The sequence below is a fragment of the Ictidomys tridecemlineatus genome, chromosome 8, assembly GCF_052094955.1.
Source record: "Ictidomys tridecemlineatus isolate mIctTri1 chromosome 8, mIctTri1.hap1, whole genome shotgun sequence".
Lineage (NCBI taxonomy): Eukaryota > Metazoa > Chordata > Mammalia > Rodentia > Sciuridae > Ictidomys > Ictidomys tridecemlineatus.
Genome location: NC_135484.1, coordinates 136,993,557 through 137,137,735, shown reverse-complemented (window position 1 = coordinate 137,137,735; position 144,179 = coordinate 136,993,557). Strand labels below are relative to the sequence as shown.

The following is a 144,179-nucleotide window of genomic DNA, read 5'->3' as shown; positions in this document are numbered from 1 at the left end:
CAGGGAGGCTGACCCGTCGCTGGAGTCCGAGGTAAGGTTGACGCCTCGGCCGCCCGGCCCAAAGTCGCCTGCCGGACACCGCTGCCCTTGCGGGGTTGCCTCCCGCCAGTCTCGCGGGAGCCGCGCAGTTATCTGGTCTGGGCGGCTGCAGGGTGTTGCCTTCGAGGTTTTCCAACGAGAGGGTGACCTTCACAGCGTGCCTTCCTCCTCCGCTGGGCCCAGGAGAGTCCGGATGCATCCTCTGGAGGCCGGGGCTTCGGAGGACCTCTCTTTGGAGGGTCCCCCAGGCCTCCGCCTGCTTCCGCGCCTAGCGCACGCGCCCATCCGAAACTGGTTCCCGGTGGGAGAGCCGCCCCCGCTGCCCGGGTACTTACCCGGGTACCCGGGCCTGCCAGCTCACCCTGGGAACTCGTAGGGTGCACAGTGGCTTTTGATAAACTGAGTAGAGCGATTAAACACGGGTTTGCTTGTTTGCTGAGCGCTGTAGAAAAGCCCTTGTCACCAAAAGTGGGCTGGAAACTGCTTCTTTTGGAGAACACAGGAGTTATAATGTTAAGTCAAACAAGTAATGTTACATGTCCCGACTGTAAACCACCCAAAAAAGCATCTGTGTACGAAACAAAACCTGGAACTTGGTGATTGCTTTGAAGTGGTGGAATTATGAGCGATTTTATTATCTTAAATGGTCGTAATTTTGCAATATGTTTTTAAGACCCAGGCTGCATTTTAAAATAGCTAAGTTGACACCACATTTGATGGGAAGTTGCATATTTAAGCCCATTGAAGACATTTTAAATTGTTCTTTATTTTCTACTTGAAATTTTCCCCGTGCCAAATTCAGGTAAATTGAGCCCCCCACCACCACTTTTTTGTGGGGGGTGGGGAGAATTATTGTAAGCGGATTTTATCAGAATTCCTGATATCCCAGGATTTAAACCTTGAGGTCATTGTACCATTTGCAAGTAACATAAATGCAAAGAAGGTGATGATGATTGCTAGGTTTGGGCTTTATTTGTATCTATTGTTTTAATTATTTTTATTGCCCTTAACTTTATTATTCAGGGTCATCATTGTGAACGTCCAATTTTTTGCTTATGGCCTCAGTACTGTGCTTTGAAGTTCACCATCTCACTTGGGTGCTTAAAAACTTAACCCCCTGCCTTGCTTGCTGTTTCTGCTCTGCGCCTGTCTGTCTTGTATCCTGTGAGGATGGAGTACACTTGCTGAGCCTGCTTCACTGACTACTTTCCTGCACAGGTAGATTCCTTCCTACCTTCCTGAGAAGAGGTGTGTGGAATGCCAACTGTTCATCTGTCCTTTTGGACATTTCTTGTCTTCCTCCTTTCACTGTGTGTATGTTGGGACAAGTGTTTTGTCGCCTAGAATTGGCCTGATAATAGTTACATATGACTAATCAGTGAGTGTAGAGGCTGTTTCAGGACCTTAGGACTCACCACTAAGTTCTGTGCATCCTAATCCCTTGTTCTGCCGGCTTCTGTCTTGAGTGCATTTCATTTATTTCTTGCCTGTAACAAAATTTACATGGACAAACTTTCCTGCTGGTGGTTTTGAATTGCATACAAATGCCTCGCTGAATTGCAGATTTTTTTTCCATTATTTTAAAATTATGGGCTGGGGATGTGGCTCAGTGGTCGAGTGCCCCTGAGTACAATACCCAGCATCACCGCCCCCTCCCCCCAAAAAAAACTCCGTGATCTTAAAATTACCACAATTAGCTTCTATGCTGATTTCTCTTCCTGGGACAAGTATAAAGAAAATATTTACACAGCATTTTGGCATGTGTATGTGGTGAGAACAGTAAGATATAAGGCTGCAGAAATATGACTGGAAGTAAATAGAATCAGGCTGTTTGTAGTCTTCTGCAGGTCCTTCGCTTCCCAGTAGTTCAGCTGCACATGAGCAGAACAGCAATGAGAGCCAGTGAGAAGGACTTTGAAAATGCAAGGAATCAATTGAAACTCTTGACGAAGGATCCAGGAAATGAAGTGAAGCTAAAACTCTATGCCCTGTATAAGCAGGTAAATGCCTAAAGTCTGACATTTAGAGACATTTTGAGCAAATGACTCCTTAAATACATTTGCTGTAGGTCTACTAAAATGCAATTCAATATTTTGAGTGTATGGATGCCTTTTGTCTGAAGAGTATAGCAGGGCTGTTTGTGTGTGTTTTGGGACTTGAAATACTAGTAGGGCATAACGTAACACCTCAGGGTCACTCCAAAGCATAAGAGATTTTAAAAATATAACATTCAAATGTGTAGACCTTATTTGACTCCTGATTAGAATAAATCAACTGAAAAGTTATTTTGAGACAGCTGGGGAGATTTGAATATGGACCGAGTTTTAGAAACTATATAGGATTTATTGTTAATGATGTCATAGTTATCTAAGAAAATGTAACTGTTTTTAAAAAATGTATACTCAATGTGGAGGGGTGAGGTAGCCTGATGTTTGGGATCCATTAAAAATAGCCAAAAAGAAAGCAAATAGATGAAGCAAGGAAAAATTTGAAAATTGTTCAATTTGAGCAGTGGAGTATTAGGGACTCATTTTAATATTATACTTTGGTTTGTGTTTGAAATTTTGTATAGCAAATTGAAAAAACCAAAGCTTTGAAGGTATAATGCCAAAGACTTCCCTGGCACGTCTGCCACTCTGGTCTCCTATGTTTTTTTTTTCTGTTAGATGATTGGCATGAACTTTGCCACACAAGGTTTTTGCCCCCTCTGATTTGGGGAGATAATCTCTAAACCCTTGAACTATGTATTCTTGATTGGCGTGCCTTTGTGTGCCTGGACAGTCTCGCATTGTGGTAGGGCCTCACCAGGTATAAACAATACAGGGAGGGGCTTCGGTTTCTCTGATAAGGCTTGCATGATACAGACCTGGTAAAAACTCTGGACATAAAGCTGAAATGAGCTTCTCTGGTTGGCAAGACTCTGTGAATATTGTCACACATAGATTCTGAGTTACACTGTCCTGACTCCCTGGGGAGAGGACAACAGAATTGCCACATTTGCTTCTGCTGTGAACTCTGTCCTGTGTGCTTTTTCCCTTGACTGATTTTAATCTGTATCCTTTTCTGTAAAAAACTGTAACCGTGAGTATAACAGCTTGCAGTGGGTTCTGTGACTTTTTCTAGTGAATTATTGAACCTGAGGGTAGTCTTGGGAATACCCGCTCCGCCCATACCTCAAAAACTGGTGTCAGAAGTGAGAGTGGTCAGCCAATAAGGTCAAACCCTTAACTTATGGATTCTGTTCCCTCCAACTTTTCAGATGGCTCACTTGCAGGATGACTCAGTCATCATCCTTGACTCCCTTTCCTCTTTTACTGTATTACAAAATTTAGAAATTTTTACATGGAGTTTTAAATTGCCATTCTAAGAAGTAGCTGAACAGGATGTTTTATTTATCTCAAGACACCCACTCCACCTAACTTCAAGTAAATAAACTATAATTGCTCTTTGCTTTTCACTGACATGTCCTTCAGTGAAGTTTTCTGAGAGCTAGTGGTTCTGACAGCCCACACCCCTCCCTCCACCAGCTACAATTCTGTTGTCCAGTTACCAGAAATCTGCCACCCAAGCAGTGTGGTTTTTGCTCCTATAGATGGGCTTTCAGAATGTACTGTGGGTTTCCAAATGTTTGTTGGCTAGTTGTTTTGAAAATGGTTGGCTTGAATGTTTTTGTGAAATATATGATCATCAGTGTAAAAATAAGGAACTATTAGAATTTTTCAGATAGCACTTTCCCAGAGCCTTTCTCTTACATTATTTCCATATGCAGGTAGTTATAACTTATTTTAGGAACTAATCCAATAGCACCTTTTCTCTCTCCAATCTTTTTTTGTGTGTGTTTTCAACAACAATATTAAAAAAAAAAAAGAGGGTGAGAGGAGAGTTCAGGTGATTCTATATAAAATATATATTTTATATTTATATGGGGGGAAACATTCATGCTATCTGTGGATTTTATGGATCTTAAATATTTAGGGCTCCAATTTTCATGGACATTTGGCCATTAATCACCCCTCTCCTCTTCATAGGCCACTGAAGGACCTTGTAACACACCCAAACCAAGCATGTTGGACTTCATCAATAAAGCCAAATGGGATGCATGGAATGCCCTTGGCAGCCTGCCCAAGGTGAATTTACTTATTATACTCTGTGAGGGTTTTGTTTTGTTTTTTGTTTTTGTTTTTTGAGACCAGGGTCTCACAAATTGCTTAGGACCTCGATAAGTTGCTGAGGCTGGCCTTGAACTTATGATCCTCCTGCCTCAGCCTCCCAAGCCACTGAGGTTACAGACATGTGCCACTACACCCAGTTGCTTTTTATTTTCTTTGCCAGACATCTAAAGAAGCTTGGTGCTTCTCACCAAGCCATTATCAACAGAGCCTTTGAACTCTTTTATTTATTGCAGCCTGCTAATCGTTAGCATATTATGTTTCTCAAAGTGCTTATTCATTGACTGTCAGCTGAACCTCTTTGTCATCTACTCTTCAGGAAACTGCTAGGCAGAACTATGTGGATCTGGTGTCCAGTTTGAGTCCTTCGTCTGAGTCTTCTAGCCAAGTGAAGCCTGCAGCAGCCAACGAGAAACAACGGGGATCTGAAAACATCATAGTGACCTCTCAAGATGGCATCACAAAGATCATGTTTAACCGGCCCTCCAAAAAAAACGCCATAACCACTTCGGTAATGTTCCCCGCCTTGCGAGTGTGTCCTGTTTTTCTTTTCCACTTCTTTTCTTTGTTCCACTCAAAAAAAAAAAAAAAGAAAGAAAGAAAAAAGAAAAAGAAACTGTTGAGCTTCAACATTATTTCTATTTTAAAAATGTCTCTGGTTTGGTTTGTTCAAGATCATTAATAGTGGCCACTGTTTTCTTCGGGTTGGCCATGTTTTGTTTAGGATTTGTGAGTTTTGAGTCAGAGCAATGTATCCAAAGGGCACTGAGATTTTCCTATGAATAGAAGCACAAATCAATTAAGTTAATATGAATGAAATATGTGTTGATACAAGAGAATATGCAGAGAGGCACTCTAAGATTAGTATAAACTGACCCCCAAAAGTGTCCGACTGTCAGTTGGACTTTTCTGCTCTTACTGAGTTTTATTTTATATGAATAGAGGAGAAAAGGACAAAGGACTTTGTCTTCAGTAAACCATAACCCCACTGTGCTCTACCAGGACAACTTTGAATTTGTTCCTGAACTAGAAAGATAACAAAATAAGGACTTCAGCACTTTCCCACATGAAATAAATTACTGGGAATTTATCCAGTGCTCAATGGGATTATAACGATTGTGTTTCTGCAGTGTGGAACAGAGAACATACTGATCTGAAATATTCTTAAGTAAGCATTTCATGATTGTCATATAGTTGATAAGGCATTTAATTTTCAAAATTGTATTTCCGTTTACCCTAACTCGTTTCTATGTAACCCTGACACTAATAGCTAGTCTTCCCAGGTGCCTAATAATAGGTAGCACTTTCTGCACAGAGCTGTATTTTTTAAAAGAAGCCTATTACTGTTATTTAACAATAAAATAGACAAGAAGACACTTAAGTTCACATAGCTAATCAGCAAGAAAATCTATATATACTTATTCTAAATCTGGCTTATGCCACTGACCTTTCCATGCTGTGTCATTACTATAGTAAAGAAATTATTTTCTGTTCCCTCCCTCAGTAGAAATGACTACATCTTTGTTCATGCATTATGTAAAGTCTATACCTTAACTTTTTCAGTGTTATTATATCCGTAAATATCAGCCCTCTTCATCATTCTTTCCCACATGGAAATGTCATCTACAATAGAGACTGCACCTACTTTATTTTTGTTAATATTTTTTAGTTGTTGATGTACCTTTATTTTTTTTTATTTGCATGTGGTGCTGAGGATCAAACCCAGTGCCTCACAAATGCTAGGCAAGTGCTCTGCCACTGAGCCACAACCCCAGCCCGATGTACCTATTTTAAATGCATTAATAGCAATAGCAACATGTCCAAGATTTTTAGATGTGTTGCTGATTTAAAATTTAGAGGGCATTGTCCTTGAATACTATTACAGTGTCTTGGAAATCTTAGTCTGTGGCATTCTTTACCACTTCCCAGACTGTCTAGGACACCTATTCTTTCTTGAGGTCACAGCAGGATATTGTTTTGTGGAAAGTTTTCTCTGAACATCTCCTACGTCAGCCATCCTCAACAAACCTCAGCACCTCCCATGAGCTTCACACTGCTTCATGCTTTAGACCCGTGGCTCCATTTGAGCATAGTAATCTCCTATATTAATTCTAAAAGCTTAAGGTCTGCATCCTTTTTGCTCACTTTAAAAACAAAGTGGTTTTAGCTCCTCTGCATCTACCAAAGTGCCTGGTATATTATATGCATCAAATAATTAAAAAACAAATGAAAATCCTTTTAGGTATCATGGTCTACACTTTTTTTGGAGTGGGGGAGCAGGTACCAAGGATTGAATTCAGGGCATTCAATCACTAAGCCACATCCCCAGCCCTTTTTTATATTTTTTAATTCAAGAGGGTCTCACTGAGTTGCTTAGCACCTCGCTGTTGCTGAGGCCTGCTTTGAACTCATGATCCTCCTGCCTCAGCCTCCCGAGCCACTGGGATTACAGGAGTGAGGCATCATGCCCCGCATATTGGTCCATTTTTTGGCTGTTAAAATATAATCAATATAAAGGTTTGGTGAGAGCAGACTTGTACATTGACAGAGTGAGTCCATTGACTGAGAGTTCTTATTTTCAGTGTTCTTTTCCTCGTCTTCCCCTTCACATAGATGTATAAAGAAATTATTCATGCACTTAAAGCTGCAAGCACGGATAACTCAGCCATAACTGTTTTTACAGGTAAGACATTTTCTTAATTAAATTTCTATTTTGGAGAGTCTTCCACTAAATAGGAAATTAAGTGAAAAAGTGTGAAGATGTTTTCCAGTATTGCAATGCTTTAATTTATAAATATATAACCATATAATAGACATGGGCTACCCACTCCTTAATAATTCAAGGATAAGCATGTATCCCATCATGGCTTGAACAAGAACCATCATGATGGCCTGATTCACAGTAGCCAAAGCAAAAGATGTCTTAAACCAACTGGATAAATAAATTGTTGACTATTCATGCAATGGAATGCTACTCGGCAATAAAAAGTAACACATAACTGCACAAGAACATGGATGAGTCTTTAAAGCATATTTCAACAAAATAAGCCAATTACAAGAGTACATATTGTATCTTTCACTTTATATAAAGGTTTGCAATAGACAAAAGTTCTAGTGTAAAGTGGTTGATGTCCTAAAGTGACTGCCTTGAGGCAGGTGGGATAATGTAACTACAGAAAAACCCCTGGGAACATTCCGGAATGATGGTATACTCCAAGTAATACCAAAATCTGCAGATGAAGTTCCTTATATAAAATGGTACATTATATGCATAGAACGTATACACATCTGCCTGTAAACTTTAAATTATCACTAGATTATTTATAGTGCCTAATAAAATGTCAGTGCTGACATAATTGTCATACTATATTAAGGAAAAAGAGTTGGTATGTGTTCGGTACCTAGGCATAAATTTTCTGTTGGTGAATCCACAGATGTGAAACCCACAGATATGGAGGGCTGACTGGGGAACAAAATATTATATACTAGTTTGGTTCTGTTGCAAGGTTTGAGGCATCTGTGGAACATCTTGGAGGATAAGGAGTGGGATCACTGTGTCTTGTTTTGGATGGTGATCATGCAGGTAAATACAGTGATCGGAACTCATTAAACTGAACATTTAAGAACTGATCATTTTATTTTATTAGATTATACTAATACTAGTGTGGTAATGTACACTTGTAATCCCAGTAACTTGGGAAGCTGAGGCAGGAGGATCACAAGTTCAAGGCCAGACTTAGCAACTTAAACCCTGTCTCAAAATAAGAAATTAAAAGGGCTGGGCATGTGACTCAGTGGTGAAGCCCCTGGATTCAATCCCCTGTCCAAAAAAAAAAAAAAAATACACACTCAGGCACACACACATCTTCAATATATCTTAAAATAAAGACAGGACTTCTTAGTAGGATTTAGAAAGCCCAACAGTCTTGTCCTACTCATCTTCATTCTTTGTCTTCTTCCCCTGGCTATTTCTACATCAGCCTTGGTTATTTTTTCCAGCCCATCGTGCGCATGGGGTACACCCCTGTGTAGACCCTCAGCACATTAGATCCCTCTGTGTGAATTTATTTCCTATTCTCTCCCTCTCTAGCCTTGCCACTCCTCCAGATCTCAATTCAGTTTTCCCTTTTCTTAGGAAAGTCCCTCCATTAACTCCCTGACTAGACCAAACTCATGATCCTTATTCGTATCATCAGACACTTCTCTTTTGTCTCTTAGTTACCTTCTCTACATTTGTGGGGAGTGGTTTTGGTTTTGCCATTATTGGGAATTGAACCCAGGGGCCCTTTACCACTGAGCTACAACCCTAGTCCTTGTCATTTTTTATTTCAAGACAGGTTCTCACTGACTTGACCAAACTGACCTCGAACTTGAGATCCTCCTACCTCAGCCTCCCAAGCTGCTGGGATTACAGGCCTGCACCTCTGTGCCTAACTTATTATTGTGTTTTAAAACCAATGTCCAGCTAATTTGCTGGTCTATAACTTAGGACAAGAACCATAGCTGGTTCACCAGTGTATTTTTAGTGACTAGCACCTAGAGCCTGGCACATGATAGATTCTCGGGTGTTACAGAGCGAATGCATACATAAATGAATGGTGGTCGGTTTTCTTGTTTACAGGAAATGGTGATTATTACAGTAGTGGGAATGATCTGACTAACTTCACAGATGTTTCCCCCAATTCAATAGAGGAGACAGCTAAAAATGCTAGCATTTTACTGAGGTAAGAGTGACATTTGTCTGATTGTGGGGTTCATTTATATTTATATCTTTATTTAATTTATTTTTATGTGATGCTGAGGATTGAACCCAGTGCCTCACAAGGCACACGTTCAACCACTGAGCTACAGCCCAGCCTCCTGGGGTTCATTTTTATATATCAAAGTGGTATTTACTTGAGCAAAAGTGAAATGCCTACTTCTCTGCTGATGCAGTTAACTGTTACTTTGAACAGCTTATTTCTCCAAGTCTCTGATAGCAGGTGGACATTCATTCTGTCATTCTATCACCTTGACTTCTGTCCCCTGTTCACCCGGCCACTCTACATGAGATTGACTAGAAGGCAGGAGGTGAACTAGAATTGGAAATAAAATTCTCTTGTATTGAGGCAGGGGAACTTAGCACATTCTCCTCAGGGCAGGGGATGATTTCCAAGAGTGCTGGTGACAGGAGACTGAAGTAGTCTTGAAAGACACAGAAGACCTCTGTGAGAGCTTTGCTCTTCCTGTCCTCTCTGTCCCACTGAGTCTGAGTCCCACCACGCCGGATAGCACAGCGTGTGCTCAGTCACCTGTCGTAATCTCTGAACTCACTGCCCATGGTACAGGATCTGAACCAGGTTTGGCCTGTAGGATTCGCTGCTGAGCTTCCATCAGGAGCCATACAGTGGGGTGTCCTTAGTGATTCTGGGAGGAAGACCAGGAAGTGGCCAGGCAGGGAGCACTGCTGGCTGGTGTGTATATTTTATTTTGAGCCAGGGTCTCAAATTTATTCTCAGATTCAAAGTTCCTTGCCCGCTTGGAACATTTAATGCTTTTCTGTTTCTTTTTTCATAGGGAGTTTGTAGATGCTTTTATAGATTTTCCTAAGCCTCTGGTTGCAGTGATAAATGGCCCAGCTGTGGGAATCGTGGTCACCCTTCTGGGGCTATTTGATGCCGTGTATGCATCCGACAAAGTAAGTCAGCTCCCAGAAACATGGGAGGCCAGGCCACTGGAATGAAGTGAGATCCTCCAGATCGTTTTATCATTGTTGGTAGTAGCTGGTTACACGTGGCTGTAGTAGGATGGACTGTATTTAGATCAATCTCCAAAAAATTAGCTCAATTGGATAGATTTTATTTTTCCTTCATTATTAACTTGAATTTTGCTAAACACTAGTATTATGGTTGACAGTGTCCGGTGCTGATGGTTCTGTATTCTGATCAAATGATAAAGTAGTTATTCAACATTCCATTTTCATATTACTCTGAAAGATTAAGGATACACTTAAAAGCTGCTTTTCAAAAAGAAAATGGCATCATTTCAGGTTGTGCATGTTGACTTTGATCCCTAAATGAATCCTAGTATTTAGAATTTTAGAATAAGAATGATGATTATTATATGTGTTCATTATTGTTGTTATTACATACTCTATACTTTGGTTTTCTTCTAAGAGAACTGAATCTCTGAGAAGTTCCTTCCCCAGAACAAAGTATAGCCAGGGCTGAGGTTTTGGCTCAGGGGTAGAGCACTTGCCTTGCATGTGTGAGGCTTTGGGTTAGATACTCAGCACCACATAAAAATAAACAAACAATATAAAGATATTGTGTACTTTTGCAACTGAAAAAATTTTTTTTTAAAAAAGTATAGCCATATGTTCACCATTGAATTAAATATTTTAGTTTTTGTACTTACCAGAGTTTGTTTCTATCATTGTGGAAAATAAGATTTTGAAAATTATAGAAAAGTACAAAGAAAAATGTTAAGTTAAAAATCACTCCATGCAGCTGTGTGTGATGGCACAAGTCTGTAATCCCAGCAACTCGGGCAGCTGAGGCAGCAGGATCAAAGTTTGAAGTCAGCCTCAACAGCTTGGCAAGGCTCTAAACAACGTAGTGAGACCCTGGCTCAAAATAAAATATAAAAATGGACTGGGAATATGGCTCGATGGTTAAGCACCCCTGGGTTCAATCCCTGGTACAAAAAAAAAAGAGAGAGAGAGAGTGTGAGTGTGTGTGTGTGTGTGTGTACTTTTCTAAATTTTTCAAAATTCCACAGGGACAGAAAATGGGAAAGTATAGGTCAAAGGATACAGAGTAGGAAATATGTAGGATCAAAAGACCCCGTGTATGTGAGGACCATAGTTAATAATAGAATATTGTAATCAAGATCTTTGCTAAATGAGTAAATTATACGTGCTGTTATGTATGTGTTGGGGTGGGATAAAGGTGAGGGTGATAGATTGTTAATTTGCTCACAATAGCAACTATTTCACTACATATGTATTTTATTATAGCATGTCATATGCACCTTGCATAGACACAGTCTTTTTTTAAGTAGTCTTTAATTTTACCTCTCAGAGCAAAACAGTGCTAGTGTTTGGTTTATATAACTACTCTAATGTAACCAGTCCCTGACTGCTGGAGCCACAGTCCGTTTCTAGACTTCATCATTGTAAGAAAGACACAATAACATTTATCTCAGAACTTCGACCCTAGGATATTTACTGTAGAACTAATAATGACTCTAGAGTTGTCAGATTCTTCAAATGACTTTGTTTATGTGCTGGTAAAATTTTCTCATCTGCCACCTTGTGAGAGACATCTGATTTTTCACTACTGAAGGAATTCCTTAGGATTTATCATCATTGGCTTCATGAATAAATACCACATTAAATCATGGGCCCATATTTAACCCACATAGTCAAACAGTGATTAGTTCACTCTAGCCATTTTTCCTTATGAGCTGTGGTGAATAATGCTTGGTAGCTTTTCTGTTAGCAAATGAGTTAATGCACAGGGAGAAGTTATGTCATAGTAGTAAGGATCTGAGTGCTCACTGTGTACTAGGCACTCTGTTAGTGCACATCACACACGCACACGTTCACATATTCCACCAACAGCCCGGTGAGATAGTTACTTTCATACCCATTTTACAGATGGGAAACTGGCACAGAAAGGGGAAGGGACTATCCCAAAGGCACCAAGCAGTCTGATGCCAGAGTTTACACCCTAACTGCGTCTGCTGCTTTATCAAATAAACATTCGAATTGCTGCTGATCATCAGTGTGTTTGTATGTGTCTGAGGCCCCTTAGGTCTGGTTGGTATTTTCATTCGGTTTTCAGGTGATATTTTTAGGCTGTGTCATCTCACCGTTTTTTCTTTTTTGTACCAGAGATTGAACCCAGGGGCACTTAACCACTGAGCCACATCCCCAGCCTTTTTTAACATTTTATTTAGAGACAGGGTTTGCTGAGTTGCTTGGGGCCTCTCTAAGTTGCTTAGGCTGGCCTTGGACTGGTGATCCTCCTGCCTCAGCCTCCCAAATCACTAGGATTATAGGCCTGTACCACTGTACCCAGCCTCACTTATTCTTGGAATAATATTTCTTTATGAGGGGAGAAAAAGATGAATGATATTAATGAATGATATGAATGATATGTTCTTTTATATTTTTCTTTATATGTTGCATACATTATACATTTATATCTTCTGAGAAATATGCATTAAAAAAGACCATGTTTGACTGTAGGAAGTAAAATCTAAATATTCTTTTATATCTTATCAGTTATAAATTAATTCTCCTTCATAAAGATTTATTGGTCATCAAGAACATAGAAAAATACTTAATATTTTAAAATAGTAAATCTAGAAAAATATTAAAAATGATTATATTCCAAATAAGCAATATCAAGATTGATTTAGTATCTAACACCAGTCGGGGGTGGGGGTTGAATTAAAAACTCTTAAGTCACCAAGACAAATGAAAGATTGAGAAAATTGAAACAATTTTTCAACCCACATAACAGGCTAATCTCTCTTAATATTTTAAGATATATCTATATAGATTACCAACCTAATATAAAAATGGCCAGTAGAGAGGAATAAATCCTTCACAGAAAAGAAAGTAAATGACTTTTGAAACTATATGAGAAACACCCATTATGAAAATGGAGAGAGAGGGCTGTGGTTGTGGCTCAGTGGTAGAGTGCTCACCTAGCACGCGTGAGGCCTTGGGTTCAAGCCTCAGCACCATATTAAAATAAAGGTATTGTGTTGTGTCCAACTACAACTAAAAAATAAATTAAAAAAAAATGGAGAGATAATCCACACCAGAATATTATTATTTGCATGAGATTTACAGTAAGACTCATAACCTGAATATAAAAGACAACTTACAAATCAATAAAAAGGTTAAGAGTCTAACTTTAAAAACATCAAGAAAGATACGTAAGCAGTTCTTCACCAAAGATGTGAACATGACTAATAAGTACATGAAAAGATGCTCAACATCATTGATCATTAGCGACATGTAAATTAGGACAGGGTGAGACTGCTCCACACCCATAAATATGGTTAAAATTAAAAGGACTTTTGATAATAAAGTATAGTGAGGAGGTGGAGCAAATGGGGCTGGTAGTAGTGTCCAGACTCTGCTATTCTCTTAAGTTCAGCGTAACTTTCCACACAACCCAGCAATTACACTGGTGGGTATTCACCAACAAGTACTGAAAACATGTTTACCCATAGCTACCTTTTCACAACAACCTTATTTTGTTAGAATTATCTGAAAAATATTTAATTTTTCTTCAGCTTCATTGAGGAGTAATTGACAAATAGAAATTGTGTATATCAAAACAACTTGATATTTTTCTGAACAGTTTTGTGCACAAAGTACTGGAAACAATACCAGTGGCATTTCCAATGGCAAATGGGTAAGCAAATTATACAAATTATCCGTACAGTGGATTTCTATTCAACAGTAATAAGAAGCAGGCTAATATGCCATAGGATTCCATTTATATAGCATGCTAGAAAAGCCAGACTACAGGGACAGAAAGCCAATTAGTGATTGCACAGGGATGGCAAGAAGGAAGGGATTAACCACCAAAGGCCATGATAAAAATATACTGTGTCATTGAATAAAGACTTGAAAAGAGTGGATTTCACACTGCATAATCCTAATCTACATTTTTTTTGTTAAGCATTTTGAAATTATGATTAAGTGGTGATTTTTTAAAAATGGTTTTCTTTTCTTCCCCCCCCCCCAAATAGGCAACATTTCATACTCCATTTAGTGAACTTGGCCAAAGCCCAGAGGGATGTGCCTCTTACACTTTTCCGAAGATAATGGGCCCCGCCAAGGTAACTTCTGGGAAGCTTAAAAGTAATGTTTAATGTTTCATTCCTCTTCTAAATATAACCCCATACTCTCTCTTCTTTTCCTTACTGATACATACAAAGAGATAGAAACTATTTGACCTCCAACTCTAAGGGTTTTACAAGTGGAGGAACCAAGCTTTAGGAAGTATCTGGTCTTAAAGAAAATTGGAAATTTTCTGCAACTTCCCAAACTGGGTCACTCCTTTCAGCCAGTTGCCTGATGCTATCTCATTGCAAGCAGCACAAGATCTGGTTCTCCACAGCTGTGGCATAGTGGGAGGACAAGGACTGTGCCCAGCCCCCTAGGTCTGCTCAGCTGAGGGCCACTTATTTACTAAATGCATGAGCCACATCCACTGAACATGGTTCACCAGCATCTTCACTTTCAGAGTCATATGAAATACTAGGAAATGTGGGGCCTCGTGGAGGTTTCCAGAGCCACTCCCAATAGCAACAGCCTTTCTGTCAGCCTGTTTTGAAAGATATTAAGAGACTCCCAAGCCACTCCCAAGTGGCTGCTCAGGTCTTTCCCTGTGGTTATGGAAACCTAGTTACCCATGCTTGGTACATGACTCCAGGGATTGTGACACAGCTGGAGAGCGTGGCATAGGGAAAGGCTTAGCCAACATGCTTCCTGATCTCAGAGGCCGGGGGTAAGATTGTGCCTGTTCATTGGCTGCTAGGTTTTTGATGAAAATATTTCTTCTCTTAATCTCATTTTGCTGCCATATACCCCAAATCATTATACAGGTTTGGAAAGTGGAGCAGAACCAACTTGAAGGCTTAGAGCACTTGGAATAGTGTTTGCTTTTCTGGAAGACAAATTGGAAACAGAGAAAGGACATCCACTTAATCATCTCATGGGCTTTTTATTTATTTATTTATTTATTTTTAAGAAATGTAATTTGAGTCATCTTTACTTTCTTTAAGTCAAGTAGAATAATTTGAGTGCCTACATAGGTAAAGAAAACTGTCAAAGCTAAACCAGGTTTATCAGAGCTAAACCACGAGGTAATGGAATTTTGAAACTGTCTAGCATTTGACCCAATAACTGTGAGTTCTTGTTATTTAACCCTTTTTTGTAATCATTATAGTTTATAAAGCATTAGCTCAGCTGCCGTGGTTCAGGTCCTTTCTTACCTCTTCAAACCTGGGTGGACAGAAATGGTTGCCCGTCTAGCCCTTGCAGAGATGGAAGCCTGCAGTGGTCTCCACACACAGTTTGCAAACTGTTGCCCCATTGAGGTCATTAGCTTCTCCCTCATTGAGAATATAAGCAACTTTAAAAGACCATGAACAAATCTTTGCCTTCTGAAAGCAGTCAGTTCTGCAGTTAACTTAAATTTTGTTTTTATTAACAAAATTATTAACGTAGTATCTTAACTTTGCTTTTTATTTCAGGCAGCTGAGATGCTTATTTTTGGGAAGAAGTTAACAGCAGGAGAGGCATGTGCTCAAGGCCTCGTTACAGAAGTTTTTCCTGAAAGCACTTTCCAGAAAGAAGTTTGGACCAGGCTGAAAACATATGCAAAGCTCCCCACAAATGTAAGTCTTCACCTTTTACTTATAGAAACCTTGAAAATAATTTCCCCAGGGGAAAAATGTGTAAACCTTAAGGGAATAAGTCATAAAGAAAAGACATTATCTTTAGTTGATTTTAAGCACATCTAAATTTGAGGTTAAAAATGATTACTGTTAGTGCTGGAGCTGTAGCTCAGTGGCAGAGGTCTTGCCTAGCATGCATGAGGCACTGGTTTCCATCCTTGCCACCACATAAAAATAAACAAATAAAATAAAGACATGATGTCCATCTACAACTACAAAAAAAAATCTTTAAAAAAATAACTAATGATGTTGGAAATACTGATTTTTATAAAACTTATGAAATAGATATTTCGTTCCTATAGTACAGGGCCAAGGGGCAATTCTTTGTGGAGATAACTTTAGATTATAAGCAGTAGTTTCTGAGTTTTTTTACTTTAGAATTCAGATGAAAAACCAGAGAGTTTTCACAATAAGGAGATTGTTACTTTTTTTTTATATGGGGTAGTTAATGACTGACTGCTCTTTTATTCTTGCTATTCAAAATGTGATCCTGGAATCAGAAGTTTTAGCATTCATCTGGAACTTTTTGAAAACATAATCGTAGACCTGCCCCAGAATTACAAAGGTGATTCATATGCACATAAAAGGTTGAGAAGCACTATCTTATTATTACACATGTGTCTTACAGGATTAGTTAAGTGAACATGGGAGAAATAAGAACCAGAATTACTCAATATCCCACTGCTGTTAGAAGAACTCTTAACCTTCCTGTTGGTTTTGTTTTATCAGTCCTTGAGGATTTCAAAGGAGTTGATCAGAAGTAATGAGAAAGCAAAGCTACATGCCGTTAATGCTGAAGAATGCACTGTCCTCCAGGGAAGGTGGCTGTCAGAGGAATGCATGAATGCTCTCATGAACTTTATGTCCAGAAAATCAAAACTGTGACAACGTCTTAGAGAAGAGTTAAGACCATCAAAGGAAGGATATGCAGTTAGTGCTGATTTTAACTAAATAAACTTCACTGGGCCTTTTTCCAGTGCTGTATGTCAGTTATGATGAGAATATTTTACTTACAGCCCTAATGAATAAAAACTTATGAAACAAGCTTTAAGAATTCACGTAGGTTATTGGAACTAGAAAGTCTTACATCTTTTGACATGAATCGATGCTGCCAGGAACAGTGGAACATTGTGCCTGGGATCCTGCTTTGGAAAGCGTTCACGGCTTTACACGCTGAAGTTACATTCTTGAACACCACTACAGCACTTTGACGTCCACACGTGGTGACTGACTGAATCGGGCCGAACATTGACATCCTTTGAATTACTGACTTGAGATCCTCGGTGGGTTGCATGTCCTTTTTCAGCCATCTAGCAAGGGAGCAAATGCAAGGAGCAAGTTACTAGAAAACAAATAAGAATCTTAGTTTCTTTTTTTCCCCCCAATTTAAAAAATAGGCATGGAGGGGAAATGGGTTGTTTCATTGGAGAGCAGTGCTCCTTATTGGTATGGAGCCCTCATTCTTGTTCAATGTGGTATTTTATAAGAGAGACCTGACAAGGACTGGAGATGCAGTTCCAAGGGCTACAAAATTGGCATGGAATATTTTGCTTTTTTAAATACTTTTTTTTTTTTTCCTTTTTGACCTTTCCTTCCAGAATCAGCTTCCAGGTAAATAACCCACCAAACCTGTAACTTTTTATTTCTAATTTTTCTTTTTTGTTCCACTAATTGTATTTAAAATGTCCAGTCCTATAGAAAATATATGACTAGAAATAACCATTTATGTCTGTCTTGGGTACTTACTAGTGCTTAATGCTCATCATTATATTTAATCACCCCCTACCAAAAAAAAAAAAAAAAAAAGATGCCAGAAATCTAACATGAGGTAAGCACTGTTGCTTTTATAATTGGCCATCTTAAGACCTAGAGATTGAAGAGATGGCTGGATCTGGAAAGCCCCCCAGAGACTGATGTGTTGAAGGCTTAGTCCCCAACATAGCAGTTTTTAGAGATGGGGTTATCTTAAAATTGGGAATGTGATTAGCTCATGAGGGCTCTGACCTCACAGTGGATTATCCATTGATGGGTAGTTTGATGGCATTATTGGGAGGCGATGGAAACTCCACAAGGTGGAGCTTGGTTGAAGGAAGCAAGTCACTTGGGGCATGCCTAGAAAGGCAGGTATTGTCCTCAGCTCATTCCTGTCTCTTTGCTTCCTGAGTGCCATGAGATGAGCAACCTCCTCTGCCACATGCTCCCGTCACCTTGATATTCTTTATGCCTTGCTTCAAGCCCAGAAGCAGTGGAACCAGTCAACCTTAGACTGAAACCTCTGAAACAGTGACCCAAATAAATCTTTCCTTCTCTGTGTTGATTTTCTCAGGTACCCTGTCACAATGATGAAAAGCTAACTAACATACTTTCTGAGGTAAACTCCCAGTAAATACCAAATATGCAGACAAAAACCCAGAAAAAAGATAAAATATGTTTAAGCCTATGTAAACATTATACAATATATTCATTGTGATGAAACATGACATTATCCCATTAATATGTACAATTTTATGTTTTCATATACCAGTGAAAAAATTAAAAACCCAGGCAGAGTTCCAATACCACTATGACAGTATGTGTTAACTATTATCTGCCCGCTAATTACAACTAAACCTGGGAAAAATACGGAAAGTAACTACTTAGGGATACTGAAATTAAGCAAAAGTAGGTGGATTGTGAAAAGCATCAAAATACAGAAAAGCCACTGCATAGAGATGATCTTCCCAGATTGTAGGAAGTAAATAGTTGGCTGAGTTTTCTCCTGAGCATGAGAATGCTACATCCAAGGCAGAACCTCATTGTGAAGTGGAACTGTGGTAACCATGGTATGGCCAACTAAGCAGAAATTGAGGGAAACAAAAACAACTTTCTGGCCAAGAAAAGAACTCCTTGGGAGCTCAAGAGTGAAAGAAGAGAGTCATGGAGCAAAGAGAAGGAACTTCCCCCAGTTCTCTGTATGAACCAGTCCAAATCTTACGTTGAGGAATGAGACACGCAAATCAACAAAGCAAAAGCTTTGAGAACCAAACTGGGATTTGAATGACCACCCAGAGGAAATCAAGACCATTTGTCCAAAGCAAACCAAGTTGCTAAAACAAACACCCAGAAAGAGGAAACATGCCCACAAAAGACCTGGGAAGTCCTGGGCTAATCTTAAGGGCTCATGGTCCCATGAAGGTCTTGCAGTCTACAAAGACTGGAAGAGGGGATATTTTTTCAAGTGCCCAGTTTTTAATAAAATGTCATAAGGATTATAAAGAAGTAGGAAAGGGGCTGGGGATGTGGCTCAAGTGGTAGCGCGCTTGCCTGGCATGCGTGCGGCCTGGGTTCGATCCTCAGCACCACATACAAACAAAGATGTTGTGTCCGCCAAAAACTAAATAATAAATATTAAAAATTCTTTAAAAATAAAAAAAGAAGTAGGAAAAATAAACAAAATAATTATATAGATATTATCTTAAACAAGTATCAGGCATACTAGACTTTTAAAAGACTGATCAAACAACTGTCTTAACTATGCTCATAGATTAAAGGAAAATGCAGAGAATTAAGAAAACCAGGAAATCAATACATGGACAAAAAAGACAGAAATTGTAAAAAAAAAAAAAAATTGAAATTCTTGGCCTGAAAACATAACAACTGATACCACAGGGATTCATTATAGTTTATAAAAGCAAACTCAAGCAGAAGAAAGAACTAACTAAGTTGAAGACAGGTCATTTGAAATTCGAAAGGAAGGAAGAAAGGAAAAAGAGAACAGAGCTAAGGGACTTGTGGGACACTATTAAACAACCAATAAATGCTTAATGGGGGTCCCTGAATAAGGAGAGAAAGGAACAGAGAAACTATTTGATGACAAAATAATGATTGAAAACTTAACCAAATTTGAAGAAAGGCATGAATATACAAACCCAAAACCTAAGGAAACTCTGTGAATAACCCAGAGACTCACGCCAATAGACATAAGACCTGAGAAAGGATAGAAGCAAAGATCATGAAAGTAGCAAGAGAAAAGTAACTCATCATTCATGAGGCCTCAATAAAACTGTCATGGATTTTTATCAGCAAAAGGCTTGCTGGCCAAAAGCATCAGGATAGTATGCTTAAAATGCTGTTTAAAGGGGGAAAAACTGTCAACTGAGAATTTTATATCTTTGAACTGTCCTTCAAAGATGAGGGAGAAATTAAGATATTCCCAGACAAAAGCTGGGGCATTTAGTACCACTACAACTGCCCTATAAGAAACTAAAAAAAAGGAGATCCAAGATGGCAGAATAGAGGCGGTCATGTTCCTGGCTGCTCCGTGATGTGAAACCAAAAAAGCAGAAAGGCAGCTTCTCCAAAAGTGAGGTACTGGAAACCTTCAGGAACACTGTAAGTCCACAGGGTATAAATTCTACTGCCTCAGATCCATACTGTTCGATGGGTAGACACACAAAACAACATGAAAAGGCAAAGGAACAAATCACCCCAAACAAACCAAGATACTCCAATAACAGATTCCATTGACACCACAGTGGAGAAATGTCAGATAAGGAGTTTCGAATGTACATGGTTAAACTGATCTCTGTAACAAAGGATGATGTAAAACAGCAAATACAGCTAGAATAAGATCAATAAAGAAGTACAGAGTCTGAGGAGAAAAAAACCAAATTCTTGAAATGAAGGAAACAACAACAACAACAAAAAAAGACAGACTAAAAAATCAATAGAAAGCATCACCAGGAGACTAGACCACTTAGAAGACAAAACCTCGGGCAATGAAGACAAAATATATAATCTTGAAAACAAGAGTTGACTATGGAGAGAAGATGTTAAGAAACCATTAATAGAATTTCCAAGAATTATGGGATAACATGAGAAGACCAAATTTAAGATTTATTGAGGTAGATGAAGGCATGGAGATACACATGGGATGCATAATGAAATAATATCAGAAAATTTGCCAATTCTACAGAATGAAATGGAAAATCAAATGCAAGAGGCTTACAGGACCCCAAATGTGCATAATTACAACAGACCCACATCAAGGCACATAATAATGAAAATGACTGGCATACAGAATAAGGATAGAATTTTAAAGGCTACAAGAGAAAAATGTCAGATTACTTATAGGAGGAAACCAATACAGATCACAGCTGATTTCTCAACTCAGACCCTCAAAACTAAGAGGTCCTAGAATAATATACCAAGCTCTGAAAGAAAATGAATGCCAACCAAGAATCCTATATTCAAAAAATTAAGCTTTATATTTGAAAATGAAATAAAAATTTTCTGTGATAATCAAGAATTTAAAGGATTCGAAGCCAGAAGACTGCACTTAGAATATTCTCAAAAAAAAAAATATTCCATGAAGATGAAGTGGGGAAAAAAAGTGAAAACTAGCAAAGGGAGGAATTACACTAAAGGAATAGCCAATCAAAGGAGAAACTAATTCAAATTAAAAACTAAAAATAAGCCACAATGACCAGGAACACAAATCATATCTCAATAATAACCTTGACCATTGATTGAGTAAACTCATCAATCAAAAGACATATACTTAGGGCAAAGGGGAGGGAGGAGGCAAGGGGTAGGAATGATGGTGGAATGAGTTAGACATCATTACCCTAAGTAGATGAATGAAGACACGAATGGTGTGAAAATACCTGGTGTACAATCAGTGACTTGAAAAATTGTGCTCTATATGTGTAATATGAAATTAATTGCATTCTGCCATCATGTATAACAAATTAGAATAATAATTTAAAGAAAAGTTCCCCAAAGTTATTGCTCATGAAACCCTAAAAATGACAGAGCACTGCTGGTGAGTCCTAGTGTTCTGAGCTCACTATTTTTTACATGACTATATACCTATTAATTGTATACATCTTTCAGTCAGTATATGAATAATTTTTCTTCTTGATAATTAAAGCATCTAGTGTTAAATGTTTTATATTAATCCTTACAGTAACCACCCCATTTAGCACTGATTTTGCATTTTATAGATGAAGAAATTAAGGCTTATAAAGCTTATGTCACATACTAGCACAGGTGGAGCTGGGATTTAAGTTCACTTCTGGAATAGTATAATAAAAAAATGTGGGGAGGTTCTAAACAGACACTTCTCATAAGAAGATATACATTCAATCAACAAATATATGAAAAAATTCAACATCTCCAGTAATTAAAGAAATGCAAATCAAAACTACTCTAACATTTCATCTCATGCCAGAATGGCAGTTATCAAAAATACAGACAACAGTAAATGTTGGTGAGGATATGGGGGGAAAGGCACACTCATACGTTGCTGGTGGGACTGCAAATTAGTCCAACCAATCTGTAAAGCAGTATGGAGATTCCTTAGAAAACTTGGAATGGAGCCAACATTTGACCTGGCGATCTCACTCCTCAGTCTATACCCCAAAGACTTAAAATCAGCATACTACAGTAATACATCCACATCAATATTCATAGCAGCTCAATTCACAGTAGCTAAACTGTGGAAGCAACCTAGATGCCCTTCAACATATGAATGGATAAAGAAAGTGTAGCATATATACCAAATGGAATATTACTCAGCATTAAAAGAGAATAGAATCATGGCATATGCAGGTAAATGGGTGGAGTTGAAGAATCTCATGCTAGTTGAAGTAAGCCAATGCCCAAAATCCAAAGATCGAACGTTTTCTCTGATAAGTGGATGCTGATCCAAAATGAAGAGGGGGGAAATATGGGAAAAATGGAGGAACTTTGGGCAAAGAGGAGGGTGGGTGGATAGGGTGCATGAGGGCAGGAAAGATGGTGTAATGAGATGGATACCATTACCCTAGATACATGTAAGACTGCACAAAGGGTGTGACGCTACATCGTGTACAGTTAGAAAAATTAAAAGTTGTGCTGCAATTGTTAATAATGAATCAAAGTGCATTTTGCTGTCATACATACCTAATTAAAATAAATAATTTTTTAAAACAATATACACTGGAAGATTGGATTTAAAAAGAAGATTCAACAGGGGCTGGGGTTGTGGCTCAGTGATAAGAGTGCTCACCTCGCACGTGCAAACTGGGTTTGATCCTCAGCCCCACATATAAATACATAAAATAAAGGTAGTGTCCAACTACAGCTAAAAAATATTTTTTTAAAAAAAAGTCTCAACAATATGCTGTCTCCAATAGACTCACCTCATAGGCAAAGACTTCCACAGACTGAAGGTGAGAGGATGGGAAAACATAACTTACATGGATTGCATAAACAAGCAGGGGTTTCTCTCCTCATATCACTAAAGTAGACTTCAAGCCAAAGTTAATCAGAAGGGACAACGCCAGCCATTTCTTACTGCTTAAGGGAATTATACATCAACAAGACATAACAATCATAAATATATATGCCCCAAACAATGGAGCAGATGCATACATCAAACAAACTCTTCTCAACTTCAAGAATCAAATAAACCACAACACAATAATACTTAGTGACTTTGACACACCTCTAACACTACTGGATAGGTCTTCCAAACAAAAACTAAACAAAGAAACTATAGAACTCAATAATACAATTAATAATTTAGACTTAACAGACATATATAGTATATTTCACCCATCAATGAGCAAATACACTTTCTTTTCAGCAGCCAAGGATCCTTCTCTAAAATAAACCATATCTGATGCCATAAAGCAGCTCTTAACAAATACAAAAATAAAGAGATAATACCCTGCATCCTAGCAGATCATAATGGAATGAAATTAGAAATAAACAATAGAATTAAAAATAGAAGATACTCTAACACCTGGAGACTAAATAATATGCTATTGAATGACGAGTGGATAACAGAAGAAATCAGGAATGAAATTAAAAAATTCTTAGAGGTAAGTGAGTATAGTGATACAACATATCAAAATCTCTGGGATACCATGAAGGCCGTGCTAAGAGGAAAGATCATTGCATAGATCTCATTCATTAAAACAATAGAAAGTCTGCTGAGTGCGATGATGAGCACCTGTAATCCCAGAAGCTTTGGAGGCTGAGGCAGGAGGCTCACGATTTCAAAGCCAGCCTCAGCAAAAGCAAGATGCTCAGCAACTCAGTGAGACCCGTCTCTAAATAAAATACAAAATAGGGTTGGGGATGTGGTTCAGTGGCTGAGTGCCCCTGAGTTCAGTCCCAGGTACCGGAAACAAAACAAAATAATAAATCAATGAATAAAACATTGTATCTCAGCCCTAGAAAAAGAAGAAGTTAACACCAAAGCCAGTAGAAAGACAGAAAATAATTAAAATTAGAGCCAAAACCAAAGAAAATGAAACAAAAGAAACAATCCAAAAAACTGACAAAACAAAAAGTTGGTTCTTTGAAAAAAATAAATAAAATTGATAAACCCTTAGCCACACCTAATGAAGAGAAAGCCAAAAAGACTCAAATTACTAAAATTCATGATGAAAAAGGAAATATCAAGACAGAGACTACTGAAATACAAAAGATAATTAGAAACTATTTCAAAAATTTATACTACAATAAAATAGAAAATCTTGAAGACATCAACAAACTTCTCAAGACATGACCTACCCATCTGACCCAGGGGGCATACACAATATGAACAGGTCAATCTCAAGCAATAAAACATGCTGAAGTCTGGCTGGGCACAATTCAGGAGCCACTTGTCAAAAGAAATGAACTTTGGGGCTGGGGATGTGGCTCAAGCGGTAGCGCACTCGCCTGGCATGCGTGTGGCCCAGGTTCGATCCTCAGCACCACATACAAAGATGTGTCCGCTAAAAACTAAAAAATAAATATTAAAAAATTCTCTCTCTCTCTCTCTCTCTCTCTCTCTCTCTCTCTCTCTAAAAAAAAAATGAACTTTATTTTTAGAACACACACAGCAAACCACACAGCTCCTCAGGAAAAACCTTCAGAGCCCAACTGCCACCACTGGCTTCCCACAAGCCTCTCAACCTCCCCCACTCCTCCTGCTCTTGAGACTGATTGACTGGGTCGCGTGGGCGGAGCCAAAAAAGTCCCCCAATGAGCAGCTCCATGGTCTGAAAGGACGGGGAAACAGCCCAATAAGCATCACCGCAGATGAGCCAATCAGTTGGCAGCTAGAAGTTTGGTGGGGCCGCTGTAAGCCAATCATCAGCTGGCAGCTGGAAGTATGCTGGCAGCTGCAAGTTTGCTGGGGCCCCTTCGGCTGTGGCTCTCAACAGAAACAGAACATCATCAAAGGGCTACCAACTAAGGAAAGCCCAGGACCAGATAGATTCTCAGTCAGGTTCTACAAGACCTTCAAAGAAGAATTAACACCAATAGTTCTCAAATTATACCACAGGATAGAAAAGGAGGGAACCCTTCCAAACTCCATGAAGCTAGTATCACTCTAATACTTTAACCAAAGACACATCAAGGAAAGGAAACTTCAGACCAATATCACTGATGAACATAGATGATAAAATTCTCAATAAAATTATGGCAAATCGCATACAAAAACATTAAAAAGATAGTGTGCCGAGGTCCAGCCCCGGTGGGGGTGGGGGGAGTGGAGTTCCAGGGGTCCTGAAGGAGGAGTGGTGTCCTGAAGAAGAGTTGGGACAACAGATTGCTAGTTAGGAGCAACCTCTAGAAGAAATCTCTCTGGCCCTGGAGGGATCTTTATTTTTATACCTTTTTTACAGGTGTTTTTTCAGGTAGTTAATGGATAGCTTCAAAGCCAGAAACTTTTTTGATTTACATAATTTTCAAGAGTTACAATCTTTTCTGACCTATATTGATTACCTAAGATACTGAGTACATTGGTCAAAGTATTTTTCTGTAACCTTAGTCAATCGTGATTAAGCTTTTAGGTTTTCACCTCAATCACTAGGTGCTAGGTGATGCAACTAGATTACATGACTCCTGAGCTATTATTTGCGTCTAACTTTAAAGCATATCTATAATTATTTTATTAACCTTTAACCTTAAAGCATACTTATTATTATTGGTAAGCTTTCTTACTTCTAAACTAAAATCCCAGTAAAACACACTTAAAGTAGTGAAAGTCTATTATTTAAAAGCCTACTATTCTGAAGTGCCTCTAAAATATATGTTAATTTTACATTATTCTATTTTTAATTTCCAAGGTAATTTTCTTTTTTCATATGACCTATTCAACTACTTTCTTAAAGAACTTCCTTGATCCTTGGTCAAAGCACACCAATTCTCATGTCTTTGTAATCTTTAACTAAAGGGCAGGCTTCACACCTCAACCCATTTGTCATTTATATTAACTGTGTGTTTTCCATTTTCATCATAAGTTTCTGCGTAAAGCAAAGGAGGGTCTATTGGTTGGGGAATGTGTTTTTATTTTAGCCTCTTGTCCTTGAGGGGATACCATAAGCTACATACAGTGGTCCTTGTACTGTTGGCACAGCAATTGTTTTTCTGTACCTGGGCTGTTTTACAGGTTGTGGCTTTAGGACAGGGTTGAGGGGGTCTAGTATAAATTGTTATCCATGGGATAAATATTTCTTGTGGTTTAAGCTTGAGGAATAACACCATTGTTTGTATCCTGAGAGACATTGAAACACATCTTATGCCATGTCTCAACTATATCCTTAGTTTCATTCTGGGAATTTTCCTGCAATTTCAGGCAATATGTACTTTTATTATTGATTGATATATGCCCTATTATCCGTATCATGAGTATCACAAACAAAACATTTAACATTCCTAATGTTTCCGGTATCCAGATGGAGCGGCCCTGCCACAGCATCCTCCACACTGTGACCCTGTCAGACAGCAGGTGCAGGAACACCTTCACCAATAGTGCACCACAATTGCTCATTGATGGGTGAAATATACTATATATGTCTGTTAAGTCTAAATTATTAATTGTATTATTGAGTTCTATAGTTTCTTTGTTTAGTTTTTGTTTGGAAGACCTATCCAGTAGTGTTAGAGGTGTGTCAAAGTCACTAAGTATTATTGTGTTGTGGTTTATTTGATTCTTGAAGTTGAGAAGAGTTTGTTTGATGTATGCATCAAGTGGGGTTCATCCCAGGGATGCAAGTTTGGTTCAACATACAGAAATCTATTAATTTAATTAGTCACATCAATAGACTTAAAGACAAGAATCACATGATCTTCTCAATAGATGCAGAAAGCATTTGACAAAGTAGAGTACCACTTTTTGTTCAAAACACTGGAAACAATAGGGATAGTAGGAACATATCTCAATGTTGTAAAAAGCTACCTATACTAAACCCAAGGCCTACATCATTCTAAATGAAGAAAAATTGAAAGCATTCCATCTAAGAACTGGAACAAGATAAGGATGCCCTATTTCACCACTTTTATTAAACATCATCCTTGAAACTTGTAGGGATTCTGACTGTGGAAATATACAGGGAAGTGTTCCTCTGGTGAGCAAACTCCCAGGGAGTAACAGGCACCCTGTATCTCATGCTTAGGATGCTCTGGAGTTTCTCCTAGGATTTAGCAAGATAACTAATACATGTGCAATGTCTAGCTGCTATGGCAGTGCCCTGCACGAGGAGGCACTATGCTAAAGTCTTAGCCTTGACCTTGATCTCAGGCACATGGCTCCTGGGAATAAAGGAACTTGCTTGCCAGATAATTATGTTTCACCAAGCCCCAGTGCTCCTGGACCTGACCACCTAATGCCTAATGATAACTTCAGACAATTGATTTTCTTGAGAACTACACAAAGCTCCTAACACGAGACACTACAGCTATAGTATGTAACTGAGGAATAAGCTGCATAATGTTGCTAACTCTGGAACCTGCCTAATGACACAATGAACAATAACGTACTACTGATGCCAATGACTTAATATAACCTATTGCTATATAATAAAGTTGCCAGCTTTATTTATAGCAATAAATAAAGCTGGCAACTTGGCCATTCTACCATTCTGCCATCTTTCCTGCCTCTGCATCTTGTCTCTGTGTCTCTTTTTATTTTTCCTACAGAAACTCTAGCCAGAGCACAAGTAGAAGAAAGAAATTTAAAGAACACAAATAGGAAAAGAGCTGGGCATGGTGGTGCACCCCTGTGATCCCAGGGGCTTGGGAGTCTGAGACAGGAGAATCATGAGTTCAAAGCCAGCTTCAGCGACTCAGTGAGACCTGTCTCTAAATACAATGCAAAATAGGGCTGGAGATATGGCTCAGTGGTCAAGCACCCCTGAGTTCAATCCCCAGTACCAAACAAACAAACAAACAAAAATAGGAAAAGAACTCAAACTATCAACAAATGGTGCTGGCAAAACTGGAAACCCATATGTAGCAATATAAAATTAAACCCTATCTCTCACCCTGCACAAAACTTAACTCAAAGTGGATCAAAAACAGGCTAGAACAGAGACCCTGCACCAAAGAAGAAACAGTAGACCCAAATCTCTACCAGGTCGGCTTAGAAACTGACTTCCTTAACCAGACTCCTAAAGTGCAAGAAGTAAAATCAAGAATCAATAAATGGGATGGAATCAAACTAAAAATCTTTTTCACAGCAAAGGAAACAATAATGTGAAGAGAGACCCTACAGAATGGGAGAAAATATTTACACCATGCATCTCAGATAGAGCATTAATCTCCAGGATATATAAAGATCTCAAAAAAACAAATAATCCTATCAATAAATGGACTAGGGAATTGAACAGACACTTCTCAGAAGAAGATATACAATCCGTCAACAAAAATATAAAAAAAAATTCAACATAATTATAACATAGTCAAAAATAATTTAACCAAGGAGTCAAAGACTTGTACAATCTGGGCATGGTGGCACAGGCCTGTAATCCCAGTGACTCATTAGGCTGAGGCAGGAGGATTGTGAGATCAAAGCCAGCCTCAGCAATTTAGCAAGGCCCTAAGCAACTTAGTGAGACCTTGTAAAGTTCCCCTGGGTTCAATCCCTGGTACAAAAAAAAAAAAAAAAAAAAGTACAGTAAAAACTACAAAATATTGCTTAAAGAAACCACAGAAGACATAATAGAAAGTTATTCCATATTCATAGATCATAAGATGAATTGGTATAAAAAATGTAGTCTATACATAGAATGGAAAATATCACTCTTGAAAAAGAAGGAAATTCAGATTCATTCTGTGACATGGATGAACCTTGAAGACTGCCACAGTCTGTCTGGGCACAATTCAGGAGCGACTTGTCAAAAGAAACTAACTTTATTTTTAGAACTACAACCGCCAAACAAAACAGCTCCTCAGGAAAAAACCCTCAGAGCCCAACTGCCACCACCGGCTTCCACAAGCCTCTCACCCACACACCAGCCTCTCCACCTCCCACAATCCTCCTGCTCTTGAGGCCGATTGGCTGGGTTTCATGGGCGGAGCCAAAGAAGTCCCCCAGTGAGCAGCTCCGTGGAGGAGCCAATCAGCTAGATGTTGTTGGGGCCGCTGTGAGCCAATCATCAGCTGGCAGTCTGAAGGGCAGGGAAACAGCCCAATGAACATCACCGCAGAGGAGCCAATCAGCTAGATGTTGCTGGGGCCGCTGTGAGCCAATCATCAGCTGGCAGCTGGAAGTTTGCTGGGACCCTTTGGCTGTGGCTCTCAACAGAAGACATTATGTCAAGTGAAATAGGCACAAAAGGACAAATATGGTCCCACTTATTTAAATAGACATAATAGGCAAGTTCTTAGAATCAGAAAATGAAGCCAGAATTAGAAAGGCAGTTGGTATAAAGAGGTAAATCGAGTCAGATAAGATCAAGGAGGCCAATTTGAGTGAGTCGGGGAAATTGGAGACTGCCCCCTTTGGGGGTGAAATGTCTTCAGAGCCCTTCCTACACCCTATCAAGAATCTGCCCCTGAGCCAACCTGTTGCTAAGGTAACCTGTCGCAGGAATTGCCCCTCCCTACATTGAGTCGTGAAAGTTGTTAATTAATGATGGATGCTCCATCCTGCCCTTTCCCCTTCAGCCCACCTGTTTCCCACCCTTTTGGTCATCCCTGGCATTTCCTGGGCCTAGTCACAAATGCAGGGAGAAAGATAATGGGAAAGAGAACAGGAAAACAAAGGAAGCCTAGGACATATAAAAAGGCAGGACACCAGCTATGGCCCCCTTCTCCCTCCTGGGAGAAGTTATGTTACCCCTTTTTAAGTAAGCCCTGTTTTATATGCTTGCCTCAGCGTGCTTCCCTAATGTTAACCTTCAACATGTGAGGGAGCAGGACTCCTCACCCATAAGGCAGCATCCAGAGTGGAATAGCGATCACCAGGTGCTGTAGGAATATGGGAATGGAGTTGTTTGATGGGTACAGAGTTTCAGTTGGGGATAATACAAAATTCTGAAGATAGCTAGTGATGATGGGGACACAACAGTGTGAATGTACTTAATGACACGGAACTGTGCCCTTTAAAATGCCTTATATGGCAAATTTTGTGCTATATACATTTTATGTGGTTCACCAATAAATAAGCAAGATGAAGAATTAGTATTTTCAACACATTCAGAAAAAGCAATTGACAGGGTTAGGGATATGGCTCAGTTGTGGTAGAATGCACAAGACCCTGGGTTCTAATCCCCAGCACCACCAAAAAAAAAAAGAAAAAAGAAAAGAAAAAGCAACTGACAAAGTTCAACATCTATTCATGATAAAACTCAATCCACACTAGCAACAGTAGGGAACTTCCTCAAACTGATAGAGGAAATCTACATTGTATTGACTTGTTCTCTGCATGGGATTGAGAACAAATCAAGATGCCTGCTTTTATCACTTCTGTTCAACATTGTGCTGGAAATCCAAACCATTGAATAAGACAAAGAAAATAAAAGGAGTAAAGATTGGAAAGGAAGATGTAAAAACATCCTTTTATTTGCAGATTATATAATTACTTGCAGGGCTGAGGATGTGGCTCAACCGCTAGCACGCTCGCCAGGCATGCGTGCAGCCCGGGTTGGATCCTCAGCACCACATACAAACAAAGATGTTGTGTCCGCCGAGAACTAAAAAATAAATATTGAAATTCTCTCTCTCTCTCTCATATATATATATATATATATATATATATATATATATATATATATATATATATATATATTATATATATATATAATTACTTGCATAGAAAAGTCCCAGGGAGTCATATAATCCTGCAATCTCACTCGTGAGTATTTTTCCAAAAAAATTAAAATCAGGATCTCTCTTTTTTTTTTTTCAGAGAGAGAGGGGAGGGAGAGAGGGGGAGAGAGAGAGAGAGAGAGAGAGAGAGAGAGAGAGAGAGAGAGAGAGAGAGAGAAATTTTTAATATTTATATTTCAGTTATCGGCGGACACAACATCTTTGTTTGTATATGGTGATGAGGATCGAACCCGGGCCGCATGCATGCCAGGTGAGTGCTTTACCACTGAGCCACAACCCCAACCCCCAAAAATTAGGATCTCAAAGGGATACTAGCACACCTTTATTCATTGCTGCACAAGTCACAATAGACAAGATTTAGAAAAAAATATAAAAGTCCACTGGCAGGTGAATGGTTAAAGGAAGGAATACAATATACAGTCTTTAAAAAGATGGAATTGTGCATGTGTGACATGGACAAATCTTAAGGACATTATGCTAAGTGAAATGAGCCAGTCAGAAAGAGTACATGATTCCACTTATAAGAGGCATCTAAAATAGTCTAATTCATAGAATCAGAGTAGAATGGTGGTTATCAGGAGCTGGCAGAAGGATGAATTGGGAAATCAGTGGGCAACCAGTTCAGTCAAGCAAGGTGAATAAGCACAATACAGGAGATATACAACATTGTACCTGTTCATCAATAATAATGTACGATGCACCTAAAATTTGTCAAGAGGGTAGACCTCATGTTAATTGTCTTAGCACAATAACAGAAAAAGGACCTGGGTACAGTGGTGTACACCAGCAGCTTGGGAGGCTGAGGCAGGCGGATCACAAGTTCAAAGCCAGCCTCAGCAACCTAGTGAGACTCTAAGCAACTTAGCTAGACCCTGTTTCTGAATAAAATTTTAAAAACGGCTGGGAAGGTGAGTCAGAGGTTGAGTGCCTCTGGGTTCAATTCCTGGTACCCCAAAAGAAAAAGGAGCCCCCTCAAAAGATCTAAAAATAGCTACTAGAACTAATAAATTAATTTACAAGTTTGCAGTATACAATAGTAATAAAAATCAATTGTAAACAAACAATAAATGCTGGTGAGGCTGTGGGGATAAAGGACCACTTGTACATTGTTGGTGGGACTGTAGACTAGTACAACCACTCTGGAAAGTAATTTGGAAATTCTCAAAAAACTAGGGATGGAACTATCATATGACCTAGCTATCCCATTCCTACACATTTTCTTTTAAAGATCTAAAATTGGCATACTATAGAAATACATCCACTTCAGAATAATTCACAATAACTAAATTAAATTATGGAATCAAGCCAGATGCCTATAAATAGATGAATGGATGAAGAAATTGTTACACACACACACACACACACACACACACACACAAAATGGAGCTGTTAAAAAGAATAAAATTATGATCACTGACATGGTGGCACAGGCCTGTGATCCCAGTGGCTCGAGAGGCTGAGGCAGAAGGATCATGAGTTCAAAGCCAGCCTCAGCAAAAGCAAGGCACCAGGCAAATCAGTGAAACCCTGTCTCTAAATAAAATACAAAATAGGACTGGGGATGTGGCTCAGTGTGTAAGTGCCCGGAGTTCAATCCCCAATACCCCCCCCCCAAAAAAAAAGGAATGAAATTATGGCATTTGCTGGTAAATGGATAGAAATGGAGAATATTGTGCTAAGTGAATTTAATCAAACCCCAAAACCCAAAGGTCTAAAGTCTTCTCTCATATGTGGAAGCTAGAGCGAAATAAAGAAAAGGGGGAGAGAAGGATAAGATTACATAAAGAGCCAATTAAATATAAATTACTAGACAAGCTAAAGGAAATCTAGTAAAGAAAGGAGACAAGGGGCAGGAGGAGGGAGGGAAAGCGGAGATCCTGAACTGAAACCGATATCCATGCACGTATGAGTTTTTCACGATGAACACAGCCACATGTATAACCATGAAGCTCTAATAAAGATCTTATTTTTTTAATTTCCATGTTTAGTAGTGTTATAAGACAAAAAAACCTAGTAATAAATATATTAATAGATTCCAAGATGTCTACTTTGAAAAAAACTACAAACCTTTGTTTACAGCAATTAAAGACCTAAATGAATGGACAGATATATTCTATCCATGAATTGGAAGACTCTCATTAAGGGGACAATCTCCTCTATTGATCTACAGATTCAACTCAATTCCAACCAAATCCTAGGTAGACTTTATAGAAATTGACAGGCTGATTCCACATTTTTATGGAAACATGCAGGACCTAGAATATTATCAAAGCCAGTTTTTAAAGTACAAGATCAAAGTTGGATGACTTGCCCTACTTTATTTCAGGACTTACTATAAATAAACGTAAGATAGTTTGGTTTTGGCAAAGACATATAGATAAGTGGAGCAAAATAGGGTCCAGAAATATACTCAGATTGTGCACATTTTTTTTTTTTTACAAAATTGCCAAGGGAATTCAGTAGGGAAAGAAAAAAAACCTTTTCAAACTAACAGCAGTGAGTGAAAATAACAAACAAAATTTAAAAAGAGCAGCAAGTAACATTTTGAGTTTAACAATCAAAGTAAACTCAAAATGGCTAAGCAAATTTAAAATGATCGAAGTTCTGAAAGAAAATATAGGAAATCTTTTTGACCTTGGGCCTAGGTGAAGGATTCTCAGAAAATATACAAACTATAAAAGAAAATGAATTGGTGAGTTGGTCTTCAACAAATTTAACTGTTGTTCTTCAAAAGATACCATGAAAAAGGCAAGAGCAGCCGCCGTGAGGGAGAAAACTTTGGCAGTGATTCCATCAGACATAGGGTTTGTATTGAGAATACGTAAAGGACTCCTGCAACTCAGTCACAAGACATAGAAACTTCAAAATAAGTGGATTTGAACTAGCCATTTCACAAAAGCTATGAATGGCTGGTAGGAACATGACGTGTGACTCAACATTTTCAGGAGATGCTGATGTCTCATTTGAATGGGCAGGTGTGCAAAGTCTCAGGCATTAACCCAGGACCTGTTTCTAAATTCCAAAAACAATGGCACACTTCCTTGGTCAGCCAAATCACATCCATCCATTCATAAGACTACGTGCAAATTCCTTAGAAGGGGGGCTTCCCAGTACCAGAAGCATCCCTCTCCATACCTGCCTTAATTGCCTGTCACATGGTCACCCAAGGGCCATTTTCTTGCCTCTCCATGTAGAGTGGTTTGTAGTTTCTGCTCCAGGCTTTCTATCCCATCTCTGGAGACACCATTATTTTTTCAGGTCTTAGAGAATCCTTTATTGCTTGTAAATTTTGTTTCCCTAAAAATTATGACACAACAGGTGCCTTCGTGCACATCTACAATCCCAGAAACTTGGAGGATAAGGCAGGAGGATCTCGAGTTCAAAGCCAGCCCCAGCAACTTAGTGAGGCCCCAAGCAACTCAGCAAGACCCTGTCTCTAAATACAATATTAAAAAGGGCTGGGAATGTGGCCCAGTTGTTAAGTGCCACTGAGTTCAATTGTCAGTAACCAAAAAAAGTAAAACAAAAACCAAACAACAACAACAACAAAACTCTGACACTAAATTCTAGGGTTTTTTCTTTGGGTTGGGTTGTTTTTCCCCATTGTGTGTGACCCCTTTTTTCTCATTAGTGACTTCAGACTGAAAAACATTTTTTCAAGACTTACTTTCCCTACAAGCAGTTAGGCAGCTGGCATCTGGCAGATACCTGGTGATTGTCCTTGGAATAATGAAAATGGCAGGCTCTACCCATCACAGGAGAATGACTTTGTCCTCACCTCCTGATTTGGAAAGGTTCACTTACTCTCATTCCTGGCTGAACACTATCATCACCTGCCAGCATTCTAAAATTAGCAGGATCTGGCCTCCACTCCTCAGGTGATGGCTCAGGTGGTCTGGGATGGGCCCAGCAGGCACCGGGCAATTCCAATCTGCAGTGAGGCTTCAGAGCCGCTGGAAGGTTAATGGTGAGAATGGCTGCCTCCTCCCAGAGCTCTGTGTGCATCTCCCAAATCAGGTCAGTACCATCTCATCACAAAATTCTTATCCTGAGGCTTCTGCTTACTTTGCATCCCAGCATCATTCCCACAGACTGCAGCTGTTTCCAGGAGAACAAGGGAGGGGAAAGAAGAGGGAGGTGTGACAGCCGAGGATTGCCCTCTTCCCTCAGGAAATGCACAGTCCCAAATCCTCAGACTTCCCCCAGACAATTCTGCTTATGCTATTAATTGCCACCGTGAGCCCATTCTTAGATTGTGAAAAAAAAAAATCCTACTACTTAAGCCCCATTGGAATTCCAAATGCTGAATGTGTGGAATATGGTATCCAAGAGGATATGTCTCTATCTATGTACGTGTATGTACATAGAAACAGTCACCCACCATATGATGACATTTCAGTATGGATGGATGACATATATAATAATGGTCCCAGAAGATGATAATGGAGCTAGCAACTTCCTAGTGATGCTGTACCATTCTAATATCGTAGGGTTTGTATAAAAGTATAATATATGTAATTATGTGCAGCACATAATACTTGATAATGTTGCTGGTTTATGTATTTACCTTTATCATTACTTTAGAATGCACTCCTTATTAACATTTGCTGTGAAGCAGTCTCACACATCCTGTGTTTATCACCTATCTTGATGGCATCACATGGAGTGATTGACAAGATCACATAGGTTTTGGGGGGCACATTCCAGGATGTGTATACAATGACCAGATTGCCTGTGACCTGACACACAATCCTCATAAGGTATGCCTGTAGTTGAATGACACATGACCATAAATAAAAACAGAATGTGCCAATAAAGATACATATATGGAAAGAAAGAGGAGAAAGGTTTTAAGGAATTGTCTCATGTAACTGTTGGGGCTGTTCATTTGGACAGTTTTAGGATTGGCCAACAGACTGGAAATTCCGGTAGGAGTCTATCTTGCAGTATGAAACCCAAAGGCAGCCAGGGGGCACAATCCTTCCCTTCAAGAGGTCTTGGTCTTTTCTCTTAAGGCTCTCAACTGATTGAATGAGGCCTCCCCCATTATGCAGGGGCATCTCAAAGCATGCTGATTGAAATGTCAATTTCATCTGAAAAATACCCAAGGCAGGAAAATCACTTGAGCCCAGAAGTTTGAGCCAGCCTGGTGAGACGCTGTCTCAAAAATAAATAAATAAGCAGCATTTTGTCAGTGAGGTGTACAGATGAACCAAGGGACATTGATGGACATACCGACATGGGCAAATCAGAGTAAACAGAAATGTAACATGTGCAAATGTGGCTTAGTCCTTGCTCTTGCTCTTCTATATTAGCTGTGCCTCTCCTAGATTCAGTTTCCTTACCATCTCTCAAGGACCAGGTAACTATGCTTTAGAGAATTTACAGCTCTAATGGCCTATGGATCCTGTCTGGGTTGGAGGAACAAGTAATAAAGGGAGGGGGAGAGAGAGATGGGAACCTTTCATTTAGCTACATTAATCAGTTGTATTTTAAATTTATCTTGGCAGGGTGTGGTGGCCACATTTGTAATCTCAGTGACACAGGAGGCTGAGGCAGGAGGATCCCAAGTTCAAGGTCATCCTCAGCAATTTAGCAAGATCCTGTCTAAAAACGAAAAATTAAAAGGACTGTGGATGTAGCTGAGTGGTGAAGTGCTCCTGGATTCAATCCCCGGTGCAAAAAAAAAAAAAAAAAAAAGAAAGAAAATTCACCTTGTATTAGTTTATAGTAGACTACTTTCAATGCTTTTTTTTTAAAGAGAGAGGAGAGAGAGAGAGAGAGAGTTTTAATATTTATTTTTTAGTTATCGGCGGACACAACATTTTTGTTGGTATGTGGTGCTGAGGATCGAACCTGGGCCACACGCATGCCAGGCGAGCACACTACCAGCCCTCAATGTTTTTTTTTTTTTCTTGAATGTCTACCCAGCATCCAGGTGCAGAGTTTAGATGGGGTAGCAAACAATCGTGTCTACACCACAACATGGTAAATGCAATCAAGCTGACTAGTGGTGGGGATGACTAGGAAGGCATGACTGGCTTCAGAGCTGGCTCTAAGTCAGGCTTAATGGCAAGTGTCTAGGATGGGCAGAGAGTGGGCAGAATAAATCCTATTGACTACTAACCCTTATCTTCAGTTGCTACCATATTGACTTAATAAAAAAATTTGGGATCTAAACCGAATCCTTGCATGAAACATCTAGTCTTCTCCTAGTCAAGTCTGCATTTGTCACACTTTCCAAACAAGAAAAAGAAAAATGAAGCCCTAGAGCCCATAAATATGACATATTGAGCCAATAAATACAGTTTACAAGTAATTATGATTTACTTGCAGTATCCAGTAGGGATTTTATAGTATTATAAAACTGAAAGTTGGGATCCCACCAAGTTCTCCAACAGGGATAAATACACCACTGTGTGCAACTCTAGATGCTCAGAAAATCTGTTTACCAGTTGGTGTCCCAAGACTGCCAGCCTTTGTGCCTGCTGATTTATTATTTATCTACAAGGAACTTTGCCAGAAGCCTCCAAGCCTCATGTAGGGTTTGATCCTAAAATTGAAATTGTCAGGAGTTGTGGTCTGAATATGTGCCCCACAGTTCATGTGCCGGAACCGTAATTCCCAGTGCAATGGTGTTGAGAGGTGGTGGGAGCTTTACAAGGTGTTTAGGTAATTAAGAGGAATCAACACCATTCTGATAGGACTTGCTCAAGTCACATTCTTGCAGGACTGAATTAGTTACTTCACCAGTAAATTGTAGCCAGGCATGGTGGCACATGCCTGTAATCCCAGCATCTTGGGAGGCTAAGACAGGAGGCTGAGGTCAGCCTCAGCAACCTAGCAAGTCTCTTGGCAACTTAGTGAGACCCTTGTTGAGAGCCACAGCCCAGTCAAAATGCCCCCCTGGCATTTTGCCAGAAGTAATGGTTGAGAGGCGAGCCATTAAGATGATGCTGGATTGATTCAATTGTATATAGACCCCTACTGTCCAAATCAGGCGCCCGCTACTTTGGAGTTCTCGAGAGGATCTCCTGGGGAGTTGAGTTGGTTGGTGAAGTTCCGGTTGATGTGGTGTGCCGGAGAAGGGGCGCGTGGGTGGCGTTCGGGAGAGTTCCCGGGGAGTGTGCGTGGAGTGTTGTTTGGAGTTCAGGCAATAAAGTTTCCTGTTTGAACATACAAGTGCTTTGTGGTGGCTGGGTGATTTGTGCCCAGCCAGACTGCGGCAAATTACATAGAATATTCTATGTCTTATCAACATTAATTCTGAGTATCTCTAAATAAGTCTGCATATGTTTAGACAAAAAGTTCCCAGCACCTACCTGACAACCACGGTGCTCATCGGAGGCTCTTTTATGTTCCTCCTCCATAAGCGGCACTTCTTCCACCCGTCACTCACATTGTTCATGGCTTTTCTTTGCCAGGAGTGCATTCTGCTCGGCTTAGGAGTCAGACTAATCTCTTTCGGCAATTCATGTCTTGCCAAGATCCTTTCTAAACAGGAAAATTCTGATATCTCACCTGGTGATAAAATAAGCATTATTACAATTGCATGTTCCTTTCCATCTTTGCATAGCAAGAGTAACTTAGCATTAAAGTAAGAATGGACACTCATGCCTTCTCATAATCCTTTTCAGCTGTGTCATTTCTTTATTCCAACAATATTGCTGGTGCCATTTAGACCTTAACCTGGTCCTGGACATCAAACGGAAGCACTGTAAATGCAGGAACGAATGAACAAAGCATGAAGGGACTACCATGAATACTGTTGGTTACTTGTGCATGATTCTCAAACTTATAGCAAGTTACCCTACAATTATTATTATTATTATTATCAGAATTCTCATCTTCACTTTTATTGCATACTTAGAGATGTACATTTTGAAGCCTCTCAGAAGAAATGGGATGAATATTGACCATCCTGTCCAGCTCTTAATTTGGGGCTTCAGATTACTGGTGACTTTGCCTGAGAGAGGGTTACAACATAAGAAATCAACTTAAAATAATAGCATGCCTCATCAGGAAGAACTTGGGAGTGTATTTTATCAATCATTTCTGTTTCTATAAAATTTATTTCTGGCCAAAGATAGACTGGCTTTTCTCACTCTGTTCTAAGCTTGTCATTTTTGGGGTAGGCCAGTGGGAACTGTCTTCCTTCTTGAGACTCAGGGTTTGGACCTTTGCAGCCTACTGCCAGAAATCTCTGCGTGGCCAGAGGTACAATCATGATGACAGCATGGTGGAACTTCTTTGAGAAGATGACATCAACACCAGGGGTGTTCACATCCTATTTGTCAGAAATGGAACAGCACCCTTCCCAGGTCACCCTTCCCAGCTCCACAAGAGGTAGGTGCTCCGGAATGTTCTTCCAGATGACAGTGGATGAGCCCAGTGCTTCCCCGTTGCTCACTTAGTTTTCAAGAACAATGGCAGAATGGGCTGGGAATGTCACATCCTGAGATAAAGGAGAGCTGGTTGGAACACCCTGGTCTGGCCCAGTCTCCTGTCTATAAACCAGATGTCCTTTAATGCTCCCACCCAATGACTCGAATAACCAGGGTTATATCACCCAGGGTAGACTGCTTTCCAAGATTCCTCAGCTCTGGTGTGAGTGATAAGCACACACAGATAAGACTTTATCCAAATGAGCAGCTTTTCTGAGCTGTCACACCTTAGAAGAAATGGGGATCCAGGGAGTGTCTCTGAGAGTTGGGAAGATGTTCTGTCAAACATTATGGACCAGGACCTGTAAGCAAGGGGCTGAAAGAAATAGCCACAACTACTACTATGGAAATCTGAACACTGTAGGAAGCTATTCATGAGGCTTTGGGATGGACACACTGAAATCCAAGAGAAAAAGACCAGTGTTTTGGTATCTGAGGCAGGTGATAATTGGTAATATAGGATTCCATATTCCCAATGTCACTCCTATCTATCCAGGTGTAATTCAGCTTTCTAGAATTATTTTCTGTCTAGCACCAGAATATAATTAAGCATACTGCTTCTTTATCAAGACAGACTTCCTGAATGAAAAGAAAAAAGAAAAGAAAAGAAAAGAAGGAAGGGGAAAAGAAGACCAGCTAAGCTGACTACATAGTGTTTTTATTGAGAAAAGTTGACTTATATTGTAGGGTAAACTTCTTATCTCTTCTTCAGCTGTAACAATTTGAGAATCAACATCCACTTTGAAGATCACACCTTGAGTAACTCAATGGTCCATTGGAGCAAATTAGAAAATGAGAGAGCACTCAAAAATGTTATGCTGGAAGAGAAGCAGACCTCACAGAGATTCAGAGTGAGCCTGCCTAGGAATACGATCAAACTGGTCCAGTTTTCTTTTCTCCGGCTGAACCATGATGGTCCCTCCCATAGCAGAACCCCACAGTACCATGAATGGGCTCAAAGGATCTTAACTTGGCAGTCTGACTAAATGGTATATTGCTGGGTGAATAGGTTAATCACTAGAGGCCTCAGAACCACTTCAAATGGGTCAAGCACAGGACAGGAAACTGAGGCTCCTGCTTGGTGGTTTAAGGCCTGGGGGGCTAGATAGCCTCTACCTACTGCCTTTAGTGGCAGTACCAGTATCAGGATTTCTTAGTTGAGTTTGATTCAATTTAATTAATTCAATTCAGGTATTTGGTAACATCCACTTAAAATCTATACCTATATACTTTTATATATTTTTTTCATCAAACAAAAATTTTAAATGATTTTCATACATACTCCTATGGTTTTTCTGAGTGTTCCCCCAAAGGACCATTTGCAAAGTCTTGGTCCCCGCTATTGGATGCTGTGTATCTTTAAGAGGTCCTTAGGTCATTGGTGGTGTGCCCTTGAAGCCAGTTGTGGAACTATGGTCTTTGTCTCTCCTTCTCTTTCTCCCTCCCTCTCCCTCCCCACTCTCCAGTTGAAAATGTCATAATTTGCTTGCTTCTACATGCACTGCCACTATGATATATTACCATCCACTACCCTCACCAAAACTGAAAAAGTGCAAGTGTCATGTCTTTGAAACTCCAAAACTGTGAGCTTAATAAATCTTTTCTCTTTATTAGTTGCCTCAGGTATTTTGTTGTAGTCACATGAAGCTAATACACATATACATATTTTGATATTTTAAAACATCTCAGATACTCTGTAAGTAACTATGGATAAATGAGAGAAAAAGAAAGAGAAGAATATTCGACAAAAATGATAAATTATCATGTTCTCCAGTATGAGTGATTATATTTTAGTACTGTATACCATGATAAGATAAAAACTCAGAACTCACTTTGAACATTTAATTGGGCCTTAAGTAAGTGTTCTAGTTTTTCAAATAAAATACAATAAGCATATGATGCTTCAAGAAATTATTTAAAACTGAGGGCATAGCTCAATGGTAAAGCCCTTGCCCAGCACATGTGAGGTCCTGGTTTGATTCTTCACACTACAAAAAAACATTATTTGAAGTAGAATAATATTGATTATAAATTTATAGGTGAAGATTTGGAGATATTAGATTATACACTGCTTGAAGGTTTTGTTTTTATTTTAAAGCATGAAATTAAGTGCGTTTTGAATGGATGGGTGAATGGATGGATGGATGAATGGATAATGGATGGATGAAGGATGGTGGATAGATTAGAATCACATTGAATACAAATCAACACTGACAAAGTATATAACCAGTGCACCAAGCCACCATGTATATATTTATATGTGTTTGTTCCAGAAAGTTACTTTGGCACCTAATTGTATTTTCCCATGTACCTAAAATCACAGATTTGACAGTTGCCCCAGGACTACTAGTATCTGAACTGCATATACTTCTGGTAGTCGCCCTGTAGGTCTCCGCCCCAAGGCCACCTACTCTATGGGAACAGCTCTTCCCTACTGCCTCACCTCTCCTAGTATATCCCCACCAACTAGCTAAACAGCCTCAGAAAGTATTTGGGGGCAAAAGCAATAAATTAACCAAGAGAAGTAACTTCTTTGGAATTGAAAGCAATGAACAAGCAAAAGCTTAAACTTCCACTTACCTACTTTTCAGTTTAGTACAAGTAAGATATACAAGGAACGGGTTGCAAGAATACATCACACACCATCAAACCAGTAACCATCAATATTGCTCCCCTGTGTGTGGGATGGGGGGCATCAGGAGGAAGAGCACCACTTGAGGAGACTGTGGATGCAGATGGAAGCTGTTTATGTTTTGGAGACAATTATCTAAACAGCAGTATAACTGAATCCATATAGTATAAAGGACCTTCATTTCTCATTGTTATGATCTATGTCATTATTTAAAACACAAAAGAAAAACTTGGGTGTTGTGATAGACATTTTCCTCCCCCCTCCCTCCCTCCCTCCTTCCCTCCCTTCCTTCCTTCCTTCCTTCCTTCCTTCCTTCCTTCCTTCCTTCCTTCCTTCCTTCCTTCCTTCATTTTTGAGTATGCAGTATAGTCTAATACAGTCATAGCTTCCTTGTGGATGAGGAGGGCTTTGGCAGGGGAAGTGACAAAATCTATTTTTAAGTTTAAAAGAAATTTTTCCCAGAAGCTTTATACACAGTAGCAGTGAGATATCAGAAGTCATTATCACATTCATAATCTGATGAAGAAGAATATGAGAGACAGGATCATCTCCTTAGAATTGTCTTTCGAAGCAATCATGATACACTTGGAAATTGCATTTTGAAAGTGAAGCAGCCTTGTATAAAGAATTCAGGGCCTCCAAGGCCAATGTGCTCCTGATGGCTGGACCTTGCCTTAGGCCAGATCCTGAAGACACAGTAGAACTCAGAAGAAACCCCTCTTCCCTCAGTGCCAACAACCTCAGCTGTGTCATGGACTTCTTCAAATGGGCTTCCAACCAGAGCAAAGGATCGAGATAGCAGAACACCTCTGACACGAGGGCACCTCTCAGCAGTGCAGACCATTTTTACCTGGCAAGAACTACAAGGTGCTAATTACATCAGTGTTGACAGCATCTAAGTTGGGAGACTAACAGAAAACATAAACATCAGCTGGAGGATCACTAGAAAATGGAAGCCTGCTTGTCCAACCTGACGTAACCACCCACAACTTTTTCAATGCTAAGTTTCATTTTCTGCCAGGCACGGTAGAGCACACCTGTAATCCCAGTGGCTTGGGAGTCTGAGGCAGGAGGATTGTAAGTTTGAAGCCAGACTCAGCAACTTTAGTGAGGCCATAAGGAACTATAGCAAGACCCTCAGTAAAATATAGAAATGGGCTGGGGATGTGGCTCATTGGTTAAGGGCCCCTGGGTTTAATCCCTGGTATCAAAAATAAATAAATAAATAAACAAACAAACAAATAAATAAGCTTCTTTTCTTTTCATTGCAAATTTACACATGAAAAGACTTCTGTCAAAATAAATAAAATTAAACAACTTCAAGATATCTACAGAGTGAAAAGAAAATCCTACTTCATCTTGTCCTGAATTTGATGTGTCACCTTCCAAAACTTTTTTATTCATTGACATGTTTTTGTATGTACAAAGTCCAGTTTTATTTTGGCATAAACAGACTCATGTTGTGCTTCTTTTGCAGCTTGTTTATCAAAACTCTACATTACGTTTGGTAGATGTCTGCCAATCTTTGTTGTGGTTTGAATCTAAAATGTTCCCCCTAAAAGCCCATAGTTGAAGGCTGGGTTCCCATTCTGTGGTACAAATGGGAGGCGGTGGACTCTTTAGAAAGCAGGACCTAGCGGGAGGAAGTTAGGTCACTGGGAGCGTGCCCTTGAAGGGGACATTGGGACCAGGCCCCTTTCTGTCTCCCTCCCTCTCTCTCTCTCTTTCTTCATCTGGCCACCAAGCTCTGCTCCCCACTGCTCTCTTGTGACGCTCTGTCTTCCACAGGACCAAAAACAACAGAGCTAACTGACCATGGACTGAAACCTCTAAAACAAAAAGCCAAAATACACCTTTCTTCCTTATGTTGATTTAGTTAAGGTATTTGTCATAACAACAGAAAGTTAACATAATTTTTTTTTATCATAGAAGCCCTCAGTTTGGATATAGTCATTTAATCATTCTGCTACTGAATGAAATTAGGCTGCTCACAATTTTTCACTGTTATAACAATGGATCAGAGCATATTCATGTCCATGCGGCTGTCTGCACAGGTGTGAGCGTGTGGGTGGAACAGTAAGTGGAAGAGGAATGGCTGATTTGAAGAAGAAGCCTATGTAACAGAATAGTGTGAATTTTTTTCTGTTATCTCAGTTGTGTCCCAAGGCTCTAAAAACCAACCAACCAACAAACAAACAAAAATTCAGCAGGTGCCAGATATCCTGTTCATAAAATGCTTACCTGTCTTCTAAGCATTCTTTAAAACACTTGAAGATTTCGGTAGCACAGAGTAGTTGTGGTCCTATGAACTTCAGCATTTTCCCTTCTCTCCCTGGCTTTAAGAGGTAACTTAAGAGAACTGGGTTGGACTAACTCCCCTAACTCCTGGTGAATTAGTTTTCTCACAGTTCAGGAGGCTGGAAATCAGAAACCCAGGTGTCCGCAGGGTCGCACTTCCTCTGAAACCTCAAGGGGAGATTTTTCTTTGCCTCTTCCTCCATTCTGCTGTTCCCCAGGGATCTTTGGCTTTCCTTGACATACAGATGCTTCACTTTCATGTCTGCCACCACTGTCACATGGCCACCTTCTCCTCCTGAATCTCTTTCTTCTCATAGAGACATCAGTCATATTGGATTAAGAACCCACTCTGTTCCAAGTTTGACTTCATCTGAACTTAATTACACTTGCACCCTATAAAGACCCCATTTCCAAATATTGTCATGTCGTGGAGTACTGGGGTTAGGACTTCAGTATATATTCAGCAGGGGAGGGGTGTGTGGCCACAGTTCAACCCCTAACACTTGGAAACATGCGTTGGGGAATGGCTGGGGCCATTTGTGAGCAGCCTAATTTCATTCAGTAGCAGAATAATTAAATGAATATATCCAAACGAAGGGTTGCTATGATAAAAAAAAAATATTTCTCATTTCCTCTGAGACCATTTCATCTTCATCTCTGGATGAAGACATGGGGAAAGGGGGCTTAATTTTTTTTTTTAAAGAGAGAGAGAGAGAATTTTTTAATATTTATTTAGTTAGTTTTCGATGGACACAACATCTTTATTTCATTTTTATGTGGTGCTGAGGATCGAACCCAGCGCCCTGAGCATGCTAGGCATGCGCGCTACCACTTGAGCCACATCCCAAGCCTAAGGGCTTAAATTTTTTACAAGCCAAATGTAAACCTCCTTGAAAGCAGTTGGCTTGAAACCATGTCGACTAGGATCACAAGAGGGATTCTGTCCAAGGATGAGGAAATCTTAGTTGAAACAGGAAAGACCAGTGCCATAAAAAGCTGGGAAGGGGGTGGAGCTCTGATTGAGTGTTTGTGGGCCTCCAGTGCATGTTGGTATCCTACCCCCAAGTGACTGGTCATGGGGCTGGGACCTTCCTGATGGGATTAGTGCCCTTAGAAACTAGTTCCTGGAGAGACCCACTGCTTCTACTACTAGGCAAGGGCAGGGCAAGAAGCTGTGGTCTCTCAGCCAGAAAATCCTCAGCAGACACTGAATCTGCTTTGACCTTGGACGACCCCAGCCTCCAGAATCGTGAGAAATGAATTTCTGTTGTTTAGAAGTCTCCTGGTCTGTGGTATTTTGTTACAAGGGCTGGAACTAGGGCAGGTGGAGATAAAGGAAGGGAAATACTGGCAGAGGCTGTGCAAATGAGAACCCAGCAATAGGAACTCACCAAAGAACCCGCCCAGATGCCCCAGGAGAGAAAGTAACAGCTTTTCATAGCTGCCACTCTGAGAGGGCGTAGATACCAGATCACGATCACACACACACACACACACACACACACACACACACACACAGAGGCACTTAACCACAGAGCCACATCCCCAGGCTCTCTTATTTTTGATTTTGAGACAGGATCTCACTAAGTTGCTCAGAGCCTCATGGAATTGCTAAGAATTTGCAATCCTCCTGCCTCAGCCTCCTGAGCTGCTGGGATCACGTGCTTGGCAGTGATCTGATATTTTGCCAGTCAAGAAAAAGCTTTTTAGTTCCTCTCCTCTCCTACCTTCCACCCTCATTTGTGTCTCCTAACAGAAGCCAGCAAGGGAAGAGTTGGAGCAACAAAAAGAAAAGAAGCCCCCTACTGCCTCCTCCTGGTTTCCAAACGGGCGCAGACAGGTTTTAAACTGGATGAGAATTTAGTCCTTTGATATTAGAGAAGTCCTTTGATATTGATATCATTATCAACACGACCAGAAAAGCATGAGATTTTCCTGTAATTTCACCCAAGGCTAAGGGACAAGAAGTTAATAGAATGGGTCAAAACGAGTTATGAGAACGACAATCTCCTTCTACCAAGTTCAGTTTTAATAAGCTAATGACATACATTTGAACTTTTGACAAAGACTTTCAAATTATCCTTCAAGAAGCCTGAATCAATTCATAGTATGTGAGGATATTAATTTACCCACAAGTTCATTATGATTAATCATTTTAAATTTGAAAAGTAGGATGCCTAAAATGATCTCCTTGTTATATCTTTTACTTCCTTAAGGACCAGAGAGTTCAAACTTCTTTTCATCTTATTGATCTACGGCTAATCATGCGGATTGCCGATGCAAACATTTATCTATTCTATTAGGATGTTTTTGTTTTTTCTTGATGATTTATGTGTTCTTAATGTAATCTGTAATGTGGCCTAGATACCTGGACTGAGGGACTAGAGATTAATCAGAATACCAAGGGCCAGATTTGCCATGTAGTTTAAAAATCATTATGCCAATATCTACCTTACTTCTCTGGTTTGTGTCTGAATCACTGTGGCACCTTCTAATTTTGTCTTCTACCTGTGTCCTCCACTTAGTCATGAGAAATTCAGGAGGTAGACTCCACTCAATTCTCCAAATCAATCAAATTAGCAATGGCCCTGACCAAATTTCAGGAATAGCAGGTCACTCCAAACTGCAAAAAGTCACAGTTAGTAGCTAGGCGTGGTGGCACATGCCAATAGTCCAAAGTACTCAAGAAGCTAAGGCAGAAGGATTAAGTGAGTTCAGGAATTCAAGGTCAGCCTGGGCAACATAGCCAAGTCCCCATCTCAAAATAATAATAATGATAAGAAATTGAAGGTTACTTATAATTCCCAGGGGGGAGTATCCAGCTTCTTCCATGGCAAGAAGAGGAGCAGGAGGAAACAGAGCAAAGGAACAAAGGTTGAACTCTGACCTTCAACTTGGAAGTTCTCTCACTATTGTAAAGCAAAATCTAAAACCTACTTTGTAAATTCAGTGTACTTCCCACCTTGGTCCAATTCATCTTTCAAACAGATATTCTTTGCCTAAAGTAGAGTGATAAACCAAGTGCCTATAATCCTAGCAGCTCAGGAGGCTGAGGCAGGAGGATCACAAGTTCAAGGTCAGCCTTAGCAACTTGGCTGAAAATAAAAAATAAAAAGGTCTGGGGATGGGGTGCAGAACCCAGGGGTTCAATCCATAGTACCACAAAAAAAATTGTACAAAACAAAAGGAACTGATCACACCTGCAATGTCAAGGAAAAATTCTTACTTGTGGCTAAAAGAAGAGGCAGTTTTACCAAGATGAAGTATGTGCTTACTAATAGAGTTCATGAACACCCTCTACCCACATACATTTTTTTTTATCCTCTTCGCTCTGGTAGGATTGAAGCAGCTCCACAAGATGGTTTGGAAGCAGTTTGTGAAGGTTAGACAGAGTCTCAAAGGTATGACACAGGACGTCAGGCTGGGTATAGTCCTTATGCTCCAGTTTCTCAGGGACGATGATGTTCAAGTCAGAAGGGCTGTTGCCGGCTGTTCCCATGATGGCCCGTGGAGTTACAGAGAAGGACAAATAGAAAGCTCGAAGAGCAGAGCGTCTGACAATGGTTCTTCCTCCCAGCTTCCCTCCATTCCCAAGAAGAGACGATGGAACTTATTTTTGCTGATTACTTCACATTCTGAGAGTCACAATGGTCCAGGGACTGACCTAGAACCCTGAGTGCTCATCCTATACCTTCAAAGCAGAGAAAAGCAGTCAAGTCTCTCAGGGATTTTCTACAGAAATGCTAATTGACTTTCTGGACACGGACAAGATCTAAGGGGAAAAAAATAGAACCTTCCTAAAGGAAGGGAGGAAAAAGCCAATGTGCATCTCTGTCTGAGGTAATTTTCCCCTCTGGCACTTAGAAGAGGACTTTCACCCTGTGCAAGGAGAATTAAGACTCCACAGACAATCCAAGGGGGCCCTAAGGAGTGTGATTACATCATCACAATCCTGAGCAGATCTGAGGAAAGAACTTCATGGTCCCAAACCAAGGAAATGTCCAGTTTAACACAGGTAAGAGGCCAAACTGCGTCTTATTTTCTGATCCAAATGAACACTGAGGAAGCAAAGTAAACAAATAAAAGTGCTCAACTTTACTGATAAGAAGCCATGGTAGACCAAAGAGTAAAGGACAGTCGAGAGATTACATAATCTTGAACACACCACACTTGATGGTGAGCCCTAAGGAAACAGACTCCCTCTGAAGTGAAGGGCAACTTCCTTGTGTTGAACATTAAAAGCTCTGCATTGTTTTAACTTCTAAACTTCTTCACAATAAGACTGAAGGTGGAAGGGCTGCCCACTCTGGCCTGACAGATGCCTAGGGATTGACTGACAGGTTCTCTGCTAACGAAATCTACATATCTCTATTTCCTGCCTTTTGTCCCATTTGGCTTTCCGTCCCTTGTAAGTTCTCCTGGCCCCTGAGATCTCTGCAGATGGTGGTATGAAACAAAAAAAGTTTCCTCTCTCCTCCTTCAAAGCTGGCTTTGAGTACAACCTGTTTTCCTGCCAATTTGACTGACTCCCCAGTATAAAAGCCTAGCCTTTCTTCCCTTACCTGACACAGTAACAGTTTTGCACCGTGACACTAAGCAAGTTAGAAGCTTCTAAGAGCTACTCCCCAGTTTGGGACAAAAATGCAAATAACAGGGTTTCTTGGACCGACTCCCTGATTTCAGGCATGTTCCACCTACAGTGAAGTTCCCTGTCATTATGAATCGGCCAAGGAACCACAGTGCAACGGGGTCAGAGTTGGGGAAGATGCGCAGAGATGCCATGGGGAAGCTGCTAATGTTGGCCAGCTTTTTACCAAACGTGAAAACCTTCAGCCAGGACTCTAAGATTATCCTGACTGTACCATATGGTACATTCACCATTCATATCCAGGGCGTATATGTCTGTAGTCCCAGCTGCTCAGGAGGCTGAGGCAGGAAAGATCACATGAGCTCAAGAGTTTGAGACCAGCCTGGGCTGTAACACAGTAAGACCTTCATCTCAAAAAAAAAAAAAAATTAGATCAACTAGTTATATTTAAAAACAAACATATTTAAAATTTATTATAGAACTAACACAAACTACTTGAATGCAATGTGATTCTTAATTGTTTGGGTGTTTTGGAACAGAAAAGGGACTTGATGGGGGTAAGAAAGGTAGAATATTCTAGGAGCTGAAAGACATATTGCCCTTGTTTTTCTTCCAAGCAAGTTGAGTGTGTTACTCTGACTCTTATTTTTATAGATATATAAGAACAAACTATGTTTTAAATCATTCAATGTACTAAGGAAATGATCCATTAAAATGTGATCTTTTTACATACCATGTCAATGTTCTTAATCATTGCTTTAAGTCGTTATGGATGGAATGTTTGCAGCTTTCTGGAGCATGTTGACTGATGAAAAACCATAAGAGCACAATTATTATATTTTTTTTGAGTGACTTATCAAAACGAAACAAAATAAATACTGTCAAGGATGCTGAGAAAACGGAATACATTGTTGGTGGGAGTGTAAATTAGCACAGTCATTATGGAAAACAGTGAGGGGGTCCCACAAGAAATTAAAAATAGAACTACCATAGAGCCAGCAATTCTACTACTGGGTATATACTGAAGGAAATTAAATCAGTACATTGAAGAGTCACTTGCCCTGACATGGGCATTGCAACTCTATAAATGACAACAGGGATATGAAATCAACCTAAATGCCCATCAATGGATGAATGGATGAAAAAAACAAATGTGGTATAAATATACTCTGGAATACTATTCAGCCATAAATCTACTTATTTGTGTATTTTGTGGAACTGGGGATTGACCTCAGAGTGCTCTACCACTAAGCTATAGTCCTAATGCTTTTTTATTATTTATTTTTTAAAATTTTGATTCAGAGTTTCACTAAATTGTTGAAGCTGACTTCAAGTAGCTGGGATGACAGGTGTGTGTCACCACATCTGGCATAAATTTTATTTTTAAATGAACTGTCAGATGGGTACATTTTGCTTTTTACAATGAGAAAGACTTCTAGTAAATGGCTCTATTTTCTAATTGTAGTGATGAAAAGCACATTTTTTAGGGTGGGAGTAATAGTATAAGAGTCCGGCGGAGGATCGGAGGAAGAAACCACACAAGAGACTGGCTTCATGCAATTGACAAAGGGGATTTATTAATTCAGCATGCTGAGGTTCCAGGCTCACTCAGGAAGACAGAGCAGCCCAGAGCCCAGAGCAGAGGTCAAGCAGAGCTTAAGTACACTTTTTGGAGAGGGTGGGGGGCTTTGCATACATCAGAACAAATCATCATGAGGTGCGGGGAAAATTGAACAACAACTCTGAGACATGATTAGTACATTCATTGGCGGGAACAGGCTGGGCAGGGGTGATTGGTCACTCCTAAGTGAGGTACACATTCAAACTGATTGGTTTTGGGGCCTGGATGCCTACGTGCCGAGCTACTCAGAGCCCTTAGCTATTAAACAACCAGGGAATCAATGGAAATATTTACTGGGCAGTTCCAGTATTGTCCTAACAGCTACAGGGATTACAGGTTCTGGTGGTAGCAGAGGAATTTTAACAATACCTAGTCTTTTACTTTTTAGCCCAGGCCTTGCAATTTAGAAACTTTACAATGCCCGGTCTTTTACACTTTAACTCAGGCTTTGCGGCTTAGAATCAGCTTAGAAATTTTACATTTACAACAGTCACTACAGATGCTGGGCTGCTGACTGTGTGATCTAGGTTCAAGCCAACCAGGCCTCAGCCTTGGGTACTAAAGAGTCTTTGATAAAACAAATGCTTCTATTTTCTCTCTTGTTTTGTGAATCTCTTATTTACAATCCAATTCTCTAAAGGCCAATATATTTACCTTTGTCAAAACCAAATTTTTAATGTATAATTATTTTGTGCCAAGAACAGATTCGAGAGCATTCTCCTAAGCCAGGGCAGGCACCTCTCCTTGCTGTGAGGTTCAGTTGCTATGACAGAGCAGCAGGCTGCTTAGGCGATTAGCAGCACATTATTAACTAAATTAATCCCGCAGTGTAGCTGCAGCAGTGGGAGCAGAACTCTGGGTTGTTTGTCTAGTCGGGCTCTTTTATTCATGAACTTTAGGTAAACAGCAATTCCTTTTTTTGTTTCAAAGAGGGTTGTTGTGTCTCCTGAATACCTTTCCCTTCCCTCGGGCCACGGTGGAGGTGACAAGGTCAGCTGGCTTCCGGAAGGCAAAGTGTTCAGTAATGTTCAGAGAAAGAAGATCATTTCCAAATTTCTCAAAGGAAACGTTCTGAAGCGAGTACTCCTATCAAAGCAGATGCAGAGGGAGGATACCGACTCCCAGAAAGAGGATCCCAGCTACACCTTTACTGGCACCAGAAAGTAAGTTCTGATATAACTTAGACCAAAATTGAAAGCGAGCCCAGCCTGGTGCCACACACCTATAATGCTAGTGATTGGAGAGGTGAAGGCAGGAGGGTGGTAAGTTGGAGGCCAGCCTGAGCAACTTAACCCTGTCTTTTTTTTTTTTTAAGGGAGGGGGCTGGGAATGTGGCTCAGTGGTAAAGCGCCCAAGGTTCAATCCCAGTACTCGGGAGGGAGTGGGAGAGGAGTGAGTTTTTGCTGTGAGGCTAGGAACATATAACTCCAGAGGATAGGAAGACTATAGCATCTGAAAGATAGGAAGACTTTGGAAGCAAGGTAAATTCAGAAAATCATACTGCAGTAAAATCAAAATAAAGGAAGAAACACATGATTGAAAATTTACTTCAAAGTACTAGCTACAACATATGCAGATGTAGAAAGTACTGATGTGCATGCTTATCTTTCTTCCTTTTGGATGTATGTACAGAAACATCACTACCACCTTCATTCTAGGAATAAAGAGATTTTTTTTTTAAAAAAAAAAAAGAGATTTACGTAGATTTTAAACAAGATTTCTTATAATTTTTCAAGAAAAGGTTGGCCTCCCAAATAAGACCTAAGGAAGCAAAGCATTGAAGGTTAGTATTTAAAATAAAATTTCAAAGTAGAATAGAAAAACTAAAACAACTTCGAAGCAGGGAAAAAAATGTACATACATCTTTAAAAGTAATTATATAAACACAAGAAAGTTAGGATATTTAAGATGAATTCTCTTAGAAACAGGGTCCTAAATCTGGATAAATAGAATTTACCGTTCCTAAAAGATACAGCAGTTGCTAGGAATAAATAAATAGATAAATAAGGATTAGTTATCTAAACCATATGCTAAATACAAATTGTCCATAATTCATTTGAAATGTTTCACACTAGTTGAGCATCTTATTTGAGAATGATAACAACAAAGTATAATTCTAGTTAACTATTGCTCATTAGAAAATATTGTCCTGACTTTCTGAAAATAACTACACAGAAGAAGATTCTGCTGTAGTACTTGCCAACCATGATCGTAGTAAACTGACAGGGAAAGTAAAGGTGGGTAGGGCAATTGCATGGGCAATATCAAAACAAGGAAGGCACTGCAGGAGGCAGACTGAAATGGAATTCTTTTTCTCAAGGATAAATAGAAACTAAGAAAACCTGCTACTGACATTTGTTGCATGATCGAGGACATAAAAAGGCATATGTGTCCAGGTGCCTTGCACCCCATAGTTATCTGGTAGTCAATTCCCTGGGTCATGGAATTTGGTGGCAAGGCAGGCTTTTTGGAGTCCTCTGAAGTGATTGGTCCAAGGCTTGCCTTCTTTCCCTCTGATTTAGACCATCTCATGGTCAATAATGCAGGAGTGAGCTAAATGCCAAGAGACAACATATACCTTGTCCCACTTTGTTTATGAAAGATTGGTTTCACTCCGAACTAAAGAAGTGCATATGTCAATTAAGGCATGCTTGAGGCTACCACTAGGAACTAAATGCTGGGTGTGGCCTTGAGATGTCATTGAAGGGAGGTGCATTCTGTTGGGCCAAGGACTGAAGCTAAACCTGAGCCTAAACTATTGTGGTCAGAGCTGTATTAAAGCCAAACCATACCCAAGGGCTTGGGGAAGGTACATTCTCTTAGTTTTAACACCACCCAAACCTTTCATATTTAGTGATGACAGAAGAGGCAGCCACAATTTCGATGCTGATATCGAATCATGAAGAAGTTGCCAGAGAAAGAAAGAACAGTTAATTAGGAATAACTAATAGGAGAAAAAGGCTTTTAAGAATAATTTCTGTCAAGGGAAAAAAGAATTGTGGAAGACTGTATTGATGGATGACAAATCTTAGAGGTGCTCAAGGGAACAGGAATCAGTTCAAGTCCTGAAAATCAAAAGGAGAAGGCAGAAAGAGAAATAGAAAGAAAGGGAGATGAGCAAGGATAAGCCTGATCTGGGAAATTTGCACACGCTGATGAACATGCACTCATGTGTGCACAAAGAGCTTCTGTCTGGGGTGGTGGTGATAATTTCCCAGATACATATACTTGTGGAAGGTATCAGCTGGGACTACATGGACCCCAATGTTGACCTCAATTCACTACTTTTCAAGTAATTGTAAGTTGGAAAAAAATTACTTAATATATCTAAAGTTCAGGTTACTTGTTTTAAAATTAGTAACTAGTAGACTTGCTTCATGGGGTGGTTAGTAGTATTAGATTGATTAATCAATCTAGAATTTCAATAATATGTTGGCACCTTGTAACCACAACATATATTCTAGCAAATACTATTTTTTCAGTAATTGAATTAATTCAAATTTTACTGACACCCACTATATTCCAGGCAACTTGCTAAACATAAAAAGAGCAGGTCTCACCTTCATGTTGCTAAGATAGTGACCTGTTGCAAATGAATAATTATAATGTCACATGAGCAAGAAATTGTAAGTAAATCATTTAATCAGAACCCCAAAGAAGGGGTTTTGATAGAAGTCTTGCAGGGGATAGTAGTATATTCTTCCTGAGAAGTCAGGAAAGATTACTTCTGAGCTAGGACTGTGACTAGAGTTAACCTCGCAGACTAAAACTAAAGTTGTTTTTTTTTTTTTTTCCAAAGGAGGCATTATTGTAGGAAAAGTAAAAATGATGTACATCCTGGAGGACAGAGAAGTTTGGGAAATTGTAAAATGTCTGAAATAGGTGCTGTAGTAGGCACTGGGAAGGAAAGGTGATACGCAGATACTTCAAGGCTGGCTGCAGAATTTTTTTTGTTATTATTTTTTTAATTGCTTTTATTTTTTAAATACACAACAGCAGAATGCATCACAATTCTTATTACACATATAGAACACAATTTTTCATATCTCTGTATAATAAAGTATGTTCACACCAATTCATGTCTTCATATATGTAATTTGGATAATTGATGTCCATCATATTCCACCATCATTGCTAACCCCCGGCGCCCTCCCTTTGCCTCCCCCACCCCTCTGCCCTATCTAGAATTCGTCTATTCCTCCCACGCTCCCTCTCCCTACCCCACTATGAGTCAGTCACCTTATATCAGAGAAATCACTCACCATTTGTTTTGGGGGGATTGGCTAACTTCACTTAGCATTATCTTCTCTAACTCCATCCATTTACCTGCAAATGCCATGATTTATTTATTTTTTCTTTTTCTGCTGAGTAATATTCCATTGTGTATATATGCCACATTTTAAAAATTCATTCATCTACTGAAGGACATCTAGGTTGGTTCCATAGTTTAGCTATTGTGAATTGTGCTGCTATAAACATTGATGTGGCTATGTCCCTATAGTATGCTGTTTTTAAGGACTTTTGGGTATAGAACAAAGAGAGGGATAGCTGGGTCAAACGGTGGTTCCATTACAAGTTTTCCAAGGAATCTCCATACTGCTTTCCATATTGGCTGCACCAATTTGCGGTCTCTCCAGCAGTTGTATGAGTGTACTTTTTTCCCCACATCCTAGCTAACAGTTATTATTGTTTGTCTTCATAATAGCTGTTCTGACTGAAGAGAGAATGGTATCTTAGAGTAGTTTTGATTTGCATTTCTCTAATTGCCAGAGATGATGAACATTTTTTTTATATATTTGTTGATTGATTGAATATCCTCTTCTGAGAAGTGTTTGTTCATGTCCTTGGCCCATTTTTTGATTGGGTTATTTGTTTTTTTTGATGTTTAGCTTTTTGAGTTCTTTATATAACCCAGAAATTAGTGCTCTATCTGATGTGTGAAGGGTAAAAATTTGCTTCCAAGATGTAGGCTCTCTATTCACCTCACAGATTGTTTCTTTTGCCGAGAAGAAAATTTTTAGTTTGAGTCCATCTCATTTATTGATTCTTGGTTTTAATTCTTACACTATAGGAGTCTTATTAAGGAAGTTGGAGTCTAATCCCACCTGATGAAGATTAGGGTCTACTTTTTATTCTATTAGACGCAGAGTCTCTGGTTTAATTCCTAGGTCCTTGATCTACTTTGAGTTGTGTTTAGTGCATGGTGAGAGATAGGGGTTTAATTTCATTTTGTTGCATATGGATTTCCAGTTTTCCCAGCACTGTTTGTTGAAAAGGAGGCTATCCTTTCTCCAATGCATGTTTTTGGTGCCTTTGTCCAATATAAGATAATTATAATTTTGTGGGTTTTCTCTGTGTCCTCTATTCTGTACCATTGGTCTACCAGTCTGTTTTGGTGCCAATACTATGCTGTTTTTGTTACTATTGCTCTGTAGTATAGTTTAAGGTTTGGTATAGTGATGCCACCTGTTTCACTCTTCTTGGGAAAGACTGCTTTAGCTATTCCAGATGATTTCATGATCGCTTTTTCTATTTCTATGAGGAATGGCATTGGGATTTTGATTGTAATTGCATTAAATCTGTATAGTGCTTTTGGTAGTATGGTCATTTTGATAATATTAATTCTGCCTATTCAAGAGCAAGGAAGATCTTTCCATCTTCTAAGGTCTTCTTTGATTTTTTTCTTTAGGGTTCTGTAGTTTTCATTGTATAGATCTTTCACCTCTTTCATTAAATTGATTCCCAAAAAGTATTTTAATTTTTTTGAGGCTATTGTAAATGGGGTAGTTTTCCTTATTTCCCTCTCAGAGGATTTGTCATTGATATACAGAAATGCCTTTGATTTATGGGTGTTGATTTTATATCCTGCTACTTTGCTGAATTCATTTACTATTTCTATAAGTTTTTCTGGTGGTTCATCACATCAATAGTCTCAAAGATAAGAATCATAAGATTTATAGATGCAGAAAAGGCATTTAACAAAATACAGCACCCCTTCATATTTAAAACACTAGAAAAACTAGGAATAACAGGAACATGATCTCAACATCCTAAAGGCTATCTACAGTAAGCCCCAGGCCAACATCATTCTAAATGGAGAAAAATTGAAGGCATTTCCTCTAAAAACTGGAACAAGACAGGGATGCCCTCTTCACCACTTCTATTTAACATAGTCCTTGAAATACTGGCCAGAGCAATTAGACGAAATAAATTAAAGGGATACAAATAGGAAAAGAAGAACTTAAATTAATTAGCACTATTTGCTGATGATATGATTCTATACCTAGAAGACCCAGAACTTGTTAACATTGATGAATTAGGAGAGCATCTGAGGTCCATGTGTTAGAGCTGTGGGATGGAAAAGAGACTAGAGAGGCGACAACCTGATAGGGAGACCTCCAAGGAAGCTGCAGGGAATGAGGCCTTCACTGATTTGGCCCAGCCCAGTTTTAAAGTTGGGGATACCCCATAGAATGCAGCCAAGTCTCTCCTTTTCTACTAGGGGTAAACAGATAACAAAAAAAGCAAACAAATCAACGGAATTAACAAATAAAATTGAGGAGCCAGGCATAGTGGCACACACCTGTAATCCCAGCCACTCTGGAGGCTCAGGCAAGCGGATCATGAGCTAAAAGCCAGCCTCAGCATCTTAGTGAGGCCCTAAGCAACTTAGTGAGATCCTGTCTCAAAAAATAAAAATAAAAAAAAGTTCTGGGGATGTGGCTCAGTGACCCTGGGTTCAATCCCTAGTACCCCACACAAACAAAAACAAACAATTGAGGAATACAAATGATTAAATAAAGGTAGAATAAAGCAGGTAGAAAGGCCTGAGAGGAAAATGGAGATGCAGAGGAAGACACCTGTGAGCTGGGATCAGAGATCCAAGACACCCTGGAATCTGTGGTCAACATTTGTTATATACCTATATGTGCATTATTCTAAGAAGATTCCATCCTCCTCAGTATATTAAGATGCTTATTGAAATATCTGGGGGATTGAATCTAGAGCCTGGTTTTCAACCCAACGGAACACAGTAGTATCAGTGGCAAAGTAGTGCAAAAAATTCTCAAATATATTAACTCTTTATTATAAAGAATAAGACTAAGAAACATTTTTTAGTAGTCAGATATGTTTTGTTTCAATTTTTTCTTCTATATTAACCTGTTATGGAAAATGTGTGTGTGTGTGTGTGTGTGTGTGTGTGTGTGTGTGTGTGTGTGTGTGGTGTGTACTCATTCATTCCTCCCTTTCCTCCTCTCTCATTTCATGGAGCTTGGTAGGAGATATGCATTTGTGGGTACAAAATTGGGCTCAATCTAAACGTATCCCAGACAGAAAGAAAGACATGGACTTTTGTTCTTCCTGTCCTAAGACAGATGACCCACCTGAAGGGGACTGTCCCGCTTGCTCTCAGCGGGATACTGTTCTTCCACACACAGGACCACACAGACCCAGTCTCTAGAGTGAGGGGCAACGCCTCTGGAGGCCTGTGCCCAGGCGATCGGCCTGGAGCCTACTGGCCGCCACGCGGAGTCCTCAGCCCCGGGCCGCGGAAGGCCGGAGGAAGCCCGGGGAAGACCCCCGAGGACCCGGGGAAAGGCAGGGGAGGGCCAGGAGGCCTCGGGGAGGGTCCCGGAAGCTTCAGGGAGGCCGCGGAGGCCCTGGAAGGGTCAGGGAAGGCCGGGGGAGGCGCAGGCCGCCTCGAGGGCCGCTGGGGCGGCAGTGGCTGCGACCTTGCCGGAGGGGTGCCCTGGGAGCACTCCGCGCCCCGATGGACGAGTGGGCAGCGACGCCCCTGCCGGAGTCGGGGGGCGCGCAGGGGTCGCACCCGAGGCCCGGCGGCGGGCGGCCTGGCGCTCCCGACACGCCGGGCGGCCTGGAGACCCCCGAGCGGCTCCCCCTCCGGCCAGCCCCCAACAGACCCGCGGCCCCCGAGTCCCTGTGCCCCTGGTGGAACGCAGCGACGCCTAGGGCGCCCCGGCCGCTGGGGCAGGCCCCGGAGCCGCAGCCCCTGCCGCGGCTGGCCTCCTGGAGCCCGGCCTGGGCCCTGGGCCTGAGCTCTGTGCCGGCGCCGGCCTGCGGGCCCCGCCGGCCCTTCACGGCCGAGGGCCAGGCCCCCCGCTGCCCGCTGCCCTCCTTGTCCTCCCGCTACAGGAAGGCCGAGTCGGAAGGGGCGCTCGGCAAGCCGTTCGCACTGCGCGCGGAGCGGCCGGGGCCTCGGGGCGGCTTCGCCCTCGGAGAGGACACCGGGGAGGACACGTGGGCCTGCGGCCCTGTGGGGTAAGAGCCCGAGCCCCGGGCGACCGCGAGCCCCACCTGCCGCCCTGGCCCGAGCTCCCCGCTGAGACCAGCCACATCCCGGGAGCGAAAGGGAGCTGCCCGCCCAGGGGCCTGGGGCCCCTTCAGACACCTGCCTTCCCGCTCTGGGACTCCAGAAGCTCCCTTTCCTGGTCTGAAGCTCCTCCTGCTGGTACCCTTTTCGGGTGCCTGGGGCCAGGGCTCTCCCCCAGGACAGGACCCTGGTGGCCCCAGGCGGGCCTCTACTCCAGAGCCTCCTTCCTTCCGCATTCTCCCCAGCAGTGGCCGCAGACTCAGGGCAGGTGGACCATCCCCTATGGATCTGTGTCTCCCGTTTCTCCAAGGCTCACCTTTACGTCTAGGAGACAAAAAATTGAAACCAGTTAGCGGATGTGTATAGTATTACGTGGCTTTAATTTATAATTCTTTCCAAATAGTTATATCTTAACCCAGTGATTGGTCTGTTATCTTCTAAATTTCCAATGCTTTTACCTTAAATTATAGTGGGCTTTTTGGACACCATGGAAGTTTATTGTGGAAAATATCACCCTGTCTTGGGGGCCTTTTAATGTCTCTGAAATATGCACAGGATTCTTGTTTTGCTTATATATACAGTTGACCTGGCTTCCAAATAGAGCACTTTTTATTTATTTATTTATTTATTTATTTATTTATTTATTTTTTAGTTGTAGTTGGACACAACACCTTTATTTGTTAGTATTTGGTGCTGAGGATCGAACCCAGGGCCTTGCACTTGCTAGGAGAGCGCGCTACCACTGACCTACAACGCTAGCCCCAAATGGAGCACTTTTTGTTTTGAATGATTCAAAACAGACATCATGGCCCTATTTGTTAATTTCCAGATAACTCACCCCCCCTTTTTTCCAATTTGTATTTCATTTTTCTTATCTGATATCTCCTTTCTCACCTCTGTCTTAATTTTGTAATCATCTGTCAATTAAAATTTCTAGTTTGCTTTTGTTTGTGCCCTTTCTTGTCCTGGTTTGCCCCGCATTTTTTTTTTTTTTTAATCCTGGTTGATTTCATATGGTTACTCCAACCTCACAGTCCACTCTACTTTCTAAACATTTTCTTTTATTTCTTTTTTTGTGTGTGTGTGGGGTGGAGGGAGGGATCAAACCCAGGGCCTCATGTATACCAGTTAAGTGCCCTAAGCTCCCACTTTCTTTTTATATGAATGTTGAATCTTACCCATAAATGTGCCTGTCCCACAACCTGTATAGGATTTTAAGGAAACAGAGGAGCAGCTACAACAAAATGGGCAGAAGAAATGGTGAGAACTGTGTCGCCACGGTCCATCTGTCAAGCATTTCTCAGGAGGTATGGCAGATGCTACTGAACTTGAGCCTTTGGGCAGGAGCTCTCATTGCTAAAACAATTCCCACTGACTTTTACTACAGAGATAATCTTACTGCTTTCAGTTTGTGAGCTGTTTGTACTGTTTTTCCCTCTGCACGTTTGAGATATCAAACATTAGCTTCTCTCCAAATCTCAGAAGATTTCGTTAAAGATGCTATTTATCAGTTATCAGTCAGGCAATTCTCACCATTTTACGTTCTCATGTGTACTTCATGGAAAATATCATCAAGGCAATAACCAAGTCCGAGGCCTTAAGAAACTTGCAAACTAACTGATTTCATATTTAGCTGACCAGCCTTCCTTACCCATGTCACATTTGATTGTTAATTTGTTTGTATAAACAGCAGTTTTTATCAACTTCTTTTTACCATATGAATGTAAGGATGTTTCTCACATGTACATTTGAGACACTAACTAGTGTCCTGGGATTATATAGCTGAAAGAAATTTGTGAATCCATTGGGGAAGTTTTTAAAATGCAAACATCTGACTTTACCCTCATTCTACTGAATTAGAATCTATATTTTTTATCAACTTTTTTCTTTTTAGTGCTGAGGATGGAACACAGGGCCTCACGCATGCTGGGCAAGCATTGTACCACTAAACTACAATCCCAGCCCTCAACCATCATTTTTAAAAAGTTCCCCAGGTGGTTCTCATATAGCAACTAGACCTCACATATGTTATATCAGAAACAGAAGTTTATTAATTTTATTTTCAAAAGTTTCCAAATAAAAATAATCGGCACCCTCCTTTCCCATATCCCACTATCCTTCCCATCAGGAGATACCCTGCTGTGAATAAAATTAAATCCTTGTGTGTATTGAAGCTTATTTCTCCCTGTTCCTCCTTAGTGTGGAGCTGATACCTAATAATACCTAACATTTCATTCATTTAGAGATTCATTTATAAATTTTTTTTGTCTGAGATAGAAAACAACTAGGTTCACTCCTCAAGTTACTTTTGTAACTTATCACTTCCCCTTTCTAGAATAGAGTATTACAATCATTCCCTGCCCACACACACAGGTTTCCCCTATAGCACTCTGCACAACATCTGGAATAGAAATACTTAGTAGATATTAGTACCTTTCCCTTTTCAATCATTTTTTGTTTTCTTTTTGAGTATTTCCTGAGTGTTTCTCAACATCTGAAATCTAGATTGAGATTTATAGACTTGTTAGCATTGGATATAATGCAAGGATTGGTGGAAAGGTTTTGTAGGCTTTCCAATCTGGTGCTCAGACACAGAAAACCTGATGAACATGCCATTGTGTGCCACTAGTGGAACATGACTTTTTATTATATTTTAAAATCAATTTTGAGAACCTGTGTGTCATTTTAATAAAATGAGAAGGGAATCATAATTATGGTAAGAGTGCTTCCATTTCCTGGATGTCAGGTGTTATCAAGCTGGTAAAGGTTTGACTAAAGGAATTGTCTTCATCAAAGATACTGAATGCATCCATCCTGGAGGCAGAGGGGTCATAGGACTTTGGGCCTTGTGTCATACTTTAACCAAAGAACGTGTAAAATTGTGTACTTGGGCTTTTAAAAATCTTCTTAATTTTAAGTGTATCCTAACCAAATATTATTTTAGAATGTATCTTCCTGGAGTTTGGATTCCGAAGTACCTGTTCTTGAAAATAAAAACCTCCCACCTGGAAGGGATAGTGCGGCAGGTGGTAAGAAATCCTAGATGTGTATATTAATACTGGAATAATTACTTATGTTAAAGGGGGTTTGTTTGAATGCAACCTGTTTTATGTAACTATTAATTGTCATTTTTTCATACACATTCTTTCAGGCAAAATTAATAAGGTAAGGATGTTTGGTTTTAAGTAATTCACAAACATATTGTTTGAAAATGATAAGCATATTTGAAATTTTTTTCTTCTTCAAAATTAAACTTTAAATTTTATTTCTGTAGAGTTCTTCAACCAAGGCAACATGTTTCTGTTTTACAGGGCTGAAAATTGTTCATTTAATTAATATTTTGTTATTTTAACTATTTTTAATAAAACAATACTAGACATGGAAATTGACATGTAGTAAATATAGTGTTTTTTAGTCATTGCCAAAAGGGAAGTATTCTCAGCCCTTACAATGTATCAAAGTGGTTGAAATGGTAAATATCCTGTTTTGAAATGGCATAAAATTAATCTTTCACTTACAATTTTTGATCAAAATATTAAATGCTTCACTGTAAAATAATGTTAATGATACTGAAGGTTCATTAGTTAACAATGTTTAGTTGGTGTTGATAATAGATTTCTGATGAAATCAGTAAAAAGAAAATGATTTTTGTATGCATAAAGGGAATACATTGGCCCTTATGATAGATCCTGTGGTTAGAACAAGAACTATACCTTCTTAGAACATGAACAGGAAACACAGGCATGTTGTGTTTAAGTCTTCTGCTGCTTCATAGAACCATTTGGAAATTCCAGTAGAGCAACTGATGCTAGAACTTAATATGTCAGAGCATGCTCACAGGAGAACACAGGTGGTATTTTATTCATCGTATCATACTCTTAAATTATCATTCAAAAATTCATGTATTTTCTAAGACACTGCCATGATCTTTCTATTATCAGAATAGTAAACAAGAGCTGTTTCAGTTATGGAGTTACCCTCTTAATGAAGGAAGTACCATGGAGAACAGGTAAGAAGATATTTTTGTAATACTCTAAATTACTGAAATAATTTTAAAAACAGATGAATTAGCTGCTTGAAATACAAGAGCCAAAAACAACCAAAGAAAAATTGTATGGAAATTACAGAAATCCACCCTGAAATAGGAAGTGGTAGTGGACACCACAAACTAGCCAGCATGCAGGTAAGAGGTGAGTTCACTGTGCCCTTGCTATGAAGGCTTAGATGACACTAGGGTTTTCTTCAAATTGTAGAAATTTTCATCTCTTACTATGGAGGCTTAGATGGATAGAGTTGGACTTGTCGTGAAAGGAAAAGGAAATATAATAGGGAAGTACTATTCCAGGAACTCTTTGCATTCTCTATACATATTAACTCATTTAATCTGAGCCCAGTGTTACAAGGTAGTTGCTGTTAGCATTATCCCTGTTTTACAGATGAGGACACTGAGGCATGGTGACCAGTTCTGTAACTTGTCAAAGTGACACAATTAATGGATGGTGGAGCTGAGATTTGAAGGTAGCATAGTCAAATCATATTTCCCTGGGTTTGCATTCTCATATTTTGTGCTTAGATTTTACTATAGATTAGAACCAGCTAGACTGCCCCTTAAAAACATAGGTGTTTGGAAATTACCTCTTCTTGAACACGGCTTGGTGACACTTTTACACATAGTGAAGGGCATCCCAAGTCCCATTCATCACATCCAGCTGTTAACAACAGAGTGTGTCACTTGACAGTAGCTCTCTTCTGGTCAGAGGATTTCAACTCCATGAGGCCCAGAGGAAAGCTGCCCTTATGTAAAATTCAAGGGGGAACCAAGAAGTGCCAGGAGAATTGTGTGCACTAACAAGGGAATGTTGGTGCTGCTGGATAGGCTAACTTTGTGAGAAAGCACTCAGCTAGGGACAAGGATGTCAAGGTAAGAGGTCAAACACAGTGAACTGACTTTTATCACAGTAACAGAGGAGCAAACATTAAAGGAGGCAGAAGAAGGCAGTGGTTGGGATCACAGCCATGATCTCTACCTCCTGGGTTCAAGTGCCAGCCCCACCAGTTACTAGATATGTGACCTTAGCCACAGTGTATCTCAGTGTGCTTATCTATAAAAGGAGGAAAGGGAGAGAGCCCATCTCATGAGGATGTTGTGAGGACTAAACTGAAGCATGTGTTTGATAGGGATTTGCTCTTCATGCAGGTTAGGCCTAAGGATGATACAGAGATGGAAGTTGGGTGTCAATGAAATAGTTCATTACATTTTTTCTCCTCAGTGTACCATCAACAAGTAAGGAGGATGAAAATTACTTGCATTTAGTGTTTAACATTTCACAAAGTACAGTGATATAACATGTTCTCCTCAGAACTCCCCTGAGGTGGATATTGACCTTTGCATTTTGCTTATTCACTGCTGCTGGTATGGGGTCACACCTAGGCCTTCCTCCTCCAGCCTGCCTGCTCTTTTTACTATACAGCAGGGGGCTCCTGTCTTTGAGCTACTGCAGATTTAAAGGGATTTTCCTGTAGTTTTTCAAAGGCAAGGCAGCATTCCTAGTGCTTAGCTATAGTGCTTAGCTAAATGAATAAACCTTTATCACCTTCTGTAGTAATTAAAGTATTTTTCAAAATCCTAGATTACCTTATCTTTACTGTAAACTGGCCACTTATAGAAACAAGACCAATGTTAAGACCACATGTCAACTTAAATGCATCTGATCTTTCAATCCCAGTATTTCTAGCTATCTTAAAAAAAAACTAGCAACTCAGTATTTTATGGCCTAGTGTTTTTGCAGTTTTCAGTATTATTGTTGTAGTTTTACAGTATTGTTTTTATAATACCTAGAAGAATCAATCCTAAAGTAAAAAGGCATCATTAGAAGAGAATTACTAGGGACTATATCTGGAATAATTTTGGTTTAATAGATATTTCTTACTTTTTTGTTAGAATAATTTTTTAAAACTATAGTGATTAACAGAAGTCTTTGTTAAGTAACCTAAGTACATTCGTTAAGTTTCCTTTTATCTGATTCTAAGTCATTTCACTATAATTTCAGTTTGAATTGGATATCCTAATTTTCAGACATCATAATTTCATGTGCTATATAGGTAAATGAATATAATTAGCCACTTTTAACCTTGTGGCTTCGTAGCCACAGTTAGCTGTTTTTAGGTCTCATTTCAGGTGTCTTGCTACCGGCTGGATAAGCTAAATTTGTGAGAAAGCACTTGTGCAAAGGGATATCTAATTAATATTTTAATCTATATAGTTTATATAATTAAAGCATATTTTGAAATTAATATATTTTTGTTGCAGATAGCTAGATACACATATACATATGTGCCATTGGGAACTAAATGTTAATCAATCTTTGACAAAGGTTATTTATTTGTATCATTTAATAGCATTTTAATTATAGTCAACAAATCACTCATTAATTAAATTATTTTTTAAAGGGAATTCAAAAAATCTACAATGGAAACTGGCTTTAATGTAGTCAATAATCCCATAAGGCTCTTTACCCTAAACCACTCATTAACAAGTACTCCAGCTGATCAGAAAGCTGGTTCTAAACTGGGACTGCCGATGCCGATAGGTCTCTACTGGCCCTATGCTGACGGAGACTTTTTAAAGGACAGAAGTGAGTTTCAAATTGATTCATGTTCACCTATAGAAACCAGCAATGGAGAAACTTTATCTGCTCCAAACTGCAACCTTAAACATGGAAACAGCAGTGTGGAAGAAATTTTAACTGATGAAAGTGACTTATCAGAAAACGAGAACACTAATGATACTTTACTCAGCTATTTTAAAAAGATGGACTTGAAGTTAAAGCCAGAAACAATAGAAAATGTTGAGGAATCTTTTACTGAGGAACCAAGTGAAGTATTTCTATATCCTGATTTTCTTCCCCCTCCTTTCAATACTCTGGATTTGCACAAATTTGCCTTTTCAAGATGTGAAAATTGGAAAGCAACATTGGACTCTCCAGAAAGCTCCATTGAACAGCTGATAACTCGTTTACTAGAACTGGAACGATTACAACATATGACTATACAAAAGGAGCGGTCTAGGCTACCAAGTGCTTTCTGTTCTCCAGCAGTTTCTGAGCGACCCTCTTCCTCCAAAAGTACATTGAAAGCAAGGCAGCCCAAACTTCCTGACGCTTTGAGTCTTCTGACATCTTGTGTAGATAAAAGCCGAGAAAAGAGAAAAAACAGTTCTGGTTGTAGTAAGCTAGAACAAAATGCTTCAAAGTGGAATTGGAGTGGTGATGGAAAATATAAATGGAATTCTAGATCACCATCTCTAAAAAGTTCACCAACCACAAAACAATGTATTGCAACTTATGATGATTTTAAGAATCCCAAAAGTTTCACTTCAAATTCATGCCAAGAACTCTCACCCAAGCCTTCCACCACCCAAACTACTCAATCACTGGTTAAAATAGGCTCAACAAGATGCCTGCCATCAAGGTCTCCAATACCAGTTTCACCTATACCCCTGTCTTTTCCTGAAAATCACAGGGAAGAGATTAAATCACAAAGGACCAAAAGGAAACCTTACCAAAAAAGTATACTAATGAATAGACCATTCTATATTCAGAAACTAAACTGTTTTTCACCTTCGTTCATGGATAAAGGTAAATGCTCACCCATTGACCAAAAATAACTCTTTTCTTTCATACATCCCAATGTGAGCAAATGTATTCCAAGAAGTTCATATGATTTGTCATTCTGAGATGCAGGCATAAAAACAAAAACAAAACAAAACATAAATAAATTAACAAGAAAACCCACACAAATTGATTGCCTGGCGAGATACGGAGTGTAGCCTGTGCGTCACAGCTGAGCCATCTGTATACAGATCCAAGGGCTTACACATTGCTGCATCTGACAATTCTTCACGTTATGTTTCAAAGAAACGTTTTACTTAGTAAACCTAAGTATTCTCTTCAGCAGCTTGTTCTTTTGTTGTGATTGTTTTCCAGTATAACTCTATCATCAATAAATGGTATAATTGATAGATTGCTGTTGTAGTTATTCTTGGATCGAGCTGTGTTATAATCATGTAAGACTTGCAGTTACTTCTCAGTGACATTCTTCAGAGATCTTCCCACTCTGTATCAACCTTTTTCTTCTCCCTCTTAACCTCCACAAATCATCTGTCATTCTGATCTTTGGACACTGGTGGGCCTTTAAAAGTTAAAGAAGTTGCTGTTCTCTTAATTGAATATCTGAGATCCTCCAGATTTTCCCCAATCCTTAGAAACTTGCCATTTGTCCAGGCCCTTCTTTGTCCTATACGTGAAAGTAATTATCAATTCTCTTTTGAACCAACTACAGGTTTAGGAATACAATAACCCTTTTCCACTTCAACCTGATAGTTGAAGAAAAAATCTAATAAGGTCGTAGTCCGCAGTCAGAATCTCATTACTGGATTTTTTTTTTCTTCAAAGATCTACATTGTTGTCTTTCCCTGAACCTTAATTCATTAACAAGTGAAAAACTTTGACAATCTTTATTGCTAGGAATCAGGGAAACAAACAAAACAATAGAATTCTGGCTTCTACCTCTGGCTGACTGAAATAAAATTTTGGGGAGAGGGATCCATAGACACATACTATGAACAAGCATCCTGAGTGATTTTTATTGCAGGTGATTCTTGGATCACTTTGGAAAACATGAAGAAAAGCCTTAACATGCATAAATCGAAGATCTGGGTATCCTGGGCTATAGTGTGCTTCAGTTTAAGCAGATGATTGATGAATTCAAATGAGTTTTTCTTTTCTTTCTTTTTTTGGTACTGGGGATTGATCCCAGGAATGCTTTACCACTAAGGCATATCCCCAGCCCTTTTTGTTTTTTGAGACAGGGTCTCACTAAATTGCTTTGGGCCTCACTAAATTACTGAGGCTGTCCTAGAACTTGTGATCCTCTGCTTCAGCCTCTGAGCTGCTAGGATTACAATCATGAGCCACTTGCCTGGCTAGTTTTTCTTCCACATTAAAAAATAACAAATGATTATAATTTAAAACATTACCCAAATGTACCAAATGAAATAAAAGGCCTCTTCCTTCCCACCAATGCGAGGCACAAACCCAGATATTATTAACCCACAGATTATTCTGTGTATCATCCTCCCAAATGAGACAGAATATTTGAATTAGGAATGGGGAGATGCATTAATGAGTAATTCAAATAAATGTTAACGAGAGCAAATGTAGTTTGCTTTCTCTGTTACTTTTAGTTTAAAAAAAAAGGTTCAAATAGTTTTCTAAGAGTTTTCTCACAGGGAGCATGCTTAGCTTTTAGTTAACATCAAATAATTTTCCACACTAGAAAATAATTGGTCAGTTCCCCTAAAAGTAATGGAACTTTACCTGTATTCCATCCAATAATTCTCATTATCAAAACTGGTATAATATTCTTTTCACAGAAGTATAATGCAAAAGTGGACTTTTATTTTCATTCACTTCAATTCTCAGTGACCTTCCTTGGTTCCTGTCAATTATCTTTACTCTCAGTTCCCTCAATTTGAGAACTGAACCTTACAACAAGTGCTTTGTGTCCATTCTCATCACTTAACTGGATTTTACTCCTTCATCTTTAGGGTCATAATGATGTGAAGTTTTACAATACTTTAGAAAGAAGAAAAAATATATATATATTTCATATTATATATAATTGCATATATATAATATATATGTGATTAAACCCAGGGGTCCTTAACCACTGAGCCACATCCCCATCCCTTTTTAATTTATTTTTTTGAGACAGTGTCTCACTAAGTTGCTTAGGGCCTCACTAAGTTGCTGAGGCTTTTAACTCATGATCTTCCTGCCTCAGCCTCCCGAGTTGCTGGGATTATAGGCATGTGCCACCATCATTGGGATTGTTATTCATGAATGGTTAAAAGCACTGATTGATCTATAACCTGAAATAGAAACCAGCCTCTGTCACTTAACAGCTCTAGTCTACATAAGCAGTTTCTTTAACCTCTCTGTGCTTCATTATCTGATTTGTAAAATGAATGAAATGCCTTTTATTTCATATAATCACGAGGATTAAATGAATAGGATTAAAAGTGTTTGGCATACAGCAAATTGTCAGAAGCCATTCATGAACCAAATCAGCATGGAAGCCTTTGAGTAAGAAAGTCTGGTGTCTGGGAACTCCCAGCGGCACTCCTGCTGGTGAGACTGCACCAATACATGTGACATTCTACCTAGTTCTGCCAGGTTCCACACAGCACTGGAGATGGGGTTACCTGCTGGAGCCACAAAGCAACACAGCCTCTCAGAGATGGGTGTGGCTTGCTAAGATGACAATCAACCTGTTGAGGACAAGACACCATGAAGCAAGAGTCCTCCTGCTGAAACTTTATCCTTGCCTTTGATGTACCCCCTCAAATAAACAACTGGAGCCATTTTCTAGTTGTCCAGCTCCAGCTCCTGTGTGGACTGGATCTATCAGGCGCTCCATCCCTTAAAACCTATTTTTCTGACTCTGCCCCATATTGACTTTTATTTCCTCAGGTGGCTTACCCTCTTTTGAGAAGGAAAAATTACCCTGGTGGAGATGCTGGCTGCTTGGTGATAGCAAATATTCAAAAAATGTAACAGGGAAATAAGAATGACTCAGGAAGGCAGACCTAGTGCAAGAATAAACTGACATAGCATTGACTTTACTGTCAGCAGAGGAATGAGAGTTCTTAACAAATTAATGTTCTCCTTCTTGCAAGGAATATTCCAGGCAAGCTCAGGAACATGGTATGTGGGAACAGACACAAACTCTTTCAGTGAGGCCAAGGTTTGCAGTGGCATGGGAGATGGAAGTAGATGGCAGGGAAGAGCATGTGGAAGTAGAGGTCACAAAGGTTAAGGCTGTCAGGGAAACACGGACTGATTCCTGTATTGGAGGGCTGCTTTGGCCCCTTGCAGTGTGGGGGAAAAAACTGATTCTGAGCTTTGACATCCTCTATGAAGGATGATTTTCTTTTGAATTTACCTGCTAGATCATCAGATGAAAATATGTGGCAAAAAGTGAAGCAAGGTTCCTAAGAGTGATTTCTTTCTTTCTTTTTAGTACTTAGATTGAATTTGGGGGCACAACCACCGAGCTACATCCCCAGTCCTTTTTTTTTTTTTTTTAATTGAACCCAGGGCCTTGTGCATGCGAGGCAAACACTGTACCAACTGAGCCATATCCCCAACCCCTCCAGTGCTTTTTGAGATAGGGTCTTGCTAAGTTCACCACACTGGCCTCTAATTTGTTATCCTCCTGAGTAGCTGGCATTACAAGAAAGTGCCACTGTATCTGGCAAAGGGTGAATTTTTTTATTGTAAACAACCAGGCTACTTTATTTAGGATGCTATTAGACCTAAATAAAGGAGATACTGAAATACCTATCAGATGGTTTTTCAACACTGCTTTATTAAATATAAATATCAAATCTGGACAAGAAGTATTGCCATTTTCCATCACGGGACAAAGGTATCAATAATTTTAAAGTCAACATCACTTATTAAAAATACAGGTGCTGCTCCTACCCCCACCCTCCCTAAGGCTTGAGTCCCTTGAACAAGACCAGGAGTGGCAAGTTTGTAGAAACCATACATGCAGTCATCTCAAGTTTATCCCATTGATTAACAAGGGAAATTCTTGTATCAAACAGGTAATACATGTCAATAAGTGAAAAGAAACTAGCAACTATGAAACATTTGGCTATTTTTTCAGATGTGTTCAAAGCCAACTTCTACCATCATTAATTTTGCTTAAATGGGGATTGAATTTAGGGGTAATCTACCACTGAGCTACATCCCTTTGAAACGCAGGGTTCTTAACTTGTTCAGGCTGACCTCCATCTTGTGAACCTCCTGTCTCAGCCTCCCAAGTGGCTGGGATTATCAGGGTGTGCCACTGCAACTGCTGTACCACTGTTTTTTGGTACTAGGTATGGAACCCAGGGGCACTTAACCACTGAGTCACACCCCAATCCTTTTTGTTTTGAGACAGGATCTACCTAAGTTGCTTAGGGCCAAGGTTGCTAAAGTTGGCTTTGAACTTGTTCCTCCTGCCTCAGCCTCCAGTCACTAGGGATTACAGGCACGAGCGACCACTCCACCCAGCTATCTCTGCCAATATTATTACTTTTCATGGTGAACTTTGTTTGAATTTTTTATAATTGTTTTAAATTGTTATACATGACAGTAGAATACATTTATGCACTTTGATATATCATACTTAAATTGGATATAATTTCTCATTTTTCTGAGTGTGCATGTTGCAGAATCACATTGGTCATGCATTAGCCATTATTTTGGATGGAAGTATTTGGCAAAGTTTATTGTCGAAAGTAATCCTGTTCAAGGGCAGCAGAATAGACAATATAATTGATGTATGTATATTCCATGTATGTATTATATATCAAAATGCATTCTGTCATGTATGACTAAAAAAATTAAATAAAAATAAAAAAATAAAAATTAAAAAAAGAAAGTATTCTTGTTCAAGAAAATTTAACTTGCTCAGAAATCCGTTTTCTTTGCTCTCCATTATTCACTTTTTTCCTCAGCTCATTGGATCTTAGCGAGGTTGACTTGGCTCTTTTAATGAGCCACAGATGGACATATGAAAGATCTGGTTTCCACCTTAATACACTCTGCATAATTCTCTCAAATGCACCAGAAACAATGACCTCATGACCACTTGTGGTATACAATTATGTAGCTCTATCCTGACAGCCCAAGCAAATTAGAATGTGGTCCTTTAAGACACTAACATTCATCCCATTTCTTATAAAGGATGCAACCAGAATCAGTCTTTATCTGCCACTTGGAGATGATTAGCTCCAGCTGGGGTGTATGTATTCTAAAAAGCCAGACACTTCTACCCCTGCCCCCATAACCTAATCCTGCTTTGCATGCACTAGGGATTTACACAACCTCTTTGGTTGTTCTTATTATGTTTGGTAACGGGGATTGAACCCAGGAGCACTTAACCACTGAGCAATATCCTTAGCATTTTTTTTTTTTTTTAAGACAGAGTCTAATATGCTTAGGGCCTCGTTAAATAGCTGAAGCTGATTTAGAACTTCCCACCTTCCTGACTCAGTCTTCTGAGTTACTGAGATTAACAAGCATGCTCCACTGTGCCTGGCCTTATTTTATTCTTAAAAGCTGAAAACATTTCCTTAAAGGAAGAAAGGAGTGAATAGGCTAGGGCTAAGAGCCTGATATGTCAGGGTTCTAAACAGGCAGTGAACTGGTTTACTTGTTACTTGAAAAAAAGGAAGTTAGTTCATTACTTTGTATTGCTGTTTGTGAGGAAAATCTTACCACATTGGTTGTTTTCAAGGTACAGGTTCCAGAATCTGAGGATGTATGCCACATTTATCCCCATACCTTTTCGAGTCATTGAGATGCACATCAAAATCTTGAGATTTTTCTAGGATTTCTATATAGCTTCAGCCCACCCGTCCCTAATTATATTTGAGCACAGAATACATCTTTTTTTGGTCCGGGGTTGAACCCACGGTCGCTTCACCAATGAGCCATATCCCCAGCCATTTCTGTTTTTTCACTTTGAAATAGAGTCTCACTAAGTTACTTAGGGCCTGCTAAGCTGCTGAGGCTACCTTTGAACTTGTGATTCTCCTACCTCAGCTAACTAAGTCACTGGGATTGCAGGTGTGCAACACCACACCTAGCCAGAAACTTTTCAAATCATATCTATCCTTAATGAAATGGCAGCTAAGAAACCTCAGGTAAGAATGTTTGTAACTTTAAATGTAAAATGCCAAACCTAAGCCAAGGGGGAAAAAATCAGCAGACAATATGCTACCAAGAGGCATTATTTTATTAAGTTTTCCAATAAGTCAATTGGGGACATATGCTGTTAAAATGCAAGTTACAAATCAAATAATACCATGAACAATTAGGATACACATTGAGTATTTTCAGAGATCAGCTTCCATATCTTGATTGCTAAATGGAAAGGTTCTTCAGAACTGTCCCTTACCCTATATACAGAAGGAGAAGAAAAATTAAGGATGCTACAATGGTATCTCAAAATAACTGGAAAATATCTTAAAGTCAAATTAGTGTACATCATTTGACATGTAAAAAATAAAAACAAAAATCACAAATGAATTTGCTGGGGGACATTTTTATAAAGAATATAAAATGTATGTTGAATTTCATTTTGGAACTAGCATACTGTTAAAAAAACATAGTTATGGAGCCCATTGTTAATGACGTCATTTTAACTGAAGAAGGTGTATTACATATTTGATTATGTGACTTATTTTGTACCTCCAACACTTAAGAGGACACTCCCTAATTGCTTACCCTAAATTTTAATGAATGTGATTCCTGTTTCATTTCAGAGATTTTATCTCTACCTATATAGCTGGGAGTTCTGCTTATGAATGATGATAAAGTATGGGTAAAGCAGAAAAGAGGAATGCAAGTCTGGAACAAAACTGAGAACATTTCAATACCTCTATCACATACTATAAAACATTACATATTTTGTATTGTAAAAAATGTCCTTAGTGTTTATTTTTGTTATGAAAAATGTGGTAGTTATAATGTCAAGATAAATATTACTTATGTTAAAAATACAACAAAATAGTCCAGCAAATAGAGTGAGATAGCCATTGGGGAATGAAGAAATAGTTTTTAATACAGATTTACAGATAAACACAAATATCAGGAGGATCTTATTTATGACAAGATGTTCCCCTTGCTCAAAATCCACTTATTTCTGATGATCTTTGAGAATAATCTACCCAGAGACAATGTACCTAAACTTCATATGCTCTCCAGTTCTCCTCCAGCCCTAGAAAGAACTACAACATCTTTGGAACTATGCTTAAGACTTTCACGAACTCTCAAGTACTTGATATTATTTTTGCCATAAAGTATAAGAAAGCTGAAACTTCATAACAGATACTTCTATTTGAAAATTATAAAGCTATTCTGAAACACGAATGCAGGTTTGTTAAATAAGATCATTAACTAAATGACTTCAATGTTACAGAGGTCTTAAAAAGTTCCAAATTTCTGCCTCAGCAAAATTACAAATTCAAATAAAACCATGTATATGTATGTAAGATGTTTTTTTACAGGGTTTCTTTCAAGTAGATAAAAATAGGAGTGCTAAATTTGGGAACATGAAAAACTAGTTATCATCTTTTTCATTTCCCTTAAGAAAAACTGACAATGGCTCTGAGTAATCTATTTTAAGACCTTGACTGGAGCACTTGTTAAAACAAGGTTATTAAAGGTTAAGTAAGAGAATAGATTAACTAAAGGAGTTAAACACATTCTTAAAATTCCTGCTTCTACTATTCTGTACCTGCTTAAAGCTGAAGATTACTTTTAGATGTATGCTACTTGGTGGCTGCTGTTTTTCTAATAATCCTTAGCATCTAATTTTTACAACCATGTGTTATGTGGGATCTTAAGCACCCAAGAGCCTTTTATATCACTAAACTTAAGAACTATTTTTATTTTAGAGGAGGGGTATAGGGGAGAAGAGGCAGGAAGTATGAGAAAACAAGCACTTTACAAGATGAACACCACAATAGCACTACTATTCTAAATACCAAACACCAATGAAACCCAAATCATAATGCTGAAAACTAAAAAATTAGACAAAAACTAAATGGAGCCTTTTTTTTTTTTTAATCTTTTATAGGACAGAAACCTTAGCTCATGTCTTCTGGTTGTCATCATCTTCCACTGAGCTGCACCTAAAACACAAAGAACAAGTAACAAGCAACTTTGTTTTTTAAAGAACAGGTAATAGTTTTGAAGGTAAAAGATGAACTGTTTCTAGTGGAAATTAACTTACTTATTAAATAATTATATAAAATGAAGTCATGAAAATCACCAGAAGCATCAAAATGTCAACTATTTTGAGTGAAAATAACTACAAAAGACTTGAATATGCAGCATACTGTCACCAAAATAAAGTACATAATGGTGGGAAAATTACTATCCATATTATTAAGGTAGAAAAGCTGCATGTGATGCCTTATTTAAAAGGCTTCACTCTACCTGAAGATGAAAAATCACCTTGCTTTTATTTTAGTAAGTCTAAACCATGAAGAGTCGGGGTGTAGATTCAGAGTTGGCTTATTATATCATCTATCACCTTCCTGGCTGTGCAGTTCATTTCATGTCTTTAATTGGAGCAAAACCCACCAGAAGAATGCTGCTATTCTGATTTTCCATTCTTGAATGCACCAAAATGTGCATGCTTGTTGTAATTAGGTGCCTGGGTGAATAAAAAAATCCCATTTACAATTTTAAAATACTATTTAAATCCCTAAAATCTGATTGTTTTCCATATTCCTCAGGGAGACAAGCATTAATTTTACCCCCCAAACAGAAAAAGATTACATATGCTTTTGAAAATCGTATCAAGTTACAAATACGAATTCCTCTGTTTTGCAAAACCAAGCTGATTTACATGATTTTGTTTTAAATCGTTGCTAAATGTTTATCTACACATGCTGTCAGAAATAACCTTGTTAAGAAGGTGAAGCTGGTGTCTCAGCAAATCAGACCCCTTGCAGAAGGCGTTGAATGGCCTGTGCCCCGTTTTCCTTTTTCTCTTTCCGCACCATCAAAAGGAAAAGTGAGAAAATAGCAAAAACATTAGTTAAATCCTGCATTATACCCCATAACCTACAGGAATAATCTCACTACACTGAAAGCTGACAATATTGTGGGCTTTTGGGGGGTGGGGGATAAAAAAATTAGAATCCTAATTATTAATAAATTGATAAACTTTTGGCTAGATTTACTTCTTTCAACAATACTCTCAATTAAAGACTTCAGGATAAAAAGAAAGGTTGCTTTTAACTATTTATGGTTTACCTGACTTACCAGCACTGAAGACAAAAACTTTTAAAAATGGCTACAAATGCCTTGTTCACAAAAGACTTTATTATCTAGTGATGCATACTGAGAACATACAGAAATCTGCATGGTTCACTTCACATGCAGTAGAACAATCTTCACTTTACAATAAGTGAGTGTCAACTGTTTATGCAATAGACAACACTTTAAAGTCACAATCTTAAAGAAAAGCTTCATTTACAAAAGAAATAAAAGGTAAAGAAGCAATTACCGCTTTTAAAAAGCAGCTGCTTTGTTCAAGAGTGGAAGGTTTATGCCTGTATTGAAAGACAACATGATCACAAATAATGAAAACAATGAACAAATGAAAAAACACTTTTACCATAAAGCAGTACACTTTCAAAATGACATACAAATAGTTAAAAATTTCATTATGTTGTCTATCTAACCTTTAAATATGAGGACTTTGAGAATTAGGCCTCAACATTTGTAATTAGTAAATGAAAACTATGCATCGTTTCTATGTCACTAGGAACTGTATTTAACAAAATGTATATAAAGTCTATAGCAAGTTGATTTTAAAAAAGTAAAGTTAATAAGAAACAGTACACTGAAGGCGCTCTATCCATCAAGCGCGTACTCTTCAAATTTTAAATGTGATGAACAGAACAGAAATTGTAACTATGCCACAGTTGCAATGCCAAAAAATAAAACAAGATCAGTTATCACACATGCAGGGAATTCTGCCACAAAGCTATTATCCCTCATTTGTCAATTATTCCAATAAAATAACATCTTAAAACACCAGTGATGTTGATGGTTTAGCTTACCTTCAGTGTACTGAATGTTGTACACAACCTGCTTTAAAAGAGGAGACCGTCCCTGCAGGCAGGCTCAAGAAGGAACAGACCCCTTTCGGCACTGACTACACCAAGGGCATGCTGCTGTGGCCTGCACACACACACCTAGGAAAACGTGAATATAAACAGCATTTATGCTGGCCATTTTATCTGAAGACCAAAATGAAGCCAATTCTGCTAAAAACGAATCAACCACCCATATTACTACTCATTTTATAACAGATGCTTTTGTCTTTTATGTGAACTGCAACCATATACATTAGCACTGTAATTTTGTGCAGTCTTGGCAATTAAAACAGTTCTACAGTGAAATTTCACATAAGACACAAAACAGATTAACTAACATTTCTAAAAGAAATATCACCCTTGGTGTTAATTCAAATATATCATGCTTCCTCAAATTTGCTGGAGAAATATTTATAAGTTTATATACATTAATAATAAACTGCTGTGAAATTTCTTCAGTCTTTGTATTTAATTACTCAAACCCTTGGAGTTTCTTCATCTCGTTTAAATTTTTTCCTGGATGAAAGCATGCTGTAGGGCCTGGTTGATGCTAATTCGCTTAGCTGGGTCCAACATTAGGATCTGGTCCAACAAGTCCTTTAGCTGGTGTACTTTTTTACGTTGGTCTTCAGGAAGTCGCTGGCACCCAATCAAGTCAGCCAACAGGTCCTTAGTTGGATTAATGGTGCTCATGACAGTAACTTTCTCCTAAAAATAATTTTTACAATGCGTATCTCTAAATAAATTACTAAACAAAAACGACTTACAGACTGTTTTTTTGTCTACAAAATATTAAGAATATGTATATCAATCACAATCAACTGCTCTTTTAAAATTTATGTGGCTTTCTTTATCCTTTATCTTTTCAATAAGTAATAAAAAAACTTTTAGAGACGTGGGTGGTTCACATCTATAACCCCAGCAATTCAGGAGAACGAGGCAGGAGGATCTCAAGTTCAAAGCCAGCCTCAGCAACATAGCAAAGCACTAGGTAACTTATTTTGAGACACTGTCTCAAAATAAAAAATAAATAAAAATGGCTGGACATATGGCTTGGCGGTTGAGTGTCCATACGATTAATCCCTAGCATCAAAAACAAAAACAAAAAAACCCCAACCAAACAAAAACCCCAAATAAACAAGCCGACTAAAAACAAAACAAACCCAAACAAACAAAAAACCCAAAAAAATCTTAGATGGAAAAGCTCCCCAAGTTAGCAATGAAGACAAAGAGTAAAAACTGGTCAAACTGTACTTTCCCTATTCTTAAGTGGCAGGAAACAGACATGTAAACAAGCTGATAACAAACATGTGCTTTGACAAAGTTATGCACACAGTACATGTATACAACATGTACTTTTGCTAAGGCTTGAATAAATTTTTTTCTAGGAGATGAGGAGGCAAATTAAATTAGCTCAGGGAAGTCTGAACCAATGTTCCTATCATTCAAGTGTAAAATGGTGGGGATAAAAGAAACTGCTGAAGGTGGAGTTCATACCAAAAAGAACTTTGTCATTCTGAAAAACTCAAATATCATAGATAGTAGGGAGCCAACAAAGTATTTTAAGCAATAACAATTAGCATAATCAGATTTGTTTTCAGAAAGATCACTCTAGAAGCAGAACACAAGCTGAATGGGAAGCGAGACCTAGGAAATGATCCAAGAGCATAGGTGATGAAGGCCTGAATATGACCTATCACAAAAAGAAACTCATGATGATACTGAAAATTATCCTTTCATAACCTGACATATTTTATTGAGAAACTGTTTGACAGGAAAAAGGAAATTAAAAAATATTTTATTTTTTTTTTAAATTCACAGCTCCATGTACCACAGAGTACTCAATTCATTTAATGTAGCACACTTAAAAACACTTACCCTCTCTGTTACTTTATCAACTTCTACATACATGAAGTTCAGATTTTGATCAAAATGTTGGTCTTTGAATACACCTTTCCGAATCATCTATAAAACAAGACAGAAAAATCTGGATTTCAAACTTAAAATTATAAAGCAGCCTGGGCCTACTAACAATATTTATATAAGTTTATTACGTAGTCTCTCTTGGTATTAGTTTCTTGCTTTCAGAACTTATTAACATCTTTGGAAAAACTAATCCAAATGCTATACCTAAATTACTAATAATATGAAATGACATTTTCACAGTTACTGACAAACAATTGCTATGATACAGGTAAGATTTCATTAAAACAAGTGTCAACGTAACTAATTTGTGCAACTTATTCTAAACAAGTTCTATGTAATAGAATTTGAACAATTCTATGGATTCTGATCCATAAGAAAAATCTGTTAAAATGTTTCAGGAATTCAATAAACAAGCTGAAATCTTAGAACAGCTAAGATACAGAAAGCCCTCTCATATTTTCATAAATATCTTTCTCATAAATAAAGTTGTTCCTTCATGTTAAACAGAAAATTAGTAGGATAGCTGAAGCACTAAGGGTGAGCTTTATGTTCAAAAGATATCCTAATAAGTGAATTTTCTTGGTATCCTCCTTTCCCAATGACTTCTAATCTTTAACAAGCTAATTATCAAGCTCAAAGTTCAACTATTCTTTCTCTGACCACCAAGCACTTCTTTCATTTTAACTAAACCAGTCTACATCTTTTTTCATTTTATCTCCCAAACACGTAACAAGACTGAACCCCTCCTCTCCCCATCATTGAAAATGTTTTTTTGATAGGGCTGGGGATATAGCTCAGTTGGTAGAGTGCTTACCTTGCATGCACAAGGTCCTGGCTTCAATCTCCATCCAGCACCACACACACACACAAAAGTTCATTTAATAGCTCTTCGGTGATTAGAGCCACTAATTTGAACATCAGAAACTTGAAAAGAGCTAAGGAATGAAGGTAGACATCTATCTGCCTCTCTAAAATCTTTTATTTCACAGCTATAATGGTAAATGTCCATCAGTCTATACAAAAACTTGAAAAATTAAGCTAATGTCCTACCTTATTTGGCATCTTTCCTTTGAGATCCATGGCGAGTTTCAACATATGGTTGTTGGTTTTGCCAGGAAATAAAATTTTTCCAGTGTAGAGTTCATATAAGGTACAACCTACAGACCACATATCTATACCATAGTCATAGCTTTTACCTATAACTGAAAACAAAATGCAAGTTTTTAATATATCAATGACTGACTTCAATTAATTTTTTTATTTCCATTAATAGGGGACTATCTTGACTTTGATTATAATCATAACTTGAACACGTCAGTTTGGCAATTAATTTTGTCTTCTTCCCAACTAATTCTTAACGAAGACTCTTAAAACTTCAAAAGTAGGGAGAAGTGAAGGGTCAAAAAGAAAATATATATTCTTTTTTTCACTTCACCTTTGGTGGAGGTGCTAACCAACCTCAACCAAGGCAACAGGAAGAGAAAAAACAAAGGTCCCATACAATCCATAAATGTAATAATCAGACCTTGAATAACCAAGAGCAGTCTTCTAAAGTCGAGGATTTTCCACACCTGTTTTGCTACTCTTGCTTGACATGATCAAGACTCCTGCCACAACTACTTTCATTCCACCTGAGGAGGATGAACTTGCTATGGTTCCCTTCCTCATGAATGAACTCGAGCAGCTGCTGAAGTGTGATGGAAAACAGTGCTTAGACATTACATATGCTGTTTCCACCGCATATGATGGCCCAGGTCAAAGAACATTTTGAGAAACTTACTGATCTCAGGAGCACGATAAAATCTACTGACAAGATAAGGTGTTATGTCATTATCTGCAACATGTGAAGCCGATCCAAAATCACAAAGCTTTAAAATCGTTTTTGATTCATTAACCTGCAAGACATTTTTTTAAGAAAATTTAGTTCATGTCAGGAAAAACAAACATAAATGAATAATTAAAATGGCTTTAAGAAGTTTATTAATTCCAATACTGTGAACAAGAGCCATTTATAAAAATTCCTATTCTATTTATAACTTAATTTTCCTAAATATGAAAAATTAAGCTCTCCCAAATATTTTATTATGATTAGTAAAAAACTTTCTTCAATGAGGAATCATGGGATAAAACTAAATATATTTAATTTTAACAAAGAACATTTAAAAAAGGGTAGGATTGAGAGAAAAAAAATCTAATTTCAGGAGACAAAGCATCTTCTAGTAATCGCCTAAATACCTGAGTAGTCAAGTTGCTCTCTAAAGAAACATGAAAACATTTGTTAATAACTTAGATTTCAGTTAACTTTCGGTTGCCACAAAATTACAATGGCAATGAAAGCAAAAGGGTGATTCAGGTTAAATTTGGACTGGAAAAAAAAAATTTTTTTTTTATATGAAGCTGGTCTAGATTTAGCAATCTAGCAATCATGTCAAGTTTAAAAATATCAAATCCCTTAAAATATAAAGAAGATATTAGTCAAGAAATGTTAAATATTTGGCAAAACTGATAAACACGAACTCTATATTAGTCATTTGTTCTTGTTTCCTTTGTAAATACTTTCACATACACAGTAACAGTGACATCTGCTGAGAAAGGCTGGAGCTGCTCCCATGACTGCTGCCACTCATGAGTCAGAAGCATGTGCAGGATTAACAAGTGAAGATAATTCATATTCCAGAGTCCCTTCCCCCCTTCAAAAGAGACACACACAAATTCCGAGTTGGGACTTGAACTTGGCCCTATTGTTCCCACCCCAAAGAAACATAACACTTTAGCCCTAGGGACTTTACAGGAAGGTATCATAAGCATGTTTGGTTTACAGACTTGGCTATTGTAAGCAATATCCTCAGAACTAAACTATAACAAATGATTATTTTAAATTGCCATCAATTACAAATTTTCTTTATTTTGGGAATCAGGAAAATAGATATCTTAAAAATGGAAAAATTCTTTTAAGAAGCTTTTTTAATATTGTGGGCTTATTTTGTGCTAGGGAATGCCAGGGCTTTAGCATGCTAACTAAGCACTGGCTCTACCAATAGCCCCTCATATGAACGTAAGTGAGCTATACAACTTCTACTCCCTCCAGGAGGAATATGGTAGTTTCCCACACTGATGGCTAAAACCACAGGCTAAAACATTGAGATTTTCATTAACAAACACGAGCTCCATGTGTTTTCTGGGTCTATTTTTTCCTCAGAAAAAAGGAAAAGTATTTAGTTTCTAAAACCCTATACTAGTTTAGTACTAATTCAAGGAAAAACTAAGCACTAAAACCGAGAGCATTTAAGATATCAACAAGTGTCTTAATCTTTAGTCTCCACGGGTGTCCACTGTATAATTATCTTCTAAATTACATGTTTTGATGTGGATACTACATTTCACAATTAAACAGAAAGAAACATTTAAAGAAAACAACTATAAAGTTGGCTATGCAATTCAATTTTACAATGTTTAAAAAATGTACCTTCCATCTCACTGTAATTATTCAGCAACTCTAACCCCAAGTTAAATTAGATAAGAGTATTATTAACACAATGTAAGCTCAGACCACATGTGAAAAAGGAATAAATATTAAAATCTGGAAGGAATAATCAAGATATTAAAAAGAAGCCTAAACTAAAGAGCCTAAGGAGTTCTGAAACTTTAATGTTAAAGTCATATTTTTTAAGAGTTTACTGTGTCATAGCTTAAACAGTTCCCAGTAAAGGACACCTTACATGTTTGGCCTTTCCTAAGGCTCTCTTGGATGCATTTAAGGTGTGCATTAAAATAAGAAAGAAAGAGACAGAAAGAGAGGCGGAAAAGCAGAACATGTTGCTGGCAGAGAATACAGGAATTCTCCAAGTTGTAAATATGCTTACAACTGTGAACACCACACAGCAAGGTGAAAAAGGGGCCAAGGACAGGTGTGTGAAAGTATTAATCACAGTACCATGAGGATGTATTTTCAAATTTCAAAAACACTACAAACAATGTGAAATCCATGTTGTTAAAACAGAAGTCACTAATAGTGAAAGTCAAACCTTCAAGAGATGCCTCTCAATATTACACCTAAAACCATAACTGAGCTTTTCTGTTTGGGCTCCAGGAGCCAGTTTCTAGAGCAATAAATAATAAAAAAGCGGGGAGGGGGATTACTTCTACGTAGGTACCTTTTAAACCCAGAACCATATATCTGCTCAAGAGAGGGTAATTCCCTTAAATATCCCTAACTCCATCCATTTATAAAAACTGAAGAACAAAGAAGTGAAAATTTCTTATTTCAAAACAGCAACATGTGTAGCAATTTTTAAAGACACCAGAAGAAACACACTATTACTACAAAAGCATTCTCAGGGTTATTGTATACTCTGAATCAATGAATCAGAAGAGGTGTGTGGGGGGGCACAGACAAAGACCCATTTCCTCTTTCTTCATAATTTTCTGTAAAACTTCAGGGCCCAATTTCCAAAAAAGGTACAATTTGGTCAAGTCATTCATAATTGGTGTTATTAATACTCTGACTTACATTTCAAAGATGTCTTTTCTGAAATAGTAATAATCATATTTCTATTTTAAAAAATGGATGTAAAAAGTAGCCTGGTTGTTTTGACTTACCAGGATATTGTCTGGCTTGATATCTGCATGTAGGATATTGCACCTTTTAAGGAGTTTCAGTGCCAGGAACAATTGCTGACTATAGGATCTTACAGCTTTAATATGAAGACCAACATCCTTACCATATTTTTTTAATACCTCTCGTAAATTCATACTTTTAGGAGAGAAAAAACAAAAACAAAAGGAATTAAAATGCAAACTGGAAATATAAAAGGTAAAACATTTTCAAGTATAAGTTAAAATGAAGTACAAAACACGATTTACATTTAAAATATTCTGTTCCAGAATCCCCCTCCCAATCCTTGACAAAAATTATTTTACACTGAAATGAGAGCATGTCACACTGTGCATACACAACACAACTTCTCAAAGTCAATTATTTTATTTGAAAATAAATAGAAGCTGGGCATGGTGGCACACATGCCTGTAATCCCAGTGATGCAGGAGGCTGAGGCCTAAGGATGGCAAGTTTGAGGTCAGCCCCAACAACTTAGGAAGACCCTGTCTCACAAAAATGAAAAAGGAGTGGGAATACAGCTCAGTGGTAGAGCGCCCCTGGATTTAATCTCTAACACTACAAACGGAAAGATGCATGATAAAATTCATATTTTTAGAATGAGCTTTTACCTTTGAAATCTCTACAATGAAACCACAGTTGAAGATAAAAACTGCATTTCTACCCAGTCACTTTTACTCTTTCATTCTGGCTTAATCCCTCCCTTGAAGTATTTAGTTTTCAAAGACGCTGACCTACAGACTACCTGAGATTAGTGTAAGGTACATAGTATATAGTCAACTATCAGTTTACATATTAATTATTGTCAAGAAGTTAACCAAAGCTAAAAAAAACAAAAACAAGAAATGACTGAAAAACACTAATCAAATACCCAGAAAATTGTCACAGCATTGACCTAAATTGAGTTTGGTAGAGATGAAGAAGCTACATTTTTTAAAATTTAATATATAGGCTTTGACATTGTACCTGAGAGGTTCAAATACGAGACAGAGATGCTGCTTGTGATAAAAGTGCCTGAAGAGTCGCAAACAGTGAAATTTGTCATCTGGATCAGCATCATTAAGTTTTTTCAAGAACTCTAATTCTTTTAAACCAGTCTTTTGCCTGAAATGAAAAAGAAAGTTAGGCCTAAACTAAACATACACAGAATTTATGAGAATAACATTTGCTAGACCCAATCTGATGTACCATGTGCAACCATTGGTGATGTGGAAAAGTAGTGGTTTTTTTTCTTTTTGATGGTGCTGAGCCACCAAACTAAGCCATATCCCCAGCTCAGTAGTTTTGTATTTTTTAAGTTGGGACTTCCCAACAAAACACCCTCTAAGACATCAGTAAAAATCCACAACACTTGTAATATTTCAAAACCAGAAAGCTGACATTAATCCCAGCTCAGAGTGTGGTATAGATTATGTACTGAAACACAAGTAAGGCAATTATCTATTCTATTAAAGGAAAAACATAAGATACAATAATGCCCACTATTTGCTAATAAATCAGTTTTTATTTTGTCACCATATTCAGTGACACTTGATATGAGCTTTTCATTTCTCACCTCTGGTCTTGAGTTAAGATAGTCATAGCAAAAGATGTTGTATAAAGTAAGCAGTATAAGGTATGTGCCTACGATTATACTAGTGCACATGGTAGGTACTGAAACATTAATTATTATAATTATTACATAATAGACGGTACTGAAACATTAATTATTACTATGGTTCTAGTACTTTACACATAACAAATTAAAAAATCCAGTAAAAGAGAACTGTTTCCATTACTTTAAAAAGCCAATACTTATTTTAAATTGTGTCACATTTTAAAAAATATTAGAAAAAATGCTCATTCATAAATATCTGTGTTAATATTAAAGGCTCCAACTCATTTGTCTCCTGAACTTACATGAGCTCATTGTTTCTGATGATCTTAACAGCTACTTCTTGGTTGGCTCTTGCATTATCTCTGGCTCGTACAACATTACTGAATACACCTTGCCCAGTGTAGCCGTACACATTGTAACGCTTATCTAGGACTTCACCTATATTCACACCTAAGAAAACAAATTAAAAATTTAGAGGTCTTACCATAATAATGAACAGAAAACTGGAAACACAAAACAATCACTTAAAAATTGTGTAAAAACTGTACTATTCGGTTTTCTACAAGAGGGAAAAATCAGGATTTGAAAGTCATTCTTTCAAAAATGTAGTTAGAAGTTATATGCCCATTTAGATAACTACAAGAAGAGTTTCTGTTCTAACACTGAGTAGGTAAGAAATGTTCCATGAAACATTTTCAATTGTATTCTTGCCTATCAAATACTGCATACTGGCATTCAAAGTTCTTTCTATGTCATTTTTCTTGGTTTCAGATCAAGAAAAGCAAGTGATAGACCTCTTCCTTCTAAGGCATTATTTTGTGGCTGAAAATCACTTTGATTAGATATAGGTTGCATATCAAGTCTTTATATCTCACCTCAATTTGCAATGCTTCTTGGCTGCTTACTAGAATACAATAGGGATTCATGCAATAGGTACATGTGCCATACTTTTAAGTGATGGTACTGTGATGGGAATTTTTGAAGTTCTCCAACAATATGTGACTACATCAGGCAAAATGTTGGTTACAATAAACTCCTAAGTTAATAAGAAATGTGAACTTGGGCTGGGAATGTGGCTCAGGCGGTAGCGCGCTCATCTGGCATGCATGCGGCCTGGGTTCGATCCTCAGCACCACATACCAACAAAGATGTTGTGTCCGCCGAGAACTAAGAAATAAATATTAAAAATTCTCTCTCTCTCTCTCTCTTTAAAAAAAAAAAAAGAAATGTGAACTTACGATAATAGCCTTCTGCATCAGTCCAGTTATCTCTGAGGTTGGGATTCTCTTTGAAATCTTTTCCAATGCCAGCAGCCCTAAGTCGAGCACTCTGAAATTAAGGAGACATACATTATTACTCACTTATTCACACATTCAAAGCACTTTCTTTATAACTAACAACAAAACTAGCATTTTGTCGCAAATTAAATAAATACAATATAGCTAAAATTGGATTACCAAATTGTCTTATATTACAACACCACTCTGGGGAGAAAAAAATAACAAAGAATCCTCAAAAACTAAAGAGTATGATTAGTTCATTATTTAAAAAAAAAAACTCAAAATCAGATCTGGCTTTCTTTAGCTGATGTTATAATGTCCAACTCTTTCCTACCAACTTTAACCATTTCTTTCACTGCCCTCTCCATGAAGACACTGTGTTCTTTTCACTTATGCATGAAATGTATGACAGTTGTTGGCTGCACCAGTTGAGCCTATCTGGAAAATTAATCTACTACTTGGGATCAATCTTCTTTTGAACTTTGCTTCAATAATAATAAAACAAATAAAAACAATAGCTTTTGGCATATGAACAAATATCCAGAAGATTCTATAATACTGCTATAGTTTGGATTTTCAGTGTCCCCTAAAAGGCTCATGTGTTGAAGGCTTAGTCCCCAGGGCAGCACTATTAGGAAGTCTTTAGGTCACTGATGACAGGACTTTGAAGGGAAATGCGGAATCCCAGGCCCTCTTCACTCCCTTCCACCCTTCCTGACCATGAGGTGAGTGGATCTGTTCCACCAGGTATTTATACATGCTGTATAGCCTAACCACACACAGGGCCATAGCAATGAGGCCATGTGACCTTGGACTCTCCAAAAGTGGCAGCAAAATTAAACATTTTCTAAGTTGGTTATCTCAGGTATTTCATTATAGTAACAGAAAGCTGAATGACACAAGTATCACCTAGGCAAATGAAGGCTAACAATACTTCAGTTGGTTCAATACTTCATTTGATCCTCTCTCAATCCATTTTTTGGTATCTCTCTTATAGTTTATACATCACAGATTACTGGAGGCAATTGCCAATGAGTTCATTCACTAATTCTACACCATTAATTTTCCCTATTGTGCTTATCCTCCCTACTTCCTCTTACTAAGACCTCATATTTCTCATATCCTTCTAAATTTATATTGAAAATAGCCTCACACTTTTGAGTGCATTTTCTCAACTGCATACAACACAGAAGTCTAAAAGTAGACTAATAAAAGGCTTGGGAAATACTGACATTACTTTATCTCACCTAATCACCACACGTATGAATGTACGCTTATTTACATGTGTATTGAGACACACATATGCACATAAGTAATTATACATGTAGTCGTTTGATGCATGACTTTCATGAAGCTCTCAAATTACTCTGTTGTGCTTGCTTTAAAATTTTGATACAAATTCAGATTTAGAGGAAAGGTACCAAACTAGGTACCCTTCACTAAGATATTAACATTTATTATATTAGTGTTATGCTCACTTCTGCGTGTATGTAAACAGACATACAAATATTTTTACTTTGTGGCACTGGAGATCGATCCCAGGAGTACCCTACCACTGAGCTATACACCTTCTTTCTTTCTTTAAAGATGGTCTTGCTAGGCTGCTGAGGATGGCCTCAAACTTGTAATCGTTCTGCGTCAGCCTCCTGAGTCACTGGAATTACGGGTATGTCCTGCTTCATACACACATGTATTTCTTATATATATTTTACTGTAGTTGATTTAAAAATTACTTACATCAAAATATGCAGCAAACATATCGTCAGATTCTGTAAACATATCAGGTGCTAAAAGTTTTTTCTGAGATGAACCTTAAAAAAAAAAAAAAAAAAAAGAAGCCTTAGTATTTGAAAGATGAAAACATACAAATTGAAATATAAGTCAATGGAAAGTCAGTTAATAGTAGTTAACTTTGGCCACTGTTAAGCTAAGTAAGCAAGTAAAGAGCTGAACAATTTCGTATTAAAGTGAAAGTACTCTTTTAAAAACAAACACGTCCCCACCCCACCCCCGCCAAACAAAAACTATTTTAAGGGGCTGGGTTATAGGTCAGTGTAAAGCACTTGCCTAGCATGTGTGAAGCACTGGGTTTGATTCTCAGCATCACGTTAAAAAAAAAAAAAAAAAGTAAATAAATTCAATAAACGTCTATCAACAACTAAAAAAATTAAAAAAAAAAACTATCTTAAGTTTGTACTTTAATAAATCCTAAAGGACTAATATTCCCACTACAGACAACATATCAATATCAATCTGTATATATTTGTTTCCTAAAAATTTCCACAGAAAACTGCACAAAAATAAACCCCATGACCTTAGGAAGCTGAGGCAGGAGGATCACAAGTTCAAAGCCAACCTCAGCAACTTAGCAAGGCCCTAACCAACTTAGTGAGAACCTGGCCAAAATAAAAACTAAAAAAAGGGCTGGGGTGGCTCAGTGAAGTGCCTCTAGGTTCAGTCCACAGTATTTAAAAAAATAATAAAATAAATAAAAGCAATAGCTTTTGGCATATGAACATATACCTAATTTCAGTTATTATACAGAAATGTGAATTAATTAAAACTACAATGTGATATCAGTTCTCACCTATAATACTGGCCCCAAATCAAGAAGTATTAAAATAATTTGCCAAAAGGCTCTGGATAAATAAGCACTCAGACACTGCTTATGGGATGGCAAAACTGTACAACTCTTATGAGCAGAGTTTGACAATATATAGCAAAAGTACTCATGCACTCTTGTAACCCGCAATCCCACTTCTGGCGAACTAATGGAAAACAGTGGTCAAGCATTAAAAATGATTTAATGCACAATATTATTAATTAGTGTCCACTGACAGCCAGCTAGACACAAATATCCAGTGTTAGAAGACTGAATAAACTATGAAACATGCTCTAGAAAGAAATAAGGAAGATCATACAGATGTGTAGTTAGTATGCTTTTTTGTATGCCCAGACAGGATATAAAACACTCAAAGGTCTTAATAACTTAAAAAACAAAAAACAAACGTACTTTCTAAAGATCAAAAGCAAAAGGACAAAACCTAAACCTAAAAAATTCCTAAACCTACCAAATTGGTGGCATAGCTATAAAGAGGAGAATTATTTTAAGTGATTTTAAAACACAGAATTATGACTATATACCCTAGGATATGGTGTAAGGACAGAAAGAATAATTATTTAATAATGATAATTCATACTCATGTCTTTAAAATTTATAATATCCTATAAGTAACTATGCTATGCAAAACAAGGTTTTCATTGTAAGAGAAAAAAGAATACTAAAATAAAAAAGTTACCACATAAAGACTGGGTTAAATCAAACCCACTGTGGTTTCTGTATGGCCTGTTTTTACACTTTTGGGAGGGAAAGAGAAAATCAAGAAGACTATTTTGGGGCAAATTTAAATTAAACAAAATTCAAATGTCACTGTACATAACAATATTTTTGGTTGCTTTGAACACAGCCATGTCCACTGATCAGTGATCTGTGGCTGGTTTTGCACTCCAAGAGCATAATTCAGACTATGGAAGAAAGAGGGCAGGGAAGTCTACAATAATGTATCTACTACTTGACTCCTTATACAAAGATTGCTGGCCCTTGTTCTAGAAAGTAAGAAAGCTCTTTGAAATACTAAAACAGTTGATTCAGAGGACATTTGAAATCTAAAAAGAGCTGCCTCCATACTCTGACTGAAGAGAAAATAACTTGAGCTTAAACAAACGAAAACCAAAGGGGGAAAACGGCTAAAGACTCAAACATATCAACAACAAAAAACAAAATGGTACTAACAATAAAAACCCATCAAAACTGAAAGAAATGGGGCTGGGGATGTGGCTCAAGTGGTAGCGTGCTCGCCTAGCATGTGTGAGGCACTGGGTTCAATTCTCAGCACCACATAAAAAGAAAATAAAGATATTGTGTCCACCTAAAACTAAAAAATAAATATTAAAAAAAAACTGAATGAATACTAATGAATTTTCTCTGGAGATTGCTAGGGCACTGTTTTTTTTATTATAAAAATTGGTCAATACACAGAAATAACCATACATTCATCCTGCTTTTCCTGTACAAATTATATTCTGGAATAACCAAAAGTGGAAGTTTCTTTCATAGAAGAACTAAAATTTAACAATTAAAAAGAATGATAGAAAAAAAATCACCAATTAGAACCCCCAATGAAATAATGTATCTTAGTAATGATCAAGGACTGCTAAAATCATTAGGTAAACATCCAAAGGCAAACTATATTAAATAGATGTGGTTCTCATATCCTAACACATTCTTTCAATGGCAATAAAACAGGACAACTGTACACCACATGTGATACAACAGTACAACACTACTAATATAATATTTTTGCCAAAAAAATTAAACCTAAATCTACTGGTTTCTAATGTAAGCTATTAATTTTCAAGAAATACTGGAGTTAGAGGAAATCTCAGTACCCTGATGAGTAGTAGCAAGAGGAGAAAAACAAAACAGGATTAGAAAGAAAGAACTACTAAAGCTATAGAAAGGTTTAAGAGATATCTATCCCATATGATTGGATTTTGAGTCAAACCATCCAACTGTCAATAGACACTGATAATATTAAAAGATTATCCATTTCATTACATATACATATTCACCTGAAAATCTGTTTTGAAATGCCTCAGCAAGCAGAACAGAAGGTGGCGAAAATGTGGGAGTTCATTATACTATTTTTTGGGACATGTGAATGAATAAAGAAACATTTATACAAAACATTCATTACAATATATCTAATATATTACTGTGATATAGTTAGCAGGAGCAACAATTCTATTCCTTTTCACTTTTCCTCAACCCCAAATCTCATTGAAAGTATGGTCTCTCTAAAAAGTTATACAGCTGAATATTCAGAGAAATGCATGGCCAGGACATAAATCTATTTTACTCACCATTATTCTGTTCAACAGTCATTAAATTATGCTTGGCTTTTACTGATGCCTCAAATGTATCAACGTTTTCCCGTTCATACTCTTTAACATCAGCAGCTACACGCTCTAGGATGTCATCTGGAGAAGGTGATCGTGTTCTAGTACTGCTCTGGGGGCTGCTTGGTTCAGATGGTACAGACATATTGCTGTCTTCAGCAAGGTATTTATATTTCTGTAATTAACAATATGACATATTTTCATGAAATTGGATGCTAAATGAATTTACTACTTAATTTGTTAAGAGTTGTTGCACTGAAAAGTTAACAGTGTCCATGTAAAACAATATTTATACTTTGGTTTAATCAGATCCACAATCCCTTATGTAATTTCAAAATTCAAAAGAATTCTCAAGTTTGCCCCCTGCCTGTTTGGTGCACATTAACCATGTGGCAAAACCTGACCTGACCAGACCAGATGAGATGCTGTTTATCATCTTATTTATTCCCTCAGTGTAACCATCAGTACATCTCATTTTAGAAATACTAATGTAATAATCATGGGTCACTTCAGATGTCACTGAGGTGCTAAATGATATACACGGATGCACCATATTACCTTCCTAAAATGCAAAAATTTCTAAGTTCTGAAGCACCTCTGGCCCCAAGGACTGGAGATAAGGTCTATCATAGTAGCTCTTTTTTTGTCATCTGCCATGAGAGAAGACATTGTAGAAGGACTGAAGCCCACAAATGACCTACTGTTCATAGCTTTATCTAAGGCTAGCCAAGGAGAAACAGAGTTTTCTATGGTAGCAAATCTCATCAATGAAGGACTTTATCACGATCTGTGTATAACACCCTTTTCCCATTCAATTTTCTCCATCACTCCAGTCTTCCTCCATTTAATTTTTTGTTTGTTTTGCTTTGTGGTGCAGGGGATTGAATTCAGGGCCTTGTGTATGCAAGGCAAGCACTGTATCAACTGAGCTATATCCCCAACCTTATATCACCTAGTCTTAAAATTATTTTTCAAATGTTTCATAAACAACCACATTTGCACTAGAAAGCTTGCCATTACTTTATAGACATTAAAATGTTTGCTTTTACAGTTAAAGGCATACATTTTTGCTAAATAAAATTTCTCTAATCTATTTAGAATTTATGTTCATTTTTAGAAAATGAAACCTCAAATTCTCATGTCTTACAAAGGAAATTTGTATCAAAATTCCATGTATAATAAAGAGAAACATCTATTTTAATAACTAAAGTAACTCCTTCAAGTCTCACTAAGTTTGTGTGCTTCTTTTCTGAAGACCTCTTCAGATGTCATTTATTAAAGTAAAAAATCTGCACTAGAGCAGTGACTACTCAAGAGAACTGATTAAAAATAAATAAATAAATATCACATACCTGGACAATTGCCTGCCTTTGTATTCTTCTCTGTTCTATTAGAGCTTCTTCATCTTCTTCCTCTACATCAAAATCTTCGAGACTTAAAAAACAAACAAACAAACAAAAAACAAAAAACACCAAAAACGTTTTTCAAACATCCTTAAGATATTCTATAACTGTAACTCTTTTACGTCTTAATATTATAGCTGGAAAATGTCATTAAGTAAGAGCAAAAAAAGCCATAAGCCACATTACTTGTTTTTCAACTGTGTCAGTTTTCTGATATAGAATGCTAGTAATATACCTTTCCTATCTATTTTCTTCTCACTTATTTCATGGTACCCAAACTGGGAACAAGAAACATCTCTAATTTAGAAAAAGCACCACTGGCTCTTTCAGGGCTTTAGAAAGTTTATTTTACCTCACTGATACTCAATTTTATCACCTATAACAAAGAGGTCTAGGACCTTTTCTGGGTCACACAACCCTTTCAACACTTATGAAAGGTATTGGTCCCTTTCATATAAAAAATACACATGCAAACACTTGTTTGTAATCTAAAAGGTAATGTGACTCAATTATTGAATACTGTCCCTGACCTAGTCCCTCCCTTCTTGTCCCTCCAAAGACCTCCTCCTCAGCTTTTCTATGCTTTTCAATGCAACTTTTCCATTATCCTAACTGCTAAATGTGCTGTGCAGAAACAAAAGCCAACTGTTATGATGATATCAGGATCTATGTTGAGCTCCCATTCCCTACCCAACTTTCTTAATTATCAAACTTTCATCAAGGTCTCTCAACCTTAGTGCTATTGTTTTGGTATGGACAATAATTTGTGGAGGATTAGCATGTGCACTGGAGGATGCAGTATCCTTGGCCTTCTGCCATTAGATAGCAATTGCCAAAATGTCTCCAAGGAAGTAAATAGCCCCTTTTGAAAACTACTGCACTAAATTGGTTTTATGTTTACGGTATTCCATTTAGACAACCAAGTGTGTGTTTTAAAACTTAGTTTCTGTTATTTTATTAGTCATTAAAAAGTTTCTCCATCTTTACATTGTAAAAGGTTGTTACCTGCCACCAGCTATCTCCAACTACCAAGCAGGCAACACTTAACATAAAATGAAATGTCATAAATTTCTTCCCCCAAACTGGTAACTCAGATTGGCAGGACAAATATGTCTATTATTCCCAAGCAAAATAAAGGGAAGACTCACAATAAAATGATGGCTCAGAATTCACACCAGCCACAGTGGACATTTCTAAATTTGGAAAACCGTCACCTCCACCATAAATTTGCCCAATCATCACAAAAGGTTAACTTTTAACTCAGGAAAAAATGACTGATTTACTTAAAGTAATCAAGTGGCCACTTAAATTTTCTAGTCAAACAGTTTCTCTAAACAGGAAAAATAAAATTATGGTTAAATTTTATTCTTACTTATCATCAGATGAAGACTCCTGCTCAACCTTCATTCCTTCAGAAAGACTTCCTTTAAATTTATCTTCCTTTACTTTGCTTCTGCTTCTTCGTCTGCGACCACCTCGTGAACGAGACCTCCTTCTCAAGCGTGATCTGCTCCTACGACCTCTGTCTCTATTTGAAGGTAAAGAAGATATATACACATTTTGAAATGTCAAAATGGGGGAAGACACATGTGTGGGGAGAATAAGACTACTTTCTGCTCAATTTTATCATGAACCCCAAACTCTTTTATAATCTACTTAAAAAAAAGGTAATTTAAGAAAAATAACAATATCACAACAGTGTAACTAAACATAACAGAACTAGCTACTGTTCTCAGCAAACATTTTAAACTAAATTTTTTTTTTTCCCTCATGAACAAAGACTTGTATGTTAAGCTCTATGAGGAATAAATATGTTTCTTTGCATTCCTCCCCCCGGCCCCCCACACCACCGCCCCCCCCCCCCGTGCCAGGAATTGAACCCAGGACCTTTTGCATGCTAAGCAAGCACTTTAGCACTGAACTACATCCCCAGACCCTCTTTGCATTCTTTTTTTTGATGTTGAGAAACATAATATTTTAAAAGATGAAATACTCTAATACATGCAAAATAAAAACTTGAAACTGACACTGGGGTGACAACACTCTGTGGTGTAAACTAAAACGTTAGAGGAAAATAATAATTAAAAAGAATTAATATAAAATATGCTCAGAGTAGCTTTCCCCCATTTTTAAATCACCCAGCAAAGTAATATTCTTTCCACACTGAGTATACTCCTAATTTAACGAGACTGCTTAAAAAAAATTAACAAAAAAGGAATAAGAAAAAAAGAAATGAATCCATGACCTCCCTCCTGCCCAATTAATAACAAAATTCAGTTGATGAACGGAGGTGGGCCGTAGGGGTTAAACCACAATCAGCAGATTACCAGTTTTCTGTTCCCCACTTCTATGTGGGCTGCTTGACACCTGGGCCTTCTGGGTTTGTGAGCTGTGTGCATGGCTCTGACTTATGGAAGATTCCTCTTGGGCATTTAACATGGGGGCAGGCATGGGTGTTCACCTATGATTTCTTAGGTATAAATGGAGAGGGGCAGAAAATAAGATTCTTCCTTTAGCCTGGTAGTGGAAGAAGGGATGTAGGCTGTGGATTTGCTAATTCACAGAATTGGAATTCACTGGCAGTAGAGTCCTGAGAAAAGACTCTCTCTTAAAGCCTGAGACAGCAGGGTACAGCCTTCAGACACGGTGCAGGCCGAAGTCCTCAGCCTCACACTGTGGTCCCACATCTTAGCACCCCGTTGGGGTATAGTGTCAGATCCCTGAGGCACTGGATTGGAAGCACTCAGGTCAATATCAAGCTCATAGAACCACCCAAGATGGCAGTCTGCCCCATCCTGGCCTCCGTGTTTACATCGGCCACGGACGCAGGAACTACAGCTCACTGGTAAAGCCCACCAGTGTTCTCCCTGCCTACACCAGGGGCCCACTGAAGAGCGCACAACAACTGCCTAGTAGTTAACTGGGTGCCACCTTCCCCTTGTGTACACAGGCCAGCAGTACTAATGCGCTAGTGCTCATGCACTTGACGCCCACCTTGAAGGTGAACAGTAGTACTGTGAATTGTCACTAGCCACTGCCATGGAGCATGAGTCCATCAGGAATTTGAGGTTGAGTGACAGGCCCTGTGACATCTCCAGCAGCAGCTTTAGTAATACCTGCTCCACCCCATGGCAACGGTGTGTCATTATTCGGTAGCGGTCCACCAGGCCTGGCTGAGCAGACTGCTGTGGCCATCACAGCCAGATAGGTTGTGTGGGCTGACCATTCGGTCAGCAACACCAACAGGTTGACCAGCTCTACTTGACTGTCTTGGTCTTTTCCAAAGTGGCCATGTTAAGCTGTTTCTGCACCACATGGGTAAAAATGGAGAGCCCTTCACACATACAATAGTGTCCTGGCACTACTCAAAGGACTTGCACCGGCACAAGAGGCTGGGCCCTAGAAAAGTACTGTATTAGCCTTGCTTGACAGCAGAAGCAGGTCAGCTACCAGTCGTAACTTGCCCTCATTGTAGTAGCAGTCACCAGCTGCTTCTGTGGCTGTGAGCTGGCCCTAATGAAGGTGCTCTCAGGTGCTGGAGAGACAGCCTGGTTGGTGGGTTTTCCAGCGCTGGCGCTAGCCATCAAGTAGGGATGAGGATGGGGTTGCACTGGCATGCCACTGGGGAATCTGCTACTACCAACTCTGTAACTCAGCTGGCCCTAGTGCCTTCCCCACACCATAATGCCATCACCATCAAGGGCAGAAGGCACTGGGCTGTGGCAGCTGGAGCCTGGGCAGTGTGGGAGCAAACCTATGAGCCAGAGAACACTGGAGGCTCTTCTGGTCCTGAGGAAGGGCTGCGGCATAAGGCCTCCTAGAAAGCTTGTAGGAAGCATGAACCCCAGCAGAACAAACTCAGTCCATGATCTTCACTGTGGAGCTGCCAGGAAAAGTCTCTTCTTCTGGACATTGCCGCCTTCTTGGTCATGGCATGGCATGGCCTGGCCGTCTGAGAAGAGAGGGCGGAACAGGGAAGCTGGGAATTGTCCTCCCTTTCTTTCAAATGAAAATCCTTTGGTCCAGGAGGTGCTCCGTTGGTGGCCAGTGGGTTGGGCTGTCAGCTGCTGTGACCCCGACAGGAGGCACTTCTCCAGGAAGGCTCTGGAACACACAGTAGAACTGGGCACATCTTCTAACTCACTCTGTGGAAGAGGCGCCAGCAGTGGCTACAAGGCTGAGAGTGTGGCAGCGCTGTCCTGGCTGCATAGTGGGAGCGTGTACTGAGTACACACAGTGGCTGCCCAGCTTGCACCTTTGCCTGCCTCACGGTGGCTTTTGGCGCAAGTCCATCCTGGCGCTCCACCTTCTTAGGCCCTGCAGCTTTTGATCTCTCTGGAAGCTGTGTGCATTGTGTCTACCCAATAAGAGGGTCCCTGTGTTGCTGTGGCCATCAGTAGGGTGCCAAGCTCCTGCCAACCACCAACTTCACCTGCTTTTCTCTCTATGTCCCACTGAGTACCAGCCCGCTAGGACCACGGGAGGCTTGTGTGGCACACAGAAAGCTAAGGAATCCATACCAATGAATACAGTAAAAATGTTTTCCTCTGGTCTCATCAATTGAATTGTATGATTACCAAAAGTCAACCCCATTCTCTAAGCTGTTTACGCTATTATTCATATTCATTTTTAACTACATGATTAATTATGTAAGCTTATGAAAAATATAAAAAAAGTTTTCTAGGAAAACCAAGTTGAAACTATAGGAAAAGAAAACACACAGCTGGTTACCCAGGGCTGGAATGAAGGAAGAGACTGACTACTAAGGGAGATGTTCTCTACCCTGTGACTGTATGTGCCTGCCAATACTCAACCTACACAAAAGAAGGTGACTTTTATTTTATACAAATTATGTTTTGGGGATGGGGTTGTGGCTCAGCAGTAGAGCACTCGCCTAGCACGTATAAGGCAATGGGTTTGATCCTCAGCACCACATAAAAATAAATTAAATAAAGGTATTGTGACCAACTACACCTAGAAAATATATATTAAAAAAATTACATTTCAATAAACACAATATAAAGAGAATTCGTATACATGATTGCAGAGATGCCAAGAAAAATCATCAAATGTGCAAATTAGGTATTATTATTATTATCATCATTACTATTTTGGAGATAGTGTCCCACTATGTTGCCCAGGTTACCCTGGAACTCTTGATCCTTCCTTTTCAGCCTCCCGAGTAGCTGGGATTATAGGTATGTGTCATCATGCCCAGCTTTGAAATGTGCAAACTGAATGGAAGAGTAACAAATCAAATAAAGTTGAACATGAGTTCAAACACACAAAGTAGGACAGAGACAAATCTGAGTATAACACTCTAAAGAGGCCAGGAACTCTGTAAACTCTAAAGGATGGAGTATGAGGTAAAAGTTGGAAATAATTGGTTGAAAGCCTATAGAAACAGACTCTTGTATATTCCCCTCCCCACTTCAGTGGAAAATGCCAAACACTCCCTTCATAAAGTGACAGAATACTTGCTGGGCACAGTGGCATGTACCTTTAATTCCAGTGACGGTTAAAGCATAAGATTGCAAGTATGAGATCAGTTATCAATAACTTAGCAAGACCATGTCTCAAACAAACAACAGCAATAACAAGAACAACAACAAAAGGGCTGGGGGTATAGCTTATTATTACAGTGTCCCTGGGTTCAATCCTTGGTACAAAAGCAGGGGTGGGAGATTTATTTTCTTGGGGCTGGTAATAGGGTTAGGGTTAGGTATACTCAGTGGTAGAGCACTTGCCTAGTACACACAAGGCCTGGATTCAATCCCCACCACTAAAAAATAAAGAAACTTTTAAAAAGTTTACTTTGAGGTTGTTATAAAAATTGACACAAGATACTTGGTGGTGCTTTACCAAAAACAGAGGTGAAGGGAAAGTTTACATCATGAAGAATCAGAACTCTACTGTACCAGGTTTATATATAGGATGTCAGAGAATTCTGAAAAACTTACTAGGCCCAGAAAAAAGACTGGTATCTTAAAATCTTTTCTCTAGTTCCTAAAGTGATACCATGAAGTGGTAGTCTCCAGTTGAAGACAATTTCCATTCAGCTTTTTAAGTGTCTAACTATGAAATTAGAACAGAAAACGCTGACTGATGCAGCTTTCTGAGGAAAGTCTTCAAATGAAAATGTAAATGATAGCAAGAAAAGAGAGAAAGAGAGAGAGCCAGGCACAGTGGTGCATGCCTGTAATCCCAAGGCTGAGGCAGGAGAACTGCCAGCCTCAGCTACTTATTAAAAAGGGCTGGGAATATGGTGTGGGAGACCAACCTTGCAAGTGACTCAGTCACCTCCCCTGCTGGGTGCTGAGGCGCTCAGTCACAGAAATGTGGTAGAGCTTTCTCCACCCTCTTGGGTTCGAGGGTCAGTGTCTCATGAATGGGTATGTCTTGCTACAGCCCCATGGGTAGAGCTATGCTCACCTGTTCCTTTGTAAGTAATATAATCCCTTGCCCTGTTTAGGATAGAATCTTCCATGGAAGTGCCTTGTGTATGTTCCCTTCTCTTAATGTGCCCTTGGGTGTGACCTACCCAGGTGTCAGTCAACCTGCTGACAGCGGACATCATGAAGATAGACTCAGCCCCCTGAAAACTGACCCCTTGCCTCATTTGAATAGCTTCTCTTCAATAAAAGGGGTCAGCGCGTGCTCTCGCTCTCTCTTCCTGCGGACCCGTAAGGTCAGAGGAGCCGACACACCGACCCCCCAAAAAAAGGCATTTGTGTCTCTTGTGTGGTTATTTTAAGCAGCTCAATTAGACCAGTTTATCTGGGTGACCCCTGAGCCTTTTAGTCGCGAGAACAGAAACCTAGCAATATGGCTTAATGGTTAAATGCCAGGTTAAAAAACAAACAAACAAACAAACAAAAAAACCCAAAACAAACAAAAAACAAGACATTTATTATAAATTTAAAGATGAAGAAAGAAAAAAAGCACCCAGGAATCAGAATTAGGCTCTCAAGGGCAATATTGAAAACTAGAGATCAATAGAATGATTTAAAGATTCTCAAAGAATGACTTCAACCAGGAATTCTATTTCTTTCTAAATCAGCAATGAGAATAAAAGGTACTTTTTAGAGATGAAAGGCTCCAAAAAATGTCCCTTCTATGTGCTCACAAAGATATTAAAGATGGGTTACCAAAACACAGGAATGATTAGAAAAAGATCACATGGGAGTCACATGAAATAAAGAGGGAATACCAAGAGGATGGCAGAAGGAAAGCAATACAAGGATAACTGTATTAGCAGTCATAGAGAACGATGTGGAGAAGTCAACAATGAGAATTAGAAGAAAGGTCCCCTCTTCTCGCCTCCCACCACTATTTGCTCAGCAGTGAACAACCAACACAGGATAATGCTTACACTGACTCTTAAAGCATACAAAATTCAATAAAATTGGGTGGAAGAGAATTATGCGTAAGGGTGGTATTAAAAAGCCCTCACTATCCGAAAGTACTCTCAGACCATGTGTTTCTACATCCAGGAATATAATATACAAAAATTTTCAGAGATATGTAAATACAAGCCTTGGATATGTTATCTTTAAATCATATTCAATCAAAAATATTATAAGATTGGCAAGTGAATGTTCATCTACGGTTTAATGTACATATGCATTTAAAAACATAATTCCCTGCTTTAAAAACATTCTTTTTGATTAACTACATGTAGTTAGAAAAAAATGGTTTTCTAACAGTGAATTACATAGGTTTTTGACCAAGACTCCTCAGGAGTCAATTATACATAATAATTATCAAAAGAAACTGAGTTACTTATTTACCACCCCCTGAGCCTGTCAGCTAAAACACCAAGATCTTTAAACCTAGATCATTTAGTATTTAGCTCTCTTTAAAAAAAGGGAAAGTCCTACTTAAAAAAAAAAAAAAAAAAAAAAATATATATATATATATATATATATATATATATATTTGGTAGTGCTGGGGATTGAGCCCAGGACATTGTGCATGCAAGGCAAGCACTTTACCAACCAAGCTATATCCTCAGCCCTTAAAAGACTGAATTTTTAATGAACAATGATTTGATGGGAAACTATATTAAAGACAAATTAATGTTTATGAAACATCACATTCTGGCAAACACAAAATATGGGATCTCAGCTAAAAATTTTCAGAGAAAAATGCTCTATAGGAAAACTTAACTGAGCTAAATGGAGCTTCAAAAACATTCAAAGGTTAATTAATCAGTAATAACATATGTAATTAATTATATTTACCTTCTCCGAGGAGACCTGCTTCTTCTTCTTGGAGATCTGCTACGTCTAAGTGGGGAGCGCGACCTTCGTCTAATGGGAGATCTACTTGTTCTTCTTCGGGTTGGAGACCACCTATTAATAGGGCTGGCATCTTTTGATCTTTCACGTCTACTGAGGATATCATCTCGAGGTCGTGTTCTTAAGGGGAAAATATGCAAGTTAACAGAATAACAAATCGACCTAAAAGAATCTGTTCTACATATAAAGAATATCTTAAGACATCAATCTAATGATAATGATACAAACTGATGTGTTTTAAATAAAAATTTAAATTCAATTGAGGACCACAAGGACATTTTAGTATTATGAAACATTCAATAAAAGTCTGTTTGCTAGGCCTCACAATTTGAAGAATGTTAAAGCCTATCCGCATTCATAAAGCCATTGATTACAATTTCAAATTAACAACTCAACAAAGTTTCCTAAAAGGGTAATATCATTCCATTTCCTCAGTTGGAAGTTTATTTCTATAACGTGACATTTCTGCAGTTAAGAATTGTACCTTTAATATCAATTTTGTATAATAGTATCTTACAATGGTAAACCTCAAAATTGAGGAAATACCTCAGCCTCTCCTATGCAAAATCAACTTTCCCGTAAGTTTTAGTCTGTTCAACATGATATCAATGGTATCATAAGCCTTTCTGCAACTTCATTTTTTTAGGTTTTGAACATTTCTTTCAGATTTGCATAGAATTAGTCAATCCAAACAATCAGGACAACTTGTAAATAGGTTTGTCTTCACAAGTAATAACATTATAGTATTTCCCCCTGGATAAAAACATGAAAACACAACCTGCCTTATGTGTTTGGACATGGTATACAGAATCTAAAGAATCTTTTTTTGATCTAGCCAAAACAAGCAAAGTAGACTTTGATTCAGAAATGCAGAAATTCTTGATAGGGCCATCTGTGGAAAATTGTTTTTCATATATATTCTGTTTACACACTCTTTTCAAAGACCATTTAAAAACTGTAAATGATAGGATAAGAATGTAGCAGTCAGGGAGAATTATTTGCTGAAATGCAATGAAAATAAAAATGCTTAAACTCTATTGATAGGGCATTCAAATTTAAAATGTCCCCTCCCCTTTTTAAGGTGACAAACTGGTAATTATATGATTTCTTAGTTAATAAGGGTTTGGGGAAAAGGACTGTCTGCATAGTCTTGGAAGCAGAAGGTGGTTTAACTTTCCTGAAAGGAAATTTGGCAGTAAGACTTTCTAAAATGTAAATGCACACACCAGGCGATTTTGCAAGTCAACTTCTCAGAATCATTTGCTGAAGCCTCACACATAAGCCATGAAGATCTTTGCACACAACAGTGAAAATCGTGAATCAATCTAAAACTGGATACTTTTGGTACATATACCCTGTGAAATACATACCATGTTGTTATAAAGAATTAAAAAGATTCTATATGTAATGTCACTGAAGTATTCATAAAAGAATACTATGTTAATGTAAATAATCACTCCATTTTTATAAGAAAACACTTATATTTGCATAGAAAACGGGTTAGAAGGCACAAAATTGTTGGAGTGGTTATAGAAGGATGGAGGAGAGAACTTATGGGTTTCTACATTATTTGAATTTCTCTTTAGCACATACCACTTTTATAATTAAAAGCATTTTGTCTGTTTCAAATACACAGGTCTGGTATTGAATTGCCTCTTCAAACTGAAAGACTATCAGGATAACTAAGAAACACTTTCAATTCGACAATTGACAATCAACAAGACTAATACGGGCTTCAACACAAAAAGTTAAAGGGAGGCTATTTCATTAAAACATACCACTTAGAAGTGAAGAGCAAAGAATCAAAATTATCTCTAAAAGCACTGTAAAAACAACTCTTGAAATTTCTGAGAATGTGATGATTTAAACTCTAAAATTATACTGATACCCATACAATAAAAAACTAATATGAATATAGTAAATGGCTAGGAATTAATATTCTTATAAACTAACATTTTCCTAATAAGCAAATCTTTGTCAGCAAGTTTATACAATTACTGAATATACAGCAGATATTAATAAAACCAGTTTCTAAAGTAGTTCAGAATGGTCTGAATCTCTCTACACACATCCCCAAATTTAGTTCTATGATCCTATAATCACATGGCTTCTGATTCTACATCATTTAAAAATTTGATCTAATCTTCCATCCCCACCACATGAGTTTTAGATAATCAGTAGTTAAATTACGTGGATTTAAATGAATGACCTAGCAAATTAGATACTAAATTAAACCAAGAACTTGGAAAAAAAAATACCTAATCTCACTGTCAAAAGCATGTTAATGACAGGACTAGATTAAAAAATCCTGAACTCACGATTTCCTCATTTTTAACTATCCTTGAGTTCTACTTTCCATTTAAAATACAGCATATCAGTAAAAAGCATTAATATTTTGTAAAGACATTACCTTGGAGAAGAAAGTCGTCTTCTTTCGGGTTCTCTTCGTTTTCTTTCTAAGGATCGGCTCTTGGCTCTTCTACCCGGAGACAGAGTTCGAGAAGGTGATTTGCTTTGCTTAGATCTTCTATCATTTAGAAGCGGAGATCTACTTCTTCTTGATTTTTCACGTTGTTTTGGAGACAAACTTCTTCTTTTAGGACTACGACCAGGCCTTCTACTGGGTGACCTATTTTCTTTCCCAGAAGAAGCATCTTTAGAGGGAGATTTAATTGGCTTCTTTTCTTTATCAGTTTCAGACCTTTTTGATTTTCTGTCTTTGGACCGCGACCTTCTGTCTTTGGATTTACCTCGTAAGTCAACTGGGGATCTGGATTTTTTACCTCGATCACGACTTCTACTTTCATTTATAATTGGGGATTTTTTCCTATCTTTTGTCTTACTTTTATCTTCAATTTTAATCTTCTCATCATTAGGAGATCTGGCCTTCCCAATTTTCTCTTGAGATCGCCTTCTAAGGGTAGGGGATTTTGATTTTCTTGCTTGATCTTGAGACTTACTTCTCTTGGATGGACTTTTGGACTTCTTCCTTTCCTTTGACTTGCTCCTAGTTATTTTCTCTTTAACTATTTCAATACCTCCCTTACTTTTCTTTTTATCTGACCTATGTCTAGTCCGTTCTTTGGATCTGCTTTTACTTCTTTTTTTTGTACTATTTTTATTGTCCACAAGTTCAAGTTTACCCTTTGCACTTGAAGATCTAGTACTAGATCTATTTCCATTTCTTGCCTTTTCATGAATCTCCCCTTCTTCTTCAGAGCCAGACTCATAACCTTGTAAAATGAGCCCCATCCCAGACTGGACCTTTCCTTCCATTAACTCATTGTCAAGTTCAGCTTTAATCAAGGCTCTCTGTTTTTCCAAGTCTTCAAGCAAAGCTAAATCATCAAGTTTAGTTCTTTTTGCTGGGGACATACCTTCTTTGTCAGAAGCATCAATAACTTCTTTTCTTTTGTGTTTCTTATGTTTATGTTTATGTTTATGTTTTTTATCCTTGTCTTCTTCTGAGGAATGTTTATGTTTCTTATGTTTACTTCTGTGTTTATGTTTCTTTTTTTTGTGACGACTGTGCTTATTTTGAGATTGGTCTTCTGATACTTCTCCATTTTCTTCATTTATACTCTTTTCAGAATTATCAGCATCTTCCAGCCTGTAAATGCAGGAAACACATTTTATTTCTCTATTTTTTCTTTAACTTGTTGCTCACGGTTGCACCCACAAAGTATTAGAGCAAACAAATAATGGGTAGATTGGGAGACAAATCTCCTTTTCCAACTTGAAGTTCAGAAAACTTCCTCTATAATAAATCTAGCAGGTCATTTGTTTTGAGCATATTTCACCCAACCAACCCTTGCACACCCTGAAAAAAATATCTTGAGCCAATAATGAGCTGGTCCCAAAATAAACAATCAATGTACACTGCTGATGTTGGCAGTATAATATCCCCAAGGGTTAAAACTTCAAAGAAAACTAATCAGGAGTGAGGACTCTTGACCTTAGCTGCCACAAAACAACTATGTGACATTAAAGAACATTTTACAAATCAACTACACTTTAGTTTAAGCAATTTTATATGGTTTGACTCAATATTTGTTCAAATTATTTAATCTTTCTGATTTCCAAATGAGACATTGGTTTCTCAAACTATGTTCATATTATCAGGTGCTATGCAAAACCAAAACAAAGCCAAGGGAAGTTCTGTGCTTACATGTTTGAGTTGTACTGGGTTTAAGAGTTTGATTCTAAATGTATTAAGCCCACAGTGCTTAGTAATTCCAGGTCAACTACATGTTCAATAGTATTACAGATGCTCTTTGACTTATGATGGGGTTATGCCTTGATAAGCCCACCCTAAATTTAAAACATTCTTTTTATAAAATATAACTTATATACCAACCCTACTAAATGCTATACTTAACTTTCCCCTTTAAAGTGATTCCATAATAAATCATATCCTAAAATAAGATCCAAAACAAAACTTTAAACTGGATTCAGGACATCACACTATTTTTAGAGGAAGATATGGATTATTTTGTCAAGGCTTCAAATGATATATTCTGTTATAGTTTGAATCGGCAATGTCTTCCAAGGGCTCACATGTTGAAGATTTGGTTCCCAGCTGCTAGTGCTACTGGGAGGTAGGGGAAACTTTGGGAGGTAGGCTGGGGGAATGCCTTTGAAGGGTTTATTTTGTCCTCAGCCACTCTCTGTCCCTCCTGGGAGCCTCAAGGTAAGCAGGTTTGTCCACCTCACTCTCCATCCCAAGTCACAGGGAGAGGCCAAGTGATTCCAGACTGAAAACTCTGTACCAATGAGCCAAAATTTTTGTAAGAGCTCACAAGCTTATTCAGCAATCCTTGAGGTTTTTTTTTTTTGGCAGGGGGTGGGAGGTGATACTGGGGATTGAACCCAATGGTAAGCTATATCCCTGTCTCAAGAAAATTTAGGCAGCGTCTAAGTTGCACACTCTGGCCTTGAACTTGTGATCTTTTTAACTCATACAACGGAGAAGCTGGGATTACAAGGTATGCACTACTGAGCCAACTTGTAGTAAAAAAAAAAATAAAATAAAAAAGATCACCACAGTAGGCATTAAGCTAGGCATCAGGTAAACAATGCAGTTCAGTGGAAAACAAAGTTACATGACACAACCATAATACACTGAGGGACTGCAACGATGAAGGCACAAATAAAGGCATTAGTGGGGAAACACTGAAGGATCACTTAAACTCATTTTTAGAAATGGTCAGGGGTGTATTTTGTAGATCACAGAAAAGAAACCCAAAGTGATTTATTAAGTAGGGACTTTGAAGAAAGAGAAAAGCTGTTAACTGAGAAGAAATGTGGATTTAAAAATAAAAGCTAAGTATCACTGTTCTAAAGAAAAGTAAATTTAAAAGAATTTCAGAGAGAAAAGTTGCAAAAAACTTCATCATACACAGCAAACTATAAACAGATCAATGTGACTAGGACATCAGACTTGTAGAAGAACATGGTCTAAGAGAAGCAAAGATATCCAAGTTGATCAATTCCAGGAGACAAAATAAGTTGATTTTGGGAGTGAGAGGTTGAGATAGAACTAAAAGCTCTCTAGAGTCACAGAGGCCCAGGAACTGCAAGACTAGGCAGCTGGTGGGATTGTTTATTAAGGCACTGACATTTCTGAGAATTACAGCAGGAGTTAGGTATAGAGTGTGGTCCTCCAGTCAGGTCTCAGTCTTCAATAAACACAGGGTGGCTGTAAGGGTGTGGAAAATGGAGATATGACTAAGAGTTATTAGGTGACAAAGGAGGAGTGCAGTGGAGAACACATAGCCATCACCAGACATCAAATGCAAAGAACTTTTATTCTTTGCCAATCTCCATCTTTGGTACCAGAGTATAGGAAAGCAAACAGTAGTGACAGATGTGCAGAGGAAGCTGTGTTCTGTGATAAAACATCAGGTTTTAACCTGGGCCAACTCTAATGGAGTATGAGAAAATAAAAGAGAAATACTAGTGTTCCCTGGATCATTATTTTTTCCTCAAAGACCTGGAAAAAGAAAATGCAGTATTTTTGTACACACAACAACAAAACGCCAACACTGCTCTTTTACAGAAGAAAAAAGAATCAAAGATATAAGTAGAAGATCCAGAAACATTTCAACTTTGTTCCTGATATAGGATACACAGCCATCCATCTCCTTTTCCCAGAAATTTCTTATCCTACAATCCAGAAGATGGGGTATATGTATTTTTTCCTAAACTTTGACTTACAGGGGAAATGTCTGAAAAATATTAGACTAATTCAAATTATGAGAGATCAAGAATGGTTGTCAGGCACATAAAATCTAAGTACCTAAAGCACATAATTCTAGTCACTAAGCTTGAAATCAAACTACCTAGATACTCTCCAAATGTCCTCCAGATAAAAGATAGCTGAGAAGATTAAACAGTCTCTAGAGCCAAAATGCCTAGGTTAAAATCTTAGTTCTACAACTTACTAATTCTGAGGCTTTGGTAAGGATCAATCCTTAGGTATCTCATTTATGAATTGCAGAAAATAACAGTATCTATCTAAAATGGTATTGTGAGGTTTACAATCCTACCTAATATGAACTCCAAAGTGTTACAAAAGCAAGCTGATATAAGTGAGTAGATACTGGATACATACATTTATTTATTCATATAACTATGTGGAGCAGACAAGGCAGTTACTATGAATGTTATAAGTTATCAAAGAACATGGATTCTATAGTCAAACTACCTGGTTAAAAATGCTCTAACATGACATAACTGTTGTAACCTTAGGTAAGTTGCTTCTCTATGCTTCATTGTCCTCAATTGTGAAAACTGGGGAAATAATACTACAGATAAATCAAGTTTGCTGCAACAACAAGAAATGTTCACACTATAAAAGGTTGTCAAACTAAGTACTTAAGAAGAAATGTCTTTTCACATGACAGATGTGACTTTGAGGTTTGAGAATTTTTAAGAGACTTGTCTAAGGTCACACATACAACAACCCAGTTAGAAGGCTTATTCTGCCAGTCAGAAGCTCCACCAATTGATTGAAAATGCTTTTAAAATGGGGCTGGGGATGTGGCTCAAGCGGTAGCGCGCTCGTCTGGCGTGCGTGCGGCCCGGGTTCGATCCTCAGCACCACATACCAACAAAGATGTTGTGTCTGCCGAGAACTAAAAAATAAATATTAAAAAAATTCTCTCTATCTCTCTCTCTCCTCTCTCACTCTCTCTTTAAAAAAAAATGCTTTTAAAATGTCAGATTATGTTGCTACTCTTCATATAACTTAATGCTTATCTTATTCACAGTAAAACTAAAATCCTTTGTGAGGCCTTATCCTATTGCCCCACCTCCCCAAGTCTTGAATCTACTACTCCCCTCATGCATTCATCCTGTCAAACTGCTTTACTTGAACAATAAGTATTTTCTCACCTTAGGGCCTTGGTACTTGTACTTGCGGTTGTCTCCTTCCAGCAATGCTTTCCTCAGATACAAGTATGACCTGTTCCTTTTGTCTACCCAGGTATCTGCTGAAATGTTACTTTCTCAGTTAAGTCTGCCCAACTCCATTTTGGTTGCAATTCCCATCCCACACATACTCCCTTTCTATGCTTAAATTTTCTCTACAATAACCACCATTCCTAATCTACTTCTTGATGGATACTCTCTTCTTCAGAATTTTTGATCTACTTAGTTCATTGCTCTATCCCTAGAACCTAGAAGATGATTTAACCTACAGCAGGTTCTCTAGAACAACCTGCAAAAGCTATATTCACCAAACTAAAGCTGTTTACTTTAACAGACTCCTTGAAAGCTAAGATTTTGCTCTTGTTCAGTTATATCAGCAGTTTCTCAGTCAAGTCTGCCCAACCCCAACCTCAGAATGCACAGATATAATACATGTTCACCTATTTAATGTAGAATACTAAACTGATTTATATAGTCACCCCTTCCCCCAAAGAAAAGTTTGCTTTTTGATCTATTTTTTTAATGCTTTCTACAATTAATTTACAAAAGTCTTAATTGATTTCAAATCAAAATTCTTAAAAAGTTTGCCCATAGAGAGAAAGGTAAAAATTTAGTTCCTAGTGCTTCTGGGAATCAGGACTTATATCATGATGCCCCTCTCCAAAAGAACAATTTCCATCAGTGACCCCAGTTTCTACTGTAATTTATTGAATATTATTATGTCAAAAAATAATGAAATGTCTCTCCATGTGATAGATGAGGTTTCCAAGTTCCAGAAGGTTGAAGGGCTACCTTTGTTAACCATAATAATCAATCCTAGCATTCTCTTGTATTGGCCTATGCATATGGCAAACTGTCGCCCTCCTCATTTGATCTCTTAAAGCAAATTTCATAGAAAACAAGAATTACACTCTGTGTTTAAGTGCTTGCTTGCCTAGAATGCACAATGCCCTGGTTTTCATTCCTTTTTCCAGCTCCACAAAAAAGGTAGTCTGAATTCAGCACAACAGTGGCATGGCATATTATGTACAATGAGCTTGTGCTAAGGCAGCTGAATCAGGCTCATTATCAACAATTTTCCTCTAAAGTCTTGGGAAAAGTTCCCTTGTTAAGAAAACTGATGGTCTTGGACATTAACACTGACAGTATCCACTATATAAATTCCACAAATATAAATTTATGCTTTGTATTTACATTTTCCAATTTAACTTTAAACACTTAGCAGGTGAATGTGCATACCAACCTGTCCAGAACAGTTCTGGCATAAAACAAATACTTATTGAGAACTTATTAAGTTCTAGGTAACATTCTTTGAATCACATCATTTGAGAGTAAAGATGAATTGGAAGTACAGAAAATATTAAGGTATTTTAACAGTATTTAAGCTTTATCCAATAAAAACACTGATGGAACAATTTCAAAATAACATAAAGTACCAACTACCAATCATTGTTTTTATTTACTTCCCCCTTCACATGTATTTTCTAGAGATTAGTGTTAATGAATTATCTGGGAAGCATTCAATTTAGCTTTGGAAACACACAGAACTCATTAATTCTGTGCATAAATGGAACAGTTTTTAAGCTTGAAAATTTTTCTTAAAAATGTTTTTAATGGTAAACAAAGTGAAGGCCACAGCTTAAAAAAAAGAAAAAACAAGTAATTAAGTCTGTTTCTCTGACAAAATGAAACACCTCTGGTTCAGAATCAATACTGATGTAAACCCAAAGACCAGTCTTATAACAAACACCTCTTGCAAATCAAGTTTGGGAATCTAAATTTCATTAAATTAGAAATGTCACAGCAAAAAATCATTTTTGGCTTGGGATGCAGGTCAGTAGAGGAGGATATTGTTTAATAGGTACCAAGACCCTGTTTTTAATGCCCAGCACTACCTGCCACCTTTCCTATGGATCTTTCTGAGGCACTGACAAGAAGTAAAAATGATTTGAAAACCTTAAAGGTAATTTTAAAAGGAGCCACAATGTATAATGGAAGGCCAGACAATACAATAACTAGGAACAGTGTTTTAGAACCAGACTGCCAAGGTTTAAATGAGTTTGTTGCTTGGTGTGACCTAGGGCAAGTTACTCTGTGCTCCAGTTTCATCATCTGTAAAAACATGGAAAATAACAGTATCTACTCTCATTTAGGTTTTACATGAATTAAATAAGTTTGTTCAATGCTTTGAGGAACATCTTATCTTTGGTTTATGCAAATAAGTTTAAAAAGCTTGAATTTAAGAGTCTAACAATGTAAAAGCCACTACTTAAAAAAACCTTTGAGGAGTTAACCCCTTCTTTTTATTTATTCATTCTAAATTTTCCAGTTTGAATACATTTCATGTAACTATAAAACTGTTTAGATGCTATATCTGAACACTCACCATGATCACCAAGCATAGTAGGTGCTTTCACATCAAAATGTTATTTTAACTATTTTCAAATTAGTGAAAGTAGGACACATATAGACTAAATATTTCATTTACACAAAGCATTCTGTATAGAAGGTAGGGGAAACCCAAAACTACCTGAGCTTATTTACAGTGCAAGGGACAAAACAAAGGGTATATATTATTAAAATCAAGTATTATTCAAATATGTAAATGAAATATAGCTGATTCACTCCTCAAAATGCTATACAGCATAAGATTTGTATTCTAATTGTGCCACAGTTAACTCGTTGAAAAACAACAAGAAGCTGTAAGTCTAGTTAAAACTTTTAGAGTCCCTTTTTTCTCTGCTAAGTCATATTATGGGGGGAAAATGCAATTTTCAAATGCCTAGAATAAAATGGTTCAATTCTCCATCTAGCTGAGAAAATCAAATGACTAAGGAGCCCAGAACTGGCTGCACAGCAAAGAAGTGTCAGATTGTTTGGTGGTAAAACTTTCCCCCTTCGCAAGTTGCTGGAATGGTACACCTACCTCTTTCCTAAGATGGCTGGAAACAAATCAAATAATATAGATGCAAAAGAGGGTTGCTACAGGAATATTGTTTTAAAATCCACTTTTAGGTTCTTGTTTTAAGTTTTCCCAGTATAAACATGAAAAACAAAATACTGCTTTTAGTTAAGCAACTATTTGCTTAAGTATATTTTCACACGGTTGCAAGGATTCTTACACTAGCTTAACTACAGAAGTACAGTTCGGTTTGTAAGCAGTTAGCTGCAATTCCCACTCTTCTTTCATTCGTCCTCCTAAAGAGAGGCTATAAAATCCGGCAAAAACAAAAACAAAAAACAAACCCCCAAACCAAAAAGCAAGCCTCGATCTTACTTTGCCTCAAGTTTGCAAGTTGCCAATAGGCAGGAGAAGAAAAAAACAAAACCGAGGTGGCTGCTGCAATAAAAGTTCTGGGTAGAGAGAGAAGGTTTAAGGCTAGCCAGGGCCAGTTCTGGGACGGTCAAAGAGTGCGACCCCTTTCTCGATCCTTTTAGGTCCTAAAACTAACAGAAGTAGTAGGTCGAGGCGGGGAACTATATGCGGAAGAAAAGACTGAAGGTTTGCCCCGCCTGACTCCACTGCCCCTCGAGTCCCCAACACCATGCCGCCGAGTGCTCAGACAGGAGAGCTAGGCTCCGTCCCCGGGAGAGGAGTAGGAAGGCGCGACCTCAGAGCCTTGGCAGTCGCCACACGCACCGGACCTGTAGAGGCCGCTCGTGCCTTCGCCTCCCAGGGCAACGACGCGCGACAGGCCGCGGCCGCCTTTGCCCCAACAGCCGCGGCCTCTGGGAAAGCGAAGCTCGAAGGCCGCCAGCCTTGCTCTCCACGCCTCCCGCCCCACAACGGATCACTCGTAGAAACGCAAAGTTTGGCTCTCGCCGTTTAGGCCTGAACTTTCCCGCCGGTCCGTGCAGGTCTCCACGGTTTCCCACTCCGCGGCTCCCCGGGTTCCGGCCTCCAGCCCACTAACAGAGACTACTTACTCTGGCTGCTCCCGCAGCAACTGAGTCTCCGCGGCAGCCATCTTGAACTTCCTGACTCCTCGGCGGCAGTAGCGGCGGTTCCCCGGACGGTGGAAGCTAGTGGAAGTGGAAATGGGGGGGTGAAAAAAAGCCGTAGCGCATGTGCAACGCGCGAAGGGGAAAGCGGTACTCTTAACTCCGCGCTAAGAATCCGGATATAAAACCCTACATCCGGGGACGGAGTACGGAGCGTCGTGACGTAACTTCCGGGCCAGTGGGGGCGGTACCCGTTGAAACTAAAGGCGAGTGATTTGCGGGGCTTGATCTACGGTCAATGTTGTAACGGAGCAGTTCTCGGAACTTGCTGGAGAGGGAAACAAAGGGAGTGGGGTTATTCTTTTCGTGTGTGCAGTTCTGAGAGCTGGTTCAGTATGGGCCCAAAGTTGGGTGAATAAATAATATTTTTGTTGCTGTTTGATTAGTGGAGGGCTCATAGGCCGGTTTTACTTTTCTCAACCATGATGTGAATTAACTCCCAGGTCCCCTTTTGGTCTTAGAAATGTTTAATTTGGAGACTAAGCATCCTGATAGGACAGGATAAGTGGGGGAGAAGAACAAGCACACAAGCAGATATTTGATGCTAGATTGTGATTTTGAAGCCAGTTCCAGACTTCCGCAAACCAAATTTTTAAAGAAGAAAAAACATGTAAGAACATACTGGCTAAAACTTCCTCACCAACTATACTTGCATGGTAATACCACTTGGGCGAGTGAAATGCGAAGATTTCAGGGACTCCCCCAAAACTACGTTGCTTTTTTGTTTTGGAAAAGCTTTTTTTTTTTTTTTAAAGCCAGAGTTAAAAGTAAACATCAACTTAATTTATTAATTCATCAAACGTTTACAAGCGTCAGACTGATGCCCAGCATTCTAGTCTTGCATCTCTTTCGGAACTCAGGAACACGTGTACCCGAAAGCAACCCCCGTAGGCGCCGTTTAAGCCGGCCGGCGAGGAAGGGACCGACAGCTCAGCGGCGGAAATAGACCCCCGGAAGCCTTCCTTCGGAGGTCTAGGGAGGCGCATGCGTGCTAGCATCTTTGGGCCGGCGTGGACGGATCTGATGTGCCACCGGACTTACGGTTCCGGCCGTGCCTCCCTGCTGTCGCGGAGCGCTTCCTGCTTCTTCCCGTTGGTGCCAGCGCGGCCCGCCGCCTACCCAATGCGTTTTCTCGCGCGCGCGGAGCTCCCGGCCCGTACTCTTCTACCCCTCAGGGCAGCGGCGCACTTGCCACCTGAGGTCTCAGTGAGGCTGTTTTTCCGCAGTCGCCTGTCGGCACCGAGTAGTAGGTGGGTGTAACAGCCCTGGCCCGGGGTTCTGTGTGGCAGGCTCGCCTGGACCCCGCCGCCTCCTGTGTGATAAAGCCGAGACCAGCCCTGTTTGCTAACAGAGGCCATGGAAACCACCGCACTCGGCGCCCCGTCGTCGAAAACAATACAAAAACTTTACTGGCTCAAGGAGATAAGGTGTTGGGGACAAGCGTGCATTTGTGAACATGTCGATTTTTTTTTCCTACCGTCTTTGCTTGCTTCCTTTGAAGCATTATTCCAAACGATGCGCATAACGGAAATAATTTGAAAATATTTTTGAATTATGTTCCTCGCGTGGAAAGGGATTAAATTTGCACCCTCTGAGATACGTTGCCATCATCAATTTCAATAAGCCCTCGATAGGCTCATGTAGTTTGTAACAAAGGCTACAAACTAAAATAAGGAATATCGTAAAATCCTTTGAAGAAATGTATTGGCCCATCTATAGTCTCCAGATGTCAATTAAGAGAATGTAGATCCCCATTTAGATAATACCTTAACCTGTCTAGTTTAGACCTAGCCCTAAAATTAGGAGCTATTTGTGTGGACACGGCTGCAAAATATTAACACGGGTTTTTTTTCTTTAGTCCATAAAGATGTAATTTAGCTTTATGTTTTTGAAGCAAGTCTGGTGCAATTATGAAGATCATATAAAGCAAAAGGAAAGAACCCACTCTCCATTCCTCACATTGAACCAACATTAATATGTTCGCTTGTTTGGCTTTTTTTTCATATGAAATATTAAATTGTCTTGCTTTCATGTAAAACGTGATAGTCTGCTTTTTCGTGTAAAGTGTCAACTTTTATGTAATTCTGGTTTCAGGAAAACATTTTTTTACATCTACACCATTTCCCTTATTACTAGATTTCCAGATTGTTTCAGTTTTGCAATATTGCATATTCTTATTCACGTTTGGAGTTACCCTTTTCACTGTTATGCATATATATTAGTGATTTTTTAAAAATAGGCTTATATTTTAAATTTGGCTTCTTGCTGAGGGCAGCAAATAGTCCAGTGTAATGACAGTAGGGTGATTAAGAGAGTAGGAAAGCTAGAAAGAGAGCTTGTGGAATTTGAATTGCATTAAAAATTGCGGGACAGTAAGTTGAGGGGGAGGAGTGAGGGATGTGATTTAATTTGTCTTAGAATGTTCACTTGGCTGCTTTCTGGAGAGAAACTGTGGAGGGTCAGAGGAGGAAAGGAGGAATCCAATTAGAAAGTATTTTAGTAATTCCGGTGAGAGATGATGTTTACTTAGACCAGTGTCTAAAAGGGAAAAAGTGTTTTGATGCTTATGTATTTTGAAGGTATAGGTTATTATTGTATGTGGGATGTCAGAGAAAGCAACTTAAAAGTTTTTCTTTTATTCTTTTTTTAGCACTGGGGATTGAATTCAGGAGCACTTTATCACTGAGCTACATCCTCAGTTTCTTTTAATTTTTTATTTTGAGAGAGTTGTTTAGGGCCTGGCTAAATTGCTGAGGCTGGCCTCCAACTTGCAATCCTCCTGCCTCATCCTCCCAAGTTGCTGGGAATACAGGTGTGGGCCACCATGCCTGGCTGCAACTTTAATTTTTGGCTTGAGCAATTGGATGGATGCAATTACTATTTAACTGAGATAGACTAAAAGAGAACATTTTGGGTGAGGGGACACTGAAGAGTTCTTCAGTCATGTTTTGCGTTGCAGAATCTATTAGAAGTCTAATTGAAAATTTGATCTTTCAACTATTGTTACTGAGGTATCTATTTGTCTTTTCATTTATTTTTTTTTTGCTATAAATACAGTATCTTGATTCTCTGTTATTAGGTGTGTATATGCTTATGAATGTTATGTCTTCCTTGTGAGGTGATCCTTTTATTATAAAATGTACCTATGTTTCTCTATAATATTTTTTTATTTTAAAATTAGTTTGTCTGAACCTAGTTACAGCCATTCCAGCTTCCTTTGTAATGATTTGTACAGTTGATTCAAAAGTGTGTCTCCTTTAGAAATCATCATGTTGGATATTAGCTTTTTGGAAAAAACGTAGTCTAACAGTCTTAGCCTTTTGACTTGATTGTTGGATCCAATCACATTTAATATTACTGTTATATAGTTGGTTTTATGTCTGTCATCCTCGTTTTGTTTTCTGTATGTTTTTATGTCTTTTTTGCTGTTGTTCCTCTGTCCCTCCTTTATTCTTTCTTTTGCATCCAGTGAATGTTTTGTAATGTAGCATTTTAATTTCTTCAGTGATTTTTTTCAATGTTTTTTTCCTAGTTATTGACTTTATGGTTGCTCTTGTGACTTAATGGTTGCTCCTGCTTTTTGTGGTATAAGTCTTCCAAGCCCAACAATGCATTTATTTTAGTTATTGCTGTATATTTTTTAAAGACAATGAAAGAACAAAGGAGAGCAAATGTATATTTGCAGTTTTTTGTTATATTTCTCTTACTTATCATTTTAGTTCTGTTCATTTCTTGTTTTTACGGACTTCGGTTACCATATTGAATCATTTCTTGAACTCAATACAGCTTCACTTCTACCCATCTCATTTAGGCTATTACTTAAAAAGTGGGTTACATTTCTTTATGTCTTAGGCCTAACAAAACATTTGTATAAATATTGCTTTATAATTGCTTTTTATTTAGGTATACATTTTTATACAGTTTTATCAAGGTATAATTTATAAAATCATCCAATTTAAGTATATATCTCAGTGATTTTTAACAAATTTGTATTTGTCAGTTATCACCAGTTTCCCCAATTTTATTAATATATAAGTGACAAAATTATATATGAGATGTGTAAGGTGATATTTTAATATATGTGAAATAATTGCTTCAAAAATGAATCATCTTAATTTGCTTGCTTGCTTGCATTCTCTATTCCCTGCTTCCTTTTTCTTGTCTTTATGACTGTTCCTTTCTTTTGAAGAGGAGAGTACTTAAGATCTACTCTCTTTCATTTGCAAAACATTTAACAAAAAATATATTGTTATTGACTGTAGTCACACCGCTATACATTAGATCTCTAGGACTTATTCTTAAAACTGCAAGTTTTTACCCTTTGACCAATATGCCTGCATTAACCCTATCTTTAACCCCTGCTAACCATCATTCTACTCTTCATTTCTGTGATTTTGACTTTATTTTAGAATCCATATATCAATAAGATCATGTGGTATTTATCTTTTTGTCTCTGCCTTATTTTTACGTAGCAAAAATATCTTCCTGTTTCATTCAAATGGCAGGACTTCCTTTGTAGGGCTGAATAATATTATAGTGTGTGTATGTGTGTGTGTGCGTGGGGTGGGAGTATGTTCACCGCTGAGCATCACATTTTCTTTCTTTGAGTATCACTAGATGCTTGGGTTGATTTTGTGTGTTAGCTACGGAATGCTGCATTGAACATGGAGTACTGGTATCTCTTTGATACAATAATTTTATTTTCTTTGGATATATGTCCAGAAGTGGTATTGTTGAATTATATGGTAGTACTATTTTTAGTTTTTTGAGGAACCTCCAAATTATCTTCCATAATGGTTTTACCAATTTTACATCCCCACCAATAATGTATAAGAGTTATCTCACAAACACTTGTTACTTTTTGATGTTCTGATTATAGCCATCCTAATAGGTGTGAGGTGGTATCTCATTATAGATTTTATAGTATTTCTCTGATGATTACAGCAAAGCACCTCTTCATATATGTTGGCCATTTGTATATCTTCTTTGGGAAATGTCTGTTCAGGTCCTCTGCCTGTTTTAAAAAAAATAGTTGTTTTTCACTATTCACTATTGAATTGTTGTATGAGTTTCTTATATATTTTGGATACTGACCTTTTTTAAAAAAATAAATTTTTTGTGGCTCTGGGGATTGGATCCAGGCATGCTGTACCACTGAGCTACCTCCCCAGGTTTTTGGGTTTTTTTTTTCTTTTAACACAGGGTCCTTTCTAAGTTGCTTAGCCTGGTCTTGAACTTGTGATACTCCTGCCTCAACATCCTGAGTTGCTGGGATTACGGATGTGTGCTACCACACCTGCCTGATTACTAACTGACATATGGCTTGCCAACATTTTCTCCCCTTCTTTAGGTTGTATCTTCATTTTGTTGATTGTTTCTTTTCCTATATAGATGCTTCTTGGTTTGATATAGTCCCACTTGTCTTTTTTTGCTTTTGTTCACATATCCAAAAAAAAAAAAATCATTGTGAAGATTAATGTCATGGAGCTTTCCTTCTATGTTTCTTCTGAGATTTTCACCATTTCATATTTTACATTTAAGTCGTTAATCCATTTTAAGTGGATACTGTGTAAAATGTAAGGTTAGGATCCAATTTCACCTTTTTACATATGGATGTCCAGCTTTCCCAACACCAGTTATTGAACAGACTGTCCTTTTTCCATTGTTTATTTTTGGCACCTTTATTAAGGGTCAGCTGATAAAATAAAATAGATTTATTTCTGGGCTTTCTATTCTGTTGCATTGGTTTATGTGTCTGTTTTTGTGTGGGTAAACAATGTTTTGATTATTGTGGCTTCATAATATAATTTGAAATAAGGAAGTGCAATGCCTCTGGCTTTGTTATTCTTAATCAAGGTTATTTTAGATATTCTGGGTCTTTTGTGACTCCACATGAGTTTTAGAAATTTTTTTCTATTTCTGTGAAAAACCTCATTGTATTGTACCTGTTGATTGCTTTGGATAGTATAAACATTTTTGACAATATTGATTCTTCCCATCCTGAACATGGAATATCTTTCCATTTATTTTTGTCTTGAATTAATTCCATCAAGGTACTAGATGTTTTTAGTATGTAGATCTTTACCCTCCCTACTTAAAACTATTCCTAAGTTTTTTATTCTTTTTGATACTATTGTAAATTGGATTTTTTTTATTAGTTTTTTTTTCCAGATACTTTGTTGTTAGTATGTAGAAACTGGCTGACTTTTGCATATTTAATTTTAAATCCTGCATCTTGGCTCAATTTATTTATTATTTCTAATATTGGTAGAATTCGAGTTTTTTACATGTAAGATCATGTCATATGGCAACAACCAAATTACTTTTTCATGTATGATTTGGATGCCTTTTATTTCCTTTCCTTGCTTAACTGCTCTGGCTTGCATTTCTGGCACTGTGTTGAGTAGAAGGAGCCAGTGTAGGTATCCTTATCTTGCCCATCCTCTCACATCCCTCTAGCTCACAGCTGGGCACTTCCTCTTTGTGCAGCCTCCTGTAGACTCACATAATGCAAGAGCATCATAGTGTAGAGCAGAGTCCAGGGACCCCCTGAAGGATTCTAGAACTCTTTTTCTGTCTACCTCCCTGCTCTCCAGAACCCTACTCTGTGATTCCCAGTTGCTTCAGACTTTCAAAACACCAGCTTTTCAACTTAGTAGGACCTCTATCTACTTGAAACTCCCTCTCTTTTCTGTAGTCTTAATGTGCTTTCAGATCAAAAGCCATGGCAATGATAGGACTTTCTTCATTTGATTGTCTTTTCTGAGGGCCAACAATTCTGTGCTGTTGCCCAACATCTGAAAATAGTTCTGTATTTTGTCCAGTTTTCTAGTTCTTAAGATAGCAGATTAATTCAGATTTGGTTATTCCATATAGCAAGAATCACAAACTTGACATAAGCATGGATTCTAAACATTTATTATGTAGATCCTGAAAATCTATCCATTATCCATATCCATTATGTTGTACATTCTGTGAAGTTGGAGGAATATCTTTATTTTGCTTTCTTAAGTGTGTCACTGCTATGATTTAGATATGATTTTAGTGTCCTTAAAGTGTTCATGCATGAAAGGCCCAACATGGCAGTATTAGGAAATAGTGAAATCTTTAAAAGGTGTGGCCAAGCAGGAGGTCCTTGGTTCATTGGGGGACTTAACTCTCCAAAAGGATTAAAGTCGTTCTCTGGTGACTCCTTGGTAATTTGCCGGAGAGTGTAGTTATAAAAACACACATGCATGCTCCTCACTCTTTCTCTGCTTCCTGGTTTGAAATTTGATACTTTTTCTAATATATGCCTCACCATTGTCATTGGGCCCTCACCAGAACCTGTGCCAGGATATTTGGACTTTCAGCCTCCAAAACTGTGAGCTAAATACACCTCTTTATTTTATAAGCTCATCTCAGGTATTTCTCTAGGGTAACAAAAAGCTGACTAATATAATCACAAAGTACCAAATTTATATGCCAGGTTTAAGTAAATTGACCCCAAAGAAGGTCAATTTAACTTTATAATCACCGTCCATTTTATTAGTCCTTTGAACTTTCTTTTTTTCTATAAATCTAATATTCCTTAGGATCAATATTAATCCAGCGTTTTTCAAAGTTTACTATGTATGAAAATCTTCTGGGGAATATTTTGTTCAATTTGTATTCTAATTTAATAGGTCTGGATAGAGGCTTGACTTTCTACAATTCTAGCATGTTCCCAGGAGATGCTGGTGGTACTTACTGGTTAGTGGCCTCAATTATTAGCAAGGAACTTATTGCTCAATATATAAAATAAGCACATATTCTAGGTAACATCAAAGGAAGGGTATCTAAAAGTATATGAGGATTGACGGGAAATATTATTATTGGATATTTCGAAGAAATCATTGAAATAAGATAAATCCGAGAGATTTGTTGGGTTTCTTAAATATTCGTTCCATATTTTATTATGGTTTTATTTTGAACCCATAATAGGAGTAGCTGCTATGGTTTGAAAGTGTTCCCCAAAGTTCGTGTGTTGGACACTTAATCCCCCTTGCAACAATGTTGAGAGATGGGACCTTTAGAAGGTGATTAAGTCATGAGGACTCTGCCCATATGAATGGATTAATGTTATCTTCATGGGAGTGGGCTTATCATTGCAAGAGTGTTTCTTACAGAATCAGAGTCAGACCTTTCTTGCTCTCTTATACTGTGATGTCTTCTACCATGTTATGGCAGAAAGAATGTCCTCACCAGATGTGGCCTTTGATCTTGTTCTTACCAGCTTCTAGGACTGTAAAAAACCAATCTCCCTTCTTTATAAATCACCCAGTCCATGATATTCTGTTATAATGCATGAAATGGACTTACATAGCTACTAATCCATATTATCTCAGATTTAACCCATTCCCTTTATAGTCCTCGTATTAAATCAGGTGTTCATATTGACAAAACCATCTTCCTATACTACTTTACTGTTTTTATTCTCTTCCTGAACTAATGACAGTGCTTCTTAAACATTTTGGTCTGAGGATCCCTTTATATGCATAAAATTTCTGACACCAGATATACATGGATTTGTCAGTTCTGCAGTGGACACCAGCTGGGTGTCCTTTAATTCAACTCAGTTCTGACACAATCTATCTTGAGATAGCATCAGATGTCACAGGTTGAGGTCTCAGTCCCCAAGACAGTCTGTCTCCTTTAGATGCCAATCACAAGCCCTAGGTTGTAAAAACCTGTGCTTCTGACCAACTAGTATAAATTGGGGTTCCCCGAACCCCCTCCTTGAGTTTTATTAATTTACTCTAGTGGTTCATAGAACACAGGGAGATGTTGTATGTCCTGGTTTATTATAAAGGGTATTACAAAGGATACAGATGAAGAGATGTGCAAGGTGAGGTATGTGGGAAGAGGCGTGGGGTTTCCAGGCCCTCTAGTGCACCAGCCTCCAGCCACGTCCATGTGTTCAGCTATCTGAAAACTCTCTGAACCCTGTCTTTTTGGAGTTTTCTGAGGACTTTGTTGTATAAACATGATGAAAGCATAGACAACCATGTAGAAATATGACTGGACACAAAGGGTCAGGTCTAACACTAATACACCGCATGCCAGAAAGGCTTGTCTGTTTAGATTCTTGACCTCTCTGTGTAAAATTCTTTCTTCCCAACTGTGGGGCAGCTTCTTTCTGAAATGGGGGTTTTATAACCTACTATTAGATAATGTAGGTCAGATAATTTTTTTATGGCCAGTCCCATCAGAAAGGCAGGAGTAGATAAGAGTTTCTATGACCTGCTGCCTTGGGGAGGGAGTTATAAGTGAGGAGCTATGGACAAAACCTCCCAGATACATAAAATATCACAAGAACTTTTATATATTTGGGTTATATCCATTGATATTTCTTTTAATAAAGATTAAAATTGAAATTTTAAATGTTATTAATTCATTTAAAATATTTAAAAATCCATTATTCAATAAAAATTATTGATTTCTTTTTATAAAATTTTATATAAATATAAATTATACTTTTTATGAAAAATAATTTTATTTTCCACTGTATGTTTCTGTGTTCTAAAAATATGTAGATGATTGTTAGGGTAGAGTATGTTTTAGAATATGTATAAAGTATGTTTTTAGGAAATGTTTTCTGGTACTGGGGATTGAACCCAGGGGCACTTAACCACTGAACTATATCACCAGCTCTTTTATTTATTATTCATTTATTTATGTTTGAGGTAGCATCTCATCCCTAAGTTGGTTAGGGCCTCACTAAATTGCTGAGGTTGGCCTCAAACTTGTAATCCTCCTGTGTCGTGTGCCAATATACCTGACTTCTGGTACTTTTTCTTTTTCTTTTTTTTTTTAAGAGAGAGTGAGAGAGGAGGGAGAGAGAGAGAGAGAATTTTTAATATTTATTTTTTAGTTCTCGGCGGACACAACATCTCTGTTGGTATGTGGTGCTGAGGATTGAACCCAGGCTGCACGCATGCTACCGCTTGAGCCACATCCCCAGCCCAACTTTTTCTTATTTTCATTTTTTACAGAGAGGAAATGTTTTCTGAACAAATGTATATCGATTTTTTAAAAATTGGAAGTATGTACTATATACATTTATAGTTTTTGCTAACAGTATCTGTCTAGTTGACAATTTCACTTTTATTAGAATTTTTTTTGGAAAACAGGTTATTTCTTCCTTATTAAGTGATACATCAGTTTGTAAATAATCTATCACAAAATTTTGATGAATTAATATTTTTTTAGCTCTTGGCATGGGAAGGATTGGAGCATCCAAGACTCCTTGGTAAATCAATATTGTGATTATGTATAAAAAAGAAGATAGTTTATTTTCATGTTTCGGTGCCATAACCAAGCATGGGTTGGGCCCCAGCAAATGCTAGGTTTACTATAGAAGTGTGACCCCAAGGCAGGAAGCAGGAAGAGTGCAGTATGAAAACACTGTGGGGGGCCTGACCTGAACAAAGATAAGGCTCAACAGGCATTCAGAATTCTAGAATACCTGTTATTTCTATCTGAAACAATTCTTCCTTAAGCTCTGATCATAAGAAACTGGTCAAGGGCTGGGGCTGGGGCTCAGTGGTAGAGCGCTTGCCTAGCACATGCAAGGCCCTGGGTTCAATCCTCAGCACCACATAAAAATAAATAAATAAAGGTATTGTGTCCAACTACAACTAAAAAATAAATATTAAAAAAAAAAAACTGGTCAAATGTAAAGGTGCCAAAAACACAGGCTGGAAAAAAGGTAGCCTTTTTAACAAATGGTGCTGGGAAAACTGGTTATCTGTGTGTAGAAGAATGAGACAATATCCCTGGCCCTCACCATTGCACAAAAGAACTCAAAATGGATTAAAGACCTAGGAATTAGACCAGAAAGTTTGCAACCCATAGAAGACAACATAGGGTCAAACTTCAACATCCAGGCTCAGACAATGACTTTCTCAATAGACTCCTAAAGCTCAGGCAATAATACCAGAAATTAATAAATGGGATGACATCAAATTAAAAAGCTTCTGCACAGCAAAGGAAACGAGATTGTGAACAGAGAACCTACAGAATGAGAGAAAAAAAATCTTTGCTAGGTACTGTTCTGAGAGGTTTAATATCCACAATATATAAAAAGACTCACTGCCAAAAAAGATATAACTCAAATAATAAATGAGTAAATGAATTTAATAGATATATTTCAAAAGAAGAAATACAAATGTCTACAAATACATGAAAAAATGCTCAACATCTTTAGCAATTAGGGAAATGTAAGTCAAAACTGAGATTTTCTAATTAGAATGACAGCCATGTTTTATGTTCTCTTTAAGTGATCTTATCATTTTGTCAGTTATGTGCTGAGTGAGTATGTGGCATATTTACTGAGATACCTCATAGAAATCTTAAATTAAACATGTCCTCTCCCCACTATACTGGCTCCTTCTGTCTTCCTTATCTGGATACATTGGCACCTTTATCAGTTGCTCAAGCCAGTCTAGTTGACTCTCAAGCTCTGTTATGTTAAACTTTCAACTATATTATATATTTCATCTACTATATTTCATCTTTTTCCCCCCAACTCCATTGTAACCACCTTAATCCTAGCCTCTGTTTTGTTGGAACTCCTGTAGTTGCCTTTTTTTATGATTTCTCTGCTTCTTGGTCACACTCCAAGAACTTTTCTCCACCCCAAAACTGGAGTAAGCTTTTGAAAACAATTAGATCATGTCACTTCCCTGTTTAAAACCAGTTAATGGTGCTTAGCACTTCACAGAAAGTCAAACTTCTTAACATGGCCTGTAAGGTCTTGATTTAAGCCCTGTTTTCAAGTTTCATCTTTGAGCCACACAGTCCTCATGTTAATCCTAAAGAATGCTCTCCTTTTTTCCTACCTTAAGGCTTAAGGGATTTTTGCTGTTTCTGTTGTCTGGATTTCTCTTTTCTCACTCGTCACCTTGATTACTACAACTTATTCTTCTGGTCCTAATATCTTAAATATGTTAAAGGCAAATAGATCCTAATATCTTATCTTTCCCATACCTTTTTTTTTTTTTTTAAGCAACTTTATTTTCCCCAATAAAACCTTGTCAGACTGTCAGGGTGTTTATTGGCACGTTGATTTAGTGTCTGTTTTCTCTCACTAGACTCTATAAACTACGTGAGATTGGACCATCCTCTTTTTTTATTATTATTTTTTTTTTTTAAGAGAGAGTGAGAGAGAGAGAGAATTTTTTTAGTGTTTATTCTTTAGATTTTGGCGGACACAACATCTTTGTTTGTATGTGGTGCTGAGGATCGAACCCGGGCCGCACACATGCCAGGCGAGCGTGCTACCGCTTAAGCCACATCCCCAGCCCAGGACCATCCTCTTTTGATTACCATTCTGGACTTAGGTCCTAACACACTGCTTTCACATAATAGTAGGTGTTTACTCGTGAATTCAGTATTTGATGAATAAATGTAAGAATGTTTGAACTAACATGATATTAATAAAAAAAGGAAGGAAAACATAAATAACAAAGCCCTCGAAGAACTGAGTTAGTCATGGGTTGTTGTGCGGTTGAGATAGAGCTACTGGGGGAATCCAGGAAATGCTTTTAGGCAATGTACCAGCAATCTTGTTGTTTTTGTTTTTAATTTGAATTATTCCCAGTATGTGGAAGAGATACTTGTAGTATCTACCCAATATTTGGGAGTGACATAGAACACACGTGATATGCACATGATATCCATAGCTTTTCCTAGTCCTGGTGAAGAGAGCCAGGTGAAGTCTAATTCCTAGGATCTAAAAACTCCATTCCAGCAGAGAGTCTGAAGAAGTTTCCTTGTATAAGATCATCCATGGAAGATCACTCATCTGTGAGTTAGTGAAACAATTCCTGTTACTGTTTAGCTATAAAAATCACTCACTGTTCTGAGTCCATAAGATTGTGGGCTTTAATGTTTAATTATTGACAGCCTTGTCAAAACTGAAACAACTAGGAAGATAACATTAAAACTTTCAGCAATGTTGTTCCTCACAGATTTTGTTGAGAATTGATCAGGCCCTATTTACTGCAGAGTTCAAGTTACTTAGTCTTTCCTGAGAGAGAGTATGGTCAAGGCCAACCAGCAAGAAATTAAAAGGCGGAAATTAGAAGGAACTTGAACCATTCACTTTGACTATTTGTTAAATGTCAGTTTAAAAAAAGGCAAAAGTGCTTGAAACAGATGATTAAACTGAAAATTTTTGATGATGATATTTCTCAACTCATATCTTTATTGAGAGTTAATAGACTACATGATGTAATTTTATAATTCAAATAAATGTAATATATAGAAATATGTATACCAAAAAGATTAAACTGGAGGGTGATTAGCTATTTAACTAAATAAATAAATTGCACAGGATTCTTACAAAATCAAGCTTAATACATACCAATTATTCAGTGGGTAAAGTTTTCAGTTTGTTGTGTATTTTTGTTCATTGTGTACTGCTTAGGTACAAATTGCTTTGTTCCAGAAACTCGTCTATCATGTAAAGCTAGGTATGCCTGAAATAGTTCAGTTATGGCAAAGTCAGACTAGTTATTTGCTGGGGATATTTGTGTATCTGCGTGTATCTTCCATAAGAGGGCAGCAAAGGACCATCCTAATTAGTTCTTATGCAATGTCATGGAAGAGATTGGCTCACAGTGTAATCTTCCAGGTAGGAGGGAAAAGAGTTTTACTTTTTTCTAAGTTGTCTTATATGGTCTAAAATATTTTTTTCTTTGTACTGCATGGTAGAATATCTGACAGGGACTGAAGAATTAGTGATGGCCTGGTTGTTAAGTGTTGGCTCTGGGTCAGTTGTCAAGAGTTTGAATATGTGAAGAAAATGGCTTGCTAGCTTTTGACCTGGAAAGACTATTTGATCTTTCCAAAGTTTCCTCATCTATTAAAAAAGGGGGTGTTTTGGGGGGAGAATAACAATGCCTACTTCACATATATTTAATAAACTATATAGATGGTTGTGTATGCATTGCACGCTACTGGGAACTGAACCCAGGTGTACTCTACCGCTAAGCTACATTCCCATCCCTTTTTATTTTTTATCTTGAGAAGGGTCTCTCTAAGTTGCCCAGACTGGCTTCAAACCTGTGATCCTCTCTCCCCACTAAACTGGCTTCTCTGTCTTCCTTACCTGGATACAAGCCTTAGCTTCCCAAGTCACTGGGATTACAGGTGTGTGCCACCATGTGCACATACCTGTAATTTAATTTAATTTTCTCTAATTAAAATACAGAACATAGGGCTGGGGATGTGGCTTAGTTGTCAAGTGCCCCTGAATTCAATCCTTGGTACCAAAAAGAAAAATTACCGTCTCAAATGGCAAATCTTAATCTGGTCACTCTTATTATCTAAATGAATAAATAATTATATTTAAGGTACTGAGTTTGTATCTTCCTCTTCTCACAAATTTATTGTGATAATTGATGTGTTTCTCCTTCTGATGTTTGTTACTTTTCACTTAAGCTTTTTTTGATTCTTTTTCCCCTTTGTCTGTAATATTATTGATGATTCTTTTCTGTCTTGTGCTTAAATTCGAAATATGCCTTTCTATCAATAGTGAAAATTAATCAGTATCTAATCTTCTGCAACACTCAATTAAGAGATAAATATTTAGCTTAGCTTGATTTTTTTCCTAGTCTTCCATTATGATATGTCTGTGTTTTACTGAATAAAAATTTTATTCTGAGGTTATTAATTTTTGTTTGTTGTATTTGTACTTTTTGAAAATGTACCTCAAGTGGTATACAGAAACAGACTAATGGTAATCTCTAGTTCATGACACATTGTCACTAGTGGTCAGAGCCTCCATTTACTTTTGATTTACTGTGTATGTATGTATGTTGCTGGGAATTGCTAGCTACATCACCAGCTCCCATTTATTTATTTATTTATTTATTTATTGAGACAAGTATCACTAAATTGCTCAGATTGATCTTGAATTTGTGATCTTCCTACCTCAGCATCCCAAGTTGCTGAGATTATAGGTATGTGGCACCATGCCTGGCTACTTTTTATTTACTTTTAATACTGATTAAGTATCTATGAAGCTGCTGGTCAGTTCAGCAGCCAGGACCTTTATATCAGCTCACATCTCTTTCCTTGCTCCCATGCACTTGGCATGTCCAAGTTGTCTGTTTCCTAAAAATATTATTGAAAATAATTACTTTGAATTCTATTCTTTTTAAATTTTTTAGTTGTAGTTGGACACAATACCTTTATTTATTTTTATGTGGTGCTGAGGATCGAACCCAGGGCCTGGCACATGCTAGGCGAGCACAACCCCAACCCTGAATTCTATTTTGAAAAAGAATCTTGCTGATGTAATCTCTCAGGACTACATGGGCTCTTTGGACAGTGTTGGATTGTTTATTTTCCATTCTTCTATTGGTAGACATTTAGTTGTTTCAAGGTTTTTCTTACTTTCTGTCATATTCAATAATTATTTCCTTTGGGATTGAAGCAAGGAATAGAATTCTTATGAATGTTTAAGTGTCTGTAAATAGTACTATTCTCCCAAGTGGTTGTACCAGTTTAGAATCCATGGAATGAATGAGATTCTGTGATCAGGATCTTCTCTAACACTGGATATTCTCAAGTTGATAAAGGTAAAAATTACCTTATTGTAGTCTTGATTAGCAATTCTTCTGCTATCAACAAAGTTTAGCATCCCTCATTTGTTGGTCATATGTGTTGTCTCACCTTAATACCTATTAATGTCTTTTGCCTATTTTTTATTGATCTGGAGTTCTTTGTGTATTCTTGATATTATCAGTCGTGTGAATTCTAAATATTCTCTTCACTTGTGACTATCTTGTTTTGCTATCTTGTAAATATCTTTTGATGAAGAAGTTCCTAATTTTAATAGTCAAGTTTATCATTCTTGGGCTGAGGATGTGGCTCAAGTGGTAGCATGCTCGCCTGGCATGCATGCGGCCAGAGTTTGATCCTCAGCACCACATACAAAGATGTTGTGTCCGCTGAAAACTAAAAAATAAATATTAAAATTCTCTCTCTCTCTCTCTCTCTCTTAAAAAAGTTTATCATTCTTTAATAATTAGTGCTATATTTTCATAGAGCTAACATCTATGACTGGATGTTGAAGCCCAGCTTGTCTATATCTAAATCTCACATGTGTGTGATCTTTTATAAAGGCGTAAAATAGAAGCAAAAAGTCCCCTGTAATTCCACTCTTCCAGTGATGACTGCAGTTCAATTTAGTGTATAAGTTTCTAATACTTTTTCCTACTATATGTCAAAGTTCATTTTTCTATTTAAGTGATATTATACTATCCAACACATACTCTTTGAGAACTTATATTTCTCACTTAACAGTAAAAGGTGGATCACTGACACAGTTTAGGTTTTCCAAAAGCAGACACTGAGTTTGGAATACAAGATTTGTTTTCAATGTCACTATTTTTCAAAGGAGGAATGAAGAAGTGCGGTATAAGAAGTGAAGCTATGATGCTGGCCCTGGAGTATTTCTCTTGGGTTCATATTGGTCTTTACACCCTTGCCTTGCCTAGTTACCTGATGGGGCTGCCCTGAGCAAGATAGCTTCTAGGGGTGAGGTACATAGCAAAGTTTCTGAGAACTGAACTCCTTCCCTGCAGTCTTTTGAAGGAGGATCTAAGCATGTCTATTTTGTCCTACTCTAACAGAATTCCACAGATTAGGTCATTTATAAAGACCAGAAGTTAACTTCTGGTCTTTATAAATTCCAGAGGCTGGAAGTCCAACGTCAAGGGACTGCATCTGGTTATTGCTGTCTTGCTGTGTTGGGGCAAGACTCAGCAAAGAAGGCTTGAAGTAGAAGAGGAACAAGAGGGAGGAGATAGAATTTGCTGCCTGATACCCTTTTATAATCCTCATTAATCCATGTATAAGAGAGCAGCTTTCATAACTGAAACACCTCCCAATAGGTCCACTCCCCAATACTGTTTCATTGGGCTAAGTTTCCAATCCATGCTTTTGGGGAACATTTTCAAACTATGGCAATGTGCTTGGGTGTTTACCAGGGTGCAGTTCTTGTGTCCCTTGTAAACCCTTCTCTTCATTCCTTTTGTTCTTAAATGGGTGTTCTCAGGCCTTTTATCTAAAATCACTGAAGTTGTTCTTAAGGCCATCAGAACTATAAATTGTCTTAACAATAAAATGAAGAAGAAATAATACATTTAAAATCTATGATAATATTTAAGAATTCATTATAATTCCAAACTTTAAAGAAGCTTCCTGATTAATAACTCTTTGTCATAACTTGTTCATTAATTTTTGACAACGATTTTTGACAAAGCTATCCAGCAGTTGCTGTTTTTTGTCCACCTGTACAAAAACCATTAAAATTCAAAAGCAAACTGGTGGTCACATGTGACTCAAAGTCTCCAGCAATATGTTCAATTGCACATTGAGTATGATTGAAATTTCTAGAAAATTTCAAGCTTCTTTGTCTCAAATTCCATTTAGATTTGGCTAATGATATGAAACGTGGAGATATGATTTTTATTAGATTGTTTTCACTGCTTTAAATGAAATCCATACTTGCCAAGAAAGAAAAGGAAAGAAAAGAAGGAAACATTCATTATATTTTTCTGTGCCACTTCAAACTTTCCAAGGGAAAAAATCATCAACCCTTCTAAGTTCTTTGGCACTTCTTCAGTTCTGAGTGGTTATTTCCTTTTTTTTTTCTTTTTTCTTTTTTCCTTCTCTTCTTTGGTACTGGGATTGAATCCTCACACATGCTAATAAGCACTCTACCACTGAGCTACATCCCCAACCCTTTATATTTTGTTTTGAGACAGGGTCTCACTAAATTGCTGAGGCTGACCTCAAACTTGCACTCTGCCTGCCTCAGCCTCCTAAGTTTTACAGGTGTGCACCACCATGCTTGGCTTGTGATGGTTATTTCTTTGAATTCTAAAACATCTTTTTGTTCTAAAACATTATCAAAAGTTTAGTCTCAAACACACATTCATAGAGGATTGCTCAGAAGACAGGGAGTCTGTCTGTTCATCTGATCAGAACTTGGATCATACCTTGCAACCAAAGGGTGACACATCAGAATCAGAAGATATTGGAGCCAGGTGCAGTGGTGCATGCTTGTAATCCCAGTGGATTAATAAAATGAATAACAAGAGCAGCTTCTTTTCATCTGCTCTATTTTTGTGCTTTTTGTAGGTCTGTTGCTTTCATATGTGCCTATCGTTTATGCTAGGGAAGAGAGAGAGAGAAGGAAAGGAAAAGAAGGAAGAAATTAACTCTGTTTTCTGCACTTCCCCCAAGCAACTTCTTGTTTTATTTGTATATGTGATTACCTTGATTTTATTGGAAAAAGAAGATCTATGTGGCTGATTATCAATTTCTTCATTGCAAAAAAAGGAAAAAAATCTGGATTTATAATAGTAGTTACTGTGTGCTAGGCACTGTTAAATGTGCTTATATATATTTACTCATTTAGTTCTCAAAACAATTCTATGAGATAGGTTTTACATTCCCATTTCACAATTAAGAAAACTGAAGTTAGGTCACATCGTTAGTAAATGTCAGAGCTCTGAATTTCATGCTCAGAATCAATGTGCTATTATTATCAGAGCTACCAATTAAGGTTAATACACAAAATGCACATGTGGGCTGGGGTTGTGGCTCAGTGGTAGAACCCTTGCCTGGCATGTATGAGGGCCTGGGTTTGATCCTCAGAGTCACATATAAATAAATAAAATAAAGGTATTGTGTCCACTTACAACTAAAAAATTTTTTTAAAATGCACATTGTAAATTAGGCTCCAAAATGTTTAGAGTTTTCTAGAAGTCAAAAAAAGCATGGTTATTTGCAAGACCTTCAGGACAGAAAGTAGTTGCTCAGAAGAAGTATAACTTTCTCAGGTGTTAGGCCTGGGAAAAATTCTTTTCTTCAGGTATTTATAAAGTTGATGCCATGTGATATTGTGAACACTTCATAACGAGCCTCCGGTAAATAGTATGAAGCTGTTTTGTTGTTGTTGTTGTTTTAACACAAGAAATCTATGCAGAGCCAATATCTTTTTTTTTTTTTTTTTTTTTTGGTACCAGGGATTGAACCTGGGTGCTTAACCACTGAGCCATATTCCCAATCCTTTTTGTTTTAATTTTTGAGATAGGATCCTGTTAGGTTGCTTAGGGCTTCACTAAATTGCTAAGGCTGGCCTCAAACTTGTAATATTCCTGCCTCAGCCTCCTGAGCTGCTGAGATTATAGGCATGTGCCTCAGTGTCTGGCTCCAATGTTCTGTAATGTTGATGTGTCACCCTTTGGATGCATAGTGTGATCCAAGGATGGATTATACATTAGATGAACAGACAGACCCCACGTTTTCTGAGCAGTGCTCCATGGAATGTATGTTTTGAGACTAAACCTTTGATAAGCATAGAAAAACTTTATTTTTTTATTCTTTCTTTGAAAACCTACAGTAAGGAAATATTTTATGTAGTCAGTAAACAGCAGATTCTTGAATTTTAACACACCTAGCAGAGGGTAGGATAAATTCCTTTCAAATATGCCTGAACCTACCCAACCTCAACACAGAGACCATGTACTTCTTAGGGTTTTTCTTGGTTTAAAACTCCATGGTTCTGCCAGGTGTGATGGAGTATGCCTATAATCCCAGTGATTTGGGAAGCTGAATCAGGAGGATTGCAAGTCTGATGTCAGTCTAGGCAATTTAGTGAGGCCCTAAGCAAGTTAGTAAGACCCTGTCTCAAAATAGAAGGGACTGGTGATGTAGCTGCCCATGTGTTCAATCCTTAGTGGTAAGGGTGGAAGGAAGGAAAAGAGAATTGCCCATAATCCTCCAAGAGTCTATAAAATCTCAGTTTGTTGCACACACACATTCCAGCATACTTAGAGGATCCGAATAGGCACACCCTCTATCTGTCTTATTCAGGTAATAAGGTATTATTGGATGGCTGTCAATGTGATTAAATTTAAATATTAATGAATATAATGGCTGCAGAGTCTTATGTGGACATGCTCAGGACTGATGCTTTGCTAGTACCTTACACACTGCTAGAACAGCCATCCTGGTTGTTAAAACATGGAAAGACATTCATTCTACTTGGTAAATGTTGCTGCCTTGAGCCTTCTAAATGTCTTCTCATTGGTCATCCCCTCTACTTTCTAGCAGCTAAAGTATTAACATCTGGCCCGTCAGGGGCCTCCAGATCCTACTCCAGTACTGTGGCAAACTTGAGATTTCGGATTGATCAGCATTCCTAATAGTGATTTTTAAAGTTTGGATATCATCCTTGAATGTATCATAATCTGCCATATTATTAGTAATTTATTAAAAAGTATTTATTTGCAAGTGTTTTTCATTTTTTAAATTATAGATGGACACAATATCTTTATTTTATTTATTTTTATTTAATTAATTAATTTATTTTGTATGTGGTGCTGAGGATCCTAGCCCTCATTTTAATTTTTTAAATAAAAATTTGTTAATTAAAAAGTGTTTTTCTGTTAAATATGTGTATATTTTTTATTTTTATTTTTTGCAATGTTGGATATTAAACATGCACAGGGTCTTGTGCATCCTAGGCAAACACTCTACCTCTGAGGTATAACCTATATATATATATATATATATATATACACACACACACACACACACACAGACTACTTTGAAATTTTATGATGCCTGTAGGAGGTTGTAGGTTTTCATGGGAAATAGGTCTCTGGAATTATCACTGTAATTAATGTAATAATATACACTTAATGAACATGTAACAGTCTAATTTATAAACAAAGCATACCTGAACACAGACTTTTACTTCTATAGGCTAAAACATGGCATTTAGGTGGAATCCATTGGTTTATATCTGTTTACATTTGGACATTCAATTCATTTCTCTTGAAATGAAAATTTTTAAGTTGCAGTAGTATATTGGACTGCATTGTCTTCCAATCTGTTTTCATAGTTCTTTATGTTCTTTCTTCACTTCTTCTAAAATACACATGTATCTTCTGAGCTTTGTCTTTTACATATTCAGTCTTGACTAGATTCTCACATTAAATGGCTAATTTTTTATAATCTGACCTTCTTTTTTACTTTATACTAGTTACTGGCTTTCACTAAACAGCTTTGTTGCAAGCATTATTTAAAAAATTAAAATGAAAAACACTTGCAAATTTTTTATTTTCTCAAACTTCCAGAAGTGTTTTTGTTGTTGGGTTTGTCTTTCTTTCTTCCTTCCTTCCTTTCTTTCTTTCTTTCTCTCTTTCTCTTTAAGCATTTATGAAATGGTTATGAATTTCTTACTGTAATTTCCTAAGTTGTTTCTTTTTGGCCCTAGAAGTAGAGTTTTCTTCTTGGTTGGGGAGATCTGTTGCCACCAGTTTACATTAACTCTAAGAGCTGAGCGAGGTCAGCCTGTTCCTACTCCTGCAATTGGTTCTTTTCCTCAACTAATTTAGATTAAAAGAAGGCAAGTGCCTGTTGACTGTGTTATAAAACTTTCTCTTGTATGATCTTCACTTCTGCTGCTCTATTCTAGGCCACCAAAATGTCCCATCTGGTTTCTTTGTTTCTGTTCATTTCCCTGAAAGAGCAGAGTGAAGTTTCAAAACATGAATCAGAGCAAAAAGCCATCAGTGTTTCCTTATTCTGTGTAAACTAAAATCAAACTCCTTACGTGACCTCTGAGGCCAGGTATGGTTGTCCCTCCCTGAGTTTCTCTTGTACTCTTGAAGTTCCAGCCATGCCACCTTTTCTTTTATCGAAGTTCTCTGAGCGTCTTTTTGTCTCAAAACCATTGCATAGGTTGTTCCTCTGCCTAGAACTCTCTTCCTCCACGTCGGTGATGGTTCACTTTTCCTGTCATTCAAGCTTTAGCTCATAGGAAACATTTTCTGGGACCTTTCAGTCTCAAGTAGCCTCCCACCTCTAGCTCCCAAGTCGACCTCGTCTCATGCCTTTTTACTTCCTTCTCACTGCTTAAAACTATGCAGTATACAATTGTCCCTTTCACTTGAATAATTGGTCACCAATTAGATATAAATTCTCTAAAATCTATGATCCTGTCTATTTTTTTCTTTTTTTTTTTTTGGCAGCTGTTTGCCTAGTACTTGACAGTGCTTAGCATATGACAAATATTTGTTTAATTTCCATGTTGTTAGTCTATACTTCAGCCAGTTTGGCTGTTTGATGTTTTCATATGACTATGTTCAAATTTTAGTTGTTTCCAATTAAGTTTAGTGCAAGAATGATCCGTGCCTGCCACAGGACCACCCCTATTTCAACCAGTAGATAAGGAGCATCCAGCTTTAATTTAGGATTTAAATGCCACACCACAATTATCTACAGAAAATGACTGATTCTAGCCTCAGAATGTCCTCAAGAAAATTTTAGACATATAGTTAATTCTGCAGTTGCTGACAAGTGTTTTAGTTTACAAAATAAAAGAATCTTGCCTGGGGTAAGACAAAAGGCTGTGTCTTTTTAGCACTTTTCTTTCAATTCTGGAAAGGATAGTTCTCCTTGGCTACTGTCCTGGTAATGCCCAGTTCTCTGTTAGAATCTGTTGGAAGGCTGGAGCTCCTGCTTTCCTGTGTGTAGGCTTTAGGGTTTTGTTTAAGGTTTGTGTTTTTGGAAGGAACATTTCCATGGTTACACCGTTTCCTTATGCCATCCTTGAAAAAAACAAGGACAAGTAGAGTAATCTGATTCCTGGATCACTACTACACAGATGTCTTTTGTATCTGCCTACTTACCAAACTGTGGGGAAGTTCCATTTCCATGCATTTATCCCCTCCGTTGCTTTTTTTAAATGAGGCATTTTTTAACATTAGGAATAAAAGACTTGGATTGGCAACTTATACAGGGAATGGCCTATGTTATGTAAATGGCCTAAACTCAATGAAGGATGAATATAGAGGTATAGTATATAAAGGGAGAGATTGTGTTGGGAGCAAAACTAAATTGCAGCTTCAGTCAGTGATAGTAAATGTGTGAAGAATACTGCATTCAGAAAATCTACTGGGTTTAAAAATAGTATTTTTTAAAACAGTGTTTTGATGCTTAGTATTATTTTAAAATATAAAGCTTCTTGTTGGACTATTAAAATAAGCATATGTGCTTTTACTGTCACAGAGCAGTAAAACTGCTTTTCCTTGAAACAGCTTGTATGCTTATTACTGCTGCACACTAGTCTACTTGAAAGATATGCACGATCTACTATATACTTTTCTTCCATAGCATTACAAAGCATTTGCATAGACATGTTTGAATTTATACTCTCGAGTTAATTTCAGGTAAAACAGGGGAGTAAGAGAGGGACCTCCTGAGGATTAATGGAAAGTTTAAATTATGAAAAAGCAGTGCAGTATTTTTGTATTTTTTCTCTTTAAATATACATGACAGTGCAGTGCAATTTGTTCTAAGATCTTCAACAATACCAAAATCCATAGATGCTCAAGTTCCTTATATAAAATGCCATAATATTTGCATAGAACCTCTGTACATTCTATCCTATACTTTAAATCATCTCTAGATTACTTATAATACCTAAGAGAATATAAATGCCATGTGAATAGTTATTGTACTGTATTGTTTAAGGAATAATGACCAGAAAACATTCAGTACAGACATAACCATTGTGGACCTAACTTTTTTTTTTTTTTTTTTTTTTTGGTATGGGGGATTGAAGCCAGGGAAACTTTACCACTAAGCTACATCCCCACTCCTTTTCAAATTTTATTTTGAGATGATCTCCCTAAGTTGTCCAGGCTGGCCCAAACTTTCGGTCCTAACAACATTTTTTGATCTGCAATAGATTGAATCTGCAGATGCAGAACTTGATGACTGTGCCACTTTTCTCAATGAGTATATGATGATCTAATTTGCATATTAACTATTGGTACACAGCTTGTCCAATAATGATTTTTATAGGATGGTATTGGCCTCCATTTTGCTTGAGATGCTCTTTTCTTCTTAAGAGACTACCTCTTATATTTTGGTATCCTCCCCTTTCTCCACATATTTCAATTATTATTAATATATAATTACCACTTATAAATGCTTAAGATTAAATCAAAATAACACTAAATTTGAAAAAAAAAATCAATACCCTTAACTTCTAGAAATAGGTAGTTTTCTATGCACACACTAACATATTTATAATTACTCTTCTTTTACCAAAGAGAATCACACTATATGTACATACAACTTGTCTTTGTGTACATCTTGAATTTCCATGATAGTACTTAAAGACTTACTTCATTATTTGTAATTTTGATTTGCTACATTAGCAGTCCTTAGAGATGGTATATATATTTTTTGGTTCCTTGAAAAAGTATTTCAGTAGGATGAATATCTAGACAAGAAACTGTGAGGACAAACAGTTGTGAAATTTAAATTTTAATACATACCCACAAGTTACCTTAAAAGTATAACAACTTATGCCCTCAGTAAAATGTAAGAGAATGAATCTTTCACTGTATTCTTGTTGTTTTTTTTTTAAAGAAAGAGTGAGAAAGGGCTGAGGATGTGGCTCAAGCGGTAGCGTGGCTCGCCTGGCATGCGTGCGGCCCGGGTTCGATCCTCAGCACCACATACCAACAAAGATGTTGTGTCCGCCGAGAACTAAAAAAAAAATATTAAAAAAAAAAAAGAGGGAGAGAGAGAATTTTTTTTTTTAAAGAAAGAATGAGAGGGGAGAGAGAGAGAGAGAGAGAGAGAGATTTTTTTTTAATATTTATTTTTCAGTTCTCGGCGGACACATCTTTGTTGGTATGTGGTGCTGAGGATCGAACCCGGGCCGCACGCATGCCAGGCGAGCGCACTACCGCTTGAGCCACATCCCCAGCCCGAGAGAGAAAATTTTAATATTTATTTTTTAGTATTTGGCGGACACAACATCTTTATCCGTGTGTGGTGCTGAGGATCGAACCCGGGCCGCAAGCATGCCAGGTGAGCGCGCTACCGCTTGAGCCACATCCCCAGCCCCTTTCACTGTATTCTTACTAGCTTGGACATAATCAATTTTTTAAAAATCTTAGCCAGTTTAATAGGTTCAATCCTATGAAATCATTCATCAGTTAATGAAGGAGATGCCTTCTGAGAATTCCTTGTTAGGCAATTTCATTGTTGAACATTGTGAGTTGTACTCACACATACATACCTACAGGGTCAAGGCTACAACCTGGAAGTGGCCTCTTGATATAGTCAAGATCCAGCAGATATAAGCTACACAAAGAGCTACAGCTATCTTATTGTTTGCTTATTTTAATGAACAGGTTATACATTTTTTCATATGATTACTAATCACTGTTATTTCTATTTATTCAAGCTGACTATTCATAATACTTTGCCCTATTTTTAAAACATGCAGTTTTTTGTTATTTACTATAAGGGTTTTTACCAAATATTACAGATCTTTTCCCCTGCATTTATTGAATATGTACTACATGCTAGGCTCTGTACCAAATATTGTACATATTGTATCCCACTCAATCCCCATATCAATCTTATAGAATGTAGATATTCTTATTTTTCTTAGAAGGAAAAGTGTGGTTCCAAGAGGTTGAAGAATTTGCCCAAATTCACAGTTAGTTGAGCAGGCATTCAAATTGGCCTCAATGACAATAAAAGTACATCAAAAACTATAATACACCATCTCCCTAATTGTCTTTTATCTTTTACATTTGTGGAGGGTTTTTGTATGCTATAAAGAAGTTTTAAGTTATCAAATGGTCAAATCCCCTATGGCACTTGAGTTTTCTGCCGTATTTCTAAAGCCCTCTCTTACTCCAACCATCTAAATATTCAATTTTTTTATACTACTTTTATATTTTATTTCTTTTTAAATCTTCAGTACTGTATTTCTGAAAACAATTTATGTAAGATTCATTTGTATATTTTTTTCCAAGTAGCTAACATTTTGTCTTAATATGTTTATTGAGACTCACAATTTGAGATGCCACCTTTATCATAAACCACATGCTTGGTCTGGATTCTCACCTGATGTAAAGCAGTACAGTTGACCTTTGTATAATAACCTTATCCCTGTCCACCTTGTGAAACTCTTTTATTTCCATTTCTAACTTTGTGTCTATGGATTCTTTTAATTTTCTTTTAATATGATAACTCATTCCTTAAAATACTGCTCGTGGCCAGATCGGGCAGCTAAACTAGAGGTTGCTCCAGTGAATTTCCTGTGGTATCAAATAAAACACAGACACACAATTTACCTTTAATTTCAGCCCCGGGGGCAGCTCTTCTGCCCTGGCCTCAATCTCCCCAAATGGGAGAGTGAGGTTAATGTCACAAGAGGCTGGAGAGAGAGAGAGAGAGAGAGAGAGAGAGAGAGAGAGAGAGAGAGAGAATATGAGAACATTCAGAAGTAGTCTTTTATTGGGGGAACTCTGATTCTTAGAAATTTCCATCCAGAAAAGGTCAAGAGAGGCAGGTTACAAGGACAGGTAAGGTAACTCGATCCCTGGGGATACAGGAAGGCATGCCCATGAATGAAGACACATTTGTGTCATTTTTACGATGGGGCCAGATCACTGGAAGTGACCAACAAGGCCTCAACCAATCAGGAGAAGAAAACACTAGTCACATGACATGGCGGCCTCCCACATTAATAAGGATTTTCTTCATCCTTTTCAATCCTTTCTCATCCTTTTGTATTCAGTTTATTTTATGTGCTGTTAGGGTCTTCAACTGTATATTGTTTCTTCTGTGATTTCTAAAAACAAATAGAAACAAGACTAAACAAACAAACCAACCCTAAGGCTAAAGTGGCTATAAACTAAAAATCTAAATTTTATCTTCAGGGTTGCTAACTTATTCTTATCAGTTTGTCCCCAAGTCATATAACTAAAAGCTAGGAAGTAGAATCAGGAAAAATCAAGGCTCTGAAAGCTGGAATAAGGACAGGAGTGGGGATTCAGAAAACTCCAAGGAGTCTCTGAACTCAACACCATGAGACCCCCTGCTTGCCAATGAAGCTTTTCCTTCCTTCTCATTTTCCTGAGGATGTTTTCTTCTGACACAAAATGTATACTTTTTTTCCATACCAGCCACTTTTCTGATTCTCCAGTGAACCAGATATTCAGTTAAATTCTGATACTATCTACCTGGAGCTAGTATCAGATCCTACAATTAAAGGCTCAATCCCACAAGACTGATCTGTCACTGGAGGAGTTCCAAGTGAAAAACCAGCCCCTATCTCAGAGCAAAGCCTGTCCAAGGAAGGGGGTGTGACCCTTGTCCTTGGAAAGACCCACAGAGCACTCCTAGGCACATTCCCACCCTGCTAAGTTGTTTATCTACAAATAACAGGAGAGATCTACTGTGCCTGGTGTCCCTGACTGAGGCTAGGTGAGGACCCATAGCAACCCCCTAGCAACCACCAATCAGCATGAAACAAGGAAAATACCTGGGATGCCAGATGACCCCCCAGTAGTTTATGGTGGTTGATAACATGTTGGGAAACCATGTAGTTCAGCCATACACCCCTTGTGGCTTAAACCAATCAGTTCAAAGGAATCCCCCTTTCGTACTAGCCAATCACCCCTACCCACTTGTTCAGCCAGTGAATGTGCTACTCATGTTTTAGAGTTGTTTTATGATTTTCCTGCAGTGTGTGATGATTTGCTAAGAGATGTTATGATGTATGTGGAGTCCCTGCCTTCCCCAAAGAGTGTATAAAACTGCTGCAAACCCTGTGATCGGGGTCTCTCAGTGTCACCAGTTGCCGTGTGCGCTGAGGACCGAACTAGCTCGCAATAAACACCTCTTTGCTGCTTACATCGATCTTGATCTCTGGTGGTCTTTTGAGGGTTCCGAATTCGAGCATAACACAAGAGAGGGGGACTTTGACTCAGGAAAAATGGGGTCCTTGGTAAAAGGCGAGTGACTTACCCAAGACAGATTCAACCAATAGATTTTATTGGGGGCCTGCCTGAAGGAGAGGTAGAGAGCAGAGAGAAGAGGAGGAGGGGAGAAAGAGAGGAAGAGGGCAGAGAGAGAAAAGAGAAGAGAAAGAGGAGGAAGAGGGAAAACAGGAGAGAGAGCGTGTGCTTACAAGCTTTGGCTTAGAAGAGTTGCATAGGGGACATGGCTGTGCTGATTGGCAAGGTGACTCAGGAACAGCGAGTGGACACTGTGCCCTGCAGGGATTGGTCAAGAAAACCTTTGAATTTGGCACTCTTCTTTGGCTTGGCGCCCTTTGGAGAGGTGGGGGAGGGGTAAGGGATTCCGTGATGTTCTCCAAGAAGGGGGAGTCTCCCACACACCCAATACTTGGCAAGCGATGGAAAAGAATTTTAGCACACACTAGTCAGAGACACATACACATTTATTAGGAAAGAAGGTACTCATTCAAGAAAAAATACTGGCTATCTCCAGAGTAAGAGACAACAATGCCTTGGTGTGAGATATTAATAATTATAGAGGAACAGTAGTTAGGGACTAGACTAGAGGTGAAGTCAGGGTGGAGCACCATGATATTGTGCCACTTTTTCTGCTGCCTGTGCATTGCCCTCATATTATTTTTTTTGCAAGCAAGGGTACAGAGGTCAAGGGCAAGGACCAAGGTTGGGGGTAAAGACTTGACTGGGTTGCCCACAATGCTTGTTTTGCATTTCAAACTTTCATGGGTGTTTCTGCATTCCAAGGTCTCCAGGGTGGTCTTTTGAGACTCAATATTATCTTTCCTTTTCTATTTGCTTCTTTTTTCTTTCCTTTTCTGTATCCTCAAACTCCTATCTTACCCCTACCTCAATTGCCAGCCACAAAGAGGGTGCCCAGGTGACACATTTCTGCTCAATGAAAACTTGGGACTTACCATGGTTTCTAGCCTTTAGTTTTGATAATTGTCAAAAATGACTCAGGAAATCACTGAAGTATTTTAGTACCAGTTAATTATGTTGGTACAAACCAGGAAAGGCCAAATGGGACAGATGTGCAGGGGAGGGACACTACCCTCCCAGTACCTCCATGCCTTCATCAACCTGAAGCTCTCCAAATTTAGTTCTTTGGGGATTTTAAAAGGGCCTCATTAGGTGAGCAAGATTGATTAAATCATTAGACATTGATGATTAACAAAGATCTGCAACCCCTGTCCATTCCCCAGAAACCGTGGATGGAGTAGAATCCAAATGTTACTGTCCAGGAGTGTTGCCATCTAGCCCTGGCTGCCTAAGCCCTCAAAAATCTCCCTCAAAAAGTTCTAGCCCTTTAAAGATGTCTTTTTTTTTTTTTAATCAATCAGCCCCTGTCCTGAAGCTATCTAAGGCACCCCCCCAACCAGTTTTCTCATTAGCATACAAGAGATAATATCATCACTCAAGAAATTACAAGGGGTTTATGAGCTGTTGGCTGGGAACTAGGACAAAAACCAAATATCTATTTTATTTTATTATGCTTTACTTCCTTTTAAAAAATCCTTTATAGTATTGTGTTATGGGTAAATGGTTTCCCTTCCCACCCCAACTCACATGTCCTAACTCCAGGTACTAAAATGTAGCCTTATTGAGAGAGGGCCTTAATAGAGACAATCTGGTTAAAATGAGGTCATTAGGAGTGGCCCTTCCCTTGGTATGGCTGGTTCATTCAGAGAAAGGGGATATTTAGACAGAAAGGTATTCACAGATATGAAGAGATGCAGGGAGAAAATGGTGGTCTACAAGCCAAAGGGGAGCCTGGAACAGATCCTTCCCTCATCACCATCAGCCCTCAGAAGGAACCAATCCTGCCAACACCTTGATCGTTAACTTATGGCCTCCAAAACTGTGAGACAATAAACTTTTGTTGTTTAAACAACTCAGTGATGCTTTGTGCTGTTTTGGCCATTATAAAATAATTGCATGGAAAGAGTGACAGAGAAAAACGACTTAAAAAATGAAACTTTGGCCAACTACCTTGATGCAGTCTATAATCCCAGTGGCTTGGGAGACTAAGGCAGGAGGATCTCGAGTTCAAAGCCAGCTTCAGCAATGGTGAGGCACTAAGCAACTCAAATGAGAGCCTGTCTAAATAAAATACAAAAAGGGCTGGGGATGTGGCTCAGTGCACCAGTCCCCCTGAGTTCAATCCCGGGTACCTGTCCCAGCCCCGCAAAGAAACTTTCTATGGGAAAATGTATATTCCTTAAAGCAAAGGAAAAGAAGAAAAAAATAATAATTTTACACTGTTAAATATTATTTATAAATGACTGAGTTGTAAATATTGTTACAACTTTAACACTCTAGTTTTGATTTACGGTTCTCAATTAAATTAAAAACTGATTTTAGATGATGGAGTGCTTTTTTTTTTGTCTTTGCAAGGTAGTTAAAACTTGGTTATTATCACTATAATAGAAACGAGGCCATGAATCAGAATCTTTGTGTGTCTGTGCTCTGTGCATGGGCAGAAGCTCCACCATTAATATATTCTTATTTTGAAATCCTCCATATCACAAATATGCTCCTTATCATTCTTAGAAAATCTTACTGTCTCCTTGTGAGGTAGAAGTTTAGGGACATCAAGAAAAATGCTGGCTGGAGAACTAGATGGATGAGTCATCATGTCCCCGTTTGAGATAGGTCCCATTACCATGACAGCCCCAGCTACGGAGGGCTTATCACCATGGCAGCTTCCACCACAGGTCCTGTATTCTAGTTCAGAGAGTTAACCAATGAGAACAAATAGGCCAAGGTTTTCAATCAAGTCTCTGCAGAGAGGGGTCAGAGGCTCAGCTCAGCATCTGATAAGACTCGCCTACACAATAGGGCTTTGAGCCACTTTCTAGTTTGGTCGACTCTGCTCCACTTCATGGAGTGTGACTTTCACATTCAATAAATTTATGCTGTCTTTTCCTTTTGCATGTCTCATTCAATTCTTTGTTCAGGATGCCAAGAACCTGAAACCCAGCTGAACACCCCATTGGTATCATTTGGACTAGTAAATACAATAGATACTTAAGGGGAAAATTACAAGTAGGCCTCTGGGTTTCAAAGCATTTATCTTAGTGATCCATTGGTCATGTTTACAATTCTATGATGTTGACAATGTCAACATTGTAGTTTGTTTTGTCACATTTGTACTTTTGTGAACATATAGCCTTTAGTTTTCTCTGAAAAGTACAACATTATCATTTTAGTTAGGCAGAACAAATTTTACTTCATCTGACTCAATGAAGGAAAAACGCATCTTTTAACAAAGAGTGCAGCGAGCGTTTGTTAGTTAATGGGATATATCATTTCAGCTTCATACTTGTAGACAGTTCCAAGATGAAATTCCTGGTGTATGAGGAACAACCACGAGTATGTGACATATCCTAATTTTTTAGATGCCAGTGTTTAAGCTAGAATTTAATAATCCCTTGATGAAGGTGTGAAATCATGTAGGTTTCTAAGCTGTATGCAATTAAAGCATTTTTTCCCTGACCAACATCTTTTGCCCTTGATGTTATCTAGCAAGTGAAATACAGGCCAGGTGGACACGAAGCCCTTCTTTTATATTGCTACTTCCTCTACTCCAGCTCTTCTTTCTGGTTATTTTGTGCTGTTACAACCCATCTTTCTTTTCTTTTTTTTCACTTTCAGGAAGGAACTTTTATGCAGAGCTCAATCCAGTGAAGCACACTGGTGCAAAATCAAGGGGAAGTCTGAAAAGAGACTCACTGAATGTACAGGGACCCCATACTTCATAGGGACTCTGCTGCTAGCCTGCAGGCCTTGTCCACTCCTGGCCAATTTCCTTATTATAGAAGCTAAATTATATTTATTCCTCATTTGGGGCTTCACTTTAGAACTTAAAGATAAGAAATGAATTACCTTAACATTTACTTTAATTACATTTTATTTTATTTTGATAATGGGAATTGAACTCGGGCAATTGACCATTGAGCTATATCCCCAACCCCTTCTTATTTTTTATTTTAAGACAGGGTCTCTCTGAGTTGCCCAGGCTTACCTTGAACTTATGATCCTCTTGCCTCAGTCTCCTAGTCACTGGTGTTACAGGTATATGCCACCACACCCAGCTGTAGCAGAACTTTCTCTTGATGATACCATTCAGAGTGTACCACTCGATATTTGATGTTCATAATGATGATCCTTAGTATCTACAGTAACTGTTATTCTCAATGAAGAGAAATTAATTTATGGAAACTACTTTTCCTATTAAACAAAATTTCTTGGAATGGTTGAAAAAAAGCCATTTTGATAACCTACCTATTTACTAGAAAGTAAGAAAGAGTGCCATCAGTTTGCTAGAAACTAAGAAAGTACTGAAAAGGGGGAAGAA

At 38.2% G+C, this 144,179-nt stretch overlaps 4 protein-coding genes and 1 pseudogene across 18 annotated transcripts in view; 2 read left to right on the top strand and 3 right to left on the bottom strand.

Annotated features, from left to right (window-relative positions):
- The window catches only part of Eci2 (enoyl-CoA delta isomerase 2), a 16,832-nt gene extending 111 nt beyond the window's left edge, over positions 1 to 16,721 (top strand). The window contains exons 1-11 of one of the 2 annotated variants that reach the window (XM_021727869.3): positions 1 to 31; positions 1,063 to 1,257; positions 1,877 to 2,039; positions 4,068 to 4,166; positions 4,528 to 4,719; positions 6,822 to 6,891; positions 8,830 to 8,932; positions 9,765 to 9,885; positions 13,965 to 14,054; positions 15,474 to 15,617; positions 16,407 to 16,721. The exon at positions 1 to 31 is cut by the window's left edge and continues 56 nt beyond it. In XM_021727869.3, the coding sequence (XP_021583544.2) occupies positions 1,917 to 2,039; positions 4,068 to 4,166; positions 4,528 to 4,719; positions 6,822 to 6,891; positions 8,830 to 8,932; positions 9,765 to 9,885; positions 13,965 to 14,054; positions 15,474 to 15,617; positions 16,407 to 16,562 (1,098 nt within the window). In that variant the 5' untranslated portion in view covers positions 1 to 31; positions 1,063 to 1,257; positions 1,877 to 1,916 and the 3' untranslated portion in view covers positions 16,563 to 16,721. The remainder of the gene's footprint in view (positions 32 to 1,062; positions 1,258 to 1,876; positions 2,040 to 4,067; positions 4,167 to 4,527; positions 4,720 to 6,821; positions 6,892 to 8,829; positions 8,933 to 9,764; positions 9,886 to 13,964; positions 14,055 to 15,473; positions 15,618 to 16,406) is intronic. The other variant, XM_005327497.5, reaches the window with a different exon arrangement.
- LOC101971225 (testis expressed protein 56) lies at positions 16,711 to 47,726 on the bottom strand. Its single transcript, XM_078020493.1, has 3 exons — positions 47,436 to 47,726; positions 38,075 to 38,273; positions 16,711 to 16,987 (listed from the first exon to the last, which is right to left on the bottom strand). Exons 1-3 carry the CDS (start codon positions 47,623 to 47,625, stop codon positions 16,711 to 16,713), a joined length of 666 nt encoding a protein of 221 aa, XP_077876619.1. The 5' UTR covers positions 47,626 to 47,726.
- Positions 47,727 to 57,529: 9,803 nt separating this feature from the next.
- Fam217a (family with sequence similarity 217 member A) lies at positions 57,530 to 66,687 on the top strand. The gene is made up of 7 exons (XM_078020492.1): positions 57,530 to 58,615; positions 59,878 to 59,974; positions 61,612 to 61,696; positions 61,819 to 61,832; positions 62,443 to 62,517; positions 62,609 to 62,676; positions 65,118 to 66,687. The coding sequence occupies exons 1-7, from the start codon at positions 58,107 to 58,109 to the stop codon at positions 66,331 to 66,333; spliced, it is 2,064 nt and encodes a 687-aa protein (XP_077876618.1). The 5' UTR covers positions 57,530 to 58,106; the 3' UTR covers positions 66,334 to 66,687.
- A 5,816-nt stretch (positions 66,688 to 72,503) lies between these two features.
- On the bottom strand, positions 72,504 to 112,055 carry Prp4k (pre-mRNA processing factor kinase PRP4K). 14 transcript variants are annotated; one of them, XR_013425352.1, is made up of 20 exons: positions 111,840 to 112,055; positions 102,892 to 104,091; positions 100,425 to 100,601; positions 93,554 to 93,709; positions 92,131 to 92,212; positions 90,743 to 90,953; positions 87,557 to 87,630; positions 85,778 to 85,868; positions 84,842 to 84,989; positions 83,909 to 84,046; positions 82,927 to 83,080; positions 80,108 to 80,222; positions 79,378 to 79,529; positions 78,280 to 78,366; positions 76,366 to 76,500; positions 75,807 to 75,852; positions 75,201 to 75,287; positions 74,876 to 74,948; positions 74,376 to 74,421; positions 72,504 to 72,684 (listed from the first exon to the last, which is right to left on the bottom strand). XR_013425352.1 is itself a non-coding variant. In XM_005327499.5 (15 exons), exons 1-15 carry the CDS (start codon positions 111,878 to 111,880, stop codon positions 76,906 to 76,908), a joined length of 3,030 nt encoding a protein of 1,009 aa, XP_005327556.1. In that variant the 5' UTR covers positions 111,881 to 112,055; the 3' UTR covers positions 75,807 to 76,905. The 14 variants fall into 14 exon arrangements, 2 of the variants coding, with proteins under 2 accessions (XP_005327556.1, XP_077876617.1); XR_013425350.1 differs by having other exon boundaries at positions 72,504 to 74,421; XR_013425351.1 differs by lacking the exon at positions 74,876 to 74,948.
- Positions 94,051 to 100,069, bottom strand: LOC101960379 (talin rod domain-containing protein 1-like; annotated as a pseudogene).
- Positions 112,056 to 144,179: the final 32,124 nt, after the last annotated feature.

What these genes read in the sequence shown, in the direction of transcription:
- LOC101971225 (XM_078020493.1), bottom strand. Translation starts at nt 47,625, where the DNA reads ATGGGAACAGCCGGCAACAGCCCTTCTGACTTGAACATCATCGTCCCT. An exon ending in CGAAGAGGATAAAAAAAAAT is followed by an intron (nt 38,274 to 47,435) that starts GTATGTGGGTAG and finishes TTTTATCACCAG; the next exon opens with GTGAGATATCAGAATTTTCC. An exon ending in ATGAGCACCGTGGTTGTCAG is followed by an intron (nt 16,988 to 38,074) that starts GTAGGTGCTGGG and finishes CTCCCTTGCTAG; the next exon opens with ATGGCTGAAAAAGGACATGC.
- Fam217a (XM_078020492.1), top strand. Translation starts at nt 58,107, where the DNA reads ATGGACGAGTGGGCAGCGACGCCCCTGCCGGAGTCGGGGGGCGCGCAG. An exon ending in TGTCAAGCATTTCTCAGGAG is followed by an intron (nt 59,975 to 61,611) that starts GTATGGCAGATG and finishes ATATTATTTTAG; the next exon opens with AATGTATCTTCCTGGAGTTT. An exon ending in ATGCTCACAGGAGAACACAG is followed by an intron (nt 62,518 to 62,608) that starts GTGGTATTTTAT and finishes TTCTATTATCAG; the next exon opens with AATAGTAAACAAGAGCTGTT.
- Prp4k (XM_005327499.5), bottom strand. Translation starts at nt 111,880, where the DNA reads ATGGCTGCCGCGGAGACTCAGTTGCTGCGGGAGCAGCCAGA. An exon ending in CTCGTATTTGAACCTCTCAG is followed by an intron (nt 83,081 to 83,908) that starts GTACAATGTCAA and finishes CTCTCCTAAAAG; the next exon opens with TATGAATTTACGAGAGGTAT. An exon ending in TTATCGTGCTCCTGAGATCA is followed by an intron (nt 79,530 to 80,107) that starts GTAAGTTTCTCA and finishes TTTTGTTTTCAG; the next exon opens with TTATAGGTAAAAGCTATGAC.